Source organism: Wolffia australiana, chromosome 11, assembly GCF_029677425.1.
Source record: "Wolffia australiana isolate 7733 chromosome 11, ASM2967742v1".
In the NCBI taxonomy this organism is placed as follows: domain Eukaryota; kingdom Viridiplantae; phylum Streptophyta; class Magnoliopsida; order Alismatales; family Araceae; genus Wolffia; species Wolffia australiana.
Genome location: NC_135845.1, coordinates 5,577,124 through 5,686,732, shown reverse-complemented (window position 1 = coordinate 5,686,732; position 109,609 = coordinate 5,577,124). Strand labels below are relative to the sequence as shown.

The 109,609-nt window shown below is 40.0% G+C and overlaps 6 protein-coding genes across 9 annotated transcripts; 5 read left to right on the top strand and 1 right to left on the bottom strand.

The window, feature by feature from the left end:
- Positions 1-3,196: 3,196 nt before the first annotated feature.
- Positions 3,197-11,628, bottom strand: LOC144709561 (Transducin/WD40 repeat-like superfamily protein). The gene is made up of 9 exons (XM_078583137.1): positions 11,502-11,628; positions 6,598-6,677; positions 6,388-6,453; positions 6,156-6,245; positions 5,542-5,674; positions 5,056-5,180; positions 4,853-4,920; positions 4,448-4,496; positions 3,197-4,311 (listed from the first exon to the last, which is right to left on the bottom strand). Exons 2-9 carry the CDS (start codon positions 6,625-6,627, stop codon positions 3,286-3,288), a joined length of 1,587 nt encoding a protein of 528 aa, XP_078439263.1. The 5' UTR covers positions 6,628-6,677; positions 11,502-11,628; the 3' UTR covers positions 3,197-3,285.
- A 21,935-nt stretch (positions 11,629-33,563) lies between these two features.
- LOC144709832 (gibberellin-regulated protein 11-like) lies at positions 33,564-34,652 on the top strand. Its single transcript, XM_078583479.1, has 3 exons — positions 33,564-33,729; positions 34,083-34,122; positions 34,306-34,652. The coding sequence occupies exons 1-3, from the start codon at positions 33,664-33,666 to the stop codon at positions 34,485-34,487; spliced, it is 288 nt and encodes a 95-aa protein (XP_078439605.1). The 5' UTR covers positions 33,564-33,663; the 3' UTR covers positions 34,488-34,652.
- A 28,323-nt stretch (positions 34,653-62,975) lies between these two features.
- Positions 62,976-64,260, top strand: LOC144709724 (snakin-2-like). The gene is made up of 3 exons (XM_078583347.1): positions 62,976-63,141; positions 63,659-63,698; positions 63,886-64,260. Exons 1-3 carry the CDS (start codon positions 63,076-63,078, stop codon positions 64,065-64,067), a joined length of 288 nt encoding a protein of 95 aa, XP_078439473.1. The 5' UTR covers positions 62,976-63,075; the 3' UTR covers positions 64,068-64,260.
- A 4,122-nt stretch (positions 64,261-68,382) lies between these two features.
- On the top strand, positions 68,383-69,693 carry LOC144709864 (snakin-2-like). The gene is made up of 3 exons (XM_078583516.1): positions 68,383-68,556; positions 69,103-69,142; positions 69,326-69,693. Exons 1-3 carry the CDS (start codon positions 68,491-68,493, stop codon positions 69,505-69,507), a joined length of 288 nt encoding a protein of 95 aa, XP_078439642.1. The 5' UTR covers positions 68,383-68,490; the 3' UTR covers positions 69,508-69,693.
- Positions 69,694-80,638: 10,945 nt separating this feature from the next.
- On the top strand, positions 80,639-84,025 carry LOC144709615 (Intron maturase, type II family protein). 3 transcript variants are annotated; one of them, XM_078583191.1, is made up of 3 exons: positions 80,639-80,705; positions 80,782-81,000; positions 81,707-84,025. In XM_078583191.1, the coding sequence occupies exons 2-3, from the start codon at positions 80,892-80,894 to the stop codon at positions 83,974-83,976; spliced, it is 2,379 nt and encodes a 792-aa protein (XP_078439317.1). In that variant the 5' UTR covers positions 80,639-80,705; positions 80,782-80,891; the 3' UTR covers positions 83,977-84,025. The 3 variants fall into 3 exon arrangements, with proteins under 3 accessions (XP_078439317.1, XP_078439318.1, XP_078439319.1); XM_078583192.1 differs by lacking the exon at positions 80,639-80,705 and having other exon boundaries at positions 80,740-80,963; XM_078583193.1 differs by lacking the exon at positions 80,639-80,705 and having other exon boundaries at positions 80,740-80,996.
- A 1,434-nt stretch (positions 84,026-85,459) lies between these two features.
- LOC144709616 (uncharacterized) lies at positions 85,460-89,733 on the top strand. Of its 2 annotated transcripts, XM_078583195.1 has the most exons (5): positions 85,460-85,748; positions 85,860-85,959; positions 86,444-86,873; positions 88,896-89,257; positions 89,499-89,733. In XM_078583195.1, the coding sequence occupies exons 3-5, from the start codon at positions 86,505-86,507 to the stop codon at positions 89,605-89,607; spliced, it is 840 nt and encodes a 279-aa protein (XP_078439321.1). In that variant the 5' UTR covers positions 85,460-85,748; positions 85,860-85,959; positions 86,444-86,504; the 3' UTR covers positions 89,608-89,733. The 2 variants fall into 2 exon arrangements, with proteins under 2 accessions (XP_078439321.1, XP_078439322.1); XM_078583196.1 differs by lacking the exons at positions 85,460-85,748; positions 85,860-85,959 and adding an exon at positions 86,004-86,108.
- The last annotated feature ends 19,876 nt before the right edge of the window (positions 89,734-109,609 follow it).

Here is a 109,609-nt window from a genome sequence, read left to right as displayed (position 1 = left end):
GGCCTATGAATTTTTCATTGTGGTCAAGTAATATTTAGAAGATCTTTACTATTCATATTGTGCTGGGTAAAGTCATTTCCATAGGTAACGGCCATTTTAGGTAGATCTGATTTATATTTAAAAGAGGAAAATATTTTAAGATAATATGCAAGTACTGAAGATAATATGCATATATATATATAATATTAATAAAGTAATGGAGATAATATTCATCCATATAGGTAGAGGAGAGTGGGGTGAGCTATGTTTCTTATGTAAATGACATAAGAGAGACGTGAGAGAAAAATATAGTACTATGTATAATAGTATAACAAAAACTATGCTATGTATAGTACAATATGTAGAGAAGACAATTGGCATCATGGTGTTGTCTAAATAACCTACCTGAAAGTAAGGCTCATGGAAGAAGGATGGTGGAATAGGACGGATGGAACGGGACGGCAGGATATTTCAGTTTGTCATCCGTTTCAATGTATGCATCTTTGTTATGTTCCCACCCGAGGGGCTGGAAAGCAAACATTAGTAAACTTGGTGTAAATCACCTCCTCCTGATGAGAGACGAGATGGAACAAGACGGGATGCCATGAAGGCTTTTGTTCTGTTCTTGTTCATAGATTAGGACAGATGACTGATGACAGTTGATTTTTGGCCATCAGCAAGGTACCTGTCCATTTGGAGGACATTGGCTGTTTGGACCTTGTCATTGTGATGTGCCCTGCTCACTCTTTGGGCTGCCTGTTGTATCCTCTTTTTTCTTTTATTTTCTTCATAGATATAAATAAAATGAAACTTAATTATACTTGACCTTGTGGGATCAAATAATGTAAAACAAATAATTAAAATGAATTCCTGAAAATTTTATCTTACATATTTCCGACACAAATAATAAAACTTTTAATGGATTAGCTAATGAATGAAATGAATTTTAGATCCTAAAATATATGTGACATGTATTTTTTAAATTAAATATTATATTATAAAATGGGCCTTAAATTCTAAAAATAAGATGCATGAAACATGCACCGTAAAAAACCCTCTGCTTAATTCATTGCTAGTCCCTTGTCAAAACTTAAGTACAGCTCAGCGATGACTTGCATCGTCATGCTACCTCACTGAGATGCAACCTTTCGTCGAAAAAATCTTCCAATTTTCATGACTGGCCTAATGCTCCCCAGTCTATTAAGAGATCTTAATGGACTCAAAGAATCATATCTCATAAGATTATTTAATGGGATTTCTGGTCACCCAACTACCACTTGAAATTTCATCTATAATTTTATGAATTTTACTTCCATGAGATAAATATGTCGTGGTCATCATTATACGGGTTAGTGCATGTTCTTCAACATGTAATATCTATTAAATAACCTTTATTCCACATATGATTTCAACTTCATTTATTGTAGGATATCATCATCTATTTCCTCACTGGATACCATTGAAAACAAAATGATGTAATTTGTTTGGAACTAGTCCTCGTGTTTCTTCTTACTCATACAAGATGATGAATCATTGAATGTTTGGATCTTAATATGCCATTCTAGCTCAGATTCAACCATACATTTTAGAATAAGATAAAGACATCACTTTTAAAAAACATAATTATCTTTCATCGTGAGTTTGAGGTCGCCCACTGTCATTTTGTTATTAAATCACCATGTTTTATGAATGTTATTTGGTGAGAAACATGAATGGATGGATTAGGAAACTAAAATTTGGCCCTTTAATCACCAGGTGATAAAAGCAAAGGCCCACTGTCCTTTGCCCCATTAAGTTGCTTCCATGATCTGATGGTCTGCTCCATTTCCTCCTGCTCACTCTATAACCCAATTATTCATATTTCCGCACGGGAAATTCCATAATAATTATATGATTAATTTTCATGCGTAATATTTTTTTTCAATATATATAGAATAATAAAATAAACAACATCTTTATGCATGACTAGTGATAGTATGTGCAAAATAAATGCTTATCATGCAATATATCCCTAAAATGATGATAAATAACCTACAAAAGAACGATACTAATGTGTGCTATCAATCATAATTCAATTGCTTTATGAGAATATTTTATCCAATTTCCAATGAATGTTAACCACCTGTTTCTCTATTTAAAAATGCCTTATCTAACTTTTCATTTATATCTAATCCTAGTGTTTCTACTCAGAGTGCACCCAGCCTGATACTTGATATCATTAAATTAGTTTTAGGGAAATGTTTAGCCATTTTTGTTAAATGTTGGTTACCTTTTTCTCACTTAATCACCATGCTGGGTTGCCTATTACTGGTTTTCTGCTTCGTTGCCCCACTTTATTACTTATATTGCGAACATACTCATACTATCTTTCTACAGTCCATGACCCTTTTCTTTATAGTAATCTCCAAAAGGTCTGTGAAGTGGCCAAATCAAACTCACAATCCTCAGCATGTGATTTCCTTATACCTGCTAAAAGCTATCCAGTTCTATTCAGCAGTGAATTATCGTGAGGAAAGGTCTGATTACTTCTGGGAAACTGATGATGATCATTGAATTAGTCATGAATTTAACACAATGAAATTATTAGCTGAGCAAGATGGGTAATTTATAGTGAACATTAAAGGTTATTCCTTTCTAATGACTCTTCATGGGTTTTGATAAAATATCTGAGAATGCTTGCAATTTCTACTTGTGACTTGTTTGCTTAAATTTCGACAAATTCTACAGAAAGTTTGTCTGCAATTCAGCAAACTCGTTTGAAAATGAACCATTTCTCCCTTTGTGAGTTGAATAGTCAAGTGAATGATTGCCAAGATAGCACTTATAGTAGGAAGATTCATCCGAGTTGATCTCAGAATCACTGGATTCAACAATATTCTCTTATTGTTTTCATCTTGTTTATTCTTATTTTCCAGCATTAAAAACGTTGAACTTTGCGTTTTGTATGTCATCTATTAAATTAATCATTTTAACACTATTTTCTTCACATATTTTCAATTACTTTTCCCTCTGTATAAACTCCAATACCATCCGAAAATTCAGAGGGATCAGAACTCTGGTTTTTTTTTAAGAAAATCAGAACTCTGGTTTAAATAAACATAACAGTCGGTTTCGTATTTTCCCCATTCCAGAATTATCAGAACTACTGGGCATGCCATCTTTAAAGCTAATAGTCACGACATCAATAAATAAAAATTTTCTCTACCAGCCAAAGAACTGCTACAAAATTCTCATCTCATTAGCTAAATTCAATAAAAGGTACATTTTGCCTGAATAAGAATATATAAGAAAAGATGAAACAATTAATCATAATGGCTTCTTCTTGGCAAAACGTTGAAGGGATCTGGGAACCTCAGCAAGCTCAACCTCCTTGATTTTCTTCCTTGGCTGGTCAGGAGCCACTTCTATGAACTTCCTCTTCACTCTGGCAACCTCATCCTGCTTCTTCTTCAGCATCTTACTAGGCTTGTTCCTCCCCTTTGTCTTGTTCTTCACCACCGCAGCTGCCTTCGCCTCTGCAATGGCTACATCCCTTGCTTCACCTTCCACCTCCCTCTCATCCACCGCCGCCACCCTCGTCTTCGTCGGCCTCACTGAGCCAATCTTTCCAGGATCCAGCATGATAGTCTCAGGGGGGAGCTTGTCCAAAAGGTTATGAATCTCCTTCTCTCTCTTCTGCTTGGTACTCTCATAAGGATTGGCCACCCATGAATCAAAATTGGGCTCCCCGGAGCCGGGAACAAGGATACTCGACACCCCATGAGAGTGCCCAATCCCAAGGACATCCTCATAAGGCCTGAAGCAAACCTTCCCAATCTGGAAACCCTTTGCCATGGAGTGGTTCATGTAGGGTTTAAAGCTATGATCACCAGCTGTGTCGTGCCACACGTCAACGAACGAGCCGTTGCCGATGGCAAGGAGACCTCTATCGCTCAAATCCAAGGTTTTTGCGTGCCCGGCAAAGGACCGGATGACCTGGTACTTCCTCAGGTCCCAAAGCTTGATCTTACGGTCCATGCCGGCTGTGGCCATAAGGTGCCCGTCGCTGTGGAAGGCGAGAGCGGTGATGGGGCCATGGTGGCAGAGCATCGAGACGAGGGGTTTGACACTCGTGGGCTTCCACATGGTGACTTTCCCGCCGGCATGGCCGAGTGCGACAACGCTGTTGAAGGGGTTGACTCGCATGGCACGGGTGCCCCCAAGACCAGTCCTGTAGTTGGCAACCATCTGCCCTGTGCTTACATCTTGGTACCTAAGCTGCCCAAGCTTGTTGACTGAGGATAGGAGGAAGTGCTTGTACAGGTACTGAAGGCTCAGTGGGGCTTCATGCTCCTACAGAATGAAATGCAGAGAACACAAAGAAGAAAGTGATTTTTTTTCATTTATGAAATGAAGAAAATCTTTGAGATAAGATGAGATGTTTGAGGCTTTTTTGGTTGGGAAACTAATGATGGAAGTTGGTGGGTACCCTGAGACAGTGGAGTTCGGTGCCCTCCTTGCTGTAAATGTAGACATACCTGTTGAACATAATTAGGAGTACCGATATTTTCAGGATATTAAAAAACTAGGATCTGAATGAAATATAGAAAAAAGGCAAAATAAATTAAGAAATAGAATTTGATGGCCGTTCTTGTTGCAGGTTTTCAATATTATAAACAATCCATTTATGTAACGCATAAGGTTTGAGAATTATGAATTTGGAAGAATAACCCCCATCATGTTTAACAAAAAATAGTGAATAAACATTTAAAGCATGTTGAATTGCATTATTTTAATGCACTTCGGGATAAAAATTAGCATGCACTCATATATTACGAACATGTAAATAAGAAAACCACCAAAATTTTGCTAGATTAATTCATGATATGCATACTTCTTTTGAGCAGCTGCAAAAGTCTGTCCATCGTGTAAGAACACAACATCACGCACAGTTTCCTTCACCTGAAATCATCGAGTTATATGTTGGCGTCTCATTCTCAATATACTCATTCAAGTCCCACTTACAAGAGCTGATAATCCAAGGCGACTACGCTAATGATCCTGGAAAAAAAGACTTAATCGTGAGGAGCTAATTACCTGGAAGTTTTTAATTAACTTCATCGTTAGCATATCAATGATAGCTAGGTCTCCCTTACGTCCAGCAATCAGCATATTACGCCCATTTAAGCTGTATACAAGCGTATAAGGTCCTAGTAATGCATCTGCATAGATATTCGAAATAATTAGCTTCGGTACTAATTCAAAATTGTGACTTAGAGCATCACTTGAGGCCTAAATTAATTTAGTTGGACTTTGCATAAAATGATATTTAGAAAATTTCTAATCAGAAAATTATTTCAGAAGAGAGTCTATGAAAATCTTTTTTTTGAATGAAAAAAGTCTATAAAAATATACAAAAAGAACTATTGAAAACGAAAGAAATTGAATTCAGTTAAAACCAAAATAAGATTCCGACTCACCCTCCAAATTTAAGAGAGCACCCGGAATGAATTTAGTTAAAATTGAGCGGTAGAATAGACTATGCAGGATAAAAGTGCATAAAGAGGGATGCAAATGTGCCACCTCGAAGAGATATATCATAGGCTTTTCTGGAGTTCAATATATCAACTTCACTGACGATCGCTTCTTGTTTTATCCTCCAAGTCTTTTCTAAACCTTCGGCCTCGAGCAGACCACTCATACAGGGCATGATCCACTGAATGATTTGAGAAAAAAAATTAATGATGACGGCATATGACCAAGGGAATAAAAAAATTTTCAGTCGGCATAGACATACGAATAAGAAATAAAAAGCAAAACTTTAATGTTTCAATATTTCAAAAAACAAAAATGAACCTTTGATAATACAAAAAAAACAACAATCAGAACGTGATAGCATAACGCGATTATCTTCTTAAGAATTAATTTTCCTCAAAACAAGTCCTCTCTTCTGTTAATAATTCCATAAATAATAGTCTATAGATGCATATGTTTACAAAATATAATGTCCAAGAGATTCCTTCTACATCCAGCAGACAACAAACAGAGCAAGTGAACGAAAGTAAGTGCTTAAATTTGCCACTACGTTCCTAGTAGCCAGGACCAGGAAAAAAACAATTCCCAGAGATAAAAACGATCCTTGCTAGATAAGAGTGAAATATATCAAAAAATTCATAAAAAGTATCACGAAGTAAAACCTTTTCAGTTTTTGCTGCCGCTTTTGCAGATTCGCCATACAGCTGCTCTTTGACAGAAAGCTGGCCTTTGAGTTTTTTATCTTCCAAAACCTAAAATAAAAATTTTAATGTAGGGTTTAAAATTTGAAAGGAGAACAAAATGAAAGGCACATTCAGTGAAATGAAAGGCACATTCAACACTGAATAGAATCAATATCATCAAAATAAAAGAACTCCGTGACTCTGAACCAACCTCTAAATCGGCTCCATGCCCACGCAAATATTTATGAGCAACAGCTTGAACCTCATCAGAAACATCCTACGCATCACATTTATGTCAACACCAAAATTCAATAGACTTAGACGAAAAAAGTGGAAAATGACCACGTTTTCTACGAAAATAAAATTTTGGTCGATGTCAAATTCAGAATAGAGCTCAAATAAAAAAAAAGCAAAAACACACCTGAGAGTAAACTTTATTCTTCTTCTTCATGATGTCAAAGATGGCAACGTGAGGCCAGTACAAAAATAAAAGATAAAGGCCTGCAGTGGAAAAATAAATTTTTTAAAATGCAATTTAAAATTAAGGAGATTTCTCGTCCTTCCCTTGATTTTGCAATAACTAAGTACATTTCCAAACGAGAAAACCCAATAATATTAATGCGCGATTGTTGAAATTCAGGATAACATAGTTGACAGGAGCCGTCTGGCATCCTACTGAGAATCAAGAACAGAGGAAAAAAAGGTGAAGGTAAAAGAGAGAAGAAGCACAAGTGGATTTAAATCTGCCAAATACAGCAGTTCGATCCTTATATTTATCTAGAAAAGCAGGGCTTTATCCAGAAATTTCAAACCGTTGATTTATCGTTGTGGATATGTCATTTCAAGCGGAGTTTAGTTTTTTCTGAAACATGAGATGACAAGCTGAGAAAATGGCTGCACAATGAGTCGTTTGACCATCTCTTTATATCTACCGGTCAAAGTCGTTTGACCATCTCAGTCAAAAAGTGGTCAGTCGTTTGACCACATTTAGGGTCTCTTGTATCTTTTTAGCATGTTTCTTCAGATAGGACCTGTGGAGGTTCCTATCAGATCCCCCGAATCAAGAACTTCAGTAGACGGAATGCATCACAGCAACAGATACATCAGGGGTATTAATAACTCTATGAGTTCTAGAAATGTCACATAAGCCCTTTAAGAGGCCTGTTTGAGCCTCCAATAATAAGTTCTCAGCAGAACTCAATGTGCTCAAGTAGTTTTAGGCGACCTCTCTGTAAGTTGTAACGAATATGATATCCTATTTAAGGTAGAATTCATACAAACCTAATCTTACCTATTTATGTTATTCTTCTTTTCAATCTCGCTCTCCTACATGTGCCCAGATCAACACAATCTATTGAAGCTTCTAATCACCTGATCGGCCATTCACAAAAGTCAGAATGAGATGGTGTTGGTTGGCAATGAAGGAACAGTGGAATTTTGGATTATCAAAGAAGACCGAGGACGAGGCAGGGTGACGGGAGGAGCCCACCACACTGAGGATAAACCCTGAAAAATCTGTAGAGTAGATCATCTTTTACCCCGGACTATCTGCTTTAAATAGACAGATAAAGATATGTGCATCTACGTAAAGACCCCTAATGATGTAGGGAGTTACATTTTAACCCTGCAATCTAACAGGAATATATTTGAATAGTCCACATCTTCATCATTGTAAGGATGAAAACTCAGGTATCTGTGATCAGTCAAAGGAACTTCAAAGAGATGAGTCAACCTTGCTGCGGAGTGCTGCTGGAATACACTTAATTCTAATCAACTGCAGAATTCAGCAGCACAGTCAAGAACCTTGATGCTACCAGCATGCTGTTAAGAGCCTGACCTGGATCAATATCGACAAGGCTTGAACAAAATTTCAAGAAACAGTAACCAGTGGAGAAGATCAAATTCCCAATATGAGAAACAATGGAGACTGACCTCACCTTCAACCAAAATCAAGAGGCATGACAAGTTTCTCTCTCTCTCTCTCCTCTTTCCATCTCTTAAACTCTCTCCATTCTCTCTATCTCTTTAACTCTCCCTCTTCTCCATATCTCTAAAACTCTTCCTCTCTCTCTTCTCTCAAACACTTGCTTTCTCTCTCTCCTCTCTCTCTCTTGTCTCTATCTCTTTAACTCTCTCCTTCTCTTCTAGGCGACGATGTTACTGAGAGCATCTCTGTACCTTCTATTATGTAAGCTTACAAGTAGATCCGATCCCAACCATGATCCTATCGGCATCCACCATCTATATATATTTTGGTTGTCTCGATCCTTCTCTTCTCACACCGTTGTGCACAATGATACTTCACATATACAAATCTCACTGAGAACTTTGATTAGAGGGATAATGGCCTTATTACCCCTCTCAGGAATAAGGGTACTTCTGGATTTTGTGGATAAATAATGGTCGCAATAAGTCAAAGGGGTTCAGATGATCAAGTTGGAGGCATGATGATAGGGTACTATACATATATTACAAGAGAAGACCCAAGAAAGAACAGATAGATAAGGGTCAACCAAGGACTGACTCAGAGTCAACTGCATAAAAGTGTGAAAAAGGGTGTCATGTGGAAGCACATGACGATCTTGCAATAAACGGGCTACATCAGGCCCATTAGTAGAAGAAATAAATCAGGCCCACTCTTAAATAAAGGCGGGAAGAATAAGTATAAAAGGAGAAAGGGGGGGGATTGGAAGGGATCCCCCGACGGCAATGAAGAAATCAAGAAGTCGTTGTACAGTCTGGCTCCCTGGGCTCCGGGTTGCATTCGACCAGGTGGAGGGGAGCGACAGAGCGCCAAGTCTTGAAGCTTCCTGCAGGGTGGTTACGCCGGCGTCGATACATTTCTATTCCAGATCAGCATTGGTTCTCGGCTAAGCCGGAGAGGTCTGTTTTGTTGTTGATTGATACATTTTGTAGCAAATATTGTATCACAAGATTAACTAGACTAACAGGCAGTTTTCTCACAGTAATTGGGCCAGGTCATCACAGGTTCTCAATTAAAGTTTGCAACATCCTGGGATGGAACAAGGCCTGTCCTACCAGACATCTGAGCTCTCACGTCCCATCGTGCAATGCATTTGGCGCATCCTGCCCTTCACAAGGTGAGGGAGAATAGGGTGGGTGATGAGTAGCAGCATGCATCTCAGTGGGCTACATTCATGAGTAACAAATTTATGTGGTAGTTCACCAGACTATTTATTCCCGCTGCGGCTGCCACGTACACCTCAGTTGCCACCACGACAGGAGCTTGGGTGAGTCAGCACCACTGCTGTCACTGATGTTTACCTAGTGCGCTTAATGGAATGCCCCCTTACATCCAGTGTCTTGCGCAGTAGGATGTGTTGAATGACATTTATACCCTTCTTGTCTTTCTTTTCTCTTTTATTCTCTCTCTCTCTCGATATATGTATCTTCTTGACAGAAACAGAAGAAGCTAAGCAGTTCTTCGTTCATATTTTCTCTCTCCTCGAAGCTCCCTACCCCCTTTGGAATTTCTACTGGATGGGAAGAAATGTATCATGTTCCAGGCGTGCACATTGATAAGAGCCCCAGATTCCAATCGAAGAAGATAGTGACAGAGAGGGACAAGGGGTAAGATCGTCGCCCAGAAATCAGAGGGAGGGGAGAATGCTGGAAAGATCATCAGTAGAGGGAGGTGGGTGGCAGGAAGGGCATTGCCCGGGAGGAAATACATGAACCAACACCATTACTTCTTGTTTGTCCCTGCAAGTGGACAGCTACAACTATTTAAAGGAGAAGCCCTTAAATATAATACAATGAAAAAGCCCCTAAATGGTAAAATTATGAGAACACCACAAGATACTATGTGGATCAAATCGCACATTCCATCCTACGTCTGATGCCCTGGGATCGAACTAGATGGACAGTGCGCCCAACCCATAAATGAAACCTATTTGTCACAAGGCTTGAAAGCACCGAACTTCCAAAACACTCCTCATATGAAGATTTCAGCCAAGATTCCTGCACAAGAAATACTTGGAGATTTTTGACAGGGTTATTTTACAAGACATTTAAAGGCCTGAACAAGGGGGTTGGATTAGGAGGACAAGCAGGAGAGAGAGGACTATAAACGATGAAAGGCAAGAGAAAACATCGGCTGAAACATTAACTGGGTATCCAATCTGCATATGCACATACTTTTCACTTAAATGATTGGAAGAGAAGTTCAACCTGGGCAAGTGAAGTACATCAAAGTTGTCAAGATTGCAAAAAGTGAAAAAATAACTTCTCCTTGATGCATTGCAGCTAAACATGATTCTATACAGAACTGTGCACAATGACTTCAAAGTAAATCAACAAATCGACAAATATGCAATGCCAGAAAATGGTCGAACACCTAACTTTGATCAAGCATGAGGATGAAAGCCTACATCATGATTCATGAGAACCAAATCAAAACGTCTTCATTAGCATCACCACTGAATCCTGAATCGTATTTGTTCAGTCGCATCAGGATATTGGACACAACATTGAGCTCACGATTTCACAACTTAGCGTCCTCGATCTTATTCTTTTTTTTTCGTTCTGTCTCTGAGCTGGAAAATGTATCTCGTCTACCAGATTGAGGAGAAATGCTGGCATTCTTGGAAAAGTTTTTAGGTTAATTTGGAGAGAAGATAGAATTCATCTTAATAATCTATCTAAAATTGCATTTCACGATTCATTAAACTCTTCTCGGGAGATGGGTGATGAAAAGTTGTAAAATTATAGGCACATAGAAGAAGCAGCTAGCTCAAAGGGGCAAGTAGACGCTCTTACTATCCATCACAAGTATCATTCAGTTCAAAATTTCTACTGTCTCAGCTATTCCACAAAAAAAAAAAAGCTATCATTGCAAAAAATCAATTTTCATTTTATTTTTTGCAACCATATTTCCCAACGAATTGGGGAATCAAGAAACAAGGGTAAACAGTAGACAAAGCATCTGAGCGCAGCGGCCGAATGCTCCATGCCAGAAATTAACTAAAAATACAAATATAACTGAATAAAAACACCCCATATAATGTTTCATCAACAAAATGTGTTCCATCAAGAAACAAAAACACAAACACAAGCATTAAAAGAAACCAAATTATCGTCGTAAGAGACGATAAAACTGAAACTGACAGCCCTAACAGCTGACCCAAACTCGGATGATTCTAACCCATCATCGGAGTAGATGAGTCAGAGTCTCTGTCACTATATCTCAGCGACCATGTTCTTCTAAACGACCAAACAACCATTTTCTTGACGCTAAGATAGTGTACAGAAAGAACACACAATCAAGCAAAATAAAAGAGCAAAATCAGAAATGAGAAAAAAAACCTTAACGCGAAGTGGGTATACGATGCAGACTACGCTTGAGATTATCAGCGGCAGAAAAGAGCAAACTTTGAACAGGAGGAGGCGCAGAGGAGACGAAGGCGGTGAACAAGAAGAGAGAAGCAAAGAGAGGAAAATAAGGGTAACTCTCCGAAGAAAAGAGAAATTAATATTTCAGAAATTAAGATTTAAGAATAAAAAAAACTTTAAATTATTATAAATTATGCACTTTTGCCCTCTTAGATGATTGTTTAGAGGTAGATATTTCAAATGGTATAAATGATTTCATGTTTTCAGAAGATATTAGACGGAGGCAAATTAGGGTGTTAAATTTAATGTTGTTGTAAATTGAACTCGCCTGAATTGAATTTGTAATTATAGAAACTAACTTGAATATGCATAATGGGACTGAGGTTGTCTCCACAGGGTCCGGCCTTTAGAGAAATAAGATGATAATAAGGATAATAAGAGAAATTAGTTTGATAATAAAGAGAGGGGATAAGGTGACCTAAGGAGAAGTTAGTGAAAAGTGGAAGGAAGTAATTAAAGCGGGAGCGAGGGAAAGGGAGATTTAACATATTTAACAAGAAAATATGTTATTTATATTATTATTAGGATGAATAAATATTATACGTATTAAAGGTAGGGAGAAAGTGGGAGAATGAAATTTATTTATAGTACTATAGTAAAGGAAGAGAGTTAGGTAGTGGAAGAATTATTTTGCATTTTAATGGAGATGTAGGTTATATGTAAGATAGGACAGGTAGATGTAGTAATAGAAAAAGGATTAAGAAGTGAGTGTATAGGAGTACTTTATCTTACTACGATATAAGAGGACGGATGGAGATAAGAATATTAAAGATAGTCAGAAAGAAATTATTTAATTAAATACAGCTTCATGAAGTGGAGAAATAATTATAAATGACAAGATTTTAAGATGGAGAGAAATGAGAGGATTATTTTTAATTGCTTAGAGGAATATAAGAATTCAGATAGAAAGATGGAAAATAATAGAATGTAATGGGTAACAATTTCAGTAATTGAGGATAAGTATTTTAGTATAATATTATTAGGGGTTAGATGTAGTAATGTTGCTTATATGATTTTTATAAGATAAAATTGAGAGGAAATGGTTGATGTCTGGTACATGTTTGTCAAAATGCCTCAAAGAGGCAGCACAAAGAAATGCGATTCAATCTCCAATTTTAACTTGAATGTAGGTGAAAACTAAGAAGAAAACTGTGGATGAACAATAAATTTCTACAAAAGAAGTTTAGAACATCATCAAAAGTATGTTTTTCCAGACAGCCGAAGATGGGGGCGCAGATCTTTGGCCCCTGATTTCAGTGTAGATCCCATCTCTCCTCCTCCAGGGTGCCCATGATCCTCTAAGGCACCATCCTTGGCGTTAACAGTTGGAGAGGTGTCATGCCTTTCCTCTTGTAAGCCCAATGATGAACCAAACATAATGCATCCAAACGGAACATTCATGTCTTAAGGCCACTTTGGCATCGTTTATTGGCATTCACTTCATTTTGATACAAATACTCATTTGATGCATTAAATTTTCCATTTGGTTAAAAATTCATTTTTCAAATAATTTTTACTTTAAAATTATTACTTTAATTGATTGAATTATCTTCTCGAGTTGTTTATTTTGCAGAGATAAATTTAAAAATTAATAAAGAAAAAAATGTTAAGATCAAAGTACCAGCAGCTGGGCTGGGCGCAGTAGTGGGTGGGCGCAAAGAGGATTGTGACAAAAATCATACACATCAATGTTAGGGAGTGGTGATCAATGCCACCGGTCCTACTTTGGAATCATGGAGTTACTGAGAACCCCTCTTGACTGTTATCAAAATATTTTTTTCATTTCTATTTGAACTTAGGTCATTGCCGTTTTCAATAGGAACTGAGGTTTCTATTGATTTTTCAGTTCAGATTCTCTGAGGCATCTATTGAACACGACCAGACATCAAGCGATTTTCCCAATTTATCCTAGTTTCATCCGAATAGTATTTATGAAAAATAGAAGCACTACTTATTAAATGTGCATACATAAGCCGCATTCGATTACAATAATCTATCTATAAAGCACATAATAATGTACATAATCACCTCTTGATTACTTTCATTCATCCTTATTATCTTCTAGTTATTCTTTCCCTATCAAATCAAGTTCTTAATTCCCCCTAAAACTTAAAAAGATTAATTCCTCCATCTACCTTAATCTCTTATTCTGTATATATATAAATATATCTTTCTCTAGTTCACTAAGCTATATATAACTAGATGATTCCTTTCGCATTATCATCATAATTCTTATTACCCTCTTCTCTTTATCCTTCCTACTACATCTTACTAAATAAATAATCCAGTTCAATACCTACCTAAATCCTAATATATATTTATTTACTATATATCTCTCCGACCTTACATAAAACCTATTATTATTTTCTACCGCTAATTATTATTTTTTCTTTTTTGTGCAGATTGGGTGGGTATTTTTAGATATCTCTTTGCACTTCGATTGCTATGATTTTTTATTAGGTAGGATTATGCTTTTATCTTTGTTTCTATGGCTTTATATTTTTCATTTGTATACCATGCTTGGGTTAAAAAAAATTTAGATTGTTTAGTTTTTTTTATGAATATAGTTGATATGATACATTCTTTCCTTACTTGCATAGTTACATTTATGGTGATACTAAAAACTAGAGGACCAAGAAGAGCAATCAATGCATGGCTTTTCAGGATGACTGTCTTATGCTGGATGCATCTTGATGTCATTGGATATAGATTTTTTCATCTTCCTTTCTGCCTCCATTTATAGGGGTTTCTATTTTTGCTTTTTATCACTAATTATTTGGTTGCTTCTTTTGTGGGCCAGTTGCATTGGCTTTTTTATATGTCTTTACACATACGATGTTGTGTTTTTTAAGATATGGTTGTTCTGCTTTTACCTTTATTCCTATTGCTTGATACTTTTCGTAAATATACCATGCTTGGTTTACATGTTTTATCTTACTTTGAGGAAAATTGACTGCTCTGATACATTCTTTCTTTATGTTTATAGTTATCTTTACCGTGGTACTAAAAAATAGATGACCAAGAAGGGAAATACATGGAGTTTCAGGGAAACTGCCTTATGCTGGATAAATCTTGATATCCTAGGATATAGATTTTTTTATCTATGTTCCCCCTGGACATATAGTGATTTCTATTTTTTCTTTATATCGTTATCTTTTTTTTGGTATTTTTTGTGTGAAGGTTGAGTGGGTATTTTTAGAGGTCTCTTTCTACCCATGATCCTATGTTATTTTAATGTGGTTTTATTATTTTATCTTTGTTTAAGTTCCTTGATATTTAAATTTTTATATCATGCTAGGTTTAGAAAGTTTTCTCTTGTTTTAGTTTTTCATATTTGTTTGATGAGGATGAATAATCTGATAGGTTCTTGCTTTCACAGGTACGTTTTCCGTAATACTTATTAATAGAGGACCAAAAAGGGCAACTCATGGTGTTTCAGGGAGATGTTTCATGCTCAATGCATCTTTATATTCTCGGATATAGATTTGTTCATCTCACTTCCCCCCTTGACATATATTGCTTTCTATTTTTTATAAGATATTGTTAACTTTTTTGGCCGCAGGTTAGGCGGGTAATTTTTTGCTTTTCTTAATGTAATTTATCTGATACATTTTTTTAATTGCATAGGTACATGGAAGCTGATACACTAAAACAGGGAAGCAATGAGTGAGAAATCTGATATACTACTTTTGGTTTCTATTTTGGTGAAAGATACTGTGTAATTTGACTTATATGACAGGCATTTGTTTTCTATTATTTTGCTGTTGTATGGTCTTTATCTTATTCTACTTTACCTAATACACTATTTAGTTATTTTTTTTAGCTTCAGATTTAGAGATAAGAATACAATGAAGGACCATCAATGCGCAAGTATTGTTTGTTGTATGCTCTTTATCTCTGTTCTCTTTTATTAACCTTTTTGTTTCTCTTCCTATCTCGAGCTTATAAAAGGTTGTATAAACATCATGCTTGGTAGCAAGATGGAGTCATGCTTATGAAATTGTGATGTGATTTATGAGGTATGTATTATCGTGTTGCTATCTTGTCATAACCTTGTGTTTTGTTCCTTCGTATGAATAGTTTGTTATCGAAAGACTTACACTACCTGTTCTACATGATTTTGTGAATTTTATTTTATTTATTTATTTTCTCAGTTTTTTGGGTATTATATATATATATATATATATAAATAAGCTTTACCGCACAGCTGTGTTCAGCTACAAGTATCTTTATATGCCTTGATATATTTTTTCTATCTTGCGTCTACTCTACCCTTGAATTCTTGTGTGTTAATTTCCTCTTTTTTATCATGTATTATTTTGTTTATTTGTCATTGAGTATCTATTTTTGGTGTTTTTTTATCTTTTAGCAGTTACAATATTATTTTAGTGTTCTTGTGCATTTTTGTTTTTATTTTCATGTAAGATGCTATCTAAGTTGTATTTATATCGAACCTTGTTTTTTTAATGCACATATTATTGTGTTTGTTTCACTTCATGTAATAAATGTTCTCGTAATCTTGTGTTTGTTTATCTTCATATACTAAATTTTCGATTAAAAGAAACTTGCTTGTTGTTTGTGCTCTTTGTCATTTTCTATAATCTGCTTTTATTTATTCTGTCACGTTTGCTTATGGAGATCCTATCTACATTATAGCTATAGTATGATGGACGAGCAACAGTATTTGGCTGCACTTATCTCTATATGGTAAGATATACATTTGTATATCTTCCTTTGATCCTTGTTGTCTATTTTGTTGTATTTGAGTATTTGTCATTCATTTCTATTTATGATACTTTATATTTTTTTATTTATGTGGTACCATTTTGTTTTTTGTTATTTTTCCATGTCTTTCTAGTCTGGATACTTTTTTGGCATCTCTTTCTACTGAGGATGTTGCTTTTTTTATTATACCATCTAGGTTTCATAATAGAAATATCTTAATTGCTATTCTCATTTATCAAAAATTTAAAGTAAATTTAGTTTTACTACTTACCTACTATCTCTATATTACTCATAATAATAATATAAAAAATAAATTTTGTTATAAAAATATAACTTCTGCCTCTCCCTATCCGTCCTATACTCTTACTACTTTATTCTTACTATTTATCCTCCACCTTCTCACTATGATTACTTGCAACTTATAATGTTAAATTGATAGATATTACATTACATATATGTGTATCACTAGACATATTTGCATGTTATCATACTTAAATGGACATAAATGACTTGCCCTATGATTTTATGATTGTTTAAATTTTTTAGTTTTTTTTACATGGCATTAACCTCAGTGCATTGAAGAATTATTTTTTTCAGGGCATAAAAAACTTGGCTAGAGGTTGTTAAGGGTTTTACTAATTTTTCTAGAAATTTTCCATATTGTTTTATAATTTCCTGACCATTATATAGCCAAGAAATAATTTTTAGGATTAAAGTAATACGTTCTATGATTTATTTAGTATTTTAATATTTTTTAATGAATTTTAAGGCATCCACGTCATTCGCCTGAAAATTTGGGCGAATGATTGGATGCGTTAAAGAAACGCCTTATTGACTCATTATGGCATTGGCATGCGCAATGCCATAATGAGCAAATCATTATCTTGAAAATGACATGGCGCGGGTGGTGAGGAAAAAGGTACATTGTGTTTTTATTTGATTTGGATTTTTTGTGCAATAAATGCACATGGAGAATCACTCTCTGCCTGTATTTATTAATTAAGAATCTTCTGCATAATCGATGAACGTGGAATGGATTAGTCGCATGCATTGGTTGCACGCAGTAATCAATTCTGCACGCATTGGTATAAGAAAACGAAAAACGAGAAGAAAAAAATACCTATTTCTTTTCTTAACTTTTTTATCGAGAATCAGAATAGGCGACGTGGCACTCTCCCAGCCGCTAAAATATATAATCTCTCTCTAATCAAAATGGTAATAATTTTGTTGTTTTCTGTGTACAATGACATGGCAGCGTGCGATCCGAGGGCAGAGAAAACAAGGCAACAAATCATAAAAGGGTATTTTCTATTCACGCGGAGAGCGATAAAAAATCTAATGGCCAGTATTAATCGCTAGTAAAATGGCGATATCTTGAGATCTAGCTGTTTGATAGGTTTGTCTCTCTAATCGCCATTTTAGTACCTCAAAATTTGAGGTAGGTTTATCTTTTCACACTCTATGACCCATATAGTTGGATCTTGAAATAAAGGTCGGGAAGAAGGAGAAAATCACCGAGGAAGCTCTTCCCCAAGAAATTGGCTAGGAAGGGCACATGTGCTGCTTTTGGAGTTAACAGATATTGGTTCAATTATCAAAGTTGTAAGTTTCTTCTTCACTGCTTGAACTTCTTCTTGAATGATTTTAAAACGCCAAGGCATGGGCAAAATGTACATGCCCTTGGAGATGGTTTTTACAGCGATTAGCATTGCAATTTGAATTGATTCTAGATCTGAATCTTAATTCTTGGTTCTACACTGATTTTCATCTCTTTTTGCATCTTGGATCTCTAGCTTAGGGTTGAATTTCATCTTAAATTCAAATTTCCCCAAAATTTTCTACTTTCTAGCTCTAGGTTAGATTGCCTATTTCTCTCTCTATATATCTTAAAATTGATTCTTGGAAAATTCAATTGAACATCTAAAATACCTAAATTCAAAATTTTATCCAAAAATTCACTCATCTTCAAGTCGAATTTTCAAATTCCCAATTTTATTACATAAAAATTGTCTTCATAAATCTTCCTAATTTGAATATTGGAAATCCAAATTAATCTGATATAAGAATCAAAATTGTCCTTTGTAGATTGTCTTGACCCAAAAATACTAGGATCACTATTAAGTTTTTGATTCATTACAAAACAAAATTAAACACAATTAAGGCTTATTAAATGCAAAAAAATTAATTCAATTTTGAATTAATTAATTTGAATTAAGGTAAAAATTCTTACATGTGCCTCCCTGTGGTTCGACCCCTTTCTCATCCGAAACTTTCTATATTTTGAAAAAGGGAATTCTATAAATGTATTACAAAAGCTTAAATCAAAGTGGCATTTCTAAACACCAAATTTAGATTTATCACACTATTTCTGTTATTATTACATAAACCCATCTTTTATCTTATTATATATAGTTAAGTCAACTTATCACAAACGTTACCATCTTATTTTCCTAATCTTTGCTGAAGTGTCATGCGTATAGTTAAACGCCAGTCCATGTGGGGACGACCTTAATCCTACTATACATATTTGAGTGAGTTTTCTATGATAAAAAAATTATTTGATTCAGGAAAAATAAATTTAGAAAGACATAAACAACACACACCTAATTGGCCTCCATATAAGCCAACTGCTCTAAGGGTCTCATGCCACAGTTTTGGATGTTCATCTAGAGAAACAGGAATTGGGGTTGTACACATTTTTTAAAGGCCTTAGGGGAGATTTGTTGGGCATCAATGGTGTTCACTGGCCTTTGGGTTCCTCTTAGGGCCATTGGATTGCCAGTGATGGTACCCCATGGCCAACAACCATTATCTAGACAACAAGCACAAGTATTGAAGGGTTGGAAGGATGGGTTTGCCCCACCACCCCACACCCCCCTCACCTTGGGTCATCTGATCTTCATTGGATGAGTTCAAAGGTTGGCCTTAAGTCACAACTGTAGACCCACTTTCTTTTTGGTGCACCATTGCAAGTGATAACATGCATTTTTAGTACCTTATATGATCATATTTACATGTTTATCTAAATTAAATTACTTAAATTTACATCTTATCAAGCTTAAAATGATTAATTTTTTTTAGAATGCATTTCTGTATTTTGTGCATTTTTGGGATTTTTCTAAAGGAATATAATTTTTTGAGACAGAATGTTTTTTTAAGAATTTTTAAATTTGGAAAGCAATGCTTTTTCTAAGTAGAAATATATATTTCTATGTATTTTTTGGGCTTTATTTTAATTAATATGGATTTTAAAATATTTTTTAGCCCTTTTATTTTTCACCGCCATGTGTGGACATTCAATTTTGTCAAGTGATTGTGATGATTGGCGACAACCAATCATTAACTGATTTGATGATTGGCGTCAGCCAATCATTCCATCACACAATCATGGCTTTGCGATTCACGAAGTTGTGATTGCCATTATAAGTGATAAATCATTTTTCAAATTTCAGAAGTAGGGGGCGACGTGGCCAAATGAAAAAAAGAAGCTATTTTTTTCATAATAACTGCTACGAAGACTGAGGCGCAAAAGATAAAAAATGACTTTTCTGTTTCTCTCTTTTGATTCTGTCGGTGGCGACGTGGCGCGCTCGCGTCCACCTATTTTTTACAAAAAAACCACTACATATCGTGCTGACCCAATGCGCTCTGACGCGCCGCCATGAGAGCCGCGAATCTTCTTCTTTTTTTCTTTGTTTTTCTTTTTCTCTCTATTGTCCTTTTATTATCCTAGGTGCACGTGGCGCAGAATACGATGAGTGGGATGAGGAATATGAAAGGTGCAGAATGTGGAGCGCCATGAGGAATACAGGCACGGAAAATGATGATGATGACAAGGAGAGATAAAATTTAAAGGGCTAAGATTTCTTCAAATTCAAACGACCATAACTTTTGATCTACAACTCCGATTGAGCTGAAATTTTTATCACTGCTTCTTCTTCCCCTCCTATTTCCATCCATACTCTGATATATAAAAAGAGACATGGATAATTGTGAAATTCATCTTGAACTTGCTTCTTACATGTGTAGGCTGATTGAAAGATAGTGAGTTTTGAGATCCATCAAGTGTGTTATTGATGTCCTGGGTGTGTGGGGAGAAGCATTGGAGAAGAGGGGGAGCGTACCGGAACTCGTAAATCGCCGTGATCCTGGCGGAACATAAGCATCTAAAATAAGCCTCTTCGCCTTATGTTGTTTCTTTCCCGACATCATAATTTGCTTAATTGTAGTTTTTCATCGTATGTTCACTCACATTTTACTCATCTATACTCTCTTATCTTGTCTCTATATCCTCTCCATCGTACCACTCCACATCCAACCACTATCCTCATTCATACCATCGTCCATCATCGTATCCGTCACATTCACGTACTCTTTTCTTTAAGTTAAATCAACAGATAAATTACGTATTTTTAATCAATGTCGCTAGCTCATGTCCTCAAATTTTGTCTTCATCTATCCTCTCGTTGATTATCATGGTCATAAGAAATTAATTCCTTAATCATCGTTCCTTGTGGAGACGATCCTTACTCATCATTAAGTATTCTCAAGTACGGTTAAATATATTTTTATTGAATAATCTCAATTACCAACGATGAATTAAACCCCTAAAATTGAGGTTACCACCAGGCAGGTCATCAGCCCTCTTAGCCACATCATTAATGGCTGACCGTCTAGTTGGTATGGCAATGAATCGACCCTACCAAAGGAAATAAAGGTCTAGCAATGAATCAACCATCTGAGCCTCTTTAATAATATTGATCCCCCCTTTAAGTACTAACTGTTAGAAAACCAAATGAAATGAGCTTTATTCTGAGTAATTTCTTAGGAAATAAAGCAAAAAAGTAAAAATTCCCAATTGAAATCCCATCTCTCATCCTTGGTTTCAATCGATCGTACTTACCGCAAAATATAAGTTTTTATGGGAGATTGAGTGTATAATCTACGTAAAAGGTATTCTTATTGATCTAGTCAATAAAAAGATGGAGAGCATAATTAGAGTGATATTCCAGCTAAGCGTCAATGGACCCAACTAAATATCACACATATAACGAATTTATTGCAAAAAATACAAAATAAGTTATTAAGACTCAATAAATTGAACAGTAGTTATAGTTACAGCTATTCCAATCAATTTAAATAATGTCAACAGAATTTTCATGGAAGAAATATTTACCATTTTCTAGATGTAGACATTCAGAGTTAACATTGTCATATTTTCATTTTACTCTCCTATGATGTAAATCCATGTCAATGTAGTACTGCCTATTTCTCTATCAATTTCTCTAAATATTTTTCATTTTCACAGTCAAATTATTACTGATTGTTGTAACACGATGTGACGGGATCAAGCAGATCATGTTACACCATAGGAAGGGATCGATGATTCGTGAAGGGATGAGGTAAAATGATGTGAAAGTTTTAAAACCAATGAGAAGCAGGATGGTAACCCTGTAAATACTGTTCAATTTGTTGAGTCTTAATAAATATTTTTTGTAATCGACATAAGGGATCGAGGCACGACCAAGCTCCCAATGACCCGGATGATCGACTCAAAGGTTGATGGAATGGGAGACAATCACTGCCCGTGAGCATCCCGACCGTCGTCAAGCACAATGTAGATCCGACACCCCAGAATAAATTACTAACTTGAAACTCAGTGGCTAGTCCAATGAGACGTAGGTCTTTGGTAGAGGAGCTGACTAAATCGGCACTAACAAACGTAACAATACTATTTAACGGGAGAGACAATGAGACCTGCTGGTTTGGGCCCGGGTGTTCTTGCCGAATCGTGATCGTCGCTAGAGGACAAGGAAAACCTGGATGTGATTGCCTGTAGGGCCAAGAACAGGGACGATGCCCAGTGTAACTGGCCTTCAGAGAGCTGCGTGTTGAAGTTTCTTGGCCGTTGCACAAGATCTTGAAGACAGAAGAATGGAGAAAAGAAGAGAGAAGAAAAAGGAACAAAGAGAGAAGACACAGAAGAATCGATTAAATCGTTTTATTTCTCGCAAGTCTTTCGTTAACATTGGTTTGTAATTTATACTATAAGTTTAGTAGTTATAGCGTATATAGTTGAGTTGTTATGATCGTAGCCGTTATAACTAGTCATAACGACTATATCGTATCAAATTATAACCGTTGGATCATCGTCAATAATGTGAACCTATCTATATATTTCAATCTATGTTTAATCCTATGCTACGTTTAATCCTAAGACTATGTTTGAACTTATATGAATCCTACAACTATTTCTCTAACGAGTATATAAGGGTACGTGTCCAATTATTACTAGCTAGTTGTTATTAGAAGTCCTATTGGGCCACGTCGACTCTTTGGCTCGGCAAGTAAAACTCCTCCTCTTCACACCCCCCCGCAAGATCATCGCCATTGCAGACGACATTGAGCTTGTACCTGAGAAAAAGAAAATGATTCTTTGCAAGGGGTTTTGTCAGTGAGTCAGCCAACTGATTATTACTGTTGACGAATTGAACTTTTAATAACTTGGCTGCCACTTGTTCACGGACGAAGTGATAATCAATTTCTTTGTGTTTCATTCTAGCATGAAACACAGGATTGACAGCCAAATATGTAGCACCAACATTATCGTACCACAATGTTGGTACGGATTCAGATTTGATTTTGATTTCTTTTAGTAGTGACTGAATCCATAGCATTTCAGTAGTTGCATTTGCAACTGCTTTGTACTCTGCCTCGGTACTTGATCTAGCCACCGTAGGCTGCTTCTTTGAACTCCACAACACCAAATTCTTCCCGATGTAAATTAGATAGTCTCCGGTGGATCTTCGATCTTCTCTATCACCTGCCCAATAAGAGTCACTAAATGCATTGATGTTAGAATCAGAATTTTTATGAATAAGTAATCCATAGAGAATGCTACCTTTGGGATATCTAAGTAAGTGGTTAAGAGCACCCCAGTCATTAGAATCAGGTAGATGCATCTTTTGACATGCTTTGTTCACAGTAAAAGTTATGTCTGGTCTAGTAAGTGTAAGATACTGAAGACCTCCAACAATTTGTCTTTATAAAGTATCACTTGAAGGGTCTCTTTGTTTGTCTTTGTCTGTCGTTGCTGAAGCCAGTGAAATAGGTGTTGATAGTGGCTTGGAATTTTCCATTTTTTATTTCTTAATAATAGACAAAAGATATCTAGATTGAGTAAGAAGAAAACCTTTCTGATGTTGAATTAATTATACTCCAAGAAAATATTTTGCTGGGCCCAAATCACGTATTGCAAATTCTTTATGTAGTTTATGCACAATATCATTAATATTGTTAACCTCTGGAGACATAATCAAAATATCATCGACATATATTAATATAAAAATCGGACTTCCATCAATTTTATAAAACAATGACATATCTGTTTTAGACCCAATAAAGCCAAAAAATTGAAGTGACGAAGACAGTTTATGAAACCAAGCTCTAGGCGACTGCTTTAAGCCATAAATCAATTTTTTAAGTAAACAAACAGAATCAGAGTGTGAAGAATCTTTGAAACCTTGAGGTTGTTCCATATAGATCTTTTCCTCCAGCTCCCCATGTAAAAATGCGTTAGACACGTCTAGTTGATGAACTCTCCGATTCTTACAGTATTATGTTTGACCACAGGACTAAATGTCTTTGTAAAATCAAATCCCTCATGCTGAGTAAATCCCTTAGCCACTAGTCTAGCCTTATAAAGATCTATACTTCCATCTGAGTTGTATTTCAATTTGTAAATCCATTTACACCCAATGACATGAAAGTTTTTATCTCTTGGAACTAAGGTCCAAGTTTTGTTCTGAATGAGGGCATTGTATTCAGCTCTCATCGCTTGCATCCAATTATTATATTTGGATGCTTTGATGTAAGTTGATGGTTCATTGTATTCTAAACTAGATAGTAAGCACATTGGAACAGGGTGTTTGGTTACAGAAAATGCTAAGTGGTTCTTCTCGTGATCATAGGTATCGCTGAGTTTTCTTACCTTAAAAGTTTGTCCTGGCTCAGGTGTATGATCGAGAGTACTAGATAGATCTTGAATAGTAGAATCGATTGATTCCATATTCGATCTGTCTGGAAAGTCGTTTAGCACTAGAGTTGATATATGAACTTCATCTTGTCCATTCTGTGCTAAATTTTGATCAGATATTGTATTGTTATAATCAATGATTGAATTATGTTCAGTGATTGATGATAAAGAATCACTTGTCTTATCTAAACATGGAATATTAGATGCTACTCTTGGACATGGTCCGAGTATCTGGATAGAATTAGATGCAAAAGGAAAAACTTTTTCTTCAAAAATCACATGTTTGAAGAGACATGCATCTGTACCCGTTGTGCATGGAACTGTATCCAAGGAAAACGCATTTCTCTGAATGTTGGTCAAACTTGTGCTGCGCATAAAATCTTGGATATGGATAGCAAAGACATCCAAATATCCTTAAAACAGAATAATCTGGTTTTTCTTTGAATATATTTTCAAAAGGCGACTTGTTTTCAATAACCATGGTTGGCATTCTATTTATGAGGAAGTAGCGGTAACTACAGCCTCATCCCAAAATTTCTTTGGCATCAAAGGTGAATTAAGCAATGCCAAAGCTGTTTCCATAATATGTCTATGTTTTCTTTCGGCAGTTCCATTTTGTTCAGGGGTATGTGGACATGATACCCGATGAACAATCCCTTGTGATTTAAAATTTGAGTTGAGAGACTGATACTCTCCTCCCCAATCTGATTGAAAATATTTTATTTGAGTAGAAAATTGTTTTTCCACTCTTTTTTTAAATTCAATGAACTTAGACATCAATTCATTTTTCCTTTTTAGAAGATATAACCATGCGTATTTGCTATAATCGTCAATAAAAACAACATAGTATGAAAAACCAAAGTTTGAAAGAATGGGTGATGATCCCCAAAAATCTGAATGAATGATCTCAAGATATTTGTTAGAATGATGATGAGTGAGATTAAATGGTAGCTTGTGTGTTTTCGAGATTCTACATGCATCACAAACGAACTGTTTTGAAAGATTTGAAAACGGGAGACCAAATTTGGTTATGACAGTTTGTAAGGTTCGAAATTGTGGATGACCCAATCTGGAATGCCACATCTCAGCTGATGTTTTCTCTCCAACGAATGCTATAGGCTTGTTTGTTGAAGTTTCCAGACAATAGAGGCCATCTTTAATTGTTCCCCGTAGCAGGATGTTGCTGGTGTTCTTGTCCTTGACAAGACAATAAGAAGGATGAAACTCCACAAAAACATCATTATCTGTAGTCAACTTATGCAGTATATTTTTGAGAAATAAATTCTTTTCACAAGTTGAAATTTTTGAAGATCCTAAAGATAAGATTTTCAAACCTGTGCCATTACCAATTTGAAGTTGCTCGTTTCCTTGAAAATTTGTAGAATTGGAGATCAGATTTGTGTCTGCTGTGACGTGATGTGTCGCTCCGCTATTTGGGAACCATGCGCCATTTTCAGAATTCTGAATGATATATGCCTGCAAATTTGTCCGCCAATTCTGTCTGTTTTTTCCTGCACTCTGCTGGCTTCTTGTAAATTCTTGGCACTCCCTTGCTCGGTGACCAAATTGGGAGCAAAGTTGGCATCTTGGAAGGAATGTGTTGGGCATTCCTCTTCCTCTTCCACGATTCTGGTTTGATCCTCTTGAGGGGTAGTAATTTCTTTGTGGATTCTGGCTTGAAGACACACTTGGTGCCTAACTGTTGTTAGCCACAGTACAAAACATGCTGGCGTTTGCCTTTTGCTGACATGAAATGTAAATTTATTGTGATTTGAGGTTAGATACGATATCCTCAAACTTCATATTGTGAAGATGCATTCATGACTAACACAAACTGACTATATTCTGTACCTAGTCCCCGTAAAAATGTGTAATTCCTTGTATCATCATCAATCACAGATCCAATAGCTTCCAAGGATTCAATAATGAATCGAAAATGTCTAACATACTCATCGATAGTCAAGGTACCTTTGGTGATGGTATGAAATTGACAATGAAGATCCATCACTCTTGCCATGCTTCTGCTAGAAACTCTGAAGCAGATTCCAAGCCTCTCTTATAGTCTTAGCACTACTGATGCACGAAATAACAGACTGTGACAATGTTGTGTAAAGGAACCCCAGAACCTTCTGGTCATTCTTCTAACATTGCCAAAAGTCTGGATTCTTGACAACATTTCCTTGTGAATCTTGAACAGATATTGGGGGCGAATCATTTTGAACAAAAAACATCAATTCGTACCGGTTGAGAACTGGAAGTATTGAACTCTTCCATGTTTGATAATTCTCATCGTTGAGCTTCACCAGCACGGTGGCTCCTAGCGGGATGTTCACCGGGACTTGTCCTGTGGTGACGGTGTTCCTCATGAAGATTTGGGAAGCTGAAGTCGTAGCTGTGACGATCATTTCTTCAGCCTTGACGCGGAATGGCTCTGATACCATGTTGAAGTTTCTTGGCCGTTGCACAAGATCTTGAAGACAGAAGAATGGAGAAAAGAAGAGAGAAGAAAAAGGAACAAAGAGAGAAGACACAGAAGAATCGATTAAATCGTTTTATTTCTCGCAAGTCTTTCGTTAACATTGGTTTGTAATTTATACTATAAGTTTAGTAGTTATAGCGTATATAGTTGAGTTGTTATGATCGTAGCCGTTATAACTAGTCATAACGACTATATCGTATCAAATTATAACCGTTGGATCATCGTCAATAATGTGAACCTATCTATATATTTCAATCTATGTTTAATCCTATGCTACGTTTAATCCTAAGACTATGTTTGAACTTATATGAATCCTACAACTATTTCTCTAACGAGTATATAAGGGTACGTGTCCAATTATTACTAGCTAGTTGTTATTAGAAGTCCTATTGGGCCACGTCGACTCTTTGGCTCGGCAAGTAAAACTCCTCTTCACACTGCGCACAGGGTGGTGATGGCCGTGGAAGATGCAACAGGGTGGCTCTTAGGCCAGTACGGATGGCGAGCACACGGTAGGCATCACTACCGAGTCAATGCGTGCAGGTAGCGTTGGTTGTGCCAAGAAGGAACAACTGCGTGGTGGGTCACTACCGAGTGGTGGCGCGGTAGGGAAAAGGTTTTGCGCCTGGAGAAGCAATGACCACTAAGACCGCGACTGATGGAGTGATGGTTGAGACTGAGAGGCGTGCGTGAAGGGTCCTTGTGGTGCAACTATAGCAGGGGAATGCCACGATAGAATCCGCGGTTGGCAGGCTGATGACCACGGGACACAAACGACAACGTGCAGTAGCGTGGTTGGGCCTGGCGGCGCGGAGAGGCTGTTACGGTGCAACGACAGTACTGGTTGGCAATGGTGACCGAGAACGCCCTTCCCTGGGGTAACCTACAGAAAGAAGAAAGTGAAATGCTTCTCCATGGAGGAGAATAGTGGAGACCCTTAGTGCAATACAATGGCAATTTCTTCCAAGAATCTCCAATCTTCATGCGATAATCCCACCCCCATTATATAGTAGGCTGGGGGTTTGGGGGGGGGGGGGGAATGGTTGCCATAATGGGCTTTCTTAGGGGAGATGTACAACAAGGACTCCCCCCTAAGAGTCTTAACAAAAAAAAAACACTCACAAAACAAACAAAATGATGATCATGGGGGAGGCCCGTACACATAGAGGGGAGCCTCCCTATAGTCAAAGGAAATGGCGCATGCACAAAATAAAATGACGATCCACAAAATAAATTATGATATGAAGCTGTCATCAATCCCGATATCAGAAATTTGGGTTCCTTGCATCGGCTCGAGCTCTAGGACGCGGCTGTTGACGAGTATGGGCTTGATCTTCCGGATGGTCCTCCATCACTGATATACATGGAATAAATTAGGTCATGTATATCACATAGACATTTTATGTGTATTTCCAATAAATATATGATATTTGTTAATGTAACTCATATTACTACTGTACATAAAATGAAATCCATCCGCCAATTTTTATCACAGAAAAAATTATTCCAAATTAATTATGTTGAAGAACTTCCCCTTTTGAAACTTTAAGAGCTAAAAAAAAATATCTAGAAATGAGTTTTCCAAATGTAGGACCATTTTCAATTTTGTGACCCAAATGTGAGTCGAACCTTTGGCCTGCTAGGTTGAGTATTTGATCATGTGTCCTGAGCTCCTATTATCTTTGAACCACTTTAAATTTGACAAGAGTTGACATGAAACTAGTTTTATTAACGGGAGAAACTATTTCATCTAAATACCAAGACAACATGCAAATGAAATCATAAGTGGTAATCATAGATAACATGCAACTTTAAATAGTATCTCCATGTATCTTATATGTTTATTTTCATTAAATAAACACAAATGCAAATTATTTAACGTTAAAATGGTTTATTACATTGATAGAATAAGTTATATTTTCCCAGTTTTCTGGTATTTTTTTACACAATTTTCCAACATCAAATTCATAAATATAAAATTTCTGAGTCATTATATAATTTTTTATTATTTTATAATAGTTTAATTGGTTTATTTTATTTTTATAATGATATTTTTATTTTCTAAATTCTGGTAATTCTTTTAAATGTATGATATTAAATTAATAAAAAATAAGTTTCATAAGTCAGAATGCATAGGTTTAGATTTATTTAAATAATTTTAGCACCTAATTAAATTTTTAGAATGTCATTTGTGTCTCAATGTTAATGGCTTCAGGATCAGCCTTACTTATCATTTGAATGGGACTAGACAATGTTATTCTTTCTCCAAGTATCAATCAGTAGGAATATATATAATAGATTTTTAAAGACAACTGATCACATAATTATGATATCATCATGATTCACTAAGCTATTGGATGCATTCATAGGCTTCAACGATAATCATTGCTAGTGCATTATAATTAATATATCATATATATGAATATTGAGTGAGATGTGGAATGTGCTATTAACATAGACACTACTTACATTCCAATAGTATCCTTACTACCCCACACCAAAAACCATGAACTGGGTTGTAAGGTCAACTTTATGTTACAAATGGTATATACATTGATAATGATCTTGAAAAGGCTATAAAAAAATGCATTATCTGATCTTTAAAATTGATGAATGGAACAAATAAATTGGAATAATATTTATTTCTATTCTCACTCCATGATACATGCACAAAATAGGCAAAAACTAATCCCGAGGCATGAATTTTCTGTATGTAAGAACATCAACGTACTCATAAACATAAAAATAGACTTCATAATACATCAATAATTTATTATTTTTAATTTTTTTGTAAAAAATGTGGTTTATATAAGACCGATTACTTCTTTCCTGATGTCAACACATGCAAAGTTTGGTTCTGAAGAAAAGGTGGTGCAAAACTACAAAAAAATGTCTCTTGATTTGTTTTAAAATTTTGTATTGATGAGGAGAGGAAGGGTGTTCTTTAAATGTTGTTGTCAGAGATTTAGAGAGACAACAAAGTGTACTTTATAAAAAAGAGAGATGGAAAATTAGTATAATTATACTTGATGAAGGACATATATATTAGACAAAGCGTATGATGATTGGAACCTTTCATGTTTTATTTTTTCTTGAATCATCGTTAAATATGAGTTTCACATTCCATTCTAAAAATTCATGTCTAGAGGTTCTCCATTTTTTCAGCTTGAGATGACCTATTCACGGAAAAAATGGCAGAATATTTGATTCCATGCAAGATGACATCAATTATCTAAAAGTGTTGGTTTCAATTTTAAATTTATGCTTGATTTTTATTTATTCTGCTGTATGAGTCGTGTCTCAAGTCTTTAATTGTGTCTGAACCTAGAATACAAGAGGGAAGAACACTAAATGAATAGGAAGGATTGGTTTTGTCAAATGAAGATTTTGTTGAGATAGTCGTCCATATACTTTTGATAATCTCAATTTTAGGTGTTTTAAAGTCGTCGTTGGTAATTGAGATTATTCAATAAAAATATATTTTACCATATTTAAGAATACTTAGTTATTGATGAGTACGGGTCATCTCCATAGGGGACGATGATTAAGGAATTAATTTCCTATCATAGTGATGATTAACCAGAGAAGAGATGAAGATGACATTAGAGGATATGAGCTAATGATATCAAGTAAAAGGATGTAAGTTATATGCTAATTTTAATCACAAGTAAACCTGAAGAATATGATGATGGTCGAGAGTGTGAATGATGATAGTGGCTGAATGTGGAATGGTGTGATGGAGAGGATAGAGAGACAAGATAATGGGGATGTAAGTAAGTGAAATGATAAATGAAAGGATGATAACAAACTATGATTACGATAACGATGATGTCAGGAGAGGAACAACGTAAGGCGAGGACACTTACCTTGGATTCTTATGTTTTGCCAGGATCATAGCAATTTAGGAGTGCTGTAAGCTCCCCCTCTTCTCTAATGCTTCTTTCCTCCCACCCAAGACACCAAGAAGACACTTGATGGATGTCATAACTCACTATCTTTCAATCAGCCAAACATGTAAGAAGCAAGTTCAAGATGAATTTCAGAGTGATACATGCCTCTATTTATATATCAGAGGATGGATGGAAAGACGAGGGGAAGACGAAGCAGTGCAAAAATTTTCAGCTCAATCGGAGTTGTAGATCAAAAGTTATGGTCATTTGTAGTTGAGCCGATCCTAGCCTTTGATTTCCTTCTCTCTCCTCATCAGCATCCTTGTTTTCCATTTCTATTAAACAGTCAATTTGGTTCAGATTCTGTGCCCTTTCGCCTTCCGTGCATGTGCTTTTTATAGTCTACGTGTACGTGAAAAAGGACAAAGAAAGACAAAGAAAAAAATGACAAAGGACTCTTTCTCAAGGTTGACGTGGCGGTGCGTCAGTGCGCGCCACGTCACCTCTCTTTCTTTTTATTTATTTTTTATCTCTTCAGCAACGGCTCTTCAGTAACGGATTTGAGCACGCCATGTCTACACGTCGGGGGCCAGGTGTACACATGGTGCCCCATTGTGCAGCCATGTGTCTGCTGCCTATTTCAAAGAAGGAAAAAACAAAAGTCTTTTTTTTGTCTTTTGCGTCTCGGTCCACGCGGCATTTATTGAGAAAAAATTTGATCCTTTTTTTGATTGGGCCATGTCACCCTGCGCCATGTGTCCCCATTAAAAATTTATTTTAATTAAAATAAATCCCAAAAATACATATAGATATATATTTCAACTTAGAAAATTCATTTCATTCCAAACATAATGTCAAAAAATTCCAGAAAAATCAATTCTGTCTCAAAAATTAAATTCTCTTAGAATTTATTGCTATGCAATTCCCAAAAAATGCACACAAATGTAGAAAATTTAGAAAATCATTCTTATAAAAGATTTAATCATTGTATGCTTGATACCATGCAAATATGAGTGATTTAATGCAAATAGACATGTAAATATGATCATATTAAAGTACTAAATATGCATGTTATCAACTTTACTGATAGGTGTCACTGTGTATCCTTTCGGGCATGATACATACCTATTTGAGTTATAAATACATCTTGGACCTATGCATTCGGTCTTTCGTGTGCCACATAATTTAATGAGCCATAGTTTCTACACTACGCTGATCACGTGACATGAAGCAAAATAATTGTCATCACGTATTCATAGAGACAAGAAGTATTGGAAAGTTTGGATGAGTATGAAAATAATCTACATTCCAAATTTATTCAAACCATTTTCTGTAAGTATATACTGATAGTATTCTATCCATATTTTAAATTTTAAATACCTATATATGTAATTATTTTACTAAAATCCTCTTTCTTCAGTTGCTATACCATAATGTATCCAACAACACTTGTATTTCTACATTCATACTCAGTATACATTTATATCGATAAGTTAAAACATTATGGTAATTATCTATGTATATAAGGAGCAAGGGGAAACTCAGCAGTATGGAATCATGAAATTGTAACATGGTCCAAAAGGTAGACCTTTTATCCAATTAAATAGTAAATCAACTTGAAATAACATTATAATAATTTTGATGTAACTGTAAATTACAAATTACCCATTTCAATCCAACAAGAAGGCTGCAAATCGTTGGAGGGGTTGATAAATAGTTATAGTTACATGCAAAGGCCATTTATTTCATTCCTTCAACTATAACCCTTTCTATTAGTATCCTAAAAGATGTAGCTTTAAAAAGGTTGCTCAACATGTGTGCAACTTGACTCTGAGATTGTACTATAATTTTAAATTTCTAGGAAAATTGTCCCATAATGATGAATAATATGAATAAATGCTAAAGGGTACTAAACAACTCTCTGGTGGTTCACAAGTTGAACCTGCACCATTGGAAACTGCGGCACCACTTCTAGAGGAGATGACAGGGTCATGACCCGGTCGTTGTAAACCACAGATCAGTGATCCATTTTTAAAAAAATATTGGGATTATTGCAGAATTTCTTAAGTTGTACTTGTTTTCTCTCAACTGGAAGACCTATAATAGATCATTTAGTGATTTTTGGAATTGAGTTCCATGGAACTTGTTTTGTCACTTAACTTTCCACAATCGTGAACAGATTTTCGGGAAATTCACTACGCTATAGGATTTATCTGAAAAAGGATTTGAAAACTGTAGTTTTATTACTCCCCATAATTGATTAAAATATGGGTTTGAGCGACCAATGACAGTGCCTTCTGAGAAGAATGCTTAAATTTTAACGGATGCTTAAATCTTAAATTTGTCCAATCCACAATTCCAATAATCCGCTTGAACTTTCAACGTGACAACCTGTTACGATCGCATCCGGCTTGTCAGCTATAGGCTACAGTTGTGTTTTCTTATTCAGTTCGCTCATAAAAAATAAGGAAAAACTGCAGTCGAGAAAAATAAAAACATCCTAAAAACAGAAAAAGAGAGTCTTATATAACAAGCATGATGTATTCAGCTCTGTCCTGACGCCAACAGTCTCGGCCTTCACCAGCTGGAGCCAACTGGGCACACAATCGCCTCGAAACCACGGACATTACTGTTCTATAGAACAGCCACGTCGAAAAACAACGACGTAGCAACCTTCGATTTATCCTTGTATGGGGATCAAAACCTATAGTTCGATCTTCTTCAATACGACCGATATTCGATCTTCTGGAAAGTTTATAGGTCAGCCGTGGAGTATTGCTGGCAACAGCACGGCAGCAGCGACTACTCCTACACAGTTATCTCTCTCGTATAAATAACTCTCGGAGGGGGTTCTCTCTTTGCCCATCTATCTCTCTCTATTCTTACCAGTTTCAGAAAAGAGTTTTCTCTCTCAAGGCAACATCATCAGTCACCCTCGCTTCTGCCATGGCTCCCTCCAGAGTTTTCCTCCTCTGTCTGTTCTTCTCTCTCCTCGCTTCTCCTCTCGTGATGGTAAGCATCCAAACCCATGACACCAAAATAGTCTGACGACCGAAGAGAGAGGATGTACATCTAGTTAGATAGATAGATAGATAGACAAAGAGAGAGAGATAAATAGTAGAAGGATTGATGGTTATCCATTCCGTAGTTAATGTTTCAATTGGTGATGTGTGTGAGAGAGAGAAAGAGAGAATAGGAGAATTTATGGTTAGTTATTCCATAATGTGATATTGCACGAACGGTGTGCTTTTATGATAGATAACTGTTTGAAGGCACTAAAAGTAAAGAAAGAAAAGCAACATAATATTTCCTATTTGCTGGGAAACCTACCAAACGGAGGTATTTAATGTGCCCCCCTCTTTCAGGCAGTGGAAATGCAAATTGGGAGCAGCGCCATGAAAATTGGTAATAACATGGCTTCTTTTCTCTTCTTCTAATCCATCCTTACCCATTTTCAATTATCCTTATAAATGGGAATGTCCCACTCACAAACTGAATGATTTTTCTTCTTCTTAGGGTTTACTTTCTAATTTTTACAAAATAAAAAAAAAAAAATTAATTTTGATTTTTTTTTCCTTTGAATTGAAGACTGTGGGAGTGCCTGCAATGGGAGGTGCAAGCTGTCGTCAAGGCCCAACTTGTGCAAGAGGGCGTGTGGGACTTGCTGCAGCCGATGCAACTGCGTGCCACCAGGCACTGCTGGCAACAAAGAAGTCTGCCCTTGCTACGCTCGCTTGACGACACGCGGCGGCGTGCCAAAGTGCCCTTGAATATTTTTCATTCAGCCCTGAAAAAATAACTCTTTCTCTCTCTTGCACCGGAAGATAGACTCGCTCTGTCTCTGTGGTGCTTGTATGAGCAAGACTGCCAGGTTTTTTCTGCATAACGAAATGTGCATCTGAGTTTTTGAAGAACAAATGATACAAATATTGGAACCTTGCTCTCTCACATCAGCAACTCATACAGAGAAGGGAAGCACAAGCACTCACTCTCTTGATCTCACACAGAAAAAAAAAAGATTTAAGTTTTCACTTTCTTGATCTCACAGAGAGAAAGAAAGATTAAGCTCTCTCTCTCTCTCTCTCTCTCTCTCTCTCTCTCTCTCTCTCTCTCTCTCTCTCTCTCAAAGAAACAAGAAGAAAAAACACTCTGAGAGAATAAGGAACCAGTTGACGCACACATCATACTACAACAAATGAATTCAGAAACATTTATAGGCTTTCTCCCATAACTGCCTATAGACTCAAATTCAGCATGACCACACACCTGTCCAAGGGCTTGGTCCTCCAAGACACCCAGTCTTGTGCTCCTAAAATTCAGCTCATGCCTCCACATCTTCCTATAGACTAGCGATCCCTGCTGACTTACCTTATTCCATGACCTATTCAAACATCAACTCCTAAAATAACTGAGTCACAATTAACTCTCCAACAACAAAATTGTCAGATGTCTTACTATATTGGGCTCAACATTGTGGGATAATGTGTTTCGGACTTGTCGGCATTTGGGATCAAGAAAAAAGAAAAATATTTGACTCTTTATGTACTGAACTTCCAATGCCCCACCATGGACTGCAATTGTGCAAATGACTATTTGTTCCTTATCATGTTTCCCCGACCCTAATCTGAGAAGAATTTTTTTGTGAACCAGTTTAACATTGAATACATATGCCAAGTTACTTGCATCATTTTACGTCTTTTTGCACAAGAACCTTCTCTAAATCATATGCCAAGTGATGCCTCTCTCGATATCTATCGCCTCGCTCGTTGTCTCTCTCTATATCTCTGTCTCCGTTTGTGTCTTTTTCTCTCTCTTTGTCGCTGTATTTCTCTCTCTATGTCTCTATCTCCTTCTGTCTTTCTCTCTCTGTCGTTGTCTTTGTATCTCTCTCTCTCTGTGTCTCTATCTTCGTCGGTGTCTCTCTCTTTCTTGTTGTCTTTGTATCTCTCACTCTGTGTCTCTATCTTGTCTGTGCATCTCTCTCTTTCTTGTTGTCTTTCTATCTCTCTTTCTCTGTGTCTCTATCTCCGTCTGCGTCTCTCTCTCTCTCTCTTTGTCTTTGTATCTCTCTTTCTCTGTGTCTCTATCTACGTCTGCCTGTCTGTCTGTCTTTCTCTCTCTCTCTCCGTGTCTATCTCCGTTTGTGCCTCTCTCTCTCTCTGTCTATGTATCTCTCTCTGTGTTTCTATCTCCATCTGTGTTTTTCTCTCTCTGTGTCTCTATCTATCTCCTCTCTCTTTCTGTATCCGTCAATGTTTTCTCTCTCTGTCCCCTTCCCACTCTGTGTCTACCATTTTACAAGTAACGAGTACTTAAAAAAAGTTATCAGTTTGTAAAGGCATGGGACAGGTAAAGCTTCTATTCACGGTTGTATTTTTCGTTTTCCACCAACTCATGGAACAGTTGGTTTTATAAAATATGGGCCAGTTAATTGGGGATTGAACAGAGCTTGAATAACTCCTGCAAATTGCTGTTGGTAGCTGTACGTATGACTCAATGTTTACTACTAAGTTAGATAGTGTGGGATAACAATGCTTCGGGATAAAAATATCACAGGTTTATTATCTCATTTTGTTGGGTATACCAGTGAAAGCAACGATTACAGGTTGCGCAATGCCAACTGAAAGAAATATTTATAAGATATCTGATTTTTTCTGAAGGGATCTGGTGGGAATGGGATGAGAACTTAGCGAAGTTAAAGGTACTTGAAGACGATAAATAAAAACCCAAGTTGCTCCAAGTTGGTAAAAATGACAAATATTCCAGCGAAAAAGATGGAAGATCACATGAAACTCTCGTTCTCAACTTCTCCAATGGGATGTGGCGATTTACTTCTCACTTTGTTCATTCTCTCTTAAAATCTCAAATCATCCCTCTTGGCTTTCAATAATGAACCCGACAGACTGTTCTAGAGCTGAATCAATATTAGCCAACATTAGTTGGGAACAAAATACACTGTGGAATACAACACGAGGGAGGGGAAACTTAGATTGTAAAACCCCCCGCTCCTAGGTTTCATGACTTACTTTAGAGGCCTAGCATTGTTATTTGAACATAATGAGCAACTATTAATTTCTACTGTGATGAAGCCCTCATAAATAGGACTTTTTGACTTCATCTCGGGCCTTCTTGTACTGAATTGGACTGATTTTCTCTCCATTTGCATCCAAATTTACCTATTCAATTTACCAAAGTCATGTGTTTTAAATAAGTTCCAAAGAAATGTGGGAATCCAGAGTAACTCATGATATTTAGTCTCTTAAATCAATAAATTGAAAAATTCAGATAGTAACTCATGATATTCATACTTTGGTAACAAGATATGAATAGTATGTATGTGTAAATTAATATGAATGATGAGGTCTAGAGTAAAAACACACAATTATAAATGTTGATTTGATCTTATTGTCCAGCAATCATGTTACAGTTGCTAGTGGCGGTGAGCTGTGATAGTCTACGATTGGACCTTGTGGCCCACTTACAACCTAAAAGAATGTAGCTACATCAAATCATGGTGCAATTTTTGTCCTTCCAGTTTATAAAAGACAGTTCACTAAGTTTACATGCATCATAAAGACTTTGATTGGGCTGTGACGGACAATGAGGCTGTCCCGTGTGGCTTAAAGCTTAAATATCTGAATATAAATACACTTAATGCACCATTTTATGCTCAAGCAATGTAATGAGATTAAATTCTTAAGTTCCTAAATTAATAAATATAATGCATGATCATCTAGTGTCTTAGAATGATTTAGGTTCTGGATGGATATTATTATTATGTAATTAAGATGTTATTACTGAAATGGTACTACTGGGAGTTTCTAGGATGGAAATCATACACAAATTTCCAGGTCCTATCTAAAAAAACTATGTTTTGCCTAATATGATTTGAGGATCTAGTTCAGGTTTGGTGTGGCAGCAGACCAGCGTGATATGTTTTTTCTCTTTGGGACATGCTGTTAATGGGGTATCATGGACATTGTGCAAGCTGTGGCTATGGTGTTTTGTGCTGGCAATACATTTGTGTTTTAAGTCTCACTCACATCCATGACTAATGGAACCCCAGAAGTTCATTACCAATCAGAAGTAAGATAACACAACCAAACACATTCGTGTTTTCCCACTATCTACTGCAATCATCACATCTAGAAATCAAGATTAAGCAAAGAATAGGGTTGAATCTGCTTGCCAATTCATTCTGCATATAACATTGATGCTGATGAAGCTGACATGCAACAAGTTTATGGTATGGGAAAATACCATAACGTTTATCCTGGATTTTCATTCCAAGATATATTTCATTTAGGAAAATATCATTTCAAAATAAATATTACAGATTAAAGTGAATGAATCATTGGCTATCCAGAATTTTAAATCTGGTGGAAATATAATCCCAAATTATGGGACTCATAAATTCATTTACTTTTTAGAGTATAATTTTATCACTAGGATAAAATAAGACCTAAAAATAATCATCTGAGCATTTGAATCAAATATTTCTTCACTCTACTTTATGAGGAAAACAAGAGACAGTTTCTGATTTGGGTAACAATAAAAAAGGATCGGAAGTGGACAAGTCCATGTTCAGACTCCCAATGACCCACTCGGACCAACTAGATGACCTACGAGGCGAGTAGACAAACAGATGTCCAAAGATGTGCACATGGACTCTACTTTATTAGGTAAATTTGGGACATGGTTTCTGAGCTAAAACTTTATTTTTTTTTCTCTCTTATTTTTTATTTTATGCCAACAAAACTGTAATCTTCTTGTTTACTTGTGATGTAACACAAAGAGCGCCAGGATTGGTCGGATTGTGTTACAACATAGATGAAACGACTTGAGGATGCAACTAGAAGGATGAACGTGGAAGTGTTAAGAAATTAATTAGAAAACAAGAGAAGTTGCTGATTTGGGTAACGATAAAAAAGGATCGGAAGTGGACAAGTCCATGTTCAGACTCCCAATGACCCATTCGGACCAACTAGATGACCTACGAGGAAAGTAAACAAACAGATGTCCAAAGATGTGCACGGCCTCCACTACTAGTGAACTTGATTGTTATATCAGGAAATCCCTACCTCTTGACAAGTAAGTGGCTATTCCTATGTTGCGATGTATTCTTAGGCAGAGGAGTAATTTGATACGGCACTACAAGAAATAATGATACTATGATTAAGATTGGGGAACGGAAGAACCTGATAGGGTCAAAACCCAAGTCCAAAATGGAGGATTGTTGCAAAAGTAACCGCCATACAGACGACGTTCTGAGAGGGGACATGTCCTGATGTCCGAGGTATGGGCGGACTGTAGGCGTGGGCGAGCGGTAAGCATGGCCGTGGTCCCGTGAGTGCGGAGAGCACGAAACGTGCCTGGAGCGTGCAGAGCATGCATGGGTAAAATGTTTGTTGGCGATTGTTCATTTCTGTAAATTGTAACCTCATAATTTTGAAAATATGTATTTCAATATTTGCATTGATTCTCTTTTAAGAAGTCATAAAATGGTGCATGGTAAATGCATTGATGGATGTTTTAATTGATTTTTTTAATTGATGGACATTTATTAAATTTAAAAATTCAATTTTATTGCTTTAGCAAATGTTGACACACTTTATCCAATAACAATGAATGAAGTAATCTTTTTTTTCGGGGCCAAGTCTTCATGTGCACAAAAAATGGATGGAATGTCAGCTCATGATTTGCCACTTTGGCATCATAATTTTTGGTGCCATAAGAAAACTTTCCTTAATAATTAGAGCACATATTCAAAGTTAAATCAGATAAAAGTACTTTTCAAATATTCTAACCTGTGTCAAATATTGGTTCTTATTTATTGGTTGTCACCCAAATAAAACAGATAGTGACATGTATCAGGCTTAAAATTAAAACATAAAAATGTCATCAAACCCCTTAACTTATAGTAAAAAATTGATTTATAATTTAAAAACTCCAAAACTAAATGATGAAGTTGAAAAATTCCATAGAAGATGCTGGATTAATTATTTTTTTAGGGACAGAAATGATATAAAAACTTAAAATATCCATAAATATATCTGGTATTTTTATATAATTGTTCTACCAATTTAATCAATTTGGTATTAGTATATATTTTTATATTTGGTATTTTCCAATACCAAAAATATTATCATTTTGAAAGTAGATTTTATGAAAGTAGGCTTGTCAAAATATACATATGACAATTGTAATGTAAATAGAAATAGTAATTCATGTTATGTTATAACAATTAGGTCATTATCAGAGTTATAAATGGACCACGAGTTGATGAGGGATCATCTCACTAGCCGGTCACCAACGGCCGTGACCCAGACTTCAACTACACGGCCTAGGGATGGGTCGTGATTGTTGTTTTTCTATTTTTCATGTATTTTGATTTCTGAACAATCGGATGGGCCATTGTGTTTTAGGCCTCGCCCGTTATTTTACTTTTATGCTTTGATGTAGATTTAAGAAGAAATATCTCATCACGAGATGGATTCCCCTATCTCGGCCCACATGGGCATCTTCCATACTCTATATAAAGGGAGAATGCCCAAGGAGCCTCTAGGGAGTTCATTTGAAATTGAAATAAATTCTTTATCTGGGCTCCTGCCTCCTCCCTTTGGAATTTACATTTTAAAAGTTTCCCAGAGTAGTTCGTGGGAGATATACATCCGCAAGCCGTCAGATTCACTGCTGTCGACTCAAGCCTCCGTCGAAAGAACAATCGCCGCCGCCATCATTGTTTCCTTCTTGATCGTCATAGCTTCTCGGGTTTCTTGGAGCCCTCCTTCAAGCAAGCTCAGTTCTTGATCATCTTAGTAGTTTATTGGGATTCCTTGGAACCATACTCCAAGAATACATCTGTTCTTGTTTGCCTTCACTGTCTCGCCGCCTTGCCTCTATGACGTCAGGCCCCTTTGCTTGGTCGCTACTTCCTCACCATCAAGAATCGGATTCTTGACAACACCCATCCTGATGAATGATCAGCCTTGCATCAATTTCTGACTGCGTACCCATGCGCGAGTCTTACACGCACCAGTGTGCCGTCAATCATACCCCACGCGCTTGGCAAATGTTTGACCCACGCACTGCCAAATGGTTATAACATAATGTTTGACCCACGATGTTGGAAAAAATTCCAGATGTTATCGGTTATGGGTCCGTTATCCATCTCCGTTCAGAGAATTAATAGTATTCACTATTTCGTTATCTGATATTATGTACGGATATTGGATAACAAGAACAATATTTGTAATGGGCCAACACTAATTTTTACGTTATGCTGGCCCAATACATGCATGTAACAAATTTAGGGCTTCTATTTTGATGGAGGAGCAAGGGTGACTAAGCTGCTGTTGGTGGAGGAGCTGCTGGTGACAAAGCTAGAGCCTGATGTGCTAGCGAAGAGTAGCCATTAGAGCTGCTTGAAGAGTAACGGTTGTTGGAGCTTTTGGTGCTAGAGTAGTTGTTGGATCTACTACTGAAGGCAACTGTTGGAGTTGTTGAAGATGCCGGATCCAGACGTTTTTCTCCTTCTCTTCAAGTATGTTCTCCAGTTCTGATTGAGCTACCTAACTCAACAAGGGTTCATCTATTCATCTATATCATCTATATCATCTATTCATCTATGTACCTACAAATCTATCTACCCATAAAAATATCTATGTATACATATTTTTCACTATAAAAAATGCTGCATTTCCAACTGCCGCACACATTGAATACTGTCTATTTTATTTTTCCAATATTACTTATGGTGATATTTATTTTTTGAATGCTATTTAGAGTCCCTTTTTTCCATCAGTACATTACATATACACCTTACACTTCACCCAACCAGCTGCCATGTCAACGCCAGAGAGCGCTTTATCCCAAATAGACGAGGAGTTGGTGTTTGAGGAATTGCCAGCAAAATATATTGTTGATGTGACGGTGCTCCTTGGATGAGCAAAAGGATCAACATATGAGTGTGAAATTTGTTGCATGAAGAATGCAACAAAGGTTGTCCAATTGAAGTGCCCAATAGACAGTAGTACAAGCATATCTTAGCTCCATTTCATATTCGTTCATCTACAAGAACTTGATGGGCTGAAGGGCAGCATTAGTACACTAGGATGTATAGATGACTTAGGAGGTGACAAGACATGAGGTCTCTTTGGCAAAAGGCAACCATTGAGGGGCGATTTGCATTAGTCAGCTAGTATGTCACACATACTTGCAATGGCATTGGGTTGATACTAATGCTTCGAAGGAGACAGTGATGGAGCGCGCCAGCCCACTCCATTAGATACATCTTCAAAGCCATCACCATCATCAACATGGATCCTTGCTGGCTCGCGTCCCGCCCGACCGTCACGCCAAGGCGCATGCGAAGGTGCCTTGGCAAGTACCCCGGGTGAAAAGCACGTCTGTATCTTCCCCACCGTTTTGATTTCGCCTCACCTTCATTGTTTTTGTCTTCATCATCGTTGTCATTTACGTCTTCATCATTACCTTCATCATTTTCGTCTTCATCATCACCATCTAGCTATCGTCTGAATCATTTTATTGTCATTTTGAGAAGGGTCCTTCTGTTAATGGACCCTCCATGTTGGACCCTTTTAGAAAAGGCTAATGTACCCTCTTGTAAGGGCCTGTCATGGCCCTATATAAGACCATGATGGGCATCGAGAGTTTCAGATCTGGTGTTTTTTTCAGTTGTTGGAAGTTACGTTCATCAAGTCTCAACGAGAAGAAATAAAGGAAGAGTAGGAGGAAGGAGGAAGAAGAAGAGGGAATAGGGAAGAGAAAGAGGAATAGGGGAAGAGATCTGGGAGAAGAAAGGGAATCTCCATCATTCCATCTTCCCCACGATTGCCTCTCCCATGCCCGTCAATGTCGTTGTGGACTCACACGCCTGGTGACTCCCTGACATCTCAAAGCCCGCACATGAATCATACACAATGTGCACTGTTCCCGGTGGATCACCATTGTGGTCCTTCGCCCGTTCACCACATGGTTGCACATGATAATCCTACATAAAGCAAGTTGCGTGTGACTATTCTGCCATCCCGACACACCCTTTGACTTCACCATTGTCGACAGTCTCGATTCTCAACCGGTCTAGAACAGCCTGAAGCAATGAGTCTCGCCTGATGCCTCAAACCAGCGGGCGTCAACGCGACCATGCATGGCCGATAGCTGTACCACCAATGCGATACACAGTTACGCAAGATTCTTGTCGCATTCCCCTATGTGGATGCAGTCCTTGACAGCACTACCATTGACTTAGCGGCGCCACTACAATCGATTTGCCTGCGCGAGGGCATCGTGCTAGTGCTGCTGACGCTGCCTGCGATCACCTTGGCTGCTAGCACTAGAGTCCTCGCCCGAGTTTGTGCTGTGACACACCCTGCCATATACGCCAATGTAGTCGGCTCTAGTGCAATGGCCCATATTAGCGTTGTGACCCTCTGTGCCAATGGGACACCGTCAATTCCACACGAGGCCGTCGTTGGGCCAACTACACCCGCATTCTACCTACTCAGTTGATTGCTACTATGTGCCACAGTGCTTACCATTCTTGAATCACCGTGTCGCCTCAATACCTGCAAGCCTTGCAGCGATTCACAGTCGTTGTCGGACCATCTTAAGTCGCTTGCATTCCTTGCTTGATGTCGTCTGTGCCGACCTGTTGATAGGTCACTCCATTGAACTCAGTTGAGTGCGTGAGCCACTTTGCCTGTACGTCTATTACACATCCTCCTTGCCTCTACTTTTTGACATCACGCTCCAGCGCCCTACCAACGCTGATTGTCCAGCCACTGCATGCTGATGGAAATATATGTGGCTGACAAGCCAATCACACATTCCACATCTCGTTCAATGTTCATTAATACAACATATTCATTATAGCGCACGTGTGATACTTATAATGAAGTCCATGAATACATGATCAAACTTAGTGAATTATGATGAGATCATAATACGGAGACCACTAGTCTTTACAACATGTGTTCTAAATATTCATATTCAAAGGACACGCTAGAAGGGCATCGAAGTATCCAGATAGAAAATAGCACTATCTAGCCTCACTCATATGATGAGTATGGCCGGTCCCGTAGCCATTAGTGTGGCGACACTAAGGATAGATAGTGGGTGCTATTTAGTGGAAAGAGTTCACTCAATTGATTTATACAAATCCCTGAATGGTATTATACCAAACTGTCAATCATGTTGATTCACGTCAATGTTGTGTAAGTGGTCCTTAGGCTTGAGATACCAAAGACGTCTTGTGGACGGACGGTTGTACTTTGACTATGGCCAACGAGTCTCTAATCATGGTATTCTAAATGGTCTTAGTTTGGGTACATCAAGAAGTTCATGAAGATGATTGAGTGGTCAAGATGGGATCGTCCACCCTGAGTATAAGAGCTGATAGCTCAAGGAAGACAATGCAATGAAGTCCTTGGCCAAGGCAGTGAAATATCGGAGAAGAATTCTCCGACGATTTTCGAATGCATCAATACTAACTCGGATGATCGATTAGGATTTGATAGTTGACCATACCCTAAGTCACCCAAGGAGCGTCAAGTGGATGAGGGACTATACATACTCAGAAATCGATGAAAAACAGGTTCCATGAAGTGAGTCGATACACACTCCTTTGTATCTTCTAGAGCACGAGGTGTAGCTTGGCACCCCATGTGTTGGAGTGATGCAAGATGACTAGAGGAGATGGGACGGGTTGATGCAGGATGACTAGAGGAGTCGGGATGGGATGACAACGGGTGTAGGATATTGGCCGACTAAGGAATGGGCAAGATAAAACCAGACCACAAATCACATGATCGATTCTGAAGAATTAAATCCGACGAAATAGTGATGGTGCAGCCCCTTTCCTCATCAAGGGCGGCAGTATTGTCTTCAACCACTACGGTGATGCCGAGCACCAAAATCAATAAATTCAAACGATCGTCCACTTGAAGATTCAAAAACCTATTCAACTAGATGCTTGAAAATTCAAAATCCAAAGCAAACCTGACGGCGGTGGATGAACTCTCGAGGAACACTAGATGAAGAACATGGGACGCCAAAGAGTGTAGAAGTACCTCAGCACTAGATTAGTGCGTGACGATGTTGTGAGAGATCCTTGACACGTCGTTGGCGTTGGCGATTGACGTGCGCTTTGACAAGGTGTTGTAGATCCAATTGTATGCGCGGCAACAAGTGGTTGCGAGGGTGGCCGGGGGCGCGACGAGCACAAGCGGCTAGTGTGCGGTAGGCGCGGGCGGCCGAGCGCGCGACAGGCACAGGCGACCGAGCGCGCGACAGGCGCAGGCGACCGAGCGTGCAACAGGCGCAGGCAGCCGAGCGCGTGACAGGCGCGGGCGGATGGGGTGTAGGGTAGCTGGCCGGCATGGGCGGCGATCGGCGCGCGAGCGGGCTTGCGCGGGCAGTGGCCTGCTCACAGGTGACGGCCTGCGCGTGGGCGGCTGCCGGCGTGGATGGCGGTTGGCGCACTGGCGGGCCTGTGCAAGGAGCTGCCTACATGGGCGGCGGCCCGCACGGGCGGTTGCATGCGTATACTAGCGTCCTGCGTGGGTGGCTTGTCTACTCAGGCGGCCAACCTGTGTGGGCAGCAATCCGTACAGGCAGCTTGCTTGCGCGGACGGGCATTTTATGCGGGCGGCTTGCCTGCGCGAGAGGCGATTTGCACGAAGAGGGGCAATGATGGCAATGACGAGCGGCGGTAGCGACAACCCAAGAGGGGGGGAGAGTTAGGGGAAATCTTCCAAGAAGAATAAAACTTCCTATTCATTAAAAACAAGTTCACCAAGTGTACCGTGCAACATTAGCCTACCTATAGGCCTTAGAGGAAAGAGAAAATACGAGAAATAAGAGAAAATAGACGATGTGTTATCGTGTCAGGTCAAAGGGAAGTTCTGGATCTGGCGTTGACAACGTGTCATGATGTGTGACATGTCGTGTGTAGGTGGAGACGTGATTGATGCTGGTGCGTTGACTTGGTCGTTATCAGGGTGGTTCTGCAGTTGATGTTGGTGACGAGTCATGATGCGGGACGTCTCGGATAATAGTGGCGGTGTTGGGTTCTATAAGCCTAGATCTGGATGAACAGAACAAAATGATGCGCAGCGGAAGACTCTTTGCGAATCGAACGGCATCAATAAAAACCATTGAAACAATGTACCTTGCATGAATCTCATTCGTGATTTCTTCGATCCCAGAGTGAGACGAGTCGAGCTGCTCAAGTGTGCAGCCTCTAGACGTATCCACGCGGTCCTCGGCGCGTCGGATCTCCTCCTTCCCACTGACGAGCCCCGTTCTTTCTCCGTCAAGATCGTCACGTCATCCTGATCACATCAGGGATGGAGAGGGGGTGTGGGGAGAGTGGAGAAGAAGGGGAAAGGCCCCTGAACAATTCTGGCCTGGGTGAATTTCGTTCAGGGCCTTCCCCTATTTATACTAAGTGGATATTTTTCATAAAAACCCCCAAAACTTAAGAATATCTTCCAACGTCCAAAAGACCATTTGCGTGTGACCCTCTAGGCCCATGTATCAGTCTAGTTAACGACTCCAGCGGCCCAATAACCTTTATTGGTCTTCCAAATTAATTAACTATATCATCATATAGAATAATTAATGTCGGATCGATTTAACCCGATCGATAGGTCGAGACTCCGACACGTGGGGTGCCAAGCTACACCTCGTGTCCTAGAAGATACAAAGGAGTGTGTATCGACTCACTCATGGAACCTGTTCGTCATCGGTTAACATGTATGTATAATCTTTCATCCACTTGACGCTCCTTGGATGACTTAGGGTATGGTCAACTGTCAAACCCTAATCGGTCATCCGAGTTAGTACTGATGCATTTGGAAATCATCGGAGAACTCTTCTCCGATATTTCACTGCCTTGTCCAAGGACTTCATTGCATCGTCTTCCTTGAGCTGTCACCTCTTATACTGAGGGTGGACGATCCCATCTTGACCACTCAATCGCCTTCGTGTACTTCTTGATGCACCCGAACTAAGACCGTTTAGAATCCCATGATTAGAGACTCGTTGGCCATAGCCAAAGTACAACCGTCCGTCCACAAGATGTCTTTGGTGTCTCAAGTCTAAGGACCACTTACACAACTGTGACGTGAATCAACCTGATTGATAGTTTGGTATAATACCATTCAGGGATTCGTACGGATCAATTCAGTGAACTCTTTCCACTAAAGAGCACCCAGTATCTATCCTTAGTGTCGCCACACTAATGGCTACGGGACCGGCCATACTCATCATATGAGTGAGGCTAGATAGTGTTGTTCTATCCGGATACTTTGATGTCCTTCTCGCGTATCCTTTGAATAGGAATGTTTAGAACACATGCTTAAAGACTAGTGATCTCCGTATTACGATCTCATCATAATTCACTAAGTTTGATCATGTATTCATGGACTTCATTATGAGCATCACACGTGAACTATAATGAATATGTTCGATTAATGAATATGGAACGAGATGTAGAATGTGTGATTGGCTTGCCAGCCACATATATTTCCATCAGGCGGCACGTCCAAAGGTGGTGCATTGACGTGGTTGCCACCATGGAGACTCGACCTATCAATTGGATTAAATCGATCCGTCAATAATTAATCTATATGTTGATATAGTTAATTAATTTGAAAGACCAATAAAGGTTATTGGGTCATTTGGAGTCATTAACTACAATGATACCTTGGCCTAGAAGGTCACACGTAAATGGTTTTTTGGACTTTCAAAAGATATACTTAAGTTTTGTGGGTTTTTATGAAAAATACCCACTTAGTATAAAAAGGGGAAGGCCTTGAACAAAACTCACCCAGGCCAGAGTTGTTCAGGGGACTTTCCCCTTCGCGAGCTCTATAGGAACCATGACATGGAGTCTATGGCAGAAATTCTTATCAATGTGCTTGAAGAATTTGGACTTGAGTCAAAGGTGAGTAATGTTAAGACTATTGATCTGTGATGGAGTTTTTGAATAGATGTTATAATGTGTAATGTGATTTCCATTGCAGTTATGTGCAGTGACCACTGATAATGGCCATAATCGGAATAAGTTTACGTGACCTAAGCATAGAGTTAAATGCCAGGTGACACGTTCCATGCGTCACAAACTTAGTGAACATCGCCGTTCAGATTGCATTGAATTGTTTCCTATTCCCACCATGGCACCCATAGTCGAGGAGGATAGTCATGTCGGCATGATTGTTTACATGTATGATAGTGAATCAGATGTGGAGGGCGGCCAAGAGGACAGCTCATTGCAGCGACGTATCAGTTTACTTGGGGACGTAGTGAATAAAGTGAGAACAGTAACTTGAACTATTTGTAGAACAACAAAGAAACATATATATTGTGATGATCTCTTTAGGACACATAAATTAAACTATGATTGCCTTCACTTGACTGCCCAACACAATAGAGTAGCACGCACGAGATGCTAGAAGAAGTTATTGCCAAGAGAGATTTGGTTGATTCAGGGGCTGCATTCGTCACGACAAGGGGTTGCCGAATGAAGATTTCTTGTGAAGAATGGGAGATTCTTAAGGAGTTTGTCTTCCTATAGGGATCTTTTGCATACACAACAGATCATGTTAGCAGATTGAAGGAGTATGCTGTTGGAAATGTCCTCCTCCTTGTGTAGGCATTATCACGACACATGGAGGACGTCACGAAGCAAGTTTTTTAGTCCATGTTATTCACCGGTAAGAGATTACCTCAACATAAACGAGCATCATTACTACATGCAGTTTTCACCATGTAGATAAAACTAGCTGACTATGAGAAGTTGTTGTGGAACAATGATGTCGTTTTCATTATTATGTTACTTGACCCATTTTCAACGGGTCAATGTTTGATGAGGCATCCTATTTGAAGGCTGCATCCTTTGTTTGAGGAATTCTCCCTACTAGACTGACATCGTTCCATGTCCCATGCAACACAACCATGCCCCGACAACAACAACCATCGAAGGCTTAGGTCACTCATGCCCTTTGTACCGAACCATCTATAAGAACCTCACTAGCTTCCCCTATGGAGGAGGGGGAGACACTACACGTGCTTGGTGTGGTAGTAAGGGTGTTCTTATCTATCCAGCATTATCAAAATTGCACATGAATTTCAATTAGTGTCTGGTACAAGTGCACCCTCAGAATGGTTGTTCTCCACTAGTAGAGTAGTTGTCACTTATGAGAGATTGCGTTTGAAGGGCATGAGTATTGAGGCGTTATGACATTTGTCTTGACGGTTATATTGATGTTGACCCAGATCCATCATCTATGATTCTAATTCATCTTTATTTATGTTACATGTATGGATGGTAAAGTGACATGGCATTAATTTCAAATGATGCAGTAGCTTCAGAGTGGTAGGATGTCTTGATGATGAATTTATGATGAGATTCATGTGGCGTTGTGATGCCAAATATATAAATGTCTAACTTTTTTTTCTAATGCTAAGAAACAATTTATTTTGTTACTCTTTTGTAAATAAAAGTACATTGTTTGCACCTGGTTGGACGTGATACTTCTTTCTTTATGTTTGAGTTTTACACTGAATATTACCTAAGCCATATAAACCACGTTGGAGTATAAGCACGTTGCACATTATAACTACATTGGAGTATGTTACTACTCGTTCAATGCCTGGCGAAGAAACCACAAGTCTCAAGTGTGCACGTCATCAACTCTAATTCTGAAGATGACGACGACAACAATGTTAGGCATGACATAAATTACAGAGACGCCACTATCAATGCCCCTCAATTCTCATCATAGAAAATTGAATCGATCCATGCCAATTCAATACAAATCTTTTCAAGCCTTCACTTCAATCCAGTTAAGCCCATACCCGAGCCACACATCCTAGTGAGTTGTGATCTCTTGTCTGAGCCATGGGCTGACCACAACTATTAGACCGTCTACAACTTCACCCCATCAATGATTAACCTTGTCGAGTTCTGGGTCACCAGCAGCCTCTATCAAAGGCAACGGATGGTTTGTGGAATGAAAGTGATGCAGGACAACGTCGGGGGCGAGATCCTGGCATCACTGAGGAACGGGACTCAGTGTCGAGTATATCAATGCCCGACGGCTACTCTGTGATAGTCGTCCGACACAGGTCTCCTACGTGGATGACCTACGATGAGGTACTCGGGCAGGGGGTGTAGTACGTGCAATTGCCGACCAGCAACGAAGGCCGACCTCTGGGGTGTCGACGAGGTCACCCAGAGACGGAGGTAGACCTTCCGACCCTCGTCCGGTGGGGCGAGGACGTTATGGTGCCGAACGGGATAACTCTCGCTGGAAGTTACGAGCGAACTCGACTCGTACCAAATGGGTAAGACGCTCAAGAGGAATAATTCTTCGCTCAACCTTACACACTCACCTACGTCTAACCCAAGCACGGTGGAGGCAACCGAAAGAGCACTGTAAGAAATAAAAGACAGGGGCGGGGCGGCATACCTAGACGTCGTTCCGGCCTTCATCTTCTCGATCTCGAAGGGCTTGGGGAAGATTATTCGGCGTCGGTGTAGCGGCAAGAGAGAGGGGCGGCGGCCTGCGTGGCACGGCATGGTGCGGGGCCGGCGCGGCACGGTGTAGGCGGATGGCGAGCGCGGAGGGCGCTAGGCGCTCGACTCCTCGGTAGGGAGGAGCGGGCGAGGACCGGCACGGCTGGTGTCGCAGTCTGCTCAGCTGCGTGCAGCACGTCCGCAACGGGCATGGCGCGCGGCAGCAGTGCAGAGGGCGCTGCGTGGGGGCGTTGCGTGGGGGCGTTGCGTGGGGGCGTGGCGTGGGAGACGCGACGCAGCAGGCTGGCGCTCGGAGACGATAGGCGCAGCAGGGGAAGGCCTGCGGCGCTGTGAAGGGGCAGACGGGGTGGTCCGCGGCGTGCATCCGAGGGAGGGCGTGGCGCGCCGAGATGCCTGGGGCAGGGCCGCGCAGGCGGCGAGCGGTCTCCGGCGGTGGCGTTCGTTGTTGGAGGCGGTGAGCTCGTCAAAAAGTAGCCGACGCAAACGCGTCGGGTGGAGCAAACAGCAGGGACCCTCGCGGCGCGTGCGGGCAACAGCGAGGGTGGCATGCTGGCGAGGCGCGCCAACAACGCCGCGAGGCAAGGCGGGATTGCCAGGGCGACACGGGCGTCGGGCGCGGCAGGTCACGCGGCCGGCTCGAGTGGAACCCGCGCGAGGGGCAGCCGGTTCAGTGCAACACGATGACGAGGTCGCAAGCGAACGTTGGGCGCGATGGCAGCCCTGGGAGACGGCGGCAGCGGTGGTGTAACCGGCGATGTAAGTAGCGGTTGAGGCTCGTGTGCAGCTGGCGGCGCAGGAGGCGGCGGCGGCTGGCTTCCCTGGTGCTCTTCCCCTCTTCCTTCTCTCCTCTCCTTCCTCCTTCCTCTTCCTCCCTTCTTCCTCCTCCTAATCGTAACCTAATTCTTCAACGAAGAAAACTTTGCTTTTTCCAAATTCAACGAAGGGATCCGTGTTTAGGGCACCCATCCTTCCCTTATATGGGGGGGGGGGGGTATGGGAGCCCTTAGACCAAAACGACCCTGAAAATGACTCAAACAAACCAATGACCTAAGGACATGAAAGCAACGTGGAAGAATAAGGAAAACCAAGACTAACAGGGAAGGGGGGGGAGATCGTTATAAGGATGAACCTCCCTCTGTACACATGATCATGACGTGTAGGAAATGACGAACGACGAAGACTAATACCAAAATGACGAACGAAACAAAGACGTAAAGACGAAGATAAGGGGTCTGTTACCCGGGATACTTGAATCCAGGTGTGCGTACCGTCACCTTGGCTTACCGAGCGGCTGACTCGGACGGCTGGCGGTGTCGAGGGCGACGGTGACGTCTCCGAAGATGTATCCGGGGCTGCGGCTGGGGCTGCGCCATCAGAAAGCCTATGATATTCATTATGTTTATGTACCATCTTTACCTTAATAGTGTATGTTTCATTAAGTTCCCCAACTTGACATAGATGTGGAACATTATTTTAGCATTAATTTTATAACACTTTTTCATCAATCTATAAGTACTATCCCAGTACATACACTGTCCATCAATGTTCATATCTTCGTGCACGTCATCCGTTATCCATTCTGACATCGTATTCGATATCGTTATATCCCCTTGACAATGTTGAAATCTCATATTGATATCAAACCAAGGATGTCTAGAACCATTAATTGTGTAGTAATACATAACGATATCTAGAACCATTAATTTCTGAACACTGTTTCATCGATATTCAATATCGATGCCATAAGCGTCTGAAGTTTTTCTTTGCATGGATAACACGTTATCTGATTACAAATAACATATATACGGATATCGTTAGTAACACCCTACTATAGTAGGAGGATATTAGCGTGGATTTCACTTTGAGGCTTCCTCCTACTGCCAACAAGTCAAATTCTGTTTGTGTTGTAGTAGATCGCTTCACAAAAATGGACCATTTTCTTGCTTGTTGCAAGATCTAAGATGATTAACACATTGCTAAATTATTTTTTTGCAGAAATCGTAAGACTCCACGGTGCTCCTAATATAATCATCTCAAATTGGGACCCCAAGTTTATGAGTTACTTCTGGAAGACATTATGGCATCAGCTACGCACCAAGCTTTAGTTCTCATCTGCATTTCATCCTCAAACTGACTGGCAAACAGAAGTTGTCAACTGGAGCTTGGGAATTCTGTTGCGTTGTCTTGTATTTTATACATCGGCCCTTGGGATTAGTTCCTACTGCATGGTGAGTTTGCTTTCAACAGCACAATCAATTGCTCCACCGGTAAGAGTCCCTTCATGATAGTGTATGGTCACCAATCCCAAAAGCTTATTGATTTGCAACCCATTGATGAGTTGGGAAGAATTCATTTATGGCTGAATCCTTGGACGCACATAAACAAGCTCTCTCCGTCTAAGTCACAAGTAATATCGCCTTATCTAATCAAATGTACAAGGCCCTCGTCGATACTCATTTATGCACAACGAAGGCAAACTAGTAATGATTCACATCCATCCTACCTGACTTCCTTATTTACTCAACAAATTGTTGAGTTGGAGTGCGGGTCCATTTAGAGTTCTCAAGAAGTTGGGCCGTAATGCCTATGTTCTAGAAATTCCCTCGCACTGGGGCATTAGGTCTTTTTTAATGTGTTAGACATCACAAGTTATCAGGGTGAACCAATAGTATCAAATGGTCCTTCAAAAGAGGGCACTTTCATCCAACACACCCTCAAGCTGACCACTTGTCATCTAATCAAGCTATGCCGTACCGTTATTTGAAGGAAAATTTTGACACAAGACATAACCCGAATGATTCTTTGCCCACAAACATCTTGAACAAATGGAGGGACCAATCCATCTTGGAAGCCACCTGGATTTTACTAAAAGATGTTTTAAATCTCACCCAATACTTGTGGGATGAGTATTTTGCGAATACAATGGAGCAATTGATCCTAACTGTACCGTCATCAAATTGATGAACTCTCAAGGACCTCTTGCAGGTCATTGTACCTTGGCTCAACTGCATTACCACCTTGGAACACTTGCTTGGGTGTTGATGATGAACCCCCTTCCCTGACACAATTGCCACATTCCCCTTAGAAGTGTTCACCTCCTTCTCCAACGATTCACCTATCATCATCTTGATGTAAAACAGCGTGGCGGGATTGAGCGGCGCGTGTCACACCACAGGGGAGGGACAATAATGCGTATTGCAACAATATCAAAGGATGCATTTTTTTAGTAAATTTAATGAGAAGTATGAGGACGCCACTGACATTGAGAGTCTGAGAGCAAGGCGATCCCCGCACATTGAGGCGTCAGCACTATGGATAGACTGTCATCGCTGTCAGTGTGTTCTATGCCCACAATCGTACTCATGGGTCACGAGGGTGATGATTCCATATTAGTCAAGTAGCGGTGGGTCTTGGTGACGGGCGATAGAAGCCTTCTTCAGGACGATCGTCGGGTGGGAAATCGCAGGCGTTGAAAGGGTCTGGGGTCATCAACTGGTGCGCGCCAACCAAAAACGTGATTGTCCCTAGGCGTAGATGAGGTTGCTTGGAGGATGGTCTGTCAGTTGTTGGAGTAACTTTCACTGGAGTCAATGCGATAAAATCCATCATCGACAGTAGGGAAGACCGAGGAAAGTGATGCTAAAACCCTTGAAGTTGCAAAAGGGAGCCGTAGGAACCACCCTTGCAGATGTTGGCTGATCAGGAATGGGGCAGGAAGGCGCAGATGGCACCTACGGATGATGTGTTGCACCTCGGAAGCAGGTGGGGTTGCACTATGTTGACAAATCAACACAATCTTGAAGACGAAGTAGAAAATGATTGATATTCAGAAAACAAAAGTATATATATTGAATCCCTTGATCCATACAGCCTTTTATAGAGATGGATGTCCCTTAAGTATGAAATATAGTTAATTAAATTCAAATGGAGTCCGGTGTAGTGGAATGATGGTGCATCATGAATTGATGAGTTCCAATGCTTCTACTTGACTGCGGGTGGCAATGGTATGACCTGGGATGTCGGTTGCATGTACTCTTGACACGTACTCTTGCAGCCCCCCGGAACTCAGCCTTGAGAGAAGGTTGAGTTTGACACGAAGAGAACAAAAACGTGTATGAGGAAGAAGGTCAGCAGTTTGATCACGAGTAGAGAGGTAGGCAACCTACATTAATTTCTTAGCTACATCATCACAAACAAAGTGATAATCAATTTTGATATGTTTAGTACGAGCATGAAAAATGGGATTTTTACTTAGAAAAGTAGCACTGATGTTGTCACACCATAACATTGAAGGGGAGAGAGGAGGAATTTTTAATTCTGTGAGGAGAGAATTTAACCAGATAAGCTTAGCAGTGGCATTTGCAAGCGCCTTATATTCTGCTTCAGTACTTGAATGAGCTACTGTGGTTTGTTTCTTTAATGCCCTGCGGATCAGATTTCGACCAAGATAAATTAACCGCTGGTTGATTTCTGTTCAGGTGGATCACCGGCCCAGTCAGCATCACTGAAAATCTGAAGGCTGTGAGGAGAATCACAGTAAAATTGTAATGAAAAATGGAAAGTTCCTTTAAGATTAAGGAGTAAATGTTTGAGTTGTTGCCAATGAGAGGCACTTGGCTCATGCATGAACTGACATGCTTTATTAACTGCAAATGCAATGTCAGGACGAGTGAGAGTTAAATATTGTACACTTACAAAAAAAATTTGATATGGGGTGCTGTCAAGGTTGGAAGTGCATTTTGACTTTTGTTTATCGCTCCCTTGGACTGGCCAGGGAGTAGCGACTGGTTTGCATTATGTCATTTTAGCTAGCTTAAGAATTTTTATAGCATATGATTCCTGAGAGAGAGTGAGACCAACCTGGTTGCACTGAAGTTGGATGCCAAGGAAGCTTGTGGATGGTCCCAAATCTCGAACTGCAAATTGTTTACTTTGTGCTGAAACGGTATGTGAGATAACATCTAAGCATGGACTTAGAATTAGTATATCATCAACGTAGAAAAGAACGTATTGTGGTGTATTATTGTTGAGTTTAAAAAACAAAGAGGGGTCAGTGCGGGACCCAGTGAATTGATTTTGAACAAAGAATTGACTAAGCTTTTGAAACTAGGCTCGTGGAGCCTGTTTTAGTCCGTAGAGTGATTTTAGTAAACGATAGTCATAATCAGCATTAGAAGAAATGAAACGGGGAGGTTGACACATATAGATAGTTTCATTTAGGTCTCCGTGAAGAAAAGAGTTTGAGATATCAAGCTGATGGATGTGCCATTTTTTACTTGCAGCTAGAGCGAGGAGTGTTCATAAGGTGGTCATTTTGAGCATAGTACTAAACATTTCATGATAGTCTACACCTGGAGTTTGGCTAAAACCCTAAACTACTATTCTGGCCTTTCACCTATCAAAAGAACCATCAAATTTAAGTTTGGTGCGAAAAACGCATTTACAACCAACCAGTTTCGTGTTGGCTGGAGGTGGTACTAGGTCCCATGTATGATTGCTCATGAGTGCTGAATATTCTTCGGTCATGGCCTTACACCACACAAGGTCCTTAAGAGCACTATCTACTATAGTTGGTTCCATAGGAAAAGTGTGTGAGGATAGACATATTGGAAAGGGATGTTTTTAAAATGTCTGTGGTTCAGGTGGGCTGATACTCGGATTTTGCTGCGGAAGAGGAGTGATCGGAGAGTGCTGTTCTACGGAATTATGTTTTGATAGAGATTTTTTAGACTCCAAATTGATGAGTAAATTTTGTTGTAGTTGTTGAATTTCAAGTGGAAGAAGTTGTACAATAGGCTTACAAGAATAAGTAGTTAACCGATTTCCTAAGGGAGGTGTGATGATATCTTTGATGAGGAATGGATAGGTATTCTCATCAAAGATTACATCTCTAGAGATTATTATTTTATTTGTGCCAATATTAGACAACGGTAGCCAAGGTTACACAAGCTATACCCAAGAAAGACACTTCGTTCAGACCGAGTGCTTAACTTAGATACAGCATAATGTCTAAGATTTGGATAGCATAGGCATCCAAAATTCTTAAGAAAACTGTAATTTAAAGAATGGTTGTGAAGTACCTCGTAGGGAGATTTGTATTTTAACTATGCCATGGAAAGACAATTAATCAAGTAGGCTGCTGTAGTAGTGGCTTCATCCCAAAAGCGTTGTGGAGTACCTGCGTGATGCATTAGAGCAAGTGTCATTTCAATGATGTGGCGGTGCTTGCCTTCGGCCACACCATTCTGCTGATGAGCGTGTGGGCAGGAGACTCGGTGTTGAATCCCATGTTCTTTAAACAGGAGATGAAAAGAGTGATATTCTCCCCCCCAATCAGATTGAAAAGTTCTGATTTTGCAGTCAAATTTTTGTTCCACAAGACTAGGGATGGTCCAAACCATGCGAGCGGTTTATGCTCATGCGGTGCGGATGTGCGGACTTTTCAAGGTGCCCCCCCCCCCCCCCCCCCCCCAGCCCAACCCGCCGCCAGCCCTCCCCCCTCCTCCCGCGGCCGCCCCCCTCCCCCCTCTGGCGCCCGCGCCGCCTCCCCTACTCCGTGCCACTCCCCCCATCCCCTCCCCTCCGCCCGCCGCCCCCTCTCTCCAACCCACTCCTCCGCCCCGTGCCCCCACCCTCCTCCCCATCCCACCCTCCCCATTGCCCTCCATCCCTCGGGCACCGCCCCCCACATGCCCCCTCCCCCCTGCCGCCCACCGCCTTCTCTCCACCCCACCCCTCCATAGCTCACGGCCCCCTTCCACCCCCTCCTCCCCTTCCACCTCCTCCCCGGCCACCCGCGCCCCCGTCCCCCAGCCGCCCACCCCCCCCTCCCTCTGGCCGCCCGCACCCCCACCCTCCGCCGCCCACACCCCCCTCCCCCCCGATGCCCAAGGCCCCCCTAACCCCTCCCTGCCCGCACCCCCTCCCCGCCGGCACCCCCACCTCCTGCTCACTGCCGCCCCGCCGCCCTCTCTCGCTGACGACCGCCACCACACACCCCCCCCCCCCGGGCAGCGCGCGCACCCCCTTGCCCTCCCCACCACACTTCCCTGCCGCCCCCCCCGAACCCTTCCCTGCCGCCCCTGTCCCCGCCCCCTCGCTCGCTGATGACTGTCGTCGGCGGCCTCACCTTCCTCCTCGCCACAAACGACCGTGCCCCCCCCACCCTCTTAAATGATGATGAAAATCCCCTTCCCACCTGCCACCCACGCCCCTCGCACCCCCTGCTCCAGCCCACTCGGCTTCCTCCACCCATTGCGCCAGAAACGAGATTTGCCTATGGTGGTGGCCAGGGTGGTCACTAGTGGCGCGTTCGCCGCCTTTGCTGGCGACGTCGTCTGGGCAACGCGGCAGCGCCGCCCTGGCCCGGCAACAGTGAGTTGTGCAAATTTGTGCGCTGTGCATTGCAAATTTCTGCACGAAACCGCACCACACATCGCACAGGCCCTTTTGTGTGTTCGAAAATCTGCACTCTGGATGACCAAGCCGTTGAAAATATTAAAAGTAGGATGACCAAGCCGTTGATGCTAGAGCTCAGTGGATGCCTGCCCGACAAAAGATGGTGGAGAAGCTTGGAATACGAGGTGATATAGTCCGTTCTGCACGTCACCCCTAAGTAGTGTTGCCCTTGTCCGTCGATCCTTAATAAAACAACAATGTGGGAGAAATTCAACAAAGACATTATTGTCAACTGTAAGTTGACAAACTGATAGAAGATTTTTTGTAATTTTGGGAACATGTAAAATGTTTTGAAGATGAAGTTTGCAGTGACTGGTTTGAAAAGATGAGTTTTCGGTTGCTTGTATGGACAAACCTTTACCATCGCCTATGTAGAGGTTGTCTGAGCCTTTGTAAGGTGTAGCTTGGTTTATCACTTGAGGATCTGGAGTGACATGATGCATTGCTCCTCTATTTGGATACCATTGTGTTTGATTTGTCATAGAAGGTGTTGCTGGCGGTCCTCGAGTGAGATAGTATGATTGGACTTAGTTTTGGGGAACTCAAGTGTATTGTGTGAGTTGTGTGCTTCGTCAAGTACGCGGCCCGAATCGATCGTAACACACATCCGCTCGATGTCCAGTCTTCCCACAGATTTGGTAATTGGGACTTGTTCAATTTGATTGGGCAGAGCCTCGTCTGCGATTTCCCCGTCCTCGGCCTACTTGACCTCTTGTAGCTTGTTGATCTGAGTGAACTTGATTTGCTTCCGGAGGAGGGATTTCTTCGCGTTGCGCTCTGGCTCCCAACATAATTGCTTCTAATCATAGCATAGCTACAATAGAATCGAAAGATAGAGTACTTGTGTGTGTATTCACACTGGTTTGAAATGCTTGATATCTTGGTCCGAGACCCCGAAGCAGAATAAACTTTAAAGTACATTCATTGACTATCTCGCCGGATGCATCAAGTGCATGACTGACATAGCTTATTTTTTGAACAAATTCATCAATGGAGCACATACCTTTTTCTATGCTATGTAGTTGATTGGTCAGCTGCATAACTCTGGATTCTCTTCTAGAGGAAAGCTTGATGTTGAGAGTCCTCCATGCTTCCAGAGCAGTCGAACAGCCTTGTATGATGGGAAGAACTTTGTCACTCATGGACGACATCATTATGGCCATTACTGCCATGTCCCTCTTCCACCAGAGATTTTCTGAATCTGAAAATGGTGGAGCAGAAGTAGGTCTCTCATGTGTGAGATGCTTACCTAGTCCTTGCGCTCCAACGGTGGCTATTACGCTGTTCATCCATAGGAGATAGTTGCTCCAAATGAGCTTAATCCCAACTGGTGGAACATGCGTGATTCTCTCAGGCGATCATGTATGTTGTCATTGCTGTTGAATGATCCCTTCTTCGGAGGAAACTTCAAATTTGGTCAGAGCGTGCTCTGATACCACGTTGAGAAATCAACACGATCTTGAAGACGAAGTAGAAAACGATTGATATTCCGAAAATGAAAGCATATCTATTTAATCCCTTGATCCATACAGCCTTTTATAGAGATGGATGTCCCTTAGTATGAAATATAGTTAATTAAATTCAAACGGAGTCTGGTGTAGTGGAATGATGGTGCATCATGAATTGATGAGTCCCAATGCTTCTACTTGACTGCGGGTGGTTGCAGTATGGTCTGGGATGTCGGTTGCACGTAATCTTGACACACTGCACCACCAGCGAGCGGCCGCAAGGACAGAGTTCCCGAGCAGTAGAGCAAGGCAAGTTCATCGGGGAGGAACGCTCGAGGCAGTCTTGATGATGGCTCCCCGGACGGTTTTTGCCAGCGTCTTTGGGGTTGCAGCGGGATCAGAAATAGCAATCGTCCGGCCATGGTCCTGTGCAACCAATGCTGTTGGCGAGAGTGGAGGTGTGCTACAACGCGATGATAGGCGGCGCTCGGTGGTAAGGGCTATAGTCGGCCGTGGAAGACAGGATTCTGGTGCGCAGGTTGTTGGAGGGGATGTCCGCTATATCGACGGTGGTGATGACCGTTGACACGATGCACTCGGAGGAAGGAGCTTCTACTGATCCACGGCGACGTAGAGGCAAGGTCCGTCACCGTAGAAAAGCGACTGTACATGGCTGTTGAAGACGAAGCAAGAAGAACCATCAAAGAAACGGAGTGACGGAGGAAACTCGCCAGCGGGCCAATAGGAAATTTATTAAGATCTAGCCTATAGAAATGAAACAAGTACCCTAGACTAGTTTGAGACAAGAAGAATGGAAAACATATAAGTTCAAACATAGGTTAGGATCAAATATAGACAGGGTGAAACATAGATAGGAATCCAACGGTCACGATTATAGCATGACATAGCCGTTATACTAGTTATAACGGTTATGATTTAAATGGATCGAACAATCTAGGCCGTTCGATCTATAGCCGTTATACTAGTTATAACGGCTATGATTTAAACACTTACTAAATATAGTATCTCTTGATTTTATATAAATACTAACCAATGTTAATGATAATCAGTGGGAAATAAGAGATCTAATTCCATCTCATGTTCTCTGTCATCCTTCCTTCTCTCTCTCTTTCTTCTTCTTTCTCCAACCTCTTCAAGCGAGACCCAGTTCTTTCAACTGTCACGGTTGGGTAGCGACTGGGTGTGCTTGGGGTGATCCTAGGTACCCCGGCGTTATCCTTTTCCATCCAAAACCCTAGGCCAGGACAATGGAGAGGAAACCCCTTGATGGGAAGAGGGGTGGGATTCCAGAGGGTGTAACAAAACAAAACATTCTGACTTTTTTTTTTTTTCCAAAACAAGGTCTGTCGAAACAAACGTGAACCTCCACTCTTCCTTTTATAGTAAAAAGTGGGTGGGGGCTTATGGGTGCCCTAATGGCTCCTTACGGGGGAGAGGCCAAACATGGGCTTCTCCCCTACAGGTTGTGAACGAAACAAGACAACACAAGAAAGACGCACACATGGGAGAGACATGTACTCACGCAGGAGGGGGCCTCCCTTCAGTCAAAGGAACGATGTAATAAAACCAAAACAACAGGAATAGGGGACCGTGCTCAGTGGAGGCCTACATAAAACCAAAAGAAGACACGAACACAAAATAAAACGACGCGAGTGAAGTTTCCTCAAGCCTGGTAGCGAAAACTCGGATTCTTCACGTCGGCATGGGCTCCACAACGTGGCTAATGATGAGTCTGGACTTGCCATGTCAGATGGTTCTCCATCGTATCCCCTATCAGAAGTCATCCTCAGCTACTACTCGGAACCTAAGATCGCGACTCCTCGATCAAAATCATTACCGGCCTCCTAGATTTCGGACCAGCAGGAGCTGATTAACATTAGTCAAGCATGTCTACGCTCGTCTCCAACCATTCGTACTTCCAAACACTTCGCACCAAGAGGTACCCCCAATTGTTTCTGTGAATCAATCTTTTCCGCGGAGATGAGCAGAAAAATGTGACGTCTAGTCATCCATATTTTCTGACTTGTGACCGCCAACCCCATCTTCCTTGGTTGATGGTAATGGATGGCTCATTGCGTAGATAACCTGCAAAGGTTCTCGTTGTTCGTCTGTTATTGATGACCATGCTGTTTCATACGAAGTTGAACTTTGATTACCCCGGGGGAGTTGTATCCTACATCCAACCTACATATCTGCCTTATGTGCCTTACTAGTAGGTGAGGCCTGTCCTCTCCACTTAAAGTTCTAGACTCTCCGTTCCTTTTGGAATGTAGATTACATATAGTGGTGTAAGAGGAAAATGGCAGTTTTTGGTGCTTGAAAGTTATACTCTCTCTTCTTACTTGGTATTGCTACTATTCTTTAATGATATAGTGTTTTCTTGCCCCTGAATCATTGTTTTCGACTCTCTTGCCGAGTACATGATTAGCAGGTATCCATAACTGTTCGTTCTTCTGAGCTCTCTCTGTATTCACCTTAACCTCGTTCTTGACTCATCTCATATGCAGTCGATGGCCGTTTGCAACCTCTCCTCTTCATTTTCCTATCGAGTACATCGCAGACTGCTGCTGATACAGACCCTTCTGCCGATGCTTCTATTAAGGGTATTTCGATCGTAGCTTAAGGTTGTTTTGCAGACACTCTCTTGTCGGGCACTGGGCCCTTTCCCATCTGATTGTCAGCTTACGTTAGTGTCCCTCTCGCATGAGATTGATAAACACAAGTAAGATCGAATATACAATCCTGGATAGATTTTTGCGAAATTTGCTATTTTTTAGGATTTCTCGAAAAGTGCATTTGAGAATAGTAGATTTATTTTTCCAAAAAAATGATTAAAGATGGGCTAAACGAACAAGAATTATAGAATTCTAATTTTCACCTTGAAAAATCCAATAAAGCAGAGTTCTCGAGAATAATCAATCCAGCTTTTCCACTGCTCTTCATATTATAGCCAGATAGGGATGGTGTTCCTCTCGCATGATATGAATATACATAAATAAGGTCGAACATACAACCCTGGATAGATTTAGGGAAACTTGCTATCCTATTGGATTTCTCTGGAAATACGTTTAAGAATAGTATCTTTGTTTTTCCAATTGAGTGATTGAGCAAACAAGAATTATAGAAATCCAATATTCACCTTAAAAAATCCAAGAAAACAGATTTCTCGAGAAGGATCCTTCAAAGTAACCGATGCTTTCACAGACCCCTGCCAACTATAACTAGTCGAAAATTTCAACAAGCCGGTTGGACTTTTAAAGTGACAACCTGTAATAATTGCATCTGGCTTGTCACCTATATAGTCTCAGTTGTGTTTTCTTCTTCAGTTCGCTCATAAAAATAAGGAAAAACTGCAGTCAGGAAAAATAAAAACATACTAAAAACAGAAAAGAGGCAGTCTGTATTCCACTCTGTCCTCACGCCAACAGTCTTGGTCTCCACCAGCTGGAGCCAACTGGGCAAAGACTCGCCCCGAAACCACTGAAATCCCCATGCGATAGAACAGCCACGTCGACCAACGATGACGACAACATGGGAAACTTCAATTTATCATTCGATTTATCGTGGCATGGGGATGGAACACTAAAGTTGGATCTTGCTAAATACGGTGGATATTCGCTCGGTTAATACGGATAAGTATTGGTGCAGAAGAAGTCAGCAGACGAAGGCGGCGAAGTCCGCCGTGGAGTAATTGCTGGCAACAGCATGGCAGCAGCGACAACTCTTAAACAGTTCCCTCTCGTATAAATAACTCTCGGAGGGAGGTTCTCTCTTCGTTCATCTATCTATCTCTCTTTCTTCACTTCCCACTCTGAGTCAAGAGTTTTCTCTATCAAGGCAACATCATCAGTCACCCTTGCTTCTGCCATGGCTCCCTCCAGAGTCTTCCTCCTCTGTCTGTTCTTATCTCTCCTCGCCTCTCCTCTCGTGATGGTAAGTACCCACGCCCATGACACAAAAATAGTCTGATGACTGAAGAGAGAGGATATACATCTAATTAGATAGATAGATAGATAGATAGACAAAGAGAGAGATAAATAATAGGATAATTGATGGTTATCCATTCCTAAAGGTAAACTCGCATGAAGGGTGTGTTTTACTTATAGTGGCTTGACGCATTCCTATCGGTGGTTTATGAGAGAGAGATAAATAATAGGAGGATTGATGGTTATCCATTCATCTATGTGATCCTCCATGAAGGGTGTGTTTCACTTATAGTGGTTTGATGTAGTAATTAATGTTTCTATTGGTGGTGCGAGAGAGAGAAAGAGAAAGAATAGGAGAATGGATGGTTATTTATTCCTTAATGTGATATTGCACGAAGGGTTATTTATAGTGAACTGTTTGAAAGCAATAAATGAAAAAAAAGAAAGGCAACAGAATATTTCCCATTTTCCAGGGACAGCTACCTACTATGGGTATTAAATGTGCCTCCCGCGATCTGTTTCAGGCGGTGGAGATGCAAATTGGGAGCAGCGCCATGAAAATTGGTAAATGCATGGCTTCTTTTCTCTTCTTCTAATCCATCCTTACCCATTTTCATTATCCTTACAAATGGGAATGTCCCTCTCACCAACTGAATGATTTTTCTTCTTCTTTGAGTTTACTTTCTAATTTTTAGAAAATTCGAAAATATATTTATAATTTTGATTTGTTTTTTTTTTCTTTGAATTGAAGACTGTGGGAGTGCCTGCAGTAGGAGGTGCAAGCTGTCGTCAAGGCCCAACTTGTGCAAGAGGGCGTGTGGGACTTGCTGCAGCCGATGCAACTGTGTGCCACCAGGCACTGCTGGCAACAAAGAAGTCTGCCCTTGCTATGCTCGCATGACGACACGTGGCGGCGTCCCAAAGTGCCCTTGAATATTTTTCTTTTTTTTCTTCCTTTTGATTATTCAGCCCTGAAAAATAAATCTCTCTCTGGCAGCAGAAGATAGACTCGCTCTGTCTCTGTGGTGCGTGTATGAACTAGAGAGCCTGTTTGTTTTTAACTGCATAAAGAATTGTGCATCTGAGTTTTATAAGAATAAATGATACAAAAGTTTAAGATATCTTACTTTATTGGGCTCAAGTTTTTAGGTTTAAGTAAACCCAAGGTTGAGATAAAAGATTGGAAAGGAAAAACGTAGAGAATGGGACTGCAAGAATCTAGTTTTATTGACCTTACTTTAGACCAGACACATCAATGACATATTTCTAACATGGGTCTTTATATACTGAATAAGTCCAAAAATATTCTTTAATCATGTAATACAAACAATTTAAAGTCAGAATCAGTAACATTCAGATTGTATTGTATGCCCTTTGAATAGTGTGAGACACACTTAAGGAAGGTGATAAAATGAAGTCCTTGCTAAGGCATTACAATATTAGAGCTTTTTTTGTTTCACCATACTTACTAGGATATCAAGTAAGTGACTGTTGAGAATGCCTGAAACCATTCTAAGATCTCATGCAGATTAAGGATTATATGTAGTTGGTAATTGGTGACAAACAGACTTCATGAAAGAGTTTATGAACCTTTGTGTACTTTTTGGAATAGATGATGTGACTCGGCACCTCATGTGTTGGTACCTTGACCTAATATTTGGGCTATATTTGATCCAAGGTTAATTAATATGTCTGTAATAGTTAGATAATAGAGTTAGGTAGTAAATATCTATTGGGATTTGAGAGTCATTTACTTGAATAGTATATAGACCGAAAGGTTCACACTAAAATGGTTTATTAGATATTAGAGGATAGACTTATTTTCTAAGGTTTTTTTGTGAAAAACTATGTGAACCGTAAAAGGACCAAAACTCTTAGTTGAGAAACATCCATGAAATTTTTATCCTTAGGTCCCCCTTCTTTGTCACCCTTCTCCTTTACTACCCCTCCACTAATGAGTTAAAATGGTTAGAATGTCTCCTCAAATCTCCAGAATCACTAATCAAATAGACAACAAGGAGATCCAATGTATTGAGGACTGTGTAGGTATATCTAGATGTTGGAAATATGTCCAGCTTGAGATGAATTATTTGAGTCCATTCAAGTTAGCATTAATCATCTTTAGGACTTGGTTGTATTCTGAAAGATATGATTTTTTTTTTTTATTCAGCAGCATGAATCTCATCTCAGGTTCTCAATCATGGCTGAACTTTGAATAACAGAGGGAAGAATGCTGAAGGAACAAAAAGGATTTTTTTTCAGGTGAAGATTGAGTAGCTGTGTGTATTCCATAAAGTTTACCTATTGGTGTCATTGGAGTCCTTTTTCGACTCATACCTATGCAAGTTATAAATAGGTCTTTGCCCAATAGACTTGGTGTCTAGTGCACTATATAATTTAATGTGACACAAAATATACATTATGGTACTAATTTGATATGAAATAAAATAATTTTTGGCATGTATTGATGGAGTTCGATGGTGTTGACAGAGTCCATATTGAACAAAAGAAGTATTAGATAGTTTAGATCAGAAATAATTTGCATTCCTAATCCTTTTCCATCTATTTGGCATCAGTACGTACTAATAGTATTTTATCTGAATGTTTAATTTTAAGAATGTATACTCTATTTATTTGACTAAAATCCTATTTATGCAGTGAATAATACGATAACATATGGAACAACACTTGCATCTGTATAGGCCACACCCAATATATATTTAAATGAATAAGTTCAAACATTATTGTAATGCTCAATATATACAAGAAGCAAGGAGAGAATAAGATAAAATCATGAAATTGTAATTTGGTCTAAAAGGTAGACCATACATAAAACTTAAGAGTATCTGAACTTGAGTGGATATGAAAATATTTCTCATATAATTGTAAATTCTAATTACCCACTTCAATTAAATCTAAAGGCTAAATGTCATTTGAGGAGTATAGAAACGATATATAATTACGTGACGAGGTAATTGTTTAATCTCCTCAATCTATATTCATCTCGATCAGTAATAAAAAATTGCAATATTAAAAAAGTTACTGAAAATCCTGAGTCAAATTCGGAGGGAAGAATATCAATATGAGAAAGTTTCTCTATCTTCTTTTGACAGCAATGTCAATAATATGCCTGTTACATGAGTCTGAGTCAAGATTCTATTTTGAAATTTTATGAAGTCTGAGTCACATAAGTATGATGCGAGAAATGAAATATGAATAATACCTAAGGATGCAGAACAATGTTCTAGTAGTTCACAAGCCCAAGCTGCACCACAGGAAGCAACGACACCACCTCTAGAGGAAACGGTCGGGTCACAAAATGTCATCATCGTCAACCATAAATCTGGGATCCAAAATTTAAATATGATTAGGATTTATTTCTGAATTTCCTGAATTCTTGGTTGTTTTGCCTCTCCTTAAGATTTCCTGAATTATTAGGATTTTGGAATCGGGCTTTTCCAAATTTGTACGAGGAGAAGCTGAGGATAAAATGCATGGTGTTTTAGTGGGCTTGCAGTTGTACATCTTGGACACTTGGAATATATGAGATAGATATTTTTATTGAGATAGTGAAATACCTTCTTTAGTATGAAGGATGTCAATCCCAAGAAAATAACTTGTGGCACCTAGATCTCACAAGGCAAAACCATTCTTTAAAGCTTGAATTGTTCCTGAAACATCTAAATCATGAGAGCCAAGAACTAAAGTTTCATCGTCATAGAAAAGTTAGAACATACGAGACTGTGCACAATTCCTAAAGTAGAGAAAAGTGTCAGTTTTAGAACCTTGAACTTCTAATTGAGATAGGTATGTGGATAGTTTTTGATACCACATATAAGGGGCTTGTTTGAGACCAGAGTGAGATTTTTTAAGCAAGCGCGCATGTTTAAGATACTAAAGATTCTCATAAGTTGGAGGTTATCACATATATATATATATGAATGATAGTTTGATTAAAATCTACAAGGAGGAAAACATTAGAAATATCTAATTATTGAATGTGCCAATTACTTGATATAGCAATAAATAATAGAAGTCTGATAATGGTTACTTTGACCTCCAGACTAAAGGTATCATGACAGACAATAATAGGTGTTTGAATAAAACCTTGGGCCACAAGTCTTGCCTTAAAAGAAAAAAAAAAGAGAAAAAAAAAAGAAGCTTGATTACAACGATCAAGAGAGCCATCAGCATTGAGCTTGCACTTGAGTACCTATTTTGAGCCCACAATGTTGGCTCCTTGATGAGGAATTGTAAGTATCCATGTTCCATCTCCATGAAGAGCAGAGATTTCTTCCTCCCTGGCTTTTATCCAAGCTGGAATTTTTAGAGCATGTGCGACATTCTCAGTTTCAGAGAGAGAAGATAGATTACGTATTGACATTCTAGGCCAGACATTATCGACATTTGGGGCGATAGAGTTCCATTTTTTTATTTGTTAGTGTGCGCTTTAATCCATATCTTGTGCATTTACTCGGAAAACAACTTCGTGTTTGCTGTAAACCATAAAACATTCTACGAGCTATGCGACGTGATTTTCGAAAAATTTGATATGGATTATAGGAGTTCTCTTAAAATGCATTCGCGAAAACTATACTTATTTTTTCTCATAAATGAATAAATATGGGTTGAACGAAGAAGATTTAGAGAACTCCAATACTCACCTTCAATATTCCTAGAAAACAGTACTTTTCGAGAGGAATCCTTCAATTTCGCACACCCCTGCCAACTATAACCAGTCCAAAATTCCAATAAACAGGTTGACCCTTGACAACCTGTAACGATTACATCTGGCTTGTCACCAATAGGCTACAGTTGTGTTTTCTTATTCAGTTCGCTCATAAATAACAAACAACAACTGCACTCAAGAAAAAAAATTACATACTAGAAACGGAAAAGAGAGATAGTCTTATGACGAGCATGATGTATTCAGCTCTGTCCTGACGCGAACATTCTCAGCCTTCACCAGCTGGAGCCAACTGGGCAAAGAATCGCCTCGAAACCACGGAAAGTAATGACTTTTCTATAGAACAGCCACATCGGCCGACAACGACGAGGAGACGGGAACCTTCTATTTACCCTTGCATGGGGATGAAACTCTATAGTTCGAGCTTCATGAATACGACGGATATTCGCTCAGTTAATACCAATGATTATTGGTCCAGCCGTGGAGTATTGCTGGCAACAGCACGGCAGCAGCGACTACTCCTACACAGTTACTTCTCTCGTATAAATAACTCTCGTAGGGGGGGTTCTCTCTTCGCCCATCTATCCATCTCTCTCACTCTTTACTTCCCACTCCGAGTCAAGAGTTTTCTCTTTCAAGGCAACATCTTCAGTCACGCTTGCTTCTGCCATGGCTCCCTCCAGAGTCTTCCTCCTCTGTCTGTTCTTATCTCTCCTCGCCTCTCCTCTCGTGATGGTAAGTACCCGAGCCCATGACACCAGAATAGGCTGACGACTGAAGAGAGAGGATATATACATCTAGTTAGATAGATTGATAGATAGACAAAGAGAGAGAGATAAATAATAGAAGAATTGATGGTAATCCATGCCGTAATGTGATCCTGCATGAAGCGTGTTTTACTTATAGTGGTCTGATGCATTTCTATTGGTGGCGCATGAGAGAGAGAAAGAGATAATTAATAGGAGAATTGATGGTTATCCATTCATTAATGTGATCTTGCTTGAAGGTTATATTTTAGTTAGTGGTTTGATGTAGTAATTAATGTTCCTATTTGTAGTGCAACGTTAGTTTAGTCTCGCTAATTCATTACTTATGCAGTGTGCCTTTATCTCGTGGGATGGGTTACGTGTTAAATTCTGATGTGCGGATTATTTTTATGATAGAGAACTGTTTCACAGAAATAAAAGAAAGGGAGAAAAAATAAGCAACATAAGGTTTCCTATCTTATGGGATACCTACATAACATGGGTACTAAATGTGCCTCCCTTCTGTTTCTTTCAGGCAGTGGAGATGCAAATTGGGAGCAGCGTCCTGAAAATTGGTAATAAGAAGGATCCTTTCTCTAATCCGTCCTTACCCATTTTCATTATCCTTATAAATGGGAATGTCCCCTTCACTGACTCAGTGGCTTTTCTTCTTCTTTGGGTTTACTTTCTAATTTTTACAAAATTCAAAAATAATTAATTTTTAAAATCTTTGATTTTTTTTTAAATTTTAATGAAAGACTGTGGGAGTGCATGCAATGGGAGGTGCAAGCTGTCGTCAAGGCCCAACTTGTGCAAGAGGGCGTGTGGGACTTGCTGCAGCCGATGCAACTGCGTGCCACCAGGCACTGCTGGCAACAAGGAAGTCTGCCCTTGCTACGCTCGCTTGACGACACGCGGCGGCGTGCCACAGTGCCCTTGAATATTTTTCTCTTCTTTTTTCGCCATTTGATTTTCCATTCAGCCCTGAAAAATAACTTTGTCCGGCACCAGAAGATAGAGTCGCTCTGTCTATGTTGTGCTTGTATGAGGAAGAGTGCTTGTTGTTTTCTGCACACTTTTGTGCATCTGAGTTTTCTAAGAATAAGTGATACAAAATTTTAAGATATATTATTTTATTGGGCGAAGTTTTTGGGATAGTGTGTTTGTAAGTTGTTAAACATTTTATGGAAAAGGAGAAGGAAAAATCTTTGACCCTTTATGTACAAAACTTATGCCTCCAACCCATATACTGCAGGAGGCAAAACATGATTGCACTGATGATTTTTTCCTCATTAAATTTTGCAAGTGAGCGAATAAACACAGTGTCCTCAGCTGCTACATGGACCAATAGGACTTAAAATAAAGACTAGCAAGTAATAATTGAACATGTACCCCTATATTCGTTATTAGAATTAGAAACTATGATTCAATATGACTTTAAATGTAGATAGGATAAAAGATAGATGGATAGGATGAAACCTGGATAGAAAAACTTCATAATGGCTAGGATTAAATCTTTGTTATGCCAGTTATAACGGTTACAATTTAGTTGAGTGACTTACCAAAATAGCAATTATAATGATCACAATTCACAAATGATCCCTCTTTGCCCTCTTCTCTCTTCTTCCTTATTATTTCATCTCCCTTCTTGTTCCCATGCTTTAGAAATTATCTTCATGTTTCTTCTGCCCTAATATGGGAAGAAATTTTCTTGTGAACCACAACCCTAGTGGATTCAGATACCAAATTACTTTCATCTTTTTCCTCTCCTTTTGCACAAGATTCTTTGCCAAGGTTCTCTCTCTCTATATATATCCCTCTCTCTCTTTCTCAAAATCTCTCTCTCCCTCTCTCTCTACTTCTCCATATCTCTCTCTCCCTCTCTCTCTGTCTTTCTCAATATTGCTCTCTCCCTTGCTCTCCCTTTCTCTATATCTGTCTCGCCCTCTCTATTTTCCTCCATATCTCTCTTTCTCTTATTCTCTCTCCCTCTCTCTGTATCACTCTCCCTCTCTCTCTTTCTCCATACCTCTCTTTCGTTCTCACTTTCTCCATATCTCTCTCCCTCGCTTTCTCTTTCTCTCTCTCTATGTATATATATATGTTTATCTCCCTCTCTCTCTTTCTCTTTCTCTATATCCCTGTTTCATGCTCTCTCTCTCCATATCTCTCTCCTTTGCTCCCTCTATCTCTCTCTCTCTCCATATCTCTCTCCATTGTTCCCTTTGTCTCTCTCTCCTTGATGCCGGACGGAGTATAGGACGTCATCCGGTCGGTACCGAAGACGATGGCTCGGTAGCTAGATAGTGGGGACGGACGTCAACGGTGTCGTCGTTCGATGGATGATAAAACCCTAAATGGGTAGATGTGACTATGATGCACAATGAATGCATCCTACGTGTCATACGTGCAGGCTCCGACTCAAGGGAGATGCCGAGCTCCGTGCTCCGAAGGGGTCGCCGTATGACGACGACAGTGGCCTCTTAAACCTCATTGGAGGGACAAAGACGTCTATGACCAAACGGAATCAATCCGTAGGGCTCGCACGTAACGGACAAACTCACACATACTGGTAAGACGCTCACTTGCATTCGTGTTGGTGCGTTCCCGACGGACCCCAGCAGGGTCGTGCAACAAAGTCGGCAAAGTGACACTCGTCACGCGTGGCGTCGTGGTCACCAAAGTCGGCCACGCAGTGCAGGGAGGCACCGGCCGACGATTAGGGGTTGGATGGTGAAATCACCAATCTGTCACGGGAGCGGAGCCAATTCCCGTGTCACCGCGGATCAGTGGTCCTACAAGCCAGGTGCGGCTGGCCGCGATGAGGGCTAAAATCGAGAGAATCTCAAATTGGCATTCTCCGACGATCAAGAAACGAGTCCCATTGGTTATACACCGCGGTGGGAGCGATGGATTGATTCAGCTCGAACCAATCACCGCCGAGGAGGTAGATGCGTTGGAAATCGTCGGTAATCGACGGGTGGATTTCTTGCACTCGACATGGCTGGTAATCTGCTGGTTCGCGTGTCCTCCGAGCACAGGATTGCCCCCAATACCACGAACAGGGAAGAACGCCTTCAATCAGAGAGAACCGTTTTCACCACCGGCTCTCGACTTCCTCTTCTCCCCTCCCTTTCCGAGATCTCTTCACTGGATGAAGGGGGGACACCAGAAAATTCAACTGCTATGCCTTCTCTTGTTCTTCCTGGTCTGCCTCTTAGGGTGCCCCCCTCTTCCCTTATAAAGAGGGAGGAGATGGGCCCTTAAGTGGGTCAACAAGGGGGGAAGAGGGTCCATTAGGGGGCCCTTGTATAATGGGCCCCCTCATTACAAAATAAAGGGGAAAGTAGAAATAAAATAAAAAAAAGGAAAAGGGGGAAAGGACTACAGGCCCCCTTCCCGTGACGATGAAAACACGGACATGAGACGCGTCACGGTGTGATGAAAAAAAAGGACGACAAATACAGAAAACACGAGACACGACTAGGAAAACAACAAAAATTAAAATGTGATAGTCGAGCATCTTCACCCGGCTGTCAATGACGGTGGCGGGCAGCACAGAAGACGTCGTCGAGAAAATTTGATGGCGTGCGCCACCATTAATATTATGTTGTCCTATCAAACTCATTATTGTCTTAATCTTTGTCATGATTATTGAAACATTAGCCAAGCTATTCATTTCTCTTTTCGTTTATCTTAATATAATGTCAGTTTATATGCCAATCAAACCTTGAGTAAACCTACTGAATCTTTAATTTTACTTTAATCCTGAAGACTTAAAATTTTCAAATTCACTATATATGTCTCATCTAAACTCAAACTTCTCACTTTCTATGTCCACTAAATAAATCTAATATCTCCATATAAATTATAATAAACTAAATATGTGTAACCTTTATCCAACATCACACTTTCATTAAATTAATCTATATCTATATCTCCATATATATATCCTTTTGTTGACACTACTCTGTCGTGTTTTGTGATGATATTAATCTAGTATCACAGGAAGGGATCATATGTTAAAACATCAAATCAATTTGAACCACATGAAAAGCCTGATGTAAAGGAATATAAACAGAAATTTTTGTTTTATGGTAGAAGTCAAATTATGGTGACCACCAGCCCAATCTCCACCATATAAAAGGAAATCAAATTCTATATGAAATTACAAACCAAATTTCACATTCTACATCAGACTATGAACCATTCTGGGTTTGTTATATTGAATTTCACCTTTTCATAAATACTTCTATTTTAAAAAAATAAAAAAATAAAAAAATATGGGAGATCTAAATTAATGGTAAATTTAAACCTTGATTTATTATTTGGCTAATCTGCAGATGACATGAAACCCGGATGATCATTTATCTCTGAACTTTGGTAGTATTATTTGAGCTCATGATCCTCTATGGTCAATATATTATTTAATCATTTTCATCAAAAAATTCACTTTGTTAAATCCCATTTCAGCTGTATGGTCACATCTTAATTTTGTTTTTGTGAATGAGAATATTCTAATGTTGATTGTACGTGACAATATCCCAAATATTTTTTAAGGTTCAATTTAAAACATTTATTAAAACCTAACATACTTTTTTATGATCATTATTCAATAAGGTAAATAAAATCATATAATATGAATTTTCAAAAATAGAATTATATAAAAATACTATAAAATACTTTTTTACAGCATGCCACAAAATATATAAATGATAAATCATTTTAGCTAGATGAATTCACTCATTTTATCATAATCAACGTTTTTAGTTTATATAAATTCAATCAGTCTAAATTTATAAATATTAATGATACAGGCTAATATTTTTATTAAAATTTAGATATAAGATTAAGTTCCTTGTAAACTATGTTTCTAAAAAATTATACAATGTTCTAAATCAATACATTTTCTGTTAATGATATTCCACAATGGTATAGACCTTCGTATTACAATTACCATTGTTAAAAAACAATTGTACTGTATGGACCAATTATTTACTATGCAATTTAGGACTTTTGGAAAAAAAGGGTAAGTTGAATAATAATAAAATACTGAATTTTTCCTTGTATAAAAACTCCTCCAATAAAATTTCAAGCTATTGACAGGAGGATGCAAGCAGGATGTGAGGGCTGCATCCCTCAGATTGTTTCATTGGATGGAAAATTATCACATTACATGCCCGAACTAAGTTGTGTTTTCTTTTTTATACCTATACACCAGTTTAATGAGAGTTCTTTTGTCATTAGAATATGGATTCCCCTCCCATAATGTATATATTTTAGATGGTTTTCATAACCGTACCATCTAATATTTATTATTATTTATGAAATTTAAAATATATTGAATGGTATTCTCTTAAAATTGTTTCTTTGATCTATGCCTTCATTTTATTGTGATTTATGAGTTGTAAATAGAATCATAAGTCTGTGCACCTTCCCTGAAATAATTTACATTACTTAGTTTATTTGGTTATTAATCGTGTTCTCCAAGCCTTGTTTCGTGGAACTTGCATAGTCAGCCATTACATATCTTGTGATACACAAAAAAACAAAGAGCACCTGATTATACACCGTATTTATTTCTAAACATTATCACATTATATATGAATAGGAATTTAACACCAATTTTATTTTCTTCTATGGGCATTAATTTTAAATTTTATTCAAGCTAACTTCATTACTCAACATCTTTTTCTACCTTTTAGAAAACCAGTCCTTTCATGAACTGGACGAAACCTACATTGGCATCTTTAAATAGAAGTTTGGATTATTACATCCCTACGATGAGATTAAAATGAGATAACATTCGAGTTATCTTAGAAAACCATCAATCATCTCTTTCCTCTAAAATGATTTTGACAGTAAATTTAATAAAATATGTAATAATCTAAATTTATCACAACTTAATAAAAGATTCTGAAGCAAAAAAAAATTAATTAAGTTTTATTTAGGTTTATTTTATAAGTTATTGAAAATAAAACTTCTTCCCAATTAAAGTGGAAAAATGTAATACATGAAAAATAGTCCCTCTGATAAGGATATTGCTTCCAATCTCCGCGACCCTATTAATTGTGTTTTGTATTCTAGTAAGGTTCATCGAGCATACTCTACAGATAACACACAAATTTGGGGTTATTTCTATAGAATTCCCATATTATTGTTCGTTCAAATCCATATTTTAATCAATTATGGGGAGTAATAAAACTACAGTTCTCAAATCCTTTTTCCCATAAAAGCATAGCAATAGCATAGCAAATTTCCCAAAATTGGAGTTCTCTAGGAACATTCAAGGTGAATAGTGATGTACTGTTTTCTTGGAATATTGAAGGTGAATATTGGAGTTCTCTAAATCTTCTTCGTTTTAACCCTTATTCTAATATTTCTGGGGAAAAATAAAACTATAATTCTCAAATCCTTTTTCAGAGAAATCCTGTGGCATAGTAAATGTACATGATTGTATGTTCGACCTTATTTATGTTTTATTAATATCATGTGAGAGGAACACCATCCCAATCTTTACTTTTTACTTTCTCATGTTTCCACCCGGGAGGGATATGGGGATGTAAAAATAGGATGATATCAACTTTTTCTGACCTAAGGAACCAAGGGATTGGTTAAGATATGGAAAGCACACACAATGATTGGTTGAGACATTCTAAATTCTTCCAAGAATAGCATGGGAGCCTCACCATACAAGATGTACCTAGAAGAGTTCTAAGGCTATTGAGCCAGGTTCCTCACACAGAGTTGTCTGTACCCTTAAGTATTCTCCTTTATGATTTGGTGTTTCATGGTAATTGGGACTATTTTCACAGAATTTAAAAATATAATCTAGTTCCAGAATTATGTGTCAGGCATATAGGTTCAGATTTTTCTCTGTGAATTTGACTCAGGATTCTGAGGAACGCTTTTAAAGCTACACTTTATTTACTAATTGAGTTTAATATAGGTTAAGGGAACAGGCGAATTACCACAGAATTTAACTGTAGTTCTTCCCATAATTTCTATGATCCTCCAATATTTTTTAACTTTTGGGTTAAATTTATGTGGGTAATTTAGAATCCACACTTATGAAACAAATAGTATAATGCATTTCAATTTCAAATTCTTTACTTAGATATAGTGTCTGCGCTTTGGGGCTTGTTATGATTTGATTATTCCTTCTTACTCATCTTTCCCCCTTTATCCTTTACATTGTTAATTACTATGATTTTTCATGTATCCATATGAATTTACAATGGGAGGGAATGTCGAGACGCGAGTGCTGCTCGATGCATGCTGGTAAATGGCAATAGCTACCAAAGAAAGAGAATTTTATTTGAATAGTTATATAAATGTATTTGAAATCAAGTATATGGATATAATGCAAGAAATGTCTAATTATGTGAAATGGATGGATTAGTATTAGCAATGAGACACATACTTACCAGGTTTTATCTATGACGGTTGTGATGCCCTGGAAATTACACATCCTGAAAATACGTACAATTATAATTATTATTTTTAATTAAGTATAATTAAACATGTACAATTATTATTGGACCAAATTATAATTTTAACCCTAAACTCTAAACCTAAAAAATTAACTCATTAAAAGTTAAATTTCATTACCAAATAAGGTAAAAAGTTATGATATTAAATATCAATAAACAATGGGTAAATAGCACAGTACATCCCAAACCATGTCAAAAATCTGCGAGTTAGCTTTTTTTTTGGCACAGTATATCCCAAACTCGCTAAGTCGACTGCGATATATCCCAATGATGACGTGGAATCCATCGTGGCTGCCAGGTGGATCTCTGGGTGCAGATTTTGAACTCGCGGAACCCACCTGGCAGCCACGTTGGATTCCACGTCATAAGGGGATATGTCGACCTGCCAAGGGTTTTCCGATAAGAGAGAGAGAGGTATTCTAGAGAGAGAGAAGAGAGAGAGAGGGGAGGGCTAGAGAGAGAGAAGAGAGAGAGAGGGGAGGGCTAGAGAGAGAAGGAGAGAGAGGTTCTAGAGAGATAAAGAGAGGTGTTCTAGAGAGAGAGGCGTTCTATAGAGACAGAAAGGGAAAGAGAGGCATTCTAGCGAGAGAGAAGGAGAGAGAGAGAGAGGCGTGCTAGAGAGAGAGAGAGGCATGGTAGAGAGAGAGAAGGAGAGAGAGAGAGGTGTGCTAGAGAGAGAGAAGGAGCGAGAGAGATTCTAGTGAGAGAAAGAGAGGTATTCTAGAGAGAGAAAAGGAGAGAGATATTCTAGAGAGAGAAAGAGAGGTGTTCTAGAGAGAGAAAAGGAGAGAGAGAGATTCTAGAGAGAGAAAGAGAGGTGTTCTAGAGAGAGAGGCATTCTATAGAGTGAGAAAGGGAGAGAGAGAGAGGCATTCTAGAGAGAGAGAGAGGCATGCTAGAGAGAGAGAAAATGAGAGAGAGGCGTGCTAGAGAGAGAGAGAAGGAGCGAGAGAGATTCTAGTGAGAAATAGAGGTGTTCTAGAGAGAGATAAGGAGAGAGAGAGATTCTAGAGAGAGGAAGACAGGTGTTCTAGAGAGAGAGGCATTCTATAGAGGGAGAAAGGGAGAGAGAGGTGCTTTCTCTCTCCCTTTCTCTCTCTATAGAACGCGCCTCTCTCTAGAACACCTCTCTTTTTCTCTCTAGAACCTTTCTCTCTCTAGAACCTCTCTCTATCCTTCTCTCTCTCTCTGGCCCGCCTCTCTCTCTCTCCTTCTCTTTCTCTAGAATACCTCTCTCTCTCTTATCGGAAAACCCTTGGCAGGTCGACATATCCCCTTATGACGTGGAATCCAGCGTGGCTGCCAGGTGGGTTCCGCCAAGTCAAAATCTGGCCGGAGATCCACCTGGCAGCCACGATGGATTCCCCATCATCATCGGGATATATCGCAGTCGACTTAGCGAGTTTGGGATATACCATGCCAAAAAAAAAGCTAAGGTTAACTCGCAGATTTGGACATGGTTTGGGATGTACCGTGCTATTTACCCATAAACAATAAATAATTTTTACTTGTGTTGTTAAAGTTTCTTATTTACACAAAAATATTAATAATTATTTATCATTTTTTGATCCAAAAAGACAAAGTATTGAAAAATTAATATTTAGTCTATTTCTATTTTAGAAATTTTATATATTTTTCAATAATGAAATATAATTTAATATAATTAAAATAGTGAATATTAATTCAAAATAATTGTTGGGTGTGAAAAAAATATTAACCATATTTAATCTAAATTATCCAAAAAAATTGGTCAACCATGGCATTTGTCATTTTGAGTGTCTCAAGAGAATGTTAAAATCAAAATCCTCAAAGATATTTATATTCCTAACCGACTGCTTAGATTGATATGGTCACGATATAAGTGAAAGTCCCTTAATAATAACAGCAACATATAAACCAATGGTTCCCGTTAATTTATTTCAGAATAGAATAAGCTTGTTTTATAATGCCGTAAAAGATATGAGATCATATGTCCACATGATACAACCCATATTTGTGAAATTTTTTTTATAAAATGAAAATTTTGTTATGCCATAAGTTTCAAATAAAATGGAAAATTTCAAATGAAATATGCGATGTTTTTAGCATGAGAGGATGTAAAAATTTGGAATTTTTAATTATTCTCCAAATGGATACTCTGAGGAGAGATGTGAGGTCATTTTTAAATTCAGAGTATATTTCTTTAATATGGATAAGATAAATAATAGTATCTTTGATAATATCCAATATCAGTTGAAATGATACGGGTATCAAAACCAAGCTTTTATTACCTAATACCTAAATGGACTTTTCAAATCTTTGTTAAGGTGTTGCAACCTTAGTAAACCACCAATAAATCATGGATACATGTCTGTGACATCACAAGAGATCATCTGATAAAGAATGAAACATTTGTGACTTAAATGAAGTAAGTTAGTACATAATGTGTTTGTGTTTATTAAGGTCGTTAAACTTATGAACCAAGATCAATGAGTCAAGCCTACAATTTTTGGACCTAATATTTCAACACATCAAATTAAACATGTCATGTATCAATGGAAAAAAATCAGATAAATTATAATTTAAATTACCATTTAAATTTTGTGCTCAATTCTCATATGTGGACTCATATAACAGTTTTAAAATAAAATAATTGTTCGATAATGAACAAAATTATGTCTGTTATTGGAAAAAATTGTGCAAAAATATTTTGGGGACATATTAAAGGTATTTTACATTTTATATATCCAAGTTTATAAGGCTTGGTTTTCTATTTTTAGGTATCTAATTTACATAATTAAATTAAGTTTTTTATCTGATGTCAACTCTTTTGTATTAATATGTAATCATTTACTTTAAAATAAAAATATGATAATTGGAAAATACACTCTATATTGATGACTGGAAGGGTAATGTGGTCATAAAATGCCTAACAAACAAGTGGATCAGTGATCAGGATTTAACACCCTAGATGCAACTGGAAATATGATGAAGAGGTCCCTTGTATTAGATCATTTGTATGATTTTTTTCTGAAGTTAAATTTAGTGTGATAATGAAATTAAATTTAAATTTTAAATATTACTATCCTTTAAAATGTTTCTCAAGGTTCATTTACTTTCATTTTAAAAAATTAAATGGGAGAACTTGAATTTTAGCTTCAGTTTTCCTACTTATTTTCTACACAGAAATTTATATTATTAAATTTTGTAGTTCTTCCATGGACTGCCCTTAAGTGACGACATTGGGTTCTTATATTACGTGTTGTTATCTTTGTTGTCTGCTCCAAGGTAAAAGGATTAAGTAAACTTGTAGAATGCAGGACATTGTGAAATCGTCTATATATAGTAGCTATTTAGACATAAATATTGCAACTCAAGAAAATTGTCATGGATATATCAAATAAATACAATATCACTAAATTCCCTGTATATGAACCATTTGTTGCTAGTTTTGAAACCCAAATTCAGCTTTATCTTTTCATCTTATTTGAAATAAAACTCAGTTTTTAAAAAAATATTGACACAGATAAATTCATTTATCTATCTTTAAGACTTCTCCAAAAATAAAGCAAATAGTCCCATATAGTGGATAGACTCGCCAAGTTCCTATTGAAATAGGACCTACACAAGGAAAACCACTTGCCATTGTGGTTATTAGCAGCATCCTGAAAATGTCTGGATCAAAATATGGCTTTCAAATTAAGTTAGAATTAGTAGATTCTTCAAGACGGAAGAAGGAAGAAGGAAGAGACTCATAAAATGGCAGAGGCAACTAGAGCTTTTGCACATTTTTGTTTTCGAAATTAGTTGATATTTATCCTTTATTTTTAATTTAGCTATCTTTTAGTTGCCACTTTCTCAGTCTTCGCCGGTCAATAAAGTTTGATTGCTTCACATGGAGAAAAAGTATTTGAATTAAAATTTTTAATGGTAATGAAAATTTATACATCCAAAAATATAAACAAACATTGCGACATTGTAAGTTGATGTGATTTAATATCAAAGATATAAATTGGAGAAATTCAAATAATTCATGAACAGTCAACAGGATACAAAATATTTTCTCTGTGAATTATGCTAATCATCAAAATGAAATATTATGTGTAAGCTTATCTGTATTTAATAGTCAGACAAACATGAAAAATAACTAATATAATCCTATATTATGTTATTTCAACCCTTGTTAAAGATCAAGCAAGAAGCCAAATCAGGCTCCACAATTAAGATATGTTAATTCCTTGAAATTGTTTTCTTCACTCATAGTACAAATACAATGACATTTCAAAGAAAGTATATTACTTGGGCTTTGTTTGAAAAAGTTAATCCAGTTTCTCGGCCACTAAAAGATATTATCTCTGAAATAGTAAGACCAAAAATAGTCCAAATTAAATGCTTTAACAAATGCTAAAAACGACTAATTCATCCCATGGTCAAGTCCCATAACTCAGTTACATTAAAATGTCATTAAATAAAGAATACCCCAATCTTAGGTTAGAAATTGGTGGTGTATATATTATGTCATTTTTCTCCACTTTAGAGTCAATACAATAAAATAACACTGCCAGTATATCTACTGAGAGGTATATAATGTCAATTTCAAATATTGTCATGGAAAGAACTGTTTCTACTTTTATCGATCGATAAATCTCAGATGAAAATTCGCTAGGTTTTTTTTCTCATCTTCTACTGTTCTAATCTCGATGAATTATTTTTTTCTTCACTGATCGGTAACCTGTTTGCAGTATCGCTGTTCGCCAGGGATTTAGCTGATCTTGACGCGAGCCGATCGATGCTGGATGTCTCCGCGTAATGCTGTTCAGCATCGTGTTAGGGTTTGATTTTTTCCTGCAAGATGCTTCTGACCAGATGTTCATCCGTTAGCCGATGGCTGCAGAGGCAGGAAGTAGCATGTTTTGTTCAGGGAGTATGCATTTTCAGCCGTAGAATGATGTATTCCGTAGGTGCTAAACGTCGATCCTTGTGAATTTTTTTCATTCATGATCTGTAAGTCGGTCGTGAGTGGTGCTTTTTTCGTTATTTTGGATTGGATTGTGCAGGTGCTAGCGATATTGTTTTCCGTGACTTTTCTCTATTCAATGTCATCAGTTTTTCCCATCAATGCTAAATTCAAACAATTCATGCAGAAAGAGGGATAATTTTTTATCTTTGGTAGTAGATTTGTTCGATTTTTAGGGTTTAACGAATTTTCAATAGCCTGTACTCAACGAGATTAACTGCAGGATCTGCAAAGATTACCGTCCAGTTCATTCTTTCGAGACTTGAGTGAATAAGATCATTTTGTTAGAAACCTATGAATATCTTGTTCTCAAAAAAATTTCGGTTCATTGATTGAACCTTTGTCTAAGGTTAAGGTTTAACTTGTTTGATTCAAACCTGCGTGAAACGAGTTTAACTGCAAAATTGACGTGAATACCATCTATTTCATTCCTTCACCGCCACAATTGTATATTAGACTAATGAAGAAATGTATGAATCTATATGTTTTTTTTGTCTTCCATACCATATCCAAACACAGAATTCGTCAATAAACATATGTCAACCAGATTTAACTCAACCAGCAGAGTAAACTGAGACGCTTCCCAGTTATGATCTGGACATACGACGGGCCTGTTCAAGCTCATGTTCTTCTCTTTTTTCTTGGTGAAGGCAATGAAGAAGAGACGAACGTCGACGAGAAGAACACCCCCCCGATCTCTCTGGCGAGATCTTTGGCCTGTCTCCCAGAAGAAGACTCGGCGTCAGAGGACAAGAAGAGGAAGAAAGAACCGTTGACCAGGATCGAGATCAAGAGGTTGCTGGAGAAGAGAATAAAAAAAAGGGTAAAAAACCAGTTCTCAGATGGGAAATTCCACAGCCTGATGGACTCCGTCATCAGTCAATCCGACACCCTCCAAGATGCGTACGATATCATCAGAGCTGGCTCGAATGTCGACCTCGTGTCCTCGGCAGAGGTTCCCTGCTTCCGTTCCGTTGCCGGCGAGCTTGCCGATGACCGGTTCCGCGTCGCCGCCAACACCATCTCCGTTCCGTCCAAGCGCCGTGGTACCCCGCCACTAGTTCTCCCAAATTTGAAGCTGAGGACAGTTCAGGAGGCATTGAGAGTCTCACTGGAGACTGTCCACTGGCCGACCTTCTCCAAGCTCTCCCATGGTGGCCGCGGCGGCGGGAGAGGCCACACCTCCGCCCTGAATTTTGTCTCGGGCGAGATGGGCAAGTCAATTGACTGGTGGTTCACCCTTCCGATGGATTCTCCGGTCGATGATAACGTCATCTCCAAGCTGATCGCCGTTTTGCAGGAGAAGATCGAAGACCGAAGACTGAGTTCCTTTGTGTTGGAGATGTTCCAGGCTGGGGCGGTCAATCTCTGTTTCGGGAGGTTCCCGAAAGGCCAGGGTCTCCCGCAGGAGGGCGTCCTCTCCTCGGTCCTGATGAACATCTACCTCCATGAGCTGGACCAGGAGCTGGAACAGATCTTCATGAAGAAGGAATGCCAGGTCTCGTCTCCGGCGGCACGCCAGGTCAGCATTGCCAGTTGCGCATCGCCAAACAGCCTTCTGCAAAGCTTGCCCACTGACAACATGACAGCGGGCCGGTCCAGGCTCCGAGAGTGGATCCGTGGACGAGGCCGCCGGTTCAATGCGTGCCGGGTCATGGACGAGGTTTTGATCGCCGGAACCGGACCAATGGAGACTGGGTTTGAGGTCCGGGACGAGGTGGTGGGGTTTCTGCAGAGCTCCCTCTTCATTAATCCTCGGCACGAGGCGAAGGTGGTTGCTGTGGATCGCTGCCCTGACGGACTGCAGTTCCTCGGCATGGCAGTTCGAGTCAGAGAGGAGGAGCAGGGCCGAGCCGTGCACAAGCTCCGGGACAAGGTCCGATGGTTCTGCTCTGCGAAGAAGGATGCCTGGGAGGCTCTGATGGTCTGGATGGGGAAGAAGTGGCTCGCCCGAGGACTGCTGAAGGTCAAGGAGTCGGAGATCCCGCAGCTGAAGCGGAGCTCGCCGACCATGGACCGAATTTCCATGTTCAGGAAAGAGGGGATGGAGACGGATCACTGGTTCAAGGTCCTGCTGAAGGTCTGGATGCAAGACGTCGGCGGAGGCGAGGAGAGGAACGAGGCAGCAGTTCTGAGGCGGCTCGTGGCGGAGCCGGCCATGCCGAAGGATCTCCTGGAAGCTTACCGGGAGTTTATGTGGAGGTCAGACGAGTACTTTCAAGCAGAGGAGAAGAAGACTCTGGAGCTGCTGTCCCAGGCAGGCGGCGAGAGGAAGAAGAGAGTTGTGGTAGAGGCGCCAATGAGGTTCATTCGACGTCGGCTCGTCTGCTACCGCCTGATGGACTCCCTGGGGAAGCCGAGGTGCGTCCGTGAGCTCGTTCTGCAGGACGACGACTTAATTCTGCAGTGGTTTCGGGGCCTGGTGCACCGGTGGCGGGCCTGGTTTGCCGGCGCCGAGAATTTAGCAGAGATAGAGTCAGCCATTGCCGGACCAGTGCGAAGGTCCTGCGTCCGTACCCTCGCCGCGAAGCACAAGATCGCCGAGGCAGAGGTAGAGAGGAAGCTTGGCGACGAGCTCGCCACTACCTTTCTCTCCGGAGAAGACGAGGACGACGACGCGACAAGGGGAGGAGAGGCTATACTTGGCGGAATTTGCTTGCTCTCGCTGGCGGAGAAGGTGTCGCCGCCGCTGCCTCGGTGCATCATTGCCGGATGTCCGGCGAGGTCGTCGGAGATCTACGCTGTTCGCCAGAAGGAGTCGCAGAGCTTCCCCGGATGGAAGACTGGTTTTTCTCCCACCGTTTTCTCTGGACTCAAAGGGGCGAGGATCCCCCTCTGCAAATGCCACGTCAGTGACCTATACGCTGGACGGATTGGCCTCAGCTCTGTTGACTTTGACTTTGACTTTGACCAGTCCTAACTTTGACAGCTGTGAGATTTCACATGAAGGGTGCACCGATTTGAGGGTCCAGATTTAGCTGCAGGTGCCACGTCAGCGATGGTGGGCCCAATTTCACTGGATTTGAATGGAGTTGACTGCGTTACCGTTAACTTTAACTGTTCCAGACCCCGTGTCTAGAACTTTCTAGTCACAGATGAAGGGCCCACCGATCAGATGGTCAGCCAATGATCCCCTTCTGCAAATGCCATGTCAGCGACCTATACGCTGGACGGATCGGTCTCAGCACTGTTGACTTTGACTAGTCCTAACTTTGACAGCTGTGAGATTTCACGTGAAGAGTGCACCGATCTGAGGGTCCAGATTTATCTGCAGGTGCCGATGGTGGGCCGGATCTTCTCCCCCCAATTTCACCAAATTTTCATGGGGTTGACCGGCTTCTGTTGACTTTAACTTTGACTTTGACCGGTCCTAACTTTGACAGCTGTAAGATTTCACGTGAAGGGTGCACCGATCTGAGGGTCCAGACTTATCTGTAGGTGCCACGTCAGCGATGGTGGGCCGGATCTTCTCCCGCCAATTTCACCAGATTTGAACGGGGTTGACCGGGCTCTCGTTGACTTTGACCGTTCCAGACGCCGGATCTAGAACTTTCATGGCACGGGTAAAGAGCCCACCGATCGGACGGTCAGGTGATCGGGATCAGACATCGGACGGATGGGGATGGATTCGGGTCCACCGTTGACTAAATTTCGGGTTTTGGATGGACGGCGGAGATCGAAAGGGGAAAAGACAGCTGGAAGATGGTGGGAGGATGACTTGGAAAGGAAGAGCACGCTCTTAAAGCCGATCGCAGTTCTTTGACCTTAGAGAGAGAAAGCGGTTACGTGGGAAGAGAGAGGTTAAGCAAGTCTCATGCAGGGGAGCTTTCAACGTGAAAGCGATGAGGTATTTGTTGTAATCGACCGTATGAAAGATTTTTGAATGATCAATGTTCGCCGGAGGCCGATTCCGCAAGAAAAATCTGGTTTCATTCGGCGATAAGGTGAGTTTCCTCGACCGACTTCAGTTTCCTTGCCGGATTTGCCTCTGAAAACGATTTAGTTTCTGCGTTTGGATGATTCTTCGCTTTTTTCCGAGAAATTTTGCCTCCGTTTGTGTATTTTCATCTGGTTTCTTCTGATTTCGGCTCTCAGAGATGGGAGACTGCAGCGAGAACATCGATATGTTCTTCTTCTGCTTGTGACCGATTTTGTCCGTCTTTTGTCCGTTTTAGAGGAATATTCGAGGAAGTGACAGTTAGCGGAGTCGACAAAACGCCTGAGATTGGGAATCCCGGTCTACGATCTCTTTCCCTTCCTAGAGTCCTGAACTACTGGTATACTCTGTATAATTCACCAAAATTTCACCTACAATTTGTTCTTAGCCTTTCCATAACTCATCCGTTTCCATTGAATCGCTTTTCTGCGTTGTCCGACGGTCGTGGAACATATAATTTTCTTTCACTCTGTTTCGATCGCCACTATGCATCTCAACCTTTTCCATCATCCAGAAAAGTTCTAACCGTACGATCAATCATCTAGCTCATGTGCCCTCGGTGCTGAATTGCGTGGGTCCGGTAGCCGTGCTGGCTTAATTTATTCGCTGTCTTCTCATTTAATGTTTCTAGCCGCCGCCCGTATAAAGAATTAAATGCTCCCCTACCTTCTTCTACCTGCCTCTCCTTGTCCTCGATTTAACTGCTCCTGCTACATGAAATCTGCCGCAATCGCCGCTTCGAATTCTTCGCGCTGGTATGTGCTTCCGGTTTTTGGATCTCTCTTCATTGGTTTATGATGTAATTCGAATTTATGAAGGCCAGTCTTGGGTTGAACGTTCGTATTAACTCGCTTCTCTTATGCTAGTATGGCGACTGATCACTCCTGTTCGGTTCGTCTTCTGCTCCTACGGAGTCTGTGGGCACCACCCCCCGCGTCTTGCGGAGTCATAGAAGATTAAAAAAGGGTAAAACGATCCTTCATTTTCAGATCTTCTCACGATTTATTTCAATCTTTGGACCTCTTTTTCTGGCTGGAATGTGAGATCAGCCGATCTAGGGTTCTTTGATTCTCATTGTTCTTTTTGGTTCATCTCGCCTTTTGATTTCTATCCAGGTACCCGATGCCGGGCTAAGATTTTTGTTGAACTTGATGAAGAACATGTTTTTTTCTCAAAGATTCGGTTGTTCATTTACCCTATCCATAAAAGAAGTTGGGTTGAAGATTTGATCTCTGTAGTAGCTATATTTTTGTTGAACCGCAGAAGTTTTTGCCAGTTGAATCGAACAAATTTCCAGAAAATCATCTCCGGTGTTCCCTAATTCGCCCTCTTCACGATTTAATCTCTCTGGTGCCACTTCGTACGCCAGTTCAGTCAAACAAACATTCAAATGATGTTTTCTCCAGGATTTTATTCACTTCCTGACTTGAATTTTGGCGAATATTTCCAGAGAAAATACGAAGAGTAGCGAAAGAAGGTTGAATCTATCTAGGAAAATCTAGGGTTTTTTCATGAGCAAGGTGGCGGCAGACGCCGAGATGGTGGTAAGATACAAAGATCCCGCGTACGACGTTGTGAAGGACATTTGCGTCGACTGCGAAGGGTTGCGGCGAGATGGCGAGATTAAAAGATTGGCGAAGGGGGTCGATTTCAGTGATGAATTAAGCGAACTTGGGGTGGATTATTTGAAGGGCAGGAAGTCCACGCAAGAACAGGCGGACAGTTTGCAGAGTTCGCCTGGCGGTGGCAGAAAATTGTCTTTGGCTGATCTTCTGGCGGAAGATCGTGAGTTGGATGAATGCAGGCGCGTTCAAACTGAGATTGTCCCTGCGGGTCAGTCGTCGGATAGCAGGAAGAGCAGCGTCAACCCGGATTATGAGGTATCTTTTTTTGTCTCTTCTTTGTGGATTTATCGTAGAAATTGGGGGTTTTTACGGGATTACTATATTCAGTCAAATTGAGGGATCCCGTCTTTATTTGATTGTATCGATTAGGTTTTGGAGGCATTCTTTTTTCGTGTTATTTTTTATTAGATTCGTCGATTATTTTGTTTGTTTTTTCTGAGTGGAACCCTATTTGAATTATACAATCAGTTTGTGTTTTGAGGGGCTCTTATTTCTCTGCTTTTGGGTTTATTACACAAATTGCACCTTTCGTTGGGAATCTTTTGAAGGGAATCTTTTTTATTTTATCATATTTGTAAAGCTTTTTGAATTTCGAGGCCATCCTTTTTTTCTCATCGTTTGGGATACTAATTAAACATATTTGAACTCGAAAATATTCCTTTTTACTTGACCAAATAGATAAGGTTGTCGAATTTTGGGCCGCTCCTTTTTTCTCTGTTTTGGGGTAATTGAACAAATTGGGGTTTATATAATTCGATTTTCTAGTTATTATTTTTGAATCACCTGGAAGAATCTTTCTTTATTTCATCTCTTTGACTTCTTTTTTTCATATAGAGGAATCTTTCTTGTTTTATAATTCTCCAAATTTAAGCTTTTCTGAACAGATTCAGGAATCACTTCCTTGAATTCTTTGATGGGAGACTGTTTTTTATTTTATCAGATTATCAAGTATTTTGAAGCACTCCTTTGTCCCTGTTTTGGGATAATCAACTAGATTTGAGTTTTTATTATTTGATGTTTGAATGTTTTAATCCTATCCTCTGATGCCAATCTTTTGTTTGATATCATGACTTCACACGGGTTTTTCATACTTCGTGATAACTATCCAAATTTGAGCTTTTGTGAATATATTCATGAACCGTTTCGTAGAATGCTTTCAATGAAATGTGTTTGCCTAGTCTAGTCTCTGCATGTGTTTAGGGCCTTGATCAAAGGGTGCAGAGGCCCTCTAAGCCTTACGTGCATGTAACGATCATATCTATTTATCATGTCAGTGAGGTCACTGGTTTTGGGTAATGTATTTATCATTCTTTATAAAATGAAATATGTTACTTATTTCTATATATAAACTAGGGTTGTAGAGGTTTTCCTTTCTTCTTCATTGGGAAGCTTGAACAAAATTTTAAGCTTCAATATCTGGACTCATTAACTAGTTCTCCTTGATGGATTCAATTTTTTACTTAATCAGATTAATATGGCCGTAGAAGCAATCCTTTTTTCTTCTTTTGTATTAACCAAATTCGACCTTTCAACCTTTATTAATGATTATTTTCTTCAACAAAAGCATTTGATTAATGATTATGATTTGAAATTAGTTTCCCATTTCACCAAAAACAATCGATATTAATTAGCTTCATAGCTGTGTCTTCATAATAAGATTTCGAAACGAACCAAATTTGAGTCGACATAATTAGATTTATGAGTCATTTTATTTAAACTAATCATGATGTCAGGCTACATTTTATTCATAGACTAAGTAACTTTATGTGAGCTGTCATAACAATGTTTGCAAAATATTTCTTCAAATCATCTGAACTGTCTATAAATAAATATGAATTTTCAGGTATCCTTTTATTCTTCTTACAGAATAATCAACAATATATAGGGGTTTCATTTTGTGATGAACAAATTCTTTTAATGCACCCTCTCTTTGCAATCTGTTTTCCATTTTGTACAATCAATGAGGACGTAGCGGTGCCTCTTTCTTCTACTTCTGCACTATTTAACCCATTATATGCTTCCATTATTTATTTTGTTACTAATTATTTCTGAGAAATTTCATACTTGTCCTCTTAAATGATACTGTTCCGATTTAATTTAATCAGGATACTAAAGTCTTATTTTTTCTCATTTTACCATAGTTGAGCGGTTCTTATTACACTTGCTACTTTTCTCATTAAATCCGCTGAACGGTGTTTCGCTTCCCATTTCATCAAACAATAAACTACAGTTTTGCGCTCATAATTCCAATTATTATAAAGATTAACGACATGACAGGGTGTGTCAGCACAATCCAGCTCGACTGCCATCAACTCCACCAAGGACAGAGAAGAAGAGAGCAAGCCCATACCAGTCGCCTCTGCCACCTCGGCCGGGCCCATATCAGAGGAAGTCAGAGATCCCATATCGGAGAATTCGGAAACCTCTGAGAGAACTGGTGCGAGGACGGAGAGCCAGGGGACTTGCGAGATCGAGCTGTGCCCAGACGGGCTGGGCCCGGCAGCAGTGCATGGCCCGCCGGGCCCGTCCGTGCTCTCCGATCCTGTGACTTTGTACTCGGGACATCTGCAGTTCTCCGGCAGCGTCTCCCTCCGTTCCGAGAGCAGCGCCACCAGTGCCCGCTCCTTCGCCTTCCCAATGTGAGCCCACAAAACCCAATCTCTCTCTCTCTCTCTCTCAACCCAATTCCTCGACAGATGACGAACCAAACGCAACGGAATCCAATCATCTCTCATCCATCATCATTAACCAGTTCGAGTAGTCATTTTCTGTTATCTGTTCTGTAATCACTGGACGGAAGGCCCGTCGAGTCCTGTTCCTGCCGTCATCATCATCGTCGTCGTCGCCGTCATCATGTAGTTGATCCGAGCTGTGTTGCAGATTGCAATCGGAGTGGTGCGGCAGTCCGATCAATATGGCGAGGATTGATAGACGGCGGCTCAGGCGCCGTCGCAGTTGGCGTTCGGGCCTCCTTTGCTGTAGATTCTGAACCCATCCCTCTCCCTATCTATCTCACTCTATCTATCTATCCATCGATCCATCCATCTATATTTATATCTTCAATCTAACGTCTTTATCGAAATTGATATATCTCTATCTATATGTTTGCTCTCAATCTGGGTTCGGCCTCGGGGGCTTTGGCCTGCGGATTTCTGAGGCTTGGAAGCGGCTATTTTATTCACATACTTTGCCTTCGAGCACTTCTCTCTCTCTATCTCTCTTTGTTTTCTTATTTTTCTCTCTCTCTGTCTCTCTGTCTCTCTGTCTCTCTATCTATCTATCTATCTCTCCTCTCACCATGATTATCTCGTTCTCTATTTTTGTCAACCAGTCTCGCCTTTTCACTCGATCTATCAGTTTATATCTTTCTCTCTCATCATTTATTTATATATTTCTCTATCTAGCTCTATATCTCCATATTTATCTCTCTATTTCGCTCAATCTCTCCATATCCATCTTTCGTGCTCTATCTCGCTCTCTCCATATGATTTTCGCTCTCACCTATCTGACTTTATACGAGCTCAATCTCTCCATCTCTATCCTTCTCTCTTCTTATTTCTCTATCTCTCCAAATCTATTTATGACGACAGAGAGAGAAAGATGGAAAGAGATAGAGATGGAGAGAGAGAAGGATCTCCATACATTTGTATCTCTCTATATCACCCTCTTATCTTTTTTAATCAGGCTCTTTCTCTGTATAAATTTGTGGGTTAATATCACGGTACAGCCCAAACCAGGTTGAAAGTTTGCGATCTAACCTTAGTATATCCCAAACTCACTAAGTTATCTGCGATATATCTGGTGCTGACGTGGAGTCCAGTGTGGCTGCCAGGTGGATCGCCGGCCAGATTTTGACTTGGCGGAACCCATCTGGCAGCCACGCCGGATTCCACGTCATCACCGGGATATGTCGACCTGCCAAGGGTTTTCCGATAAGAGAGAGGGGCATTCTAGAGAGAGAGAGAAGCGGCCTAGAGAGAGGGAGAGAAGGAGAGAGGTTCTAGAGAGAGAAAGGCATTTTGTAGGGAGAGAGTGGCGCTCTAGAGAGACCCGACCTCTCTCTCTCTCTCTAGAAAGAGAGGTGTTCTAGAGAGAGAGAGGTGCTCTAGAGAGACCCGACCTCTCTCTCTCTCTAAAAGAGAGGTGTTCTAGAGAGAGAGGTGTTTTGCCGGACTTCAGTCGGGTCTCTCTCCCTTTCTCTCTCTATAAAATGCCTCTCTCTAGAACACCTCTCGAGAACCTCTCTCTCCTTCTCTCTCTCTAGGCCGCTTCTCTCTCTCTCTCTAGAATGCCCCTCTCACTTATCGGAAAACCCTTAGCAGGTCGACATATCCCGGTGATGACGTGGAATCCAGCGTGGCTGCCAGGTGGGTTCCGCCAGGTCAAAATCTGGCCGGAGATCCACCTGGCAGCCACGATGGACTCCACGTCATCACCAAATATATCGCAGACGATTTAGTGAGTTTGGGATGTACCGTTCCAAAAAGAAAGCTAAGGTTAGATCGCAGACTTTCGACCAGGTTTGGGCTGTACCGTGATATTAACCCTAAATCTATCTATAGCACTTATATCTTTTATCTCTCTATCGCGCTCTATTTTTTTCAATCTGGCTCTCTCTCTGCCTTCACATCTCTTTTTTCCCTGTCTCTTTCCATCTTTCTCTCTCTGCCTCTCTTTCCCTATCTATCTCTTGCTATCTTTCTCTCTTTTCTCTAGCTCTCTCTGACTCGTTCTATCTCTCTAGCTCTCTCTCTTTCTATCTTACTTTCTCCCTGTGTCTTTCCTATCTTTCTCCTTCTATCTTACTCTCTTTCCTTCTAGTCTGCGTTCTCTCTCTACCTATCTCTATCTCTTTTATCTTTCTCTCCGTACATCTCTCTCTCCCATCTCTTTTGTCTTTCTCTCTCTACCTCTATCTCTTTTTATCTCTCTCTCCATCTCTTTTATCTTTCTATCTCAACCTCTCTCTTTTTAATCTCTCTCTCTCCATCTCTTTATCTCTCTCTCCATCTCTTTTATCTTTCTCTCTCAACCTCTCTCTTTTTAATCTCACTCTCCATCTCTTTTATCTTTCTCTCTCAATAATCTCTCTCTCTCTCCATCTCTTTATCTCTCTCTCTACCTCTCTCTCTCCATCTCTTTATCTCTCTCACTCTCTACATCTCTCTTTTTAATCTCTCTCTCTCTCCATCTCTTTTATCTTTCTCTCTCAACCTCTCTCTTTTTAATCTCACTCTCCATCTCTTTTATCTTTCTCTCTCAACCTCTCTCTTTATAATATATCTCTCTCTCTCCATCTCTTTATCTCTCTCTCTCTCTACCTCTCTCTTTTTAATCTCTCTCTCCATCTCTTTTATCTTTCTCTCTCAACCTCTCTCTTTTAAATCTCTCTCTCTCCATCTCATTTATCTCTCTCTCTCTACCTCTCTTTTTAATCTCTCTCTCTTTCCATCTCTTTATCTCTCTCTCTCCATCTCTTTATCTCTCTCTCTCTCTACCTCTCTTTTTAATCTCTCTCTCTCTTTCCATCTCTTTATCTCTCTCTCTCCATCTCTTTTATCTTTCTCTCTCAACCTCTCTCTTTTAAATCTCTCTCTCTCTCCATCTCGTTTATCTTTCTCTCTCAACCTCTCTTTTAAATCTCTCTCTCGATCTCTTTATCTCTCTCTCTCTACCTCTCTCTTTTAAATCTCTCTCTCTCTCTCCATCTCTTTATCTCTCTCTCTCTACCTCTCTCTTTTTAATATCTTTCTCTCTATCTCTTTATCTTTCTCTCTCTACCTCTCGCTTTTTAACATCTCTCTCCATCTCTTTATCTTTCCCTCTCCACCTCTCTTTTTTGTCGCTCTCCCCATCTCTTTATCTTTCTCTCTCTATCTCTCTTTTTAAAGATCTCTCTCCATCTCTTTATCTTTCCCTCTCTACCTCTTTTTTGTGTCTCTCTCTCCATCTCTTTATCTTTCTCTCCAACCTCTCTCTTTTTAATCTCTCTCTCTCCATCTCTTTATCTCTCTCTCTACCTCTCTGTTTTTAATCTCTCTCTCCATCTCTTTTATCTTTCTCTCTCTCTACCTCTCTCCATCTCTTTTATCTCTCTCTTTCTCTACCTCTCTTTTTTTATCTTTCTCTAACTCTCTCCATCTCTTTTTATCTCTCACTTTCTCGACCTCTCTTTTTATCTTTCACTTTCTCTACCTCTCTTTTTATCTTTCACTTTCTCTACCTCTCTTTTTATCTCTCACTTTCTCTACCTTTCTTTTATCTCTCTCTCTAACTCTCTCCATCTATTTTATCTCTCTTTCTCTACCTCTCTCTTTTTATCTCTCCTCCTCTCTCTTTTTTCTCTTTCTCCATCTCTTCTATATTTCTCTCTCTAGCTCTCCCTCTCTTTTATCCGTCTCTCTCTCTGACTCTTCTTTCTCTACCCCACTCTATCTCTTTTCATCTCTCTGTCTCTCTGTCCGACTATGCTATATTTATTTGTCTAGTGTCTACGTCTCTCTATCCATTTTTATCTCTCCAACTCTTCTATCTTTTTCCTCTACCTCACTCTCTTTTATATTTTTTTCTCTCTACCTCTCTGTTTCTTTTTATGTTTCTCTTTCTCTCTCTATCTCTTTCTATTTCTTTTTATGTTTCTCTTTCTCTCTATTATTTCTATTTCTTTTTATGTTTCTCTTTCTCTCTCTATTATTTCTATTTCTTTTATGGTTCTCTTTCTCTCTCCATCACCTATCTTTCTCTCTCTCTCCATCACCTATCTTTCTCTCTCTCTCCTGTCTTTCCCCGTCTATCTCCTCTCTCTCTCTACCTTATCCACTTTATCTCATATATCGGACTGTCTACCTCTCCCTCTCTGTCTCATTTGATTCTCGTTCTACCTCTCCCTCTCTGTCTCTCTCTATCTCACTCTCTGTCCCTTTTGATCTTTCTCTCTCCATGTCTCCCGTTATTCTCTTTATACCTCACTTTACGTCTCTTTCGACCTTTCTCTCTCTCTCTGTCTTCTATCATTCTCTCTGTGTCTCTTTTGATCTTTATCTCTCTCTCTCTCTATGTATTCAATCATTCTAACTCTGTGTCTCTTCCAATCTTTCTCTCTCTCTCTCTCTCTGTCTTCTATCATTCTCTCTTTGTCTCTTTCGATCTTTCTCTCTACGTCTCTTTCGATCTTTCTCCCTCTCTCTCTGTGTTTCTTTCGATCTTTCTCTCTCTAATCTCCCTCTGTCTCTTTTGACTTTTCTCTCCCTCTCTCACTCTATCTCTTCTACCTCTCTCTGTGTCTCTTTCGATCTGTCTCTCAATAGCTCACATTATCACTTCAAGCTTTCTCTGTCTACCTCTATCTCTCTGTGTCTCTTTCGATCTTTCTCACTTTTGGCTCTCTTTATTTCTTCTCTCTTTCTCTCTTTACCTCTCTCTCTCTCTGTTAGGGATCGGGGATTCGGACAGATCGGTAGAATGTTCGATCGGATCGGGCATTCTAGCAAACTAATCCGAATACCAATCTGTCCAGTTCAGATCCGATCCGAACCCAATGCGCAGATTGGGTTTGGATCGGATTGTTTGAACAAGATGGCTGTTCAGATCGAATATTCGAATTGGATCCAATTCAGACACATTCGAATCGGGTAGAATCCAGCGGCTGCCAGTACCGCCAGCGACGGCCAGTGGTGCCAGTGACCGCCAGCAACCGTGAGTGGCGGCCAGCAGCTGCCAGCGGCAGCAAGTGACCGGCAGCAATTGCCAGAGAGAAAGTTGCTGACGGTCGTTGGCTCCTGCTGGCCATTTGTTCAAACTTGTTTGAACAGTTCAAACAAAGGGCCGATCGAACATGAACAAACCAAATTGTTCGTTCGATACTTTCGATCCAACACGGACAGGCCGGTTTGAATCAGCATTTGTTCGCTCGAATCTTTCGATCAAGATTTGAACAATCCAATCCGATCCCCGATGCCTACTCTCTTTGTCTCTTTTGATCGTTCTCTCTCTAGCTCTCTCTAGCTCTTGTATCGTTCTCTGCTTCTTTCGATCTTTCTCTCTCTAGCTCTTTCTCACTTCTATCTTTCTCTCTCTCCCTCTCTCTTTCTTTCAATCTTTCTCTCTCTAACTCTCTGTTCTATGTTTCTCTCTCTACCTCTTTGTGTTTCTTTCGATATTTCTCTCTCTAGCTCTCTCTTGCTTCTATCTTTCTCTTTCTACCTCTCTCTTTCTCATCTATCTTTCTCTCTCTACCTCTCACTGTGTTTCTTTCAATATTTCTCTCCCTAGCTCTCTCTCTCTTCTATCTTTCTCTCTCTAGCACTCTCTCTCTCTTCTATCTTTCTCTCTCTAGCTCTCTCTCTTCTATCTTTCTCTCTCTAGCTCTCTCTCTCTTCTATCTTTCTCTCTCTAGCTCTCTCTCTTCTATCTTTCTCTCTCTAGCTCTCTCTCTTCTATCTTTCTCTCTCTAGCTCTCTCTCTCTCTTCTATCTTTCTCTCTCTACATCTCTGTGTGTTTCGACCTTTCTCTCTTTTTACCTCTCTCTATCTTTTCTATATTTCTCTCTCTAGCTCTCTGCTCTCTCTCTTCTATCTTTCTCTCTACCTCTCTTTGTTTCTTTCTATCTTTCTCTCTTTTTACCTCATCTCTTCTATCTTTCTCTCTCTACCTCTCTATGCATTTCTTTCAATATTTCTCTCTCTAGCTCTCTCTTCTATCTATCTCTCTCTACATCTCTGTGTGTTTATTTTGATCTTTCTCTCTCTAGCTCTCTCTCTTCTATATTTCTCTCTCTACCTCTCACTGTATTCCTTTCGATCCTTCTCTCTATACCTTTCTCTCTTTCTACCTCTCTCTATCTCTTCTATCTTTTCTCTCTCTACATCTCTGTTTTTCTTTCCACATTTCTCTCTATATATATCTTTCGAATTTTGACCTTTCTCTCTTTCTATCTCTCTCTATCTCTTCTATCTTTCTCTATCTACATCTCTCTGTGTTTCTTTCGATCTTTCTCTCTCTATATATCTTTCAAATTTTGACCTTTCTCGATTTCTACCTTTCTGTGTTTCTTTCGATCTTTCTCTCTATATATATCTTTCAAATTTTGACCTATCTCGCTTTCTACCTCTCTCTGTTTCTTCTATCTTTCTCTCTCTCTACTTCTCGTTATTTGTCCTACCCTTCTCTCTTTAAATATTTCTCTGTGTGTCTTTATTTATGTCTTCCCATCTCTCCCTGCATCTCTAGCATCTCTCTCCCACTATTTATCTCTACACCTGTCACTTTCTTTTCCCCATGGAGCCTCTTGATCATATACATCAGATTGCCACATAATTACTGCCATCACAAGATTGACATGAGACGAACTCGATTGGTCAACAGGGGGCTATCGGACCACACATCTGTCCACAAATCCGATTGGAGGATGTCATCTGACAAGGCAAAAAAAATTTCAAATACGAAGTGCTATAAATAATTCTTAAAAGAAAATCATCTTTGGATCATAACTCAGAGCCAGGAGAGTTATTTTTCCCCATTTCTCATAAACTTAACAACTAGATGATCATGACAGATGTAACATATATCGTAATTTTCACTATCATCTTCTAGTTCTTGTAAGTTTCACTGTGGGGGGTGGTAGTTGTCTTCCTCTTGAAATCCTGAGTCTTCAGATTTTTGCTGGCTCATTTGGGTCACAGTCTCCACAGAATGATTGGCTGAAGAAGGGACTTGCAAGATGAAGGCAGAAGACGAGCCGGGTATCATCCACCAAGATTGAGGATTCTTGGCCGCCGTCCATCTGTCTGTATTTCCAAGATAGGAAAGGCCTTTATTTCTACAACTTCGTAGGATGATCGAACTATGTTACAATTTTGTTGATGAGAATGACGACGATGACGTTTTTGGAGATATCGACCATTGAATATAGATGACCATTGGATGGGATTTTTCTAAAAAGTCAAAATTACTTACTTGAAAATTGATTTAATATTAGTATTTACACATAAATGTATTCATTTTGACTTTATTGACTTGATATATCGTACTGATATCATGAAATTGTTGAAAATAATTTTAATGATTTTTTAGAGATGAATAAGCAACATGTGCACAACGTCAAGATTATTTTCTGTAAAAATGTTACAATGATTCTATTTATAGTTTCCGTAAAAATATAGGGTTAATATGTTTTCTATTAAATCCCTGGTGGTTACTTCAAATTCACACAAAGGCGCCAGCCTCAAGGCATCTTTAGCGGCTTTGACAATACACTTTTTTGTTATTTATCAAACCTGCAGTGACACCCTGATCAGTGTCTTCATCAACTGGAATTATTGTGCCACTTCATTCATGGCATACATCATACTTATGATTATTTAATAGGTTTCCAAATAAAGATGCTAATCAGGGCGATGGCATGTGTTTCCTACACAAACCTACTTAACGTCTAAGGTGATTCTGCAGGACTTCTTTGTAGATAGTGAATGTTAAAACTTCTATGTGCTTGTTACAGATGCAAATTAAAGAAGGAAGCAGCTCCCAACAATGGGAAAGACTAAATTAACCGTGATAAAAACATATTTCCTGCAATATTGACTTAACTATAATGACGACACAAAATTGATCTTATAGTGATCTATAATAACTCAATTTAGGAGGAAAAGAGAACGTACAAGAGTGTCATGTGTATTTCTCATGAGTCATTATTTGTATTGCTTTATCAGGTCTACTAATCCAAAATAATACCAAAAGTGGGAATCTCAAAAGGATATATATTTCTCTTGGGTAGACATGTCGAATATCCATAAAGTTAGACTGATATGGTTAAAATAAATTGGTCTTGATAAGGTCTATTGGAGAAACCTAGAATATCTCATAGAGAAAAAGTTCTGAGAACCTATTGGAACTTGAGAGAAAAAAATATACTTTCTCCATATTTCAAGACAACCTCATGAAAAAATGGCAATCAATTTTGTAAGAACATTATAGTTACTTTGAATATATTACTTAATTTGATGACTTGTGAGTATAATCATCTCACATGTTTTATGTTTGAACTGGTATATGAAAATAGTCTCAACAAAAAACCGTCTTACGAGACATTTGAACACTTTAATTTACTTTGACACCTTCTTCTCCTAAATCTGCCTGTATATCCTTGGAGAGTTTTCCCATCAAACTAATCCCATATTTCAACCTCATTTGAATTCTTATTACAAGTCACCCTTTTATTATTTGAATGAAATTTTTATTATGAAGTCTAAGGATATATGTAATTGAAAATTAAGCTTTAAGGACATTTTTAGCACAGTGCTTTAATGTGTGTTTTGATGAATGTTCAAAGTGATGCATGCCTCAATATGGGTTGTGATCAAAGCACAATGGGCCCTCAGTCAAGTAGTTGACTGACTGTATGTGAAGATAAAATAAGAGCATAGATATATTAAAATGCTACTTTGTTTGACCATACACTAAACACATCAAATAATGTATTTAGGACTTTTAATTTTATGACATGAAGATAAATATATTTTTTACCACTTTTCAGGTATTTGTGTGAATTTGTCTTCATTTGATTTGTTGAATAATTTGTTCAAAATCTTAATTTCTCACTTTGAGTATTTAAGGCTGAATTTATTGATGCTTTAATGAAAACTAATTACACAAAAATATTATTATCCAATGGTGATATATTTATTGAAATGATGTGGTTAACATATAAAAAAATTAAGCATTATTTTAAATCTCAAGTCCTTTGCATAACTGTTATTTTTTGCTCTGTTAACTCTTGAAAGGTATTTTCAATTGATGGCAAAATTTTAAATATAAAAATCAAAATTAAAATAATTATTATTTTATATTGCTTAATCATAATCAATGAATATGACTTTTGGACTTTTGAAACATTACCAGTATGCCCTTTTGGATTTCCAAATCCATATATGTAGTTTTGAACCCTAGTTTCAAACTCCCTTCTCATTGCCCTTTCAACATCGAAGTCCAAAAGTTAGAGAGATCTCTCAGCCGTAGAGCAATTTTCAAGCAGTTTTTTAGCATTCTTTGAAGAGATCATTTTTTGTAACATCAATCCAAGTCCATAGAACTAGAAATCATGGTTTTTGGTGCAGGGTATTTCAAGATTAAAAGAAAAGAAGGATCCGAACTTCGTACATCCTCGACCCCGTGATAAGTTAATAACTTTTAGTATATCTTTTATACTGATATGAATTATTTTTAACATCCATAAAAAATCAAAGAAATTTGAATCGCATCATATGGTTGAGTTTGGAAAGAGTTACAAGGGTTTAAAGTTGGACACGAAGGAATTGAGCGGTAAACAAAGTATGTTGAAAGATTGATCTCTGAAGATTTCTCTGATTTGTTTTTGAATACTTTGTGTAGTTTACGGTTGTGCAAAATTGTGTTACGAAACCGTTCCAGGTGCAATTATTGCATTTGGTTTAGGACTGAAAATGATATTGGAGTTTTAAGCATCAAAGGTCAAACACGAATCAAGAATTTTATCCAAAGAAAAATGCGGAGGAGAAGAGGACTGAAGAATGAACGGCCACAAACAAGGAGGTATTACTGGAGGGAATTCATAGTTATATTTATGAGTCTTTATCTTGTGTGAGTGATCGGCTAAAAACCTCCCCTAGAAATATAAAAAAGATGGGTGAGGTGGGATCACCTCGCCGTAGACTTCTCGTGGTCGTGAAAAAACCTGTGGAGTTTCCGTCCACCAAAAGAGAGAAATGATTCTCTCTAATGCAGACATCCACAAGAGCAATGAATGCATCAGTGAACCCAAAGTGACGTAAAACTTTGGTATGGAAATTCCACTCGCCTCGATCAAAAGCCTTCTCCATATCCAGTTTGATGATGACATTCAAGCCTTGAAGATCTACTAACTGGGCTAACTCATGAATGAGCATGATATTGTCTTGGACCTGTCGACCCTTGACAAAATCACACTGTTCAGGTGAGATAAGTCTATCAAGGAAGGTCCTGAGTCGATTTGTAATGATCTTGGATTCAATTTTAAAGCATACATTACAAAGACTAATAGGGCGAAAGTCTCTAAATGAAGTTGGGTTGTCCACTTTTCGGATTAGTGCCAAGAAAGTGGATTTACAACTTTGAGGTATGATTTTGCGTTTAAAGATCTCCTTGATAGCAAGCACCAAGTCCGTGCCTACGATATCCCAACATGTGATATAGAATTTTGGTGAAAATCCATCCAGTCCCGGAGCCTTGTTTCTACCCAAGGAAAAGACTACCTCCCTAATCTGTGCTCGCGTAAGAAGGGCTGTGAGTACGTTTTCCTGGTTGGTCACCAAATGAGGGATGGAGGCGAGTAGGTCCTCCCTCACGTCAGTTGGCTGTGAGGCAAAGAGAAAACTATAATATTCAACACCAATAATCGCTAGCTGGGCGATGATGTAACACGACAGTCGGAATCGACAATTCGTGTTATGTCACAGAGATCAATCACTAAATGCAATGTTAATGATGTGAAATATTAAAATGATTTAAGAAAATAAAAACTAGAAGTAAAGTCAATTGTCGGTTGACACGAGACATAGTTCAATTATATGACACATGAGGGGTTATGTCACGAGCAAGCTCCCAACGACCCGTGTGAGCAGATCGAAAGACTACTAGTGAGGAACGATTTCGTCCAAGAGCGTCCGCACCGCCAAGTAATTGATCAGAACCGACACGGTCAAGGAATTATCCTAACTCGTACCAATAGCTAATCCTACGCTCAACTTCACTCAAAGCAATGAGACAAGAAAGTTTGGCACTACAGGAAGTAATCGTACTGCGTATAGAGGGAAGAAGAGTGTGACCTATGGAGTTCGGTGTCGAAATGCCTTGCGATAATAATGCACGGCGTAGTGTGTTGAGGATCTCCAAAAGAGAACCACTAAATGCAGCAACAGTGGAATGAGAGTGGCAAACGATCAGATTCGATTCTGGGGCAAATCAACTCCCAGCCTTTCCACCAATAGTTCCTGATCAACAACCCAGATTTCTCACGACCAGTAGCAAGAGAGGGTTCAGAGACCAAATTGGCCGCAATGAACACTCGAGGATGGGGATATAGCTCGGGCAAGCAAGTACGCGGACGATGGTCTGCGAGCAGGTACGGTTTTGGCATCGATGAAATGCTTGAGGATCGTTGATAAGTTCAAAAATACATGAATATATGTCATTTTTTTAAGGCTTTTCTGAACTTAATTAATAAAATTTATTTATCCCTAGAGTCGATAGGGAAATTCAATTTTTCTCAGATTAGGGATTAGCCCTCTAGATTTAACAGATATATTTTTTTTTTTACTCAGATTTAACAGATTTATGATTAGTTAGCAATTCTTGATAAGAATTACTAACTAATCCCCTTACTAGATTATTTAAGTGTTCAATTGATCTTAGACTTCCAGGATCTTAGCTTTACTTTTCGTTAAATTGGTTTAACCACTTAACCCAAATCAAAATCTACCACTTGTATTCCTTGTTTATTTTACCCAAAAGAAACTTAATTCAATTTGAATTATGATTTTTCGATTATTTAGTGAATTAACAATAATTTGGAGAAGAAAATCGATCTCAATTGTTATTACCAATCTTTTTATAAGGATTGATCCAAATTTTTTATGGATCAATCCCTAAGGTAATATTTTCTAGTGTTTTGCATTTTTATTTGATTTATTTCTCACGTATTTATAATGTTAAGAAGATTTTTTTATTTTATCCTGATTAATTCGAAATGGCAAAGATATCCTCAATTAGCAAATCGTGAATACGATTTGCTAATTTGAGAAATCAGAGACTAATATGAGTGAATTAACAGTCAAATATCATTCGAAAAATGGTTAATCTAAACTCAAATTAAACTAATTAAATGGAAAACAAGGTTAATTTCAAAACTAAGGGGATTAAAATTCGAATTCAAGGGAAAACGGTGAGCATGAACAAAATTGAAAATTGGCTAAATTTGAATTTAAAATCAAGGGTAAAATCAAAGCAATAAGGTCCTAGAGGTACCATGAATGATTTCGAGTCAATTGGAAAGAATCCCGCGCAATGACTGAATTTCCGGCGAGTAATGTTCTTCGATTTGGGGACGAATACAGCGCCGTATCGACAAAATTCTGGTCCAATTTGTGCTCTAAAATGCATCCAAGGTGTTCTTGAGTCTTCCAGGAAGCTAAGCCTTCTTTCCTAGAGCTTAAAATCAAGAACAGCCTTTCAATTTTTGTTTTCCCCCTTTTTATTGTCGCAGAATCGGAAGAACAGCTTCTTTCGATTCTGTTTTTTTTCTCCTTTTCGCGTTGTACGCAGAGCGTACAACGCAGTGCCATTGAGCGTTTCCGCCTAACCATGGCTCCATTTCGTGTGCGACATGCATGAAATCACGTACGTGTGTGTCGCGCACTAAAGGCGCGGACTCTTCTTCTGATATGCTTATGCGGCGCTGTGTGCGGTGCGCGTTGTTCGTGCGCCCTGCGCTACTTACCAACAGTTAGTGCCAAAGCTGGCCCAATAAGAACCAGTTTAAATTTTAAAAAAACATTTGTAGTTAAAAAAAAATTAAAAAAAATCGTAGAAAAATGTTATTAATAAGAAAAAATTGAATAATACCTTCTAAAATAAGTTTTATTGTTACTTTCATTTTATTTATAGAAATAGGTCAATTAAAAGCATTTAAATTCTTATAATCATCATTTTAAAACCATTTAAAATGTATAAATTGACCTAATTATTCTTCCAAAGTATTGTTTCACATGAAATTCAAGGAAATTCTTATTTTACCCTAAAAACATGATAACATGCATTAAAAAGTAATGTTTATAAGCATTAAAAGCCACAAAAATATGATAAAATTAACACTTTATCAGCTCTTATTTGCATGTTATCAATCGTGCAGATGGGTGCCCATCGGCAGACATGGTGGAGTGGCGCCATGGGGTTTAAATTCAATGTTCAATTGTTGGTCCGAGTTGCAACGGAAATCAGCCTGGTGTGTAATGACGATCGGAGTAATGACTGAAGATGGGCATCGAAAGCAAATCGCCTGAGTTAGAGTAAATGACTGAGTAACAATCAGAGTCGACGTCGAGCAATCTTAATGGTGAATCGCGAGTATCCAAGAAGTGGGATTTCAGTGAGGCGATTCGCAATAATATTCTTATAGGATTGATCGATCAACATCGTACGGCACGACCGCAGAGAGATAGTGATCGAAATTTGTCCAAGGCTTATTCTTCTGATGAATAGGAATGACGGAACACCCCCGGACTGAACAGAATGTCGGGTTTCTTCTGGTCTCCTAGCAGAGCTATATGAACAAAAAATCTTTCTCCTACAAGAGGAAGGATGATCGGCAATAGAAAAAATCCAGATCGAGAGGTGATCTTTTTTTTGTTCTTCTTCTTCAACAAAACACAAAATAAGTAACTTCCAAACAACAAACGGGATCTAGGTTTAAGACAATCAAGCCTGGATCGTACAATCACCGTCAGCTTCTCCCAAACGGAAACCCAATTGAAGGCCTTCTACTCTTCTCAGCAACAAAGGACACGATTTTCCTTTCTGCTTTTTCATCAATTCACTCTTCTTCTTTTTCAAGAACAAAGCATCACGATAGGAAAAAATAACTGTCAAAAGAAACGCAGATCTCAAATTCTTCACAATGTTCAAGCCTGATATCCCACATCTACTTCTAGAAGGAAAGTGGCAGTTGTGGGTGGCCTAATTGGGCCCTTTTTTAAGGGGAAAGCTTATTGGGCTTTCCCCTTAAAAGGGCTCTTTAGGGGGAGAAGAAGCCCAACATGGATTTCCTCCCCCTAAAGATGACAACTAATTAATCAAAATAAAACATGTACAAGGGGGAGGCCGGTACTCACACAAGAAGGGCCTCACGATACTCCAAAGATGACGAAAGGAATAAAAGAACATAAAGATACACGACACGAAGCGAGACGACGACACGTTTCTCAAACCTGATAGTGGAACTATAGATTCTTCACGTTGGCTCGGGCTCCGCAACGTGGTTGGTGACAGGTCGGGGCACGATCGACTGAATGGTCCTCCATCAGACGAGGTCCTGACTATACATCCATAACAGGGTCGTATAATTAGAACGGGCTTTGTGGCGAATCAAAGCATGAAAGAAGCGTGTGTTTCTATCACCTTATTGCAGCCATTGGATACACAATTTTTTGAGGTAGAAAATCTTCTGTCGTCGCATAGCATCCTCATGCTTCTCACGTAGCCTAAGCTGTCGCTCCCCCCCTTTCATCTGTCAAACCATCATCTAGCTGTTTCTCAATAACAGCTAGCTTCATTTTGAGTGCTTTAACGAATGCATGCACGTCTATGAATACATGTCTATTCCACCATTTCAGGTGTAACTTAAGGTTTTGTAGTCTATAACTGAAGTGAGATTGGGTTACAAAAAGTCTTGGAAATCGATCACTCCGTAATCTGAATTGACTTCGTAACATGAATCTTAATCTGAATTGACTTATTAGCAGATTCATCTTCATTTCTTGCTCCTGCTCCCGCTCACTCGCGCCTGAATCTTAATCTTCATGTGAACGCTCCTAAAGTCGCGCTTGTGATTCGGCTTTACTTGAACTACCCTCTAATCTTACTTCCCTCTAAACCATTATATATCTGGATATCCAGTATGAGTATATCTTTTGGCTCTAATCCTTTGGTCGTCTTTATACGATTATAGGTGCTAGGAGATCGATCTTGCCCCACACATATCTAGGGCGGTTGAACAAAGGGACGTCTTTGTCCAGTCGTATAAAGGACGCGACAACATCTACTACTGACTCTAGGGTTGTGAGCATAAAGAGGTGAGGTCGTAGTCCTGGAAAGCCTATCCACACAGGGACAGAGTGAGGGGAATGATCCCGTGAGGTCGTCTGCTCTGCCGTCCAGCAATAGGTACGCATCATGGATCCACTAATCATCTAGGTGGTATGACTCCAAGACTTCTGGAAGTCAGCTTCCAGTTAGAGGCAGATAAATACACTATGATGGTACGAGCCTCGATGACCACCGGTCCAAGAAAGTTCTTGGGTGCTAGATATACTCGAGTGATATCATCGATGAGGGGTCGCTTAGCAGCAAATCTACCTATTAGGATGTAAGCAAATGGCGCTGCCATTCGTGAGACCTCCTCTTTGGAGAATGCAATGAGTCGCACACCCTCGGATTTGGTATAACCTCGTTTTGGAGTCCCATCATCGTATATGGGGGGAAGTGTGGTCTTCGGGTGGTTGGACGACAGCCTTCTGTGAAGGTCCAGCCACTGTCACCTAGGTCTTCGGTAGTGTCGATCTGGATGCTCGCTTTGCTATCTCTAGACCTCTCTTCTCGTCTCGTGCGGGTTCCATCGGTGCGGTCGGTGATGTTGAGCCTATTGTGTCAAGGCGACTAGGGCATAGGCCCATGCGGCCTAGGTCAATCAAGTCATCACGAGCCGGTTGGGCCGTGCCATCTCTAACCAAATTGATCGAGTTTACTCGAACCGAATTGGTCGAGTGAACTCGATCTAGGTGGACTAAGTCATCTCGGGCCAGAGCGCCCGGGTCGACTTGGCGCGTGTCCACCAAGTAGCTAGCCAGGTGGGATCTGGCTGAGACAACCATGTTCCGGTCGAGGTCAACTAGGGGGACCGGGTCTGACCTCGTCGATTCGATCAGGTCGACCCAGACTGGGTTGCCTTATTTTGTCGGGTCAAACCCTGCCAGTTCGACCAAGTCGACGTAGACGAAGTCAGCCAGTTTGACAGGATTGGGCCCAACCAGTTGGACCGGCTTGACTCCTTTTGGGCCGACCAGGTCAAACCAGACTGATTTGACCGGGTCTATTCGGTCTGGGTTGACCAGGTCAACACAATCAGAATCAATCGGGTCTGCCTAGTCAAACCTGGTCAAGTTGACCAGGTTGACCTGGTTGGATTCGACCGCGTAAACCAGGTAGGGCCTAGCTGAGTCAACTGGGTTGACCCGGTTAGAATCAGCGGGGTCGACCTGGTCGGACCCGGCCGAGTCGACCGAGTTGGGGCTAGCTATCTTGGATGGACTAGTAGAACATGCAAATATGGCCAGTAGAACAAATATATTTATGTAGTATTCATCAATTTTATGTTCTAAACTGCAAGTTATTGACGAATCCCTAAATAGTATTATTCCGAACTGTCAAATAGTTTGATTCACGTCACAGTTGTGTAAGTGGTCCTTAGACCTAAGACACCAAAGACGTCTTGTGGATGGACTACATGTCCCTAATCATGGGATTCTAAATAGTCTTAATTTGGGCGCATCAAGAAGTTCACAAAGATGATTGAGTGGTCAAGAAGAGATTGTCCACCCTCATTACAAGAGGTGACAGCTCAAGAAAGATGATGCGATGAAGTCCTTGTTTAAGGACTTTGGAGAATAGTTGATGTAATACGAAGTGTCGGGATCGAATGACTGGTGTCACACCACAAGTAGTGGGCAATAATTCATGATGCAAGCATGAAGAACTGATGCGTTTGTTTGAAAATCAACAAGGAGTACGACGGAAAACCTAATGATTGGGACGGTAGCCCAGGTAGTCGACTCGAGGGGTCTTGGCAACGGACATTCGTCTCGAAGACCGACAAAGTGGAAGACAATCACCGTTTGTGTGCACTCAGAACCGATGCTGAAAGCAATGCAGATCCGACACCAAGAAACAAAATTCCTATTACGATTTTGTGGCCATTCCTATGACTCAAAAACTCTCGGTAATGGAGCAAATGATGACGACACTAAAGAATGTAATAATACTATAACAAGGGGAAAGGAAGAGGATGTAACATGTAGGCTCAGGCTCAGATGTTCAGGGAAGGAGTCACAATTGTCGCTGATGGACAAGGAAGTTTGGGGCAAGAATGATTCTAGGTGTGGACATTGTGGCAGAGGGTTGTGCACAGATGCAACGGTGGCGCCACAGAGGGCTACATGCTGGATAGGTAAGACCATGGATGATGCAGCTGGGGAGCACTTAGCATGGCGAGGACCGTGGGTGTGTGGTGGGCATCGCGAGGTTGCAATCAAGTAAGCTGTTGCAGTGAATAGTTCTACGGATGACTGCTCGTAAGGGACGGCATCGTGCGTAGGGCGATGCGCTAAAGGGGAAGTTACTGCTAAGGTCGTAGCTAGGGGCTGAGCATGGCAATGGCGACTGAGTAGAGGAGAGTGTAGCAAAGTAGGTGGGGTGGAGGCCGGGTGACATCTCATACAAGAATTGCGTGCAGAAGGGTGTTGACCGTTGATGATGAAGCCGGTAGATGTGCGCAGGCAGTGACGGCTGAGAGGGGGAGGGCAGAAACTGAGAAAGAGGCGGCCAGGTTGCCGTTGACGATCGTTGGTAGGGGCGAAACTACATGTGCACGGAGTGGTAGCGGGTGGCTGCAATTTGAGGTAGAGGGGTAGCGGCCGAGAAGAATAGTACTCTTGCGAGATCGCGTAGCACGCGAGAGAGGACCACGGTGGTGCAAGTGAGGCCATAGTGCGTCGCGGGAGAACCTGTAGTTGGTTGGAGCAAAGGCAGCTGAGACACGAGCGGCTATAAGGAGGCAATGTGACTAGCGCCAGCGAGTCTATTGGTGCCCTAGTGGTGCAAGTAGGCACCAGCAATGTTCGAGCTCTGAGGTGCGAATCAACAACACCAGGTAGTTCTGGCCGATAGTGACTCAAGCCCTAGCGGTGCAAGCCGTCTGATGGAGTGTGCCAGCCCACTCCATCAGAGATGTCTTTAGAGCCTTCAGCATTGTCATCAATGGCCTTGCTAGTTCGCATCCAGCCTGACCAGCACACCAAGGCAAAGGTGAAAACACCCAGGTTCAAATACCTCATGTGAAAGCACATCCACGCATTCGAATGTTTTGATTTTTGTCAGCACGTACTTGTTTTGTTTGGCGTTTTACCGTGTTCGTGTGCTCTTATTGGTCGTGTCTGTGTTTGTTGTTTCATGTTCATGTTAGTCATATGTCGTGTCTTTTCATGTCATCGAATGTCTGTCAAACATGTGTTTTATTGTGTTAAAAGGGGGGACCCTATGTATAAGATTCCCCCCCCCCCCGGTAAGGGCACTTGGATCCTTACCAAGGGACATTGTGCCCTTTGTAAGGGCCATCGTGCTCCTATATAAGGGGGCACGATGGTGTCCTAAGGAGGCAAACTCTTTTATTTTCTTGTTGTTGAAGTTCCCGTTCGAAGGCTTTGTCTCACGAAGAAAGAGGAAGGAAGAAGGCAAGGAGAAGGAGAATGAGGGAAGCTAGCCGCCACTGCCCCATGTTCGGTCGATCATCCCTACCGCTAGCCAAATTGCAGCGCCGCCTGGCCGTACCCTCATGCCACCACAAAATGGCAGCCACGCCTCTGCGCGACTACCCAGTTGTGCAAATGCATGTCGTGCAATCACGTGACTAAACATCAGCGCAGCCAACTATCGCATCGTAGTGAAATCAACTGGTATGCAGCCGAGTTGACCAAGCTTGCAGGACCCGTCTATTCTCGCTTGCCACGTCGACGTGCGGCCGGTCCACCGTGCCCACCACATGACGCATGAATGCTCTCATGGACTCGTAGTTGTCTCATCGCAGCCTGTCATCATTCAAACCTCTCGCATCACCGTCCGTGACTTGGGCTGGTCGACGGGTTCACCTCAGCGCCTAGGCGCTTGATTCACCGACGAACGACAATGCTGCAGGTGGAGTTGGACTCGCGATGCCCGACAAATTGCTTGCGTAGTCTACAACCATCTAGACTTCTCCCCATTATGTATTAAACGCACTCTCCACACGTGCACAGGCGTCTCAACATCGCCGAAGTTGCGTGTTGCAAGGTGCACAAACCATGCTTGACATGTGCAGTCCTCTACTCAGTGCGCTGAATTATGTACCATTGCCTACAACTACCACTACAGCGTGCACCCCTCCCCCCCCCAACCTTACCACACGCCGTCTGCCGCTACCACTTCCGCATGTCAAAGTCAACGCTACTGCCATGTGTGCTTGTTCCTGCAATTCGCCACTTGCCGCATTAGCATATCCAGCGCCGCCTGCACTAGATCGCGTCAATTTGAAACATAGTGTGCTGCGCCCTTGTGTCAGGTCACCCGCGTCTCCACATTCCCTCATCAGCATTCCCTCATGCATCATGCGTGTACATTGCGCCCGCCACTAGTCAAGCAATGCGGTGTCGCCCCTTGCACAACTCCACCGCACCTGCTTGCCCGGCCTCCACACCAAAAAATACACTCACGACGGGTGCCGCCACCGACGAGGTACATCATTCCCCTTTGCTCGTTAGTTATATTATCTTCTTTAGTATATTTTCAGCTACACTACACCACACTCTGGTTAGATTAGGTGAGAGTTGAAATATCGAGAACTACGAATCGAGAGAGTTCCTCGGTGAGGGTCAAGCCCGTCCGTTATGTGTGAGTGCCATCACAATTATTTCGTTTAATGCCATAGTCACCATCGTCGCACAGATGAGGTCAGCAAGTCACCATCACAGTCATCAATTGCCCGCTCCAAAGCTCGGAGCTTGGCGAAACCCCACGAGTTGGGGCCTGCACGTACACTCACCTACGATCATTGCATCACGTAGTTACATTTCCCTAATGGATTTAGCCACCGGATGGCATCCCCGACGGCTACCGGCGATTCTTGGGTCGTTAGTGGCTCGTAGGCGGCGATGAAGGAACCCGGAAACTATTGGAGTTCTCGCGATTCTCTAAGGCAGAGATAACGTAGAAAAAAAGGCAGACAATACTTTTCCCAAGGGGAGAGGACCAGTGGAGACCCCAGGTGCAAAGAACGTGGATTTTGTTCTATCCCAAGACACTATAACATGCATATTAAGCGGTTTAATGTGATCACATTTACATGTTTATTTGCATTAAATCACTCATATTTGCATGTTATCAAGCTTAAAATGATTAAATC

What these genes read in the sequence shown, in the direction of transcription:
- LOC144709616 (XM_078583195.1), top strand. Translation starts at nt 86,505, where the DNA reads ATGAGCAAGGTGGCGGCAGACGCCGAGATGGTGGTAAGATACAAAGAT. An exon ending in GCGTCAACCCGGATTATGAG is followed by an intron (nt 86,874 to 88,895) that starts GTATCTTTTTTT and finishes ACGACATGACAG; the next exon opens with GGTGTGTCAGCACAATCCAG. An exon ending in CGCTCCTTCGCCTTCCCAAT is followed by an intron (nt 89,258 to 89,498) that starts GTGAGCCCACAA and finishes GCTGTGTTGCAG; the next exon opens with ATTGCAATCGGAGTGGTGCG.
- LOC144709864 (XM_078583516.1), top strand. Translation starts at nt 68,491, where the DNA reads ATGGCTCCCTCCAGAGTCTTCCTCCTCTGTCTGTTCTTATCTCTCCTC. An exon ending in TCGCCTCTCCTCTCGTGATG is followed by an intron (nt 68,557 to 69,102) that starts GTAAGTACCCGA and finishes TGTTTCTTTCAG; the next exon opens with GCAGTGGAGATGCAAATTGG. An exon ending in GAGCAGCGTCCTGAAAATTG is followed by an intron (nt 69,143 to 69,325) that starts GTAATAAGAAGG and finishes TTTTAATGAAAG; the next exon opens with ACTGTGGGAGTGCATGCAAT.
- LOC144709561 (XM_078583137.1), bottom strand. Translation starts at nt 6,627, where the DNA reads ATGAAGAAGAAGAATAAAGTTTACTCTCAG. An exon ending in AGTTAATTAAAAACTTCCAG is followed by an intron (nt 4,921 to 5,055) that starts GTAATTAGCTCC and finishes CGATGATTTCAG; the next exon opens with GTGAAGGAAACTGTGCGTGA. An exon ending in CCGAACTCCACTGTCTCAGG is followed by an intron (nt 4,312 to 4,447) that starts GTACCCACCAAC and finishes TTCATTCTGTAG; the next exon opens with GAGCATGAAGCCCCACTGAG.
- LOC144709615 (XM_078583191.1), top strand. Translation starts at nt 80,892, where the DNA reads ATGCTTCTGACCAGATGTTCATCCGTTAGCCGATGGCTGCAGAGGCAG. An exon ending in TAGAATGATGTATTCCGTAG is followed by an intron (nt 81,001 to 81,706) that starts GTGCTAAACGTC and finishes TTCTTGGTGAAG; the next exon opens with GCAATGAAGAAGAGACGAAC.
- LOC144709724 (XM_078583347.1), top strand. Translation starts at nt 63,076, where the DNA reads ATGGCTCCCTCCAGAGTCTTCCTCCTCTGTCTGTTCTTATCTCTCCTC. An exon ending in TCGCCTCTCCTCTCGTGATG is followed by an intron (nt 63,142 to 63,658) that starts GTAAGTACCCAC and finishes GATCTGTTTCAG; the next exon opens with GCGGTGGAGATGCAAATTGG. An exon ending in GAGCAGCGCCATGAAAATTG is followed by an intron (nt 63,699 to 63,885) that starts GTAAATGCATGG and finishes TTTGAATTGAAG; the next exon opens with ACTGTGGGAGTGCCTGCAGT.
- LOC144709832 (XM_078583479.1), top strand. Translation starts at nt 33,664, where the DNA reads ATGGCTCCCTCCAGAGTTTTCCTCCTCTGTCTGTTCTTCTCTCTCCTC. An exon ending in TCGCTTCTCCTCTCGTGATG is followed by an intron (nt 33,730 to 34,082) that starts GTAAGCATCCAA and finishes CCCCTCTTTCAG; the next exon opens with GCAGTGGAAATGCAAATTGG. An exon ending in GAGCAGCGCCATGAAAATTG is followed by an intron (nt 34,123 to 34,305) that starts GTAATAACATGG and finishes TTTGAATTGAAG; the next exon opens with ACTGTGGGAGTGCCTGCAAT.